The 144,179-nt window shown below is 41.7% G+C and overlaps 4 protein-coding genes across 5 annotated transcripts; all 4 read right to left on the reverse strand.

Annotated features, from left to right (window-relative positions):
* Positions 1-4,740: 4,740 nt before the first annotated feature.
* Positions 4,741-12,836, reverse strand: nae1 (nedd8 activating enzyme E1 subunit 1). Of its 2 annotated transcripts, none has more exons than XM_062989437.1 (20): positions 12,653-12,836; positions 11,201-11,304; positions 11,053-11,113; positions 10,922-10,952; positions 10,713-10,784; positions 10,350-10,429; positions 9,832-9,941; positions 9,623-9,732; positions 9,471-9,533; positions 9,044-9,107; positions 8,862-8,953; positions 7,842-7,901; positions 7,573-7,706; positions 7,232-7,307; positions 6,873-6,912; positions 6,595-6,681; positions 6,076-6,168; positions 5,535-5,649; positions 5,194-5,243; positions 4,741-4,998 (listed from the first exon to the last, which is right to left on the reverse strand). In XM_062989437.1, the coding sequence occupies exons 1-20, from the start codon at positions 12,703-12,705 to the stop codon at positions 4,889-4,891; spliced, it is 1,605 nt and encodes a 534-aa protein (XP_062845507.1). In that variant the 5' UTR covers positions 12,706-12,836; the 3' UTR covers positions 4,741-4,888. The 2 variants fall into 2 exon arrangements, with proteins under 2 accessions (XP_062845507.1, XP_062845506.1); XM_062989436.1 differs by having other exon boundaries at positions 6,061-6,168.
* A 5,843-nt stretch (positions 12,837-18,679) lies between these two features.
* adcy7 (adenylate cyclase 7) lies at positions 18,680-61,598 on the reverse strand. Its single transcript, XM_062989438.1, has 28 exons — positions 61,383-61,598; positions 60,413-60,458; positions 38,278-38,775; positions 37,890-38,087; positions 37,557-37,721; positions 36,750-36,899; positions 35,369-35,526; positions 34,084-34,195; positions 33,737-33,864; positions 33,096-33,254; positions 31,739-31,871; positions 31,457-31,645; positions 31,332-31,369; positions 30,206-30,265; positions 29,619-29,699; positions 27,960-28,029; positions 27,712-27,809; positions 27,526-27,610; positions 26,071-26,208; positions 25,863-25,955; positions 25,509-25,687; positions 25,270-25,387; positions 24,203-24,361; positions 23,444-23,590; positions 23,241-23,348; positions 22,747-22,861; positions 20,062-20,186; positions 18,680-19,190 (listed from the first exon to the last, which is right to left on the reverse strand). Exons 3-28 carry the CDS (start codon positions 38,440-38,442, stop codon positions 19,047-19,049), a joined length of 3,315 nt encoding a protein of 1,104 aa, XP_062845508.1. The 5' UTR covers positions 38,443-38,775; positions 60,413-60,458; positions 61,383-61,598; the 3' UTR covers positions 18,680-19,046.
* A 3,116-nt stretch (positions 61,599-64,714) lies between these two features.
* tent4b (terminal nucleotidyltransferase 4B) lies at positions 64,715-80,195 on the reverse strand. The gene is made up of 12 exons (XM_062989774.1): positions 79,404-80,195; positions 72,732-72,855; positions 72,513-72,559; positions 70,872-70,992; positions 70,600-70,707; positions 69,868-69,996; positions 69,530-69,743; positions 69,311-69,437; positions 68,426-68,532; positions 68,132-68,328; positions 67,898-68,044; positions 64,715-66,493 (listed from the first exon to the last, which is right to left on the reverse strand). The coding sequence occupies exons 1-12, from the start codon at positions 79,889-79,891 to the stop codon at positions 66,347-66,349; spliced, it is 1,956 nt and encodes a 651-aa protein (XP_062845844.1). The 5' UTR covers positions 79,892-80,195; the 3' UTR covers positions 64,715-66,346.
* A 2,958-nt stretch (positions 80,196-83,153) lies between these two features.
* heatr3 (HEAT repeat containing 3) lies at positions 83,154-92,912 on the reverse strand. The gene is made up of 15 exons (XM_062989895.1): positions 92,768-92,912; positions 91,479-91,651; positions 91,106-91,193; positions 90,458-90,561; positions 90,182-90,291; positions 89,808-89,948; positions 89,192-89,502; positions 88,969-89,059; positions 88,194-88,348; positions 87,205-87,287; positions 86,880-87,016; positions 86,628-86,716; positions 86,372-86,515; positions 85,710-85,886; positions 83,154-85,631 (listed from the first exon to the last, which is right to left on the reverse strand). Exons 1-15 carry the CDS (start codon positions 92,909-92,911, stop codon positions 85,518-85,520), a joined length of 2,061 nt encoding a protein of 686 aa, XP_062845965.1. The 5' UTR covers position 92,912; the 3' UTR covers positions 83,154-85,517.
* Between the last annotated feature and the right edge of the window lie 51,267 nt (positions 92,913-144,179).

Here is a 144,179-nt window from a genome sequence, read left to right on the forward strand (position 1 = left end):
TAAACGAGGGCTTTAACATTATGCTCACAGCGGCAAAAAACTGGTAAGCAGCCAGTACAGCGATGCTGACGTGAACTGTTGCTCCATAATCAGTTTGACTTTGAGACTAATTCACCTCTCACGACAATCACAAAAGGTTTTAAGATTTCAATCAGATCTGACTTGCAAAATAGCATTGTTAACTATACTGATTATATTTATTTATTTATTAGGATTTTAACATGTTTTACACTTTGGTTACAGTCATGACAGGACAGATAGTTACAGCTTACACAAGATTTATCAGTTCGATTCTTTTAATGTCAAACACACCTCACCTAACTTGCATGTTTTTGTACTGTAGGAGGAAACTGGAGCTCCCGAAGGAAGACATACAGACACGGGGAGAACATGCAAACTCCACATAGAAAAGACAAGGACAGCTCCACCTTGGGATTAAATCCAGGACCTTCTTGCTGTGAGACGACAGTGCTACCCACTGAGCCACCGTGCCGCCCCGACTATACTGAATACTGTAAAATAGTGTTTAATGCTCTGGAATTCCAAGATTTACAAGATGTAACGTAAAGCCTCCATAAGGGGGCATTGGTGTACAAGTTCATTTTGTGTTTATGTGCCTACCAAACCCAGTAAATCATCAGTAAATCTATAATATAATCATATACCTGTAAAACAAGCTAGCTTCCACAAGTGTACTTAGGCCACCCGCATCTTTACTGCTCATAAACGTGGTCTGCTCCCACGTTACCCTGCTAGCGTTTCTGTATACGTGTCTGAACATTCCACGAAGAGAGGAAACAAAGACGCCGGGCACCGAGCTGGTAAATATTTAACCTCCTAACTGGTTTCCCTAACTGGAAACAAGAGCAAACTTCTACACAAGTAAAGTGATGCAACTTTAGATGGGTAGAGTATCCACAGACAGGTAGAGTATCCACAGTAAAGAAAAAAAACAGTCATTGAACCAATTAAGTGCAAATACCAACTTTACATTAACACACAATGTCTTTTAACTTGCTAATTATACATATGTATACGTATTTACAAAGATAAATAAAAATGTGGCGCAGACACACATTTTCTGAGACACGGGCGCCAGCCTAATGGCTTCACACGTGTCCCGAGGGGTGGAAGTGTACCCCATAAATCCAAATTACCTTTCTGCTGCACTGTGATTTCATTTTTGCCCACTGTACTTTACTCCTCAAGTTCACAACCATCTAAAATTGTGCGGCGTCATCAATAAGCTTTATCGGCGGCAATCAGACAGGGGGATGACTTTTTTACACCACTGTATGTGGACGGATGAGAAGAATAGCCGCAGTGTGTGAGCTGAGGGTCGCTGAGAGTATAGAAGAAATTCACTGAGTTTATCTGTTCACGGCTCATGAATGAGTTCTACACATGATAGTGTCGAGTTAATGAACAGACCCACTGTGTACAAATGATACCGATTCAGACTGAGTGTGTGTGTGTTTGTGTGTGTGTGTGTAAAAGGATTTGCTAGTGCTGGTGAGAATATTAATTAAAAGTAGCAGCTGTACGGTGCATCCATGCTGCATAATAACGACTGAGATTTAAACAAAGCTGAAGGATTTGAAACGAATCATTTATCTTTATATTTATTCATAACGTTGAAAGAAACGTCTGTATGATTTTAACGACTACATTTTTTTAGTAGGAACTGTTTAAAATCAAGATACTAAGGCAAACACTTAGCAAACACACCAACCGACTGAAATACAAAAGCAACTGCCTGGTAACACACTAGCAACCACCTGGAATACCATAACAACCACCTACCAACATCTTACCAAACACCTGAAACACCACAGCAACCACATACTACAACACAGTGACCACCCAGGATGCAACAGCAACCAGCTAGCAACACTTCAGCAAAGCAGCTTTACAAAATTCCAGATCTAAACGCCCTGCACAGAACCACAGTGGTAAGAAAGCAACCTTGAGAGGCACCAGATGTAAAAATGACTCCCTATGCAGGGCATATAATATCTGGATAAATTAAATCATAATTACAGTAAACAGATACTAAATATATTGGACTATATTAAGGACAAAATATCACATGTGTGACAAAGGGTTGGGGGTCGGTGACTTAAATACTTATTCATGGCACCGAATACCTACATTTAGAACATGACTACAGCATCTCCAAATATGGTATCTAATGGTTCTTTATGTTTATGTAAAGAGAATTGCAGACACTGAGCTGTGTGTGTTTTAGAAGTAAACACTGATGACCCGGAGCACTTGAGGAACTGTGATTTACGTCTACGGTGGGATAAGACCAGTGAATCTCCCACTGGTGCTAGATCTATGCGAGATAATCCTGGAGAAAATTCTGAATGTTTTATCTATTAAAATATAAATATCTCTTTCAGATGTTATGTAGATGGTAAATATGACTAGTTTGACTGCACCCATTAGACCGAGTCACATTGCATTACGATGGGAAAGTTCTAGAAGCTCTGCACAAATCTCAGAAAGCAGATAGCAGATCTTACAAGTCACGTGACCTTGAGCCATTTCTAAGCCCATAGCAGTACAAGAACCCACACAGCAACAAGATAAACATGATCATTTTCTTACTATAGACTGGAGGATCAAACCTCAAAGTCACAGTGCATCCCTATGTGAGTATTACAATGTAAATAAATGGTGGCTGTATGGTGGGTTGATATAACCAGTGGTGCAAACCAGTGCATAGTGCATTCTCATAATCCTATAGAGCTATAGAAAGCTATAGAAGCTTATAAATCTTGCAGCCACTAAGTAGTTTACTCTGATTCCCCAAAACAACCCCCTTCAAATATCTGCTTTAAGTCACACGTGCCTACTGAAATCTTTTCTAATTTACCCATTAACGCCATCCTGCACATGTATTCAGAATTACAAAATACACACATTCAACAGTGTCTGATGCAGTTTATAACTGAGAATGTACTGTAAATCATTCATCTGTATATGGCTTTCTGCAGTGTTTGGCTGATGAAGGAATCAGTAAATCATTTATACTTTGTGTTTACACGATGCTGCTGTAAAAGATCAATATAAGAGCATCTGCAGTACTGAATTATTCAATCAGCTCTCAAATCAAGAAATTACAGTAGATACAAAAGGAAGGAAACTGCGCCACCTAGTGTTTGTGTTTAAAACGTCAAACTAAATAAAACCTGCTGTCAAGTTTAAACAAACATAAAACCAGCACAGTACAAACTAAACAAGTACAAAACCAGCAAATGTAGCACTGTCCACACTAAACAAGCACAAAACCAGCACTGTCCAGACTAAACGAGCAAAAAAAACCAGTACTGCCCATTTGAAACAACTTTAAAACCAGTACGGTTCAGTGTAAACAAGGAAAAACCATCTACCCAGTTTAAACAGGTACAAAACCTATTAAAACAAGTATAAAATCAGTACTTTGCAATGTAAATAAACACAAATCAGCACTGTCAACTTTAACTCTGGTTTAATCTAGAATTTGTACAAATAAACCGGTTTAGAACATCAATTAGCTAATGCTTCACTGTAATGTTGTTTTTGTAGTCTTTAATGTAATATTATTTCGATTTTCACACCTTGTTTGTGTTTAAAACTCTGTTTTCAGTTTCAATTCCTCTTTATTAAACAATGTATTAATTCTAACAATACTATATAAGTACTTAAATGTACTTACAGGAGCAAAACAAGCAGGGCAGGTGGCATCCAAACACCAAAGATCATCCAGAGTGTCATGTTGATATCACAGAGCTGTGTGTGTCCAAGTGTCCATCCTGGGGATGTATTTGTGTCCATTCTGGTGATGTATTTTTAATCACTGGTACTTTATTATACTGGTAATGTAACTGGTAATATCCAGGAAGGGCTGGGAATGTGTTGGAGACTGACCAAAACACTTCAGGTTTTTGTTTGGTTGCTTTTCTGCATATAACGTAAAAAACTTAAGACTTAAGGACTGAAGTTTGGGGAGTTTTTCTTGCTATAAGTTATACACTTTTCCCTAACTACACCCAACAGCCGACTCTCCATTGTCATGTGACACCTAACACGTGCTTCCTCCTGAGTCTTCTCAAGCAGTCATGGTGGTACCAAAATAAAACACTTTTCTTTATTCTTGTCAATATTAAGTCCAGGGTACCAGAGGATGTGTGAGGAAGAGGATTGTTTGTGCCATGTCTGGTCCATAGATAAATTTTTTCTCCACATAAATATGAGCAAATGACCTTATTTGTACATGTCATGTGACCTAGTGATCCATAAATGTGTTAAAAGCCTTAACAACTTACTACAGTAAAAAAGTGAGATTTAAAACGTATTCACACTTCTTTACACAATTTAGATTTGATAGTTGTCCCTGTGTACATATTTGTAGATTAGCCGTATAAGGGATTAATTGCACATATTTTGAGGTTTATTATGTTAAATACTGTCCCAAGAGCAAAGATAAAAAATGAATAAAATCAGATTATCTAATTATAATGAAAAACCTAAATATCTACAGAAGAATGCTCGACCTCCTAAAGACACGATAACATACTTTTAAATGGTGAAAACAGAACACTACAGCCACACTACCTGGGTCAGGCCACTCCTCTTAGCTTACTCAAGGTCAATGTACTGCATTACGTGTAATACATACAGTATATTAGGATGCAAATATCTCTACATTGGTTAACTGCTACATTTAAAAAAGAAATACACATGAACACAGAGGACTTAAAGATGTAACGTTTATTTCTGGCGCATTATTAACAGCAGGGTTTTGCGGATGGTCAATAACAGACCACACTATCTACACAGAACATGCAGTAAAAAACATCTCAGAGGCTCACGGGTTTACAGATACAGAGATTAGAGACGTTCAGAGTTGGAAGGTGGCGGAGGTCTGAGCCATGGCGTTATAGATGAACGTGTTGTTGAACGGGACGAACTGGTGTGTGATGAGCTTGATGGCTTCCTGCGCTGCGGCGCCTGTACAGGAGGAAAGAGGTTCGGAGGACAACAGTGAGCCAGGAAGACTAGAGACAACAACTGACTGGAGAGTAAAGAGTTACATAACTATACACAACTTTGCTCACAGACACTCAGACATACTGTACATGCAGTTTTGTAATTCATCATGTACAGTTTTCCAGTGAACACAGGTATAAAGGTAGTAAATCTCACCTCCCAAAAATGCTGCAACTGTGTGGGGTTCTGCAGCTCCGTATCTACAACTACAACACAACCACATGTTATATATACAATTAAAAAACATCATACAAATCATATATATGATCACCAGGACTCAGGATCCACTTGACAGCACTTACTAATAATATATTTTTTTATATGGTCATAGCAACTAGAGTTACTTGTAGTGTAGATAAATATGGACATTAGTCAGATGCTACAAGTGTCTGATTTGTGATCAGACTAGAAACACACAGAGTTTCTTAATATGACTCTTCCCATAATAAAGATATTTTACCATGAAATCACACTCATGTACTTTTAATGACACTCACAATTCGTGGATGTAGTCGTCTTTAACGTTGACGTTGAGACTGTACTCCTGCAGCAGGCTGTTCACACACACCTTCAGCTTACTGATATCCTCCTCTACCTGGTAATTATACACACCTGAAACACGACACAAGTTCATAAACGGATTACAACTCAATTGAAAAAAAATCTGGAACAAACTGTTGTTGATCGATAAATGCAAGTTAAGACTTTATTCATATTCATGTCAACAAAGTTCAGAAGTGTCGTGTTCTCTGGATTCATGCACAGAAACATGTATAGTTGTCTAACAACATTTGACAAACTTCTCCACGGTTGCTGGGGACTAATTCGGGGGGTTCAGTCCCTGAACCAGTATTAAGTGTTATTAAAAAGATATATGACGAAACACAGAGGTTTCAAAAACATAAACATAAATATATTTCTCATTTTGTGCATCTAGTTTCCTAGAAAAGCTTTCTATAGTGTCCTCTGTGCTGCTATAAAAAGATTAATGTAGAACTCATGTAGAAACACATCAGTACACACCATGTTCAGCAGTACCTGGGTATCGAGAGTGCTGCTGGTAAAAACGATCCACAGAACGCAGCATGAGATAAAGAACCATCTCGCTGTCTGGGTTATCCATACAGGAGGCTGAAACACACACACGGTCTAAGATGTTGAAGATCAGCCCTATGGAGAGCACTTTAAAAGGTAAGGTGTTTCCATTTTGTCTGGTTCCACTAGGAAACACTGGGCGCAAGGCAGGAATTCCAGGTACAGGGCGCCAATCTATCGCACGAACCCCCAAGCCCCCTTCCCAAGGCATAGCAGTGGTATCGACCGGCTGGGCGTCTACACGCAGTGCTTTAACCTCAACCCCCTCATATCCCCAAAACATAGGAAATGTCTGTATGTAGACACCTGACCGGCCGATAGCACTGTCGGGGATTTGAACCCTGGATCCCTGCGGTAGTGGGCTAGCATAGTTTACCGCTGCTCCACCTGCGCTAGGAAAGTTTTATACATTTATAATACAATCATTAAACAACAATGTTTGTGTGTGTGTGTGCGTCTTACTGATTTCGTCTTTACGTAGACTCTCCACGCCATGTTCTTCCGCCAGAGATCTGCAGTGGATCACCCGCAGAAAAGCTGCATTCTTACCTGCACACAGTTGCACATCAGCAAAACACACTCAGCACACTCACATGTATCTGTGCGTGTGTATCTATCACAAACACATTGGCATCTACAGTTGAAGTTAAAAAAATAACACACACTTGTAAAGGACATGTGTTTTTATTTGAATCAGTTATATATACATGCATATACATATATATAAATTTTTTACTCACAGAATAGTTTGATGTCCTGCTCAGAGATGCTCTCAGGTGGCTTTTAGCATAAAAACAATCAAAATCAGATTATCGTCTTATTTTTTTGTTAATACTGATTCTAATATGTAATATTTACTTTATATTTTTACGTATGATGGCTAAAATGATGTAGACAATCTCCCAGTTACTAAGTTCAAATGTTCCATTGACACTCATTGCTAACAGGTAAACAAATTATGCTTGTAAAATCTATGGAATCTATGAAATAGTTTTACCTTTATTAGTATTTTGTCCCTTTTAATTTAAGTTTAATTAAATAAAAATAAATCTTATGTCCATAATCATAACAACAATACAATTATTTATAGCGTAGTCACCTTTCCGAGAGACTGAAGATGAGACTCAACGTATCTGGCCACAACAGCAGCGTCCTGCATCGCCTTCTCCCTGTACCTGCGTTTAACAACACACACACACACACACACGGTCACAAAAATTTGTGATTTAGTACCACATATTTTCCCCAATTTGTAACTGTTCAATAAAATGTGCAGACGTTTATTCACTATAGAGAAGCTTAGAACGTCAGCAAGACATGATATTTTACCAGAATCGTCCAAATCTCTGCATTGGGCTGCATCCAGACACTTCAGCCTTGTAATTAGTTAGTGTGTGTGTGTGCGTGTGTGTGTGCGTGACAGAGAGAGAGAGAACGTACACATTCTGCAGGTTGATGAATTTATCAGAATCAGCGATCATATCCGGGATGGTACCACGTAGAGGAAGTTTTCCGTTTCCTTCATTCTGCACAAAATCCCTCAAGCCTCGAGCCATCAGCCAAAACGGAGGAGTCTAATCATGCACACACACACACACACACACACACACACACACACACACACTTAACTCATCAACTGTCCAGAATTACAAGCTGTTTGAGAGCAGTCTGATCATTTCCTATTATTAGTATTAGTAGAGGTATCTGACCTGTGAGGTGAGGTTCTCACACTGTTCTGAGCTGAAGATCTCCTCCACACTGCTGTTGATCTGTAGCACGCACACACACACACACACACACACACACACAGTATTATAATACTATAAGCGAATAAAAAAAACGGGAACAGAGCCGGACTGACTTGTTTACATTACTTCTACTAATCATGTTATAGACATGCCTGTAAATAGCCCTTAACTTTAACATCACTTTTATTGCTCACAAATAAAAACAAGGCAGACTCCTTGTGCTCAATAGCTAACATTTTACAAATCTGTGGTTACAGAGTAAAACAACATTTGCTGATGATCAACACCTATGATCATCTTGTAGCCACTGGAGCCAGAATTCACCTTCAGATTTACAAAGATAACATTATAACATCATAAATAATTTACTTTTATTTATGTCGCCTTGCAGAACAGACACGGTCAGGCTGAGACTGCGAGATTTTAGCTGGAAACAGTCTACAGTTGTGGTTCAGTTTGTTGTTTAACCATGGCTTAGCACTTCAGCTATTTCTTCTTAGTAATTTGGCAATTTATTTTGTGTTTGCAGGCTTTACAGATGCAAATTGACTTTCCCGAAGTTAACTTAAATGTATAAAATCACCGGTTGAGGTTTATAAATCCTAATCTAACTAATTCAGACCCTTGACTGATTGTGCACCAATATCATGACATATTTGGAAGGTACTACAGTTTGTACCTTCATCATTTTGGATCAACAGAATGCAAACTTACGGCTCTGTCCCATTCAGAGGAGCAAATCAAGAAGCAGAAAATTAAAACTCAGCCTGAAACTGCATTCACACAAAAATCTGCAGTAATTTTAAAAACATTTGCTGTTTTTTGGTTGTACGTGTCTATTGAGACTAACGCTTATTTAAGAACAGCTGTGCACCCCTGGTGTAAGGCCATGGGCAAACCTAAAACAGTGGAACCACTTGGACCCTGAACAGTAGCCTGGTATTTCAATCACAGAGCCACCACGAAAGCAGAATCACAAACCTTGATGGGATTTAAAGCGGTGTTCACATTCTTAACAGCCTCATCAAAGTTCTCCTCGTCTTCTGGAGTCCCGCTTTCATTTTTACGAACCCCTGAGAGAACAAAACAATCAGAATCAGATGAACATTCGCTTACAGTTTTTTTTCTTTTAATGGCATCTCTCTCTTCTGTAATATTCGTACCTTCTCTGATTAGCTGTCTGAACGCCTCCTTTTCCTTGTAGTTTTTCGGTAACTGAAAGTCGTGCTGGAGGAAAAAAACAATAAAATATTCAAAATATGTCGCTGCTGTTCTGGTTTGCATAAAGGGGAAAAAAATGTCCTTCCTCGGTCCAGAATTGTAATTAAACCTCTCTGATAAAACACTGAAATGTCTATTGGTTGAGCAGAGAAATCTTGTACTGCCCTGTAATGACCCAAACTGTCCTGACATTTCAGTTCTTTTGACTAGATGAGCACAAATTCCCACCAACACTTCAAAATCTCATAGAAAGTGAGATTAGGAATTGAGGTCTCATGGTCAGGTGTCTACATACTTTTGACAATATACAGTAGCATAGAATAAAACAGTATATAACAGTAGTTGTATTAATATTGTAGTGTTTATTACCTCGCTGTACCACTTCTCCAGATATTTGGCGATGATGATAATCCACGGTGTGTGACTGTGATCCTAGGGAAGAATTTAAAAATATTACTCATTTACAGCATAATTAATAACAGTTTTTTATTATAAACACCCTGTTCTAATCTTTTTCGGACCTTTTTCTCCATGTTGTCGAGGTCGTAGGAGGAGATGTGATGTTTCAGCTCAGTGAACGGTTCCTCCAGTCTCAGATCCTCTAAAGCGTTATCTGGATGAGACTCCACCACTAAACGTGAAGAAAGGATAAAACCAGCTCATCGTTTTTGTGCTCGTACTTTGTTCCTGTGTAAACTGCACGGTTACAGTGATTTATTATTGAACGTACCGGTATGTTCCTTCACGGCGAGCCTCATGTACCCGACAAGTCCGTACGTCCTACAGACGAGGAACGGTACACCGGCCTTCCATAATACATCTCCTAACCTCACACACACACTGCACATACACACACACACACGCGAGAGGAAGTGTTACAGACTCGTCTATTCAATCAAATATCTAATACTTATGATCCCACAGCACAGTACAACACATACTTCATGGTCCACCTGTGGCACATCCTTATGATTAGCTATAACTGGTGAATTTCTAGTGCCCATTTTAATAGGGTTAGTTTGGCTGCACCCATTATGAAGTTTATGGGCCATACAGGTCATACACGTAGGTAAATGTACTGTCAACATGTCATTCCAGGGCAGTACAAGCCAGTACATGTCAGTACAAGTCATACCAAGCCAATACAATCATGGTACAGGATGCTAGAGGTTAGTACCAGTCTAAAACAGATCAGTAAAAGCTAGTACAGGTCAAAAAGAGGTCAGTACAGGTGTACTAGCGCGTTACCTTTCAGGAAGCTCAACTCCGATAACCAAACTAAATCTGTGGAAGAATTCCTGATCATTATCCAGCAGTTTATCAGCATCCTGCAGCAAAAACAAACACATCAAAGAATAAAACATTAATAAGATGAAGAAAACTGTGGCTCATGCTGCATCACTGTCATGGTGTCACTCCCATGAACCACATTTATACCATTTAGAGTCCAAAATTAATTATAATATTAAAGTTATTTATTTCTAGTAATATTAATGTTCCTCTGTTCACCTACTGATGCTCACATCACATCAGGTTTTTAATTACAATATAAAATTCAGATCATTAAAAATCTTCTTCTGTTTGGGTTTAATAGGGTTGATAAACTCTCACCTCCTCCACAAAATTCCCGGAGACGTCAGTGTTGAGTTCCTGCAGCAACTCTGTAGCCGCTTGAGCTCGACTCTATAAAAGCAACACATCACACAACATGTTGTTAAGAACCTACTAATCTAATAAATATCTAATAAATAATATTTTTTATTCTAATGAATAATATTCACCAATCACCATCAAATGTACAAATATACAGTGGATCTTACCTTTCCAATACTCTCACAGCTGAGAAAGAAGCTGAAACATAAACAACATAAATGTGTAGAATTATAACAGAGCTGTATTTATTAAAATAAATCAGTATAATAGAATTTGTTAAGGAATTTAAATTCTGTACTTGTTTCCAACATCCTCCCCGGTAACTTTGTGTCCATCAACTATAGTAAACGCTCCAATTCCTGACAATCAGAAACACACACGATATTCTGTTTGTGAAATAATATTTAAAACAATTTTTTGAGGTAAAACTGGTAATATATTCGTACCTGGTAAGACGAGGTTTTTGAGGATCTCTGTACCAGATGCTGTAGCATTAATCACACACACATGAGCATTTTCCAGAGCATCCTGACCGTGATCCCCCCATAACCTAAAAAATACAGACAGACATTAAACCCCAGTGTAAAATATACACATACAAGTAGTTAATTTACAAAAAAAACTACCCCCTGATACCCAGAATTAATACTTCCATAAACTACATGTAACTCAATACAAAATTACAGACTCCTAACCTGATGACCGAAGCAGGAGGAAATCGATCAGGGAAGCTACCAATAGACCATAACAAATAATAAGGGCTTTCAAGCATTTATGGCTATGATTGGTTGGTCTGTGCATGTGATAACAACATCACAAGCTTTACACAATGCTTTACACAAAGCCTCTTCTAAAAAAGTGCCACACTGCATCCTGTCTGCACTTATGACGGCAGGTGGCAAAAGGTTTTACAGTCAGATAAGACCAAGATTAAACTTTTTGGACTGATCTTCAAGCACTTCATTTGGCAGAAAAACAAACAAGCAAAGCAAACCACCAAAAATACCACACACCTCCTGTAAAGTATGATGGCGGTGGCATTGCGTGGTTGAGCAGGATCAATGGGAACTGGACAACTGGTCATAATTAAAGGTAAGGTCAAAGGTGCAAATTCACCCAAACTGTCAATTTGTGCTGCAGATTGTGCTGTAATCCATCCTCCCAAAACAACAGGCCTGCTATGAATGAACATCTTATGTGCAGATGTCCACAGTCAAGCAAGCTTTACATTACTATGGATTAGAGACTGCCTTGAACTTAATTTGTCTCTGATCACATGACCCAAAACCAACTGGAGCATCTTACATGGACTGCAGCTTCTAATCTCAAGGTAATGTGAAGCTAGCTTGATTCACTCATGTATTAGTAGCTTCTTATTAATGATCAGATCAGATCTGATAACATTTATGTATCCAGGTACAATTTGTCTCTTGGAAAGACATCAGTGTTGTATGTTTGTGTACATGGTGCAGTCACACTACCCCTGTTTATCTGACTAATGAGAAATGAGGAGACCATGCCATAGGGTTTAATAGAATTCTAGAACTTTCAACATTATTAAATGAATAATATAATTCCTGTCTATATATTTGTGACCCAAAATATTTGCAGAAAACAGATTAAACTTGTGAATGAACTAAATTCACCCAGGTGACAGCTTAATGCAAAGAATACATCATTTCTTATCGAACCGAACACTTTATTTATATTATTAAATGCACAATAATAAACATATAATTTAGGATAATAAATAAATAAACAATAATAGAGGAAATACCACAAAGTTTATCAAAAAGCGACTTGTTTTCGGCCTAATCTAAATATACAGGCACGTTTCAGCAAAACAGTACTAATATAATTATCTGCTATGTATAAATAATGACATTTATATTTATTACCTAAGCTGTCGGTCATATCTCTGTTCTTTATTAGTTTTATTCTCCATTCTCATGTAAACCTGCACAGAATGAAACAGGCACTGTCCGTATCCTCAATATCACCGACCTCCCTACACATGTGCACTACATAGGCTGCAACACATTTCAGACCTCTATATTTCACCTTACTACACGTAAATAGAAATCAGAAATCAGTTTCCGATTCGGTTAACATCAAATAAACCCAGAATATAACATTAAAATCTGAGTACTGCGTATGTTAATAAATAATTAAGAAATATGAATACACACTATTTAGTGTGGTTTTGACTGATTTAGAACACAGCCCTTTTTCCGTTCAGGCAAATCCATTACAGGATAAAAACAAAACCCCTGTTTTTAGCTTATGTCTGTGTCTAGCGATGTTTATTAAAGTATTCCTCGTGTTTAACAATATTTCTGGTGAATAATTGTACATTTATAATAAAAAATCAGTATTTTAATGCAAAACAAAAACGTCCCCCCCCCTATAATTGAGAATAATGGACTATACCATACTGGTGCGACTCTTCCTCTGTGTTGGTTTACCGGCTGACACTGCGCGCTTTTACTGCCACCCAGCGGTGAATCCGTGTAACGACTAAATGGATCAATGAATGTTTGGGTTAATTTATTTAATTAATCTTTAATTAAAGTACATTCAGAATAAAACGTGTATTGAGCAAAGGGGGTTGCTACACAGCACTGATGTAAAATTCATAATAAAGTGGACAGTAATTGTATTTAGTGCTTTGATTAAAAAAAACCATAATTGTCAATATATGTACAGTAATGTGGGCTGTTGGGACAGGAAAGAGGACACTTAGTGGGGGTGTGGGGATACGTGGTGGTTCTAAAAAGCTGTATAATAATGCATGCAAATTTATGGACTCAGCTCTGGGTACTGTTTGTGTGAGGATTGGTATGTTCTCCCCACGTTAGCAGTTAGATTATGAGTACTGCGATTTAATATACTGGCAGAAAAATTAAGAGGCAAAGAGGGGTTATAGTGTATTTGACAAAAACAACAAAGTCCAAAGAGGAGCTGTAGTGGGTTTTAGAGACTGTAATGGGCAGTAGGAGACAGGACAGGGCAGTAATGGGCAGTAGGAGACAGGACAGGGCAGTAATAGGCAGTAGGAGACAGGACAGGGCAGTAATGGGCAGTAGGAGACAGGACAGGGTAGTAATGGGCAGTAGGTGACAGGACAGGGCAGTAATAGGCAGTAGGAGACAGGACAGGGCAGTAATAGGCAGTAGGAGACAGGACAGGGCAGTAATAGGCAGTAGGAGACAGGAGAGGGCAGTAATGGGCAGTAGGAGACAGGACAGGGCAGTAATGGGCAGTAGGAGACAGGACAGGGCAGTAATAGGCAGTAGGAGACAGGACAGGGCAGTAATGGGCAGTAGGAGACAGGACAGGGCAGTAATGGGCAGTAGGAGACAGGACAGGGCAGTAATGGGCAGTAGGAGACAGGACAGGGCAGTAATAGGCCGTAGGAGACAGGAGAGGGCAGTAATGGGCAGTAGGAGACAGGACAGGGCAGTAATAGGCAGTAGGAGACAGGACAGGGCAGTAATAGGCAGTAGGAGACAGGAGAGGGCAGTAATGGGCAGTAGGAGACAGGACAGGGCAGTAATGGGCAGTAGGAGACAGGACAGGGCAGTAATGGGCAGTAGGAGACAGGACAGGGCAGTAATGGGCAGTAGGAGACAGGACAGGGCAGTAATGGGCAGTAGGAGACAGGAGAGGGCAGTAATGGGCAGTAGGAGACAGGACAGGGCAGTAATGGGCAGCAGGAGACAGGACAGGGCAGTAATAGGCAGTAGGAGACAGGACAGGGCAGTAATGGGCAGTAGGAGACAGGAGAGGGCAGTAATGGGCAGTAGGAGACAGGAGAGGGCAGTAATGGGCAGTAGGAGAAAGGGCAGTAATGGGCAGTAGGAGACAGGACAGGGCAGTAATGGGCAGTAGGAGACAGGGCAGTAATGGGCAGTAGGAGACAGGGCAGTAATGGGCAGTAGGAGACAGGACAGGGCAGTAATAGGCAGTAGGAGACAGGACAGGGCAGTAATGGGCAGTAGGAGACAGGACAGGGCAGTAATGGGCAGTAGGAGACAGGGCAGTAATGGGCAGTAGGAGACAGGGCAGTAATGGGCAGTAGGAGACAGGACAGGGCAGTAATAGGCAGTAGGAGACAGGACAGGGCAGTAATGGGCAGTAGGAGACAGGAGAGGGCAGTAATGAACGCGATAAAGGTCTGTCGTTGATTTAGGGGCAGCAATGGCTAACAAAGTGTAGTAGAATATTATAATTACTGAGACCCAGGTTTAATCCCAAGCTTTGGTTAATGGTGTGTGTGTGAGTGTGTGTGTGCAGTTTGGCATGTTACCCAACCTTGCAAAACAACAACAGCAGGAACAATAAGTACACAATAAACTTCAACACAATCAATCCAATTGCAGTGCTATTGGCCAGTCGGGCATCTACACCCAGTCATTGTGATAGACTGACATCCAGTCTTGGATGTGTCAGTGCATCACACCCAGTGATTCTAGAGAATCAGACAAAGCAGTGGGAAAAACATTAAAATAAAATAAAACCCTTCAAGAAAAACCAAGAACTGCTGAATCATTTTCATTTACTAGTCCTAATGGATTCCTGCATACTTTTGGTAATGTAAAATTTTTCTTTACCACAGTAAGCCATCTAACAGGACTCAGGTCTGGCATGTCCATTTTTCTTTTGCTCCAAAGCAGCTGTGTCAACAAGGCCAGGCCGCTCTCTCACGTGCACCCGCTCGCATGGAAAAAGCATTCGCTCTACCATCACACACACTGCAGCTCTGATCAAACCTGATTTGTGGATAACGGTTAAGATACCGTACTAGTAATCAGAAGATCCACCAGTGCCAGGTCACCTCTGTTGGACCTCTCAGAGAAGCCCTTAATCCCCAATAGTATGAAATGTATATGGTCACATTGGATGATAGTGTCTGCTTAATGCTGTAAATGTAAGTCTTCGTTTTCACCAAACGTTGTGGACAGTGGTAGCTCAGTGGTTAAGGTACCGGACTAGTAATCAAAAGGTCCAAGTTGCCACTGTTGAGCTCCTGAGCAAGGCATCTAACCCTTACTTGCAAGGTATTTCATTAGAACTGTAAGTCACTTTGAATAAAAGTGTCTGCTAAATGCAGCAAATGTAAATCTGAATGTTTAAAATATTCAGAGCTTTGGCTGATTGCCAAATCTAATTATTCCCAATCTAACACGTTTATCAAAAATTTCTTCAAGTATCACTTGACATCCAATTTCTTTTTTCCAAGGATTCTCATCTTTCTGCCTTAATTCTGCCTCCCTGTAGGTGGTCAGATCTGAAGTAAACACTGTGAACAGCGTGACTGTTCTGAGTTCAGTCGAGAGCGTAGGGTTTGGGCTCGACCTTCCTCCTGATAGCTTTGACTCACGGTGAGAGCACACACTTGTTATAACACTATTGTGTTATAACAAATGATCAGGATTGCATAATATTAAAGAAACACACACTTACGCAGCAACACCTAAACCTAAAGATCATTTAAAAAAGAGGACAAGAAAAGCATCTGGACGTTTGCTAACAGGCCTGAAGGAGAGAAGTGATTATTACACCTGAAGCATGTAAATATTTTTATTCCAAAATGAAACTGTACAGCAGCTTGAAACGAAGATCTGAAACATAAAAACTGAAAACAGGAAACTTGCATATAAAATAACACAGAGTAAAAATTCTGTCTGGTTTCAGTTCAGTAACTGGAAAGTCCAGATCAAGTCCAGGTCTGCTTTATGTTTCGTCCTTCAATCTGGTCGTTCTTACACAATTATAAAGAAAAACAAACACAAGACAGCAGGCAGAAGCAGCCAATAACAAGTGCAACAAGCGCAGAGCCCCGCCCTAAACAGAAGGCATTACGGCAGTTAGTTAAGATACAGACTTTATTCCAAACATAAGTTTTAAAGTTTTTTTGCCGATCAGAGTGATTGTACTGGAGCATTATTTGCACTAGAAAATGCACTTAAAGAAGTCTTTTTTAAATTATGCAACATTGATAAACGCCAGTTACACAGTTAACCTCCCAACACAGACGGCAGATCATGGTTCGAATCACCGTCACAACAGTCCTAGGAACCAGTAGGTAGAAAGAGTGTGCACACAGTGGATATAAAAAGTCTACACACCCCTGTTACACTTGCTGGTTTCTGTCATGTCAAATAAATCAGATCACATTCAAACTTATGGTAAATATTACTCAGTACCCACCATTAATGACAGTGACTTAAACCATATAAAGTTCAGCTCTTCTAGCAGGATTTTCCTGACATTTATTGAGTTGCTTCCTACAGCAAAGCCACAGTCCACAAAGAGCTTATAAAGCATCAACTGAATCTCATTGTTGAAACGTATCAGTCAGAAAAAGGTACAAAATATTTATACCATGAAACACAATGGAAACAATCATCAACATGTGGATATAATATGGCACAACAGTGACGTTACCAAGAACTGATAAAAAGACAAGAAGTAAACCGGTCCGGGAGGCTGCCGAGAATCCGACGGCATCAGTAAAACACCTGCAGGAATTTCTAGCAAGTACTGATTTTATACTACATGTGACATTTACATTTTCCGCATTTAGCAGATGCTTTTATTCAAAGCGACTTACAGTCTGAGCAATTGAGGGTTAAAGGCCCCAACAGTGGCGACCTGGCAGAGGTGGGGTTTGAACAAACAACCTTCAAATAACCTAGTCCAGTATCTTAACTGCTAGGCTACAACTGTGACAACAATTAAAAGCGTGAGGAAAAATGTGTCAAGATCTGATGAGACAAAAATGAAATTTTTGGCCATAATTGCAAAAACAACACCAAAGGAACATCGTACACACAGTGAAGCATGGTGGTGGCAGCATTACGCTTTGAAGTTGTTTTTCTTCGGCTGGAACTGGGGCTTAAATCAAGGTGGAGGGAATTATGAACGGTTCCAAATATCAGTCAGTTTGGCACAAAACCTTTAGGCCTCTGCTAAAAAGCTAAAGAGGAATTTCACCTCCACATCAACAAAATAATGACTTCACCGGAAGATGATCAAAGCCAGAACCTAGACCTGAATCCAGCTGAAAATCTGTAGGATGACCTGAAGAGGGCTGTGCACATGAGATGCCCACAAGATGTCCACACTGACTGACTGATCGACTCAAAAAGACTGCGTGCTGTCATCAAAGGTGCTTCAACAAAGTATTCGTTTAAGGGTGTGAATATTTATGCAACCACTTTATTTTTTAATGTTATTTTTTATATTTTAACCCCCTGGTGTGACAAATGTTTTTTTTTTCTTTTCTTCTTCAAGTTTTTTTAAACAAAATGTTCATATTACAGGTAGAAAAAGCTCTGAAATGATTAACCCTGATCTGTTTTTTTACAGGGTGGCACGGTGGCTCGGTGGGTAGCACAGTCGCCTCACAACAAGACGGTCCTGGGTTCGATCCCCAGGCGGGGCGGTCCGGGTCCTTTCTGTGTGGAGTTTGCATGTTCTCCCAGTGTCTGCGTGGGTTTCCTCCGGGGGCTCCGGTTTCCTCCCACAGTCCAAAAACATGCAGTCAGGTTAATTGGAGACACTGAATTGCCATATAGGTGAATGGGTCTGTGATGGACTGGCGCCCCGTCCAGGGTGTTAACTGTGTGCCTTGCGCCCATTGAAAAGCTGGGATAGGCTCCAGGTCCCCCCTGCGACCCTGATTGGATAAGCGGTTAAGCCAGTGAGTGAATGAGTGTTTTTTACATCGCACAAACGAGGTGTGTAGATTGTTTTATATCCACTGTATATTAGAACAGTCCTTCAACAGCCACAGCTTCACAAAACGATGTCAGTCCATTTTTCCCTCAAAAAAGAGAAAACTTCATTAATAGTAAGTCCATCAGAAAAAAAACAGAGGAACTTCATGGTACTTCATTAATAGTAAGTCCATCAGAAAAAAAACAGAGGAACTTCATGGTTTACTTTGTGCAGGAAAAGTCGCCTGTTGTAAATCACAGATAAAAAATCCAGACTTTATCCTCACGAGGTTCAGAACAGTGCAGGTTTGTGCAGATTTCAAGCTCCGTAAACATCGTAAAAAATTGGTTCTGTTGATCCAGCATTAAGTGGCAAGATTCAGTGGTTCAGTGGTTCAGTCTCAACCACACAATGTACAGTATGTGTTTGTTCAGAGTTTTGGCTGTAACAGCTTTTCCAACATGAAAAAATCCAAGTAACATCACAGAGAGGAGGAACTACAGAACTACATCTCAGTGTGTGGGTGTGTGGGTGTTAATCTGGAGCTGTGTGGTACAGTTGGCATTCTCAGCTCAGACCCATCCCCTGCTTATTGGAGTCTGTACACACGAAAAAGGTTCTGAGCTCTCCCTTTCCCTTCACGTTGATCAGACCCCGGCACTCGCACAAGTAACCCAGCTTCTGCAGAACGTCCGATGTCTCCTCCGTCACCTGTAAGAGGCAGCGTGGTTAATTCTAATCAGTGTAAAATCTTCCTCATGATAGTGATTAAGCACGATGAAAAGAGCGCTTCTGTGTGGAGATCTGCTTTTACTGCGCTGGAATGTGACAGCAATTCAGTCTGCTGGGTTAAAAATATACATACAGCACCGAGAATATTTAATTTAATGTCCTTATCATGACCCATTAAACTGCTAGAATAGACTTCAGGCTTGTTAGACAGTGATTCAAAACCATGGGCTTTTCTTTGGCTCTAGGAGCACTATCACATAAAATAAACTTAAAATGAATTTAGTGATTTGCAGAGACTCGTTTACATAATAAACAATATGCTATACATCATTTATAAGTAGCCCATCAACACATTAATACAACATTTATGCCCTTCAAATGTATTTTTTAACCATGGGCTTTTTAAAACAATATAGTTCTAATGACCCTCCGGGTAATTATTATTTTTATTATTATTGATGTTGTTTTATTATTATTTTTTTTTAAATTATTATTATAATTGTTGTTGTTTTATTGTTATTATTATTATTATGATTATTGTTTTATTATTATTATTATTATAATTATTATGTTTATTATTATTTTATAATTATTATTTCAATTATTATTATCATTTTTATTATTAATAATATTATTTGTATTACTTTTATTTCTATTATTTTTATTTTATAATTATTATTATTAATAATATTATTATTATTATCATTTTTATTATTATAAATATTATTTTTATTATTACTCTTATTATTAGATATTTATACTCAGCTCTCAGATTCCATGCACTGTGACTTGATAAAACAAATATACCTAATATTTTTACTTTAATATCTTTCGGCTACAGTATTAGTACCTGGATTTTGCCCAGCTCTCCGGTGCTCTCCATTCGGCTGGCAACGTTCACCGTGTTCCCCCAGATATCGTACTGTGGCTTGCGAGCACCGATCACCCCGGCTATTACTGGTCCGTGGTTTATTCCTGCAAATACAAATAGAAAAGAGAAGGACGTCTTTTAAATACCTGATAAAATATTTATGTACGCAAGATGGACGTTACTACATCACTGTGTGTTAGAGCTGTGAAATTAAAAGGTTGTGTAAAAAAACACTCAACAAATATTAATTAATATTTTTTTACATTAGAACTGTTAGAATTCACTGATGATGCAGATTTAGTTGGAGATTGAGTTTAATCTATTTATAAATCACGTAAAACATGTTTTCCCAAACCTTATAATGAGAAATGTTCATTTATACTTTAATTCATTCTTGTTTATTGTGCTGATGACAGGCCAGGTTTCCAGCTATCCAAATGTTAAAAACTGTATCTAATCTAGCGTTTTTTATTGTGCTTTAAGATAATCAGATCGGATGCTAATTGGCGTCTGTTTTTCTACAGAGATGCATCTGTACTAATGAAACTGGTTAATTGTACCCGCGATGGCAGCAGCAAACGTAATGTGTCACGCTCTCCAAGAATGAACTAGGCCGAGACTGCAGGGTAAAATGGATTTGTTTTGTGAATAGCCAAATTCATGCTTAAATATCGTGCTTTAATGAAAAATGGACAGTAAGTCCTGACAATCTGTACAGGATCCAATTGCTGGCTATGTTCAGAAAGGCAGTTTAAATGAATTCTTCTGTCATACCCTATATACAGAAAATGTAACCTAGTTTAAGCTATAATTTAGTGTAAGGGATCAAATGGCTGATCTTTTACACTAAATTATAGCTGTTCTACTCAGTGTACACATACCTACATCATTATGGTCTAGGTAAGCGAGCAAATGCATTTAGGTCATTTGTAGATGTTCAAACTGTAAAGAACTGGTGTAAGAAAAACAAAAAACACACCAGGTTATTGAAATGAAGCACTTTTGTGTTCTAAATGCATGCGAAGGAGTAAATTACAAGCCCATAAGATGCTTTGCCACTAAATTCTATATTTAAGGAGTGACCTGTTGTCTGGACCTTATTGTGCAGGCTTATTTTTTAGTTTTTTATACTAAGTGTCAGCCGTGTTCCCCCCTCACCCTCACTGGACTCAGTGTTGGTATTTTAACGTTTGTCTCTTCCACACACTGTGAAATGAATCTACAGCAAAGAGACATTTACACTCACAGTGGCGAAATGAAAGAAGCTCCTCAGGACTCACTTCTTCGCTATCAGAAGAGCATTAGGTGCACAGTTTGACTCGCTGCATTTCAGCCCAGATGAAGCGGATGTGCTTAACATTTGCATTCGTACAAAAGCTGATTCGTACAATAAACACCATTAAAGCAGATAAAGTGTTCTCTTCTGCTTCTTTCTTTTATTTATTCGTCGACGTGGTAAGGATCTCGACTGTGCGTGCTGCGCTGCTTTTTCGGCACGGCTGAACACCAAACCACAAGACGTGCACAATTACGGCAAAACTGCACCAAACCATCAGGCAAGAGCCGAATGAGTCACAGAACAACAGCTCCAGGCTCGGCTTCAATGAGGCAGTATTGGGTTTCATTTCATTTTAAATAGTGAATTCATTTAAATGTAAAAACACAGAAGAAAAAAAATTCTTTATAAGAATGATGCTCAGCTAACAGAACTAATGTTTTTGTTATATAAACCTGATACGAGGCTTCAGTCATTGGAAAATCTAGACCAACTGATGAACCCTTCAGGAATCAAAGCATCACTGATGACACATTTGGGCACTAAGACAAAATCATTGTTTAAATTGACAATAAACCAAAGAACTGAAGCGTCCAGATGTTGGATATTGTTTTTTTCCAGCTGCTATTTACTTCCATGGAAAATCCAAAGTATACAAAGTATTTGTACTGTGGGAGGAAACCGGAGCTCCCGCAGGAAACCCACACAGACACGGGGAGAACATGCAAACTCCACACAGAAAGGACCCGGACCATTCCACCTGAGAACGGAACCAAGGACCTTCTTGCTGTGAGGCGACTCTGTACAATTATAAAATGCGTAAAACTATTCACAAGACCGTGTGGCACAGCAATCTGTTACACTCGCCCACTATTGCTGAGCCTGGCATCTATACAGACATGATTGGCTTTGTCTGGTGGACAGTCTTGCAACAGACTGTCACTCGGTGGAACCGGACTTGCCCTGGCCAAGGCGAAGCATAAATGAACTTATGAAGCTGTCAAAGTCATATCTGTCTCATATCCAAATGTGTGTAAATATGAGCGTATTTGCATAAGTGGAATCATGAGCAACCAGGCTAAACTAATAGTTTAAATGATTTTTAAACTATGATAAATGATAAAAATGATAAAATCATAAAATCAGTTTTACTGTTCTTGCCTTGTTGAGGATGATAAGAACACGCTGAACACTGAGACATTACACGCTGACAGAGGAGGAAACAGAAACGACCACACAGTTCAATTATCAGGAATTGATGCTGCCAGTGTACGAGTGCGTGTGTCTCTGGTTCCTGTCAGGCATTTCTGGCAGAGTAATTAAAACTGTATACGAACGTGTATGTGGGTGGGTGGGTGCATGTGTGTGTGCGTGTGCACGGCACTCACCCACACGCAGCCTAAAACTGTTAAACGAGTGCCTGTTGATGCCGTCCAGCTTCCCCATCAGAGCGATGGCAAACTCCACCATGATGCCAATCTGTGCCTGCTGCCTCTCCCGGTCCTGCCAACACACAGCCCTCATACTTACAACATGAACGAACACACACACACACACACACTGACTAATATGTGTGTGCGAGTAGTACAAACCAGATCGAGGTAATTAGAAGTTAATGGTCATCACGGGTTAATCATATTTCTGATAATTAGCTGTTTTACGAGCAATCAGGTGGAGTGTAAATATATTAGACTTCAAATATAACTCCATGTTTTGAGAGCATAAAGCAAATTCAGTGTTTGTTATATATAAAGTTATCCATCCTATATGTGTATACATAATATATTACAAATATAATACATGCATAGAATTTTATTAGCATATTTACTACTGGCCCAACACATTTATTTAAAGCTATACTGCACACTTTGTTGTAGCTCACCTGATTATTTTCTTGTCCTTGTGTTCCACTGAGCCCCACAGCAGCCATATATGTGCTCCCAATAGTCTTAATCTTCTCCACACCACTAAACTTAGGCTTAGATAGCAGCTGAAGACAGTGAGGGGAAAGAAGGGAATTAGGGTTAAAAAGCCATTCCATTTAAGAGCGCCGAGTTAGATCGGGAGTTTGATCTGACGGCTCACCTCATCAAAATCGGCGATGATCTCGTTCAGAAGCCGCAGACACTCCAGTCCCTCTTTATTAATGTCACACTCCGTGTAGAACTCCTTAAAGTCGGGAACGGACGCGAACATCACGCACACGCAGTCGTAAGACTTGTAGTACAGATCCTAAAGAGCAAACACGTACACGGTCAGGGTTTTACTGCACAAGCTGCACGTGCAACACACGAAATCAATCCAGTACAAACACAGGTGGGACATGAAGAGATGGAAAAGGAACACGAGTGTGGGGTGTAGAAATATGGAGTACATACTAAACTGCGCAAGTACCCTACATCATACCACGGCCACAGAAAATCAGGATTTCTGATTGGCTGGAAGATGTGAACTAATTCCTACTAACAGCAGCACTAAAGTAGATCAGATCTGGATTTCTCAGTTGTGCCACCATGCTACCCTGTTTATACAGACCCATGGACAAAAACAAAGCAATAGCTTCTCCTCAACTCATTTCTAAATTCTAATGTAATGGAAACATGTGTGCTAGTGTAACATATTCGTGCCACAAACTTGGACCAGAAGATTCCACAGAAATCGATCAGAAGTGAGGAGCACACTTACTACTGTACATTACAGCATGCCATGATCTGATATGATAGACAACAGCATGCTATGAAAGGCCGAGCCGAATGGAAGGGACGACTGAACTGATTTTAATCCCACGCTGGTCCCTACCTTGTACTTCTGGTTTAGTAAAGTGTTAGTGGAGAGCAGCCCCACCTCGTTCTTTTTGTTCTCGCCCACAAACAACGATGCCACGTGAGCCGGGAGGACGTTCTCAAGCAGCAGCCGAGTCAGATTCTCACAAAGCTCAATCTCGTCCTTATCCGTCCGGTTCTTGTTCTTTAGGAGGAAGTCCTGGCGGCAGCAAAACTCATCCTGCGAGCAAAAGCACGGGTGATGCCATTCAGTAAAAACACTTATTTTGTATTAAAGGGTATTATCTAGTAGACACAAATGATAACTACATTCATTCTGGGACTAGTACTAGTACCAAAAACAAGAACTGGACAAACTGCAGCAATTAAAGTTTGGCTTTACGTGATTGAGACACAGCAGCACTTGTCAACAATGTGACCGCCCACTATTAGAGTACATAACAAGTTTAGTTTAGGTGAAATTAAACAGTCGTATGGCCAATTTTTAATCTACTTCTGCAACATTTTAGCCACATATCTATGCACTGCTATAATATTTAAAATAGGGATGTTCATAATATAAAAAAAATCTAACTAGTTGTCAAAAAGGATTGCAAATACTTTGAGGTGGTTGTAATTATTCCTTTTTTCCTACGGCATAACATGCTGGAGGTAGACTTGTGCTATGGGGCCCCTCAGTGAGACTGGGAGGAACTGAGGGACAGATCTAGCCAAATTAAGGAAGAAAGTGCACATAAACTAAAACTGGGGCGAAGACTCACCTTTAAACACAACAACGGCCCAAGGCATACACCCAAAACAACACTGGAGTGTCCTTACGTGGCCAAGCCAGTCCGTAGTGGTGTGGAGCACATTGTTTCACGTATAATTAATGAGGTTTGACATGAAAAAAAAAAATAAAGTGCCCAAATCCAGGTGTGATGGGTAGAAATGGCAAACATACCTGTTTAGAATTCAATACCAGACACAGTAAAGCACACACACAAACAATCTGGGTAAATCTGGATACGTTCTGAATCTACTGTACATAAAGAATACGTTCTTGTGGAGGCCTAATGCAATGAAGTGCACATATCAAGCAATTCTGTGTGTGTGTGTGTGTGTGTGTGTGTGTGTGTGTGTGAGTACCTGACGTGATATTAGCAGCATGGTGAAGAGGAACAGAGTTATGTAGATGCAGCTCATAATCTGTGGGTGTTTCATCAGACCTCCTTTTATCAGCGCACTTGCAGCAAACTCCTCAGTACTGTGAGTATTACACACACACACAAACACACACACACACACTACTGTAACAACACACACCACAAGCTGCCGGTTTTTCATGTAACCCAGAACCATATGTGTGCACGTGTGTGTGTGTGTACCTGTTGAGATTCCCAAAGAGCAGACAGCTGTAGCTGGTAAACAGATCATTTTGGGTGCAGCAGATGATAATGTAATAAACGGCTGTAGCGATGAAGAGGAAGGCCACCTTCAGCTCGAAACTTACTCGGATAAACACCCCACACACCAGTAATGCCAGAATACAGCTGTACACTGAATACTGGAAGAAAAAGAGATCAATTAACAGTGAATTGGTTTGAATCTGCTTTTTAATGCTTTTTTATTATTATTATTATGGTAACTGCACATTTGCCTGTGATGTGTTTGTATTTAATGCACAAAAACCATGAGCATCTACTCTAGTCAACATTACATGCATGTACAGTGAGACTCACAGGTAGAAAGTAGAAAAAGTCCTCAGGTGGTTGAGCTGCGTTGCTTTCATTTCCCCAAATACAAGCCGGGGACAAAATGTTGGGTTTAAAGCACTGTAAAGCAGAAACAGAACATGTTGGCATTACGTTGGCAGAAATGTTCAACCTTTAATTATTATTATTATTATTATTAATAGATGCTGTTGATTCCAACTCGTGTACTATTTACCAGGTTAAACAAGGCAATGATAACAATAACTGTGGTAGTGATGGTTGTTAGTGGCAGGCGCACAAAAGGCTTCTTAACCACCGCCTCAGAAACAGCAGATAACCACTGACAGGACTGTAACTTCTCCTGGAAGAGTTTCTAACAAAGAAAGAAGTGAAAGAAATGAGTGTTTGTGTGTATTATATATAAATATATTAAAAATAGTATATATTCAACAGTAAAACACCAAGATTCTTAAAATAGGCTTTGAAATTATGTCTGAATATAATGATTTTATTTGTCTGTAATAATTAAATTTGATGTTGATGAACCTATATTTCTAACCTATCCTCACACACTTCTGTTTGTTTTTGTTTTGTTTCCACTCTCTATTACTGTACAGCGACCTTGAGCTTGGTTAAAGGCGCTATATAAGTTGAACTTATTATTATTATTATTATTATTATTATTATTATGTTTGTTTCATATCTTTAAAAATGCAGAAATTAAATCACTGTATTTTGTTAATAAATAATATTTGGAGTGCTGTAGAAATGCCTGTACTTTATTTTCACACACCTGTAAAGGACATGTCTTGGGACTCGAATAATGAACATGAACAAATCTGCTGGTGTCAAAATATGCACATAACTATTAATATCAGATAACTATATTATTAAGTATTAACTTGGTTGGTTGTATAGTGTTCCATAACATCATTAATTTTTGTAGCATGGTCTGCTTATTCCTTTTTTTAAAGATTATAATTATCTATATCTAGTAACTTCTCTGTGCCTATATAAAAAATCTGTTTGATTAGACTTCCATTAAAATACATGGAACAGTGTTCTTTCGTCAAGGTTGGGGAAAAAAAACAAATTGCACCTTGTGCTATAAAGACATTTATCATATTGATTAGATGTAATAAACAAAAAAATGATATGTGCTATTAATCAAAAGCTGCTGGAACACTGGTGTCCCTGTCCACGGTCAAGCAAGCTTGACATCAGCATGGGCATACAGGCTGACTTGCCATCTGTGAGGTCAGGCAGTGATCTTGGAGGAGAAGGCCTGGCTCAGTCAGAGAAACGGTCTGACTGACGCTGTGGCAAATGTCAGTCTGTTTTTAGTGGCCACAGTCATTCCAGAAACATTTCCCAGCCAGTCAGAGGCAAGTATGGCCGTGTCACATGGCATTCTCCGCATAGTCTGGCACAACATGTGCCAGGATCTACAGAAGCTTCAGATGAGGTACAGAAATGCACTCGCACAATATAACCTAACCTTATAACCTCAGCAGCCCAAATGAAACAGCTTTATTTCGTTTTAGATTCAGTGCAGATTAAATCTAATTACTGCAGACAAATAGTGAAGTTCAGGACGCGCACACACACACACGCACATGCACACACACACACCAGCAGAGTAACCATAATAGGTGCGTGTAAAAAAAGGCATGTGCCAGTCAGTAATAACCTGAATGTGAACAGCAAAACAGATGGCAAGGGTCAACAGCAAAACACATGCCAACAGCGCAAATACCAATCCCAACTGCCTACGCCTAAAAAAGAGGAAAAAGAGGTGGAAAAGGGTTACACCACCACAGACATTAAACAATCCTTCAGTTTTGTGCGTGTGTTTGTGTGTTTACTTCTCACTTACTGTTCGGTGACAGACATCTGAATGATGAAGATGCAAAGGAAGATGAAGAAGGCACAGACGATGTAGTACTTGAAACTGGACATTTCTATCGTCCTGTACTGAGAGACACACGCACATCTTAACACTTCATGTCATTTTTTTAACGAGTGAGACAGAATGAGTGCTGCTGATACACAGACAACGTCCAGATTTAACTGTTTCTGTTTTGTTTATGATGTAAATACACTGGTGTTATATAAGATCCTCACCTGTTTCTCCAGATCTCGTTTAGTAAACCACAAAGTGAGACCTGAGATCTCCTCTGACTTCACCCACTGCCTGCACACACAAAAACAGGCCACAGAATGTCAGACGTTTAATAAGGGATGCATGTGAATCAGGTGAGAGTTAAATAATTGTTAAAATCACTTTGCATAATACTAAAATTAATGTACTGGATAGTTACTGGTATTTACTTGAAACATCTTTGACATTTAGTAAAGCTCTTATCACATTCTGTGAGCTGAAAACAACACAGACTGTATGTTCAGCAGATACACTCCTGACTTTACATAAAGGAGAACTGAAAATAAAATAAAAATGATGCCAACAAAAGGGCTTAGAGTGGTGTTTGATGTTCAGGGGATGATGGAGATCAGTGCGTGACTCTCCATGCGCAAGACTGAACCCTACATGAACTTGTCTCGTGCAGGTGGAAAGATGCAGTCGGCTACTGCACACGTGAAGGAGGAGGCGTGTGTTAGTCACGACTCTCCTCAGTCAGGAGTGGAAGCGAAATGCATTCGGGTAATTGGATATGACTAGATTGGGAGGAAAATTTAGGAAAATACAAAAAAAGAGTGGACGTAAATAGCTTGGTGGTGCTTAGAAGGTTGAACTTTTGTGGTTGTTCAGTTTTAAAACACGTAACTGAAAGATAAAATCAGTTTGTTTGCAAAAATCAGCAATTTTCTTTGAAAAAACAAACAAAAGCTGATTGATTTTAATGAACCATTGAGATTCATGATCTTTGTTACATCAGACATGTCGGGACTTTGAAACTGCTGACTATCTAACTAACCTGGTGGAGCTTTAATGTTTTTGTAGGGAGACATGTGCCACAATTGCCTCATACAGTTGTGCAACATTTTACCAAATGACAACAGGCTGAATTAATATTAATGTTTGTTTTTTGAATGCATTTTTACATTGATACACTTTTTATATAATTTAAATGTCTGTCTAATGTCAAAGTTATTTACTAAAATTTAAAGTTGTACTATAAAAATATGTTTTTCATAAAGCAATGTATTTGAGAGTTTTGATATCTACACAATGTAAATGTAATGTAAAACATAATAATATAATGAAAGCATTTACAGCTGAGTGTGTCCTAACATTTAAATAAAGCAAACAGAACTAACAGAGTAAAGCTTTTTTTCTACGATACATCTAAACCAAATCTTATTATTTTAATGTACCAGTAACATTCAGGAGCTCATGCGTGGAGCTGAGGGGTGACTCTGCTCATCTGCAGAGTACGAGCACTAAATGCAGCAAATAAATCGGAGCTGATGTTGGTGAAGCAAAATCTCTGGCTGCAATTAAACTCTGGCAAACCTCAGGAACGTCGTGGCGAAGTGAAAAGGCAGGGTACTTAGACAGATCCGAATTTCCAGTCATTCCGCTGGAGTTGCTCCCACCAGTTTTGTGGCCTGGGGACGAGCCAGACGCTGCGGCCTACACTACATTCTTTAGTGAGAGAAAATAAAAAGCCGCAGTCTGAGCTGCTTGACTACAGCTGGAGGAATGAACCTGTGCCCTGTTGTTGTTTTTTTCTACCGATCGAGTACAGTAAGATTATAGTCAGGTTTCAATGAATTAACAAAAATAGTGGCTAACATCTGCGTTGGTGTGAAAAGACTCACTTGCTGGAACTCAGTTCATCAATGGTGGTGATCATCTCATTGTGCAGTTCCTCATCAAACCTGCTCTTCTGGGATTTGTTCCTGCCGAGGGAGGGAATCAAGTTAGACCCTCACACACAGAAAGAGAAGCTCGTGTTGTGTGTTTGTAGTGTGTTCAGGGTGGTAAACAGTGGTCGCAGCCATTGTCATGCTGGTTGGGAAAGACCAAGCTGCCAGTGTGAGTACCAGGTAGTTGTAAGAGTGTGTGTGTGTGTGTGTGTGTGTGCACCCGTGTGTGCTTAGGTGAGGCATGCAGGATTCCGTGTGTTAGTTTAAACGTTTAAACCACTGAGGACGCCAGCAGCGTGCTCTGATATGGCTTAGGAAGGAAAAGGGAGAGAAAGTCGTTTCCTCACACACACATTCTCACACATTTCTCATTTAGTGCTGAGCAGAAATCCCAACATGTGCTAAAAGGCCCACTTTAGTAAAGGCGTGGCTGTTAGCAGTCATGCTAGCCGTGGGTCCGGTCGCACAAACCGAGTGAAAGCTCGAGAAGTTAGTGGTGAAACTGTGGGCCAGGGAGAATCCAGCATGGCTCCACTCACTTATTCACGCTGAACGGAGGCGTGGGGAAGGATAACGATTCCTCGAGAGACTCATCGAAGCTGTACAGGGAAAAAGTCCATCTTAAAGCATGTACGATTTTAAAAGGACATAAAGAGATGACACAATAAGGGAAGATTAAAGTAGACCAGTCAAGTGTGTATTCCTACCATGCAAACCGCACTCTTGCATTTACTGCATCTTTTTCTTGCTCATTTCACCACAGATGCACATTTGAAATGTCACATTTTACAATTAAAACCAGAGAAACCAATAATCCTGCAATGGTCTATCATTTTTTATATACCAGAGCTGTATTTAAAAAGTGTGCATCCAACTACTCATATAAATTTGGTCCTACTATATTAGAACTACTTTGACTGGAAATTGGATGTATAATCAGAAAAAATACAGCTTTTTATGGTGCTAAACACACACGCTGGATGTTGGGGGGTGGTTTGGTATGGCCCTAATTGGTCAGAGTAGGGGTCTGCACAAGTGAGTTGTGATATCTGGGTACCTGGATATGACTAGCGTTTGTTTTTATAATGCCATGCTGTCACATTTATGATATTCACAGCAGGAATCTAGTTTTATTGGTCTTGCATTATATAATATGTTTTCAGTCATATTATTGAGTAACGTGAGGATTATTTCTGTACGATCTTGGGTGAGGATTTGTTTTAATGTATTGGGAATATGTAGGCTTTGTCTTTCTCTGTTTTATGGTGATGCGTGTCTGACATTCTTCAATCTGTTCTACATCTAGTGTAAATAACTTGGTCTATATGTTTTCAATAATGTACTTTTGGTTTATTTGGTTTAGTTGGGGTGAATTCGGGGTGTTTCGGACTTTTGTGCTCTCGTTCTTACATTTTAAATGTGGTTCAGACCACCTATGTCTCAAAGCAAAACTTCTAAAACCTCTGCAGACTCTGAGCTGGAATTTTGGAGGGGAGGGAGTTTTGTTGTATATATTTTGATAAGGTTTGTATTTTCGTAGAGGTTACATATATTTTTTAAATATTTTACAGCAGGAGAAACATTTTTCTCAACATCGCTCTAAAGTTCTAAAGCACACACACAAACAAACCAACCAACCCCCAAAAAATGCCACGTGCTACCAACCTTTCTGTTATTTTTGGTGCTGTTCTCATAGGAATGTCCTGTCAAGAGAAAAAGTAAGATTTTAATGAATTATAAGCAATATTTGATGATAAGGAACGTCTGTTTGAACTTCTGTGTTTGTTCACCTTGCAGAGGTTCTTGGCGTTCACCATGGCATCGGTCATGAACCCCTCTCTGCTCTGGAGATGTGCGAAGGGTTTTGCAGCCCCCCACGATTCCAGGTAGCGCGTCATCCGTACTGACGCTCTTATCTTCAGACCATCACTCACACGCTGCTTGGGAACGTTGCGGCTGCTCTGGGACGGATCTTTGGACTGTAAGACAGACATATATGGAACAAATTAAAGCAAAACAGTGCACGCACACACACACACACAAAACAGACTGTATGTTAAAACTTTACTGACCCTGGGATCTATAACCAGGTAAGTCTTGATGTTGAGCTCTTTCAGGTAGGTGTCTCTCAGGTGACCGTTACCTTCCTCCACCTCGTAAGCTTTATTTAGATGCTTCAGAGTGGCGTCAGTTATATGTACCCGGCTAAACACACACACACACATGCTTAAACAGGAGTCATACTACACTTATACTTCACTTCTGTTTTTTCTATACAAGGTATTTGAAAATATATTTTATCCAGTAAAAGATGCTGTCTGCTATTTTATTACAGAACCTGGTTAACCAGGCAGTAGAGAAGCAGAACATTTGTGTCATGTGACACAGCTTATGCAATGCGACCGTCTCTTAATGTTTGGCAGATGCTAATTTGATTATGTAAACTTGGTTGATGGTTCAAGAAAGCATTAAGCAATTATTTATAACACCCACACTCAAAGCAAGTGAAAATAAGTGAACATATTCACTACAAAAAGATTTATTGTGCCTAAGCCTCAGCACATCCTTCTCCATTTTCATATATTACCACCGCTTCCTCCTGGTCAGGATCACAGTGGTTCCGGTTACCACAGAATCACTGGGCAAAAAGCAGCAAAGCAGACTGTACAGGATGCCAATCCATCACAGGGTCTTTGCCACCCCTTTCCCACCTTCAGACGTAGTCAATCATCCATGTATTTAGACGCCCGACCAACCCTTGATTCCAGTAGTAGTGGGCTAGCGTAATTTAGTGCTGTGCCACCTTCATCACCAGTCTTCAGGGAGGTATAATGAGCTATAAAATGTGATTTTACTTGGTGTGCCTTGTAATTATGTATTTTTTAGGGGAGATTGATCATTTACACATTTCATACTGCACTTGGTAAAAGATTATAATAAGCAGTTAAGCCAAGTCGACTAAAGCTTTTAACTCCTGACCTCTGACTAGGAAAAATGACTGGGTTTAGAATTGTTGGACCTTTCCTCCCAGGATTGAAAGTATGATATCATATCCGCATGATTGCTCACAGTGTCCACATTAATTAAGCAACATTAATCCTCTTCTAAATCGAAATGAGTATTCAGTTTTATCCACTTTCATGCCAACCAAGCAGAAGTTTCACCAGATTCCACTAAGCTGTAGTGAGAAGATCAGGACCAGGTATTTAAAGCAGGTGGAATCAGGTGTAGATGGTGCCTGATATGTATAAAACCAGCATCTCTTTGGATAAGGGTTTGCTTTAAATCAAACAACATATAGATACAGTAGCTGCTTACATCTATAAGTCATCTTGACAGTATTAAAAATGGAGCAGCTTGTTTGTTTGAGTTTTAAAATGCAGGTTTGCTGATCAGGTGAATGTGCGCACATTTACTACACATACATACCCCGGTGAACCTCCAGACTCCATGTGATTAGCCAAAGTGACATCATGCGACCAAACATCGAACTGCCATTTACGCAGGCCGATCACGCCGCAGAGTACGTTTCCAGAGTGCACGCCCACTCGCATGTTAATGTCCACGCCGGTCGCCTCGCGGACAAGCCTGCGAAGGGTGATGGGATAGTGTGAGTAATTTAGTCAGTGTGTACTTGTGTGTATGTGAGTGTGAGTACAGCAGTAAGAAAAGTAGTTTCGAGTAGTATTCAAACAAACTGATATGACCAAAAGTATTTGGAAACCCCTTCTAACAGGTGTGTAAAAGCACTTACAGAAAATATATCACATGCTTTCAACTTTGAGACAAAAGTGCAGGGAAGGTCCTTTCCTGTTCAAGCATGACTGGGCCCCTGTGCACAAAGCAAAGCAGAGCCCTGTTCTCAACCCCAGTGAACACATTTGGGAGTAATAAGAATTACGATTGTAAGCCAGGCCTTCTTATCCAACATCGGTGGGTCAAAGCTGTTTTGACAGCATATTAGGTGGGTTGTCCTAATGTTTTGGCTCATTAGTGTATATATCCATTGACGTGTTCACGTATGTTTTGAGGTCATTTAAAGGAAAACGTGGGTATGGGTGTGCACTTACTTAATAGCTTCACACATGTCCAAACCCATTTTGACACAGTTCTTGGCATGTTTGGGTAGAGACACAGGTAGTCCAGATACACAGTAATAACAGTCCCCCAGAATCTTTATCCTCATACATTCATTCTCCTACGCACACACAAAAAACAGACTGTTAGAATTCTGCACCACTACATGAACCCTACATATTAATCTCCTGGAATCTGTACTGTTGCTTTAAAACAATGTCCACTGTAAAAAGAGCTATACGAGGAAATGTAACTTGGCTTAAACCGTACAGTTTAGTCCAGCCTAGAAATAAAAATGCCTTTGCAAAGCTACTGCTGAAATGAAAACTGAAACACTTACTTTGGCAATCTGGTCAAACTTTCCGAAGAGCTCATTCAGCATGATCACCAACTCTTTAGGAGAACAGTCGCTGGCTAAACAAGTGAAACCAACAATGTCTGCGTACAGAATACTGCCAAGATACAGACAGAAAAGAGAAAATGTATTTATTTTAACATTTGGGTTAACAACTGATCAATGGTCTGCAACTAAATCTGTGCCTTTAGTTTTTATACCTAAAATAAACCCTTATAGCTGGGTGTTGCACTCAAAACCCAAATATAAGGTGAAAAAATTATAATATATATACAGCATCCTTCCTGTAGTATTTTCTCAGTGGACAACAAGCAGTAACATGTATTTCAGTATACTGAGGATTAGAGTTTGTAAGAGTACATTTGCCAAACATTTAGGTGGGAGAATATTTTGGAAGTGTGTCTTCGTCAGGTTCCCAGATTACTGGATGAATGTACTTGAGCTAATTCCAGCTACTCTAACAAGGCCCGGGAGTATCCAAAGCTTGTTAAAAGATTACAGAAAATAAAAGAAGAAATGACTTATGTAATCCCTCATGCTGAGAGTGGAAACTGTGAGAAAAAGAAAGGAAAAAAGAAAGGAACCTTTTTTTTATAGGGAAAAGGCACCAAAACGTGTTATTTTAGATCTTGTAGTGAGTATAAATAGTCACCATAACAAACAGCTGACCTCCGCACAAGCTATGAAAAGAACATGACCAACATACTGACCGAAGTCATAAAGCACCGGGGGTTTTACGAGCAGTTTGTAATTTAAAATGACTTTACTAGGACCAAGAGTATTACAGAACAATCAAGCTTTATGCTTCATGTAAAGGAAGTGCTTGTAAAAGAAAACACTTTTTGATGTTGGCTTATCAAAGAGTTCCTGCAGCAAGCCTGTCTGCACGTGCATGCACACACACGCTTACACACACACACACACGTGCACACTATCTGATTAACTATTTGGCTTTGCAGACCAACAAATGTGTGTCATCACTTTTTAAATGAACATCTTCAAATCAAACCACTTATTAATTATTTATTATTTACTTATTAGGATTTTAACATCATGTTTAACACACTTTGGACTGTGGGAGGAAACCGGAGCTCCCGAAGTAAACATGCAAACTCCACACAGAAAGGACCCGGACCGTCCCACCTGGGAATCGAACCCAGGACCTTCTAGATGTAGATATTTATTCATTATAATCTTAATGTAAAAGTAACACAGCTGCACAGAGGTCTAGGTGCGTATACATAAGCATACGTGTGTTGTGTGATGTTACCTGACGTTCTCATGCCTCTTCACGTACAGACTATGGAAGTTATTGTCTTTCACCAGTCGCTGATGTGCCTCCTTGTCTTTGCATTTACAGCGCTCCATTATCGCCAGCTTCATCTCCATTGAAATATACACGGGCAGCACCGACTGCAGCAGATTTTCCTAACACACACACACACACAATACACATGGTGAGCAAAAGCAATGGCGAAAAAATAGCAATTCTTAAAAGCAATAAGTGTGACTGGAACTTATATAGACATAAGTCTACAACAACAATCTTTATTTAGGTCATTTTTATTCTATGGACTCCAAAATCACAAAGCAAGTACAAACTTTGAAATCTATACAAGAAGGCTATACAAAAATACTACAGCTCATTAGAGAAATGACCCCAAATTATTGATCAGGTCAGAGTAAAAAAGGTTTGGTGGTACCAGCAAAGACAGTGGTGGTGTAAAGCACACTGTCACTGGCTTTTAGTGCTTGTTTATGGTCTATAAAAGATTCCTGTTTGCCTAATACAGTCTAAAAAGTTATGTTCTGTTGTTTTGGGGTACTGGGCATGAGTGTATCTAACAGCAACAGATTTATAATATACGTCCTAACCTACACAAAAATGATCTGATAAACTGAGACAGTGTGCTTCATTGTTTATGATAACTAAATATGTACTTTAATTAAAGGTTTGAGTCATTTAAATGATTGTTGGTATATTAAGCTCACAATTAAGTATGTTTTTTTTCAAAAGCTTTTATCCATCTCTACAAAGGGGACCAATATTGGGGACGTGAAGTCTTAATTTTGGCATATTTGGGCAATAAACTGCATCTTAATATACGGATTTAATGGAAATGCAAGTTCTTTCTACACATCATACCTTAAATGAAACAGTAGTTATAGATTATACATCCTGTCTTATGTATTTACTTTAATTGAACCGTCATGTGTGAGTAATAAAATGAAATAAAATTTAACATCCATCTAATGTACTGTACATTTAATCAATGCTTTTATACACATACACGTGCATTAGTGTACGAGTTTGTGAATGTGTGAGAAAGTGTTTACCATAAGGATCTAATTGCTGGAGATTTTACTCTCTTTAATGTGAAATGTACTATATAGAAAACACACACATACGTTATTCACTTTCGCCTGATTTTGTTTAGACAAACGACTGTCAAAGTGACCTTGTATTTTGCTTCTCCTGGTTATTAATGTTAATTCCATTCCTAAGAGCACATGAGCATAAAAACCAAGGGCAGTAATAACATTCTATCACTTCTCCAGTGGTGTGTGATGAAATCTCTTTGCGGTTTGTATGTATCAGCTTCTTTACGTTCTTTACGTTTGTTTTTGACAGAGCTGCTGTTCTTGTGTACCTGCTGCCTCTTCTCGATCTCCAGTTTCATGCGGATCTCAAGGCAGCGCAGCGTGTCTTGGAAAGTCTGCCTGAGCGCTCTCTCCATCAGAACCTTATGAAATGCTCCCACCACACTCCCACACACAAACACCACTGCGTTCGACAAGAGCTGCGGAGAATGGGAAGGATGCACAAGTGGAGACAAAGAGAGACGTTTTTACATGTGCCAATACAAACGGATGCAGGTTACTGGGGTTTTTTCTCTCACTATTTTCTAACTGAGTAAAAGTATCAGACCAATATTGGGCTAAATGTTTAAAAAGTGTCTTATAAAATGCTCCTTTTTTATCATTTATCAAGTAGAGAACCCCAATCCCACTCGGGTGGCATAGCAGTAAAACAAGCAAGCACATCAGTGCTGACATCTCGATTTGCAAGTTTAATTCTCAGCCCTGCTAACGGCCAGGCACCTACACGGACAATGAATTACTTGTCCGGGCGAGGAAGAACCAGAGGGATACCCTCATAACAGCTGGATGATCAATGGCACCTGCACAATGAGACGGTGTGTGACTCTCTGTGCACGATACTGATCTCCATATGAACCTGCCTTGTGCAGGTGAAAAAGAAGTAAGCGGCTACTGGACATGTCTGAGGGGGAGTGTGTTAATCACGGCTCTCCTTGGTCAGGAATGAAGGCCTGCCGCAGTAGAGGAAGTAAAATACGATCAGGGACTTGGATACTAGATTAAATCTGAAAAAACTTAGAATTTAGACCAGATGTAATACAAACAAATCAGACAAACTAATCCGGCCACACACTTACCTGATTTGTGAGGTAAGAGCTCTGGTAGGGGGTGATCAGGGTTAAATGCACTGACAGGACAATAATATGTGAGAGCGAAGAGATGATACCGAGGATGACCGCATACCACATCTGGAAGGGCAGCAGGGTGAACACTGTGATGATGATGAAGAGGAAGAATGGCACCTAAACGAGATAGAAAAGTTTGAATTTGGATGCTTTTATGTGAGCCACTTCAGAATGTGAATACTAACAATCTCCGAATGCATTATTTCATTTCAACTCTCAGATTAAAGTGTGTGTGTGTGTGTGTGTGTGTGTGTGTGTGTGTGAGTGTGTGTGTGAGTGTGTTACCTGGTCCCAGGGGAGAATGTACTCTGTGCTATAGATAAAGGTAAATCCCATCGTGAGGTGTGTGGCCCACACCACCAGGCCCAGCAGCGTGGTCCATCTCTGAGGGAGCGCCTCTGCACACACCAGCACAAACACGGCCAGGAACACACACAGCGCCGTGCTCACCACAGCCACGAAAGCAACATGGTTGTTCACATGCTTAAACACACAAACACAGTTTTGAAATGTAACATTAGTGTGTAGCTGTGTAGTGTAGCTGTGCCAGTGTACTGGTGTGTGTGTGTGTGATTGAGGTGAAAGCAAGATTGTGTATTGGGCACCAGTGAGTGTATTTCTGTTTAACTGGTTTTGTAGCAGTGTGAGACTTTATGTCACCAGTCTAACTCACCAGTTGCAGGCTAAAAAACAGCACCAGCAGAGTGGCGCATGTGAGCATGCTCAGTCCAAGCAGCAGAACCAGCGGCTGGTACTGGCTGATGCATGAGAACTTCCTGTAGAGCACTTCCTGTTTCAACTTCTGCTCGTTCAGCAGGTACCTCCCTTTCGCCGGCATCCTGATCAGTCAAAGCGCAGCCAAACTCCACCGCACTCAAGCAAGGGGGTGGCTACACGGTTACGGCTCTGACGTCTGCATACGCGCGCGTGAGAGGGCCTGCGAGGTTCCACTGCGTTACATTAAACTCCAGTTTGGTCTTTATTTCTGCTCAGCATTCTGTCTGATCCACACACGACTCTGTTCTGTTCACCGGTCATTCGCTTCTGTTTTATTTCCCTCCGGCTTTGGAGAACAGGGGGATTCGGAGGTTGTGCGTCCTCGGCGAAGGATGGTGGAATGGCAGGGTGGTTGTCACGGAAACCTCCAGAACTGGACAAAAGAGAGAAATTTCTGGAAGATAAAAAAGGGAGAATGAATCAGTGGACAGACAGAAGAGTGATGATGTTTTTCTTCCTTTCTCTTTCTTTTAGTGCCTGCTTTTGTGTGAGGGTTATAAAACTCCTTAATTGTGGCTGTCCCATCTGTGACCTGCTTGTTTCCACACTCATGCAAACACATACAACTGAAGGCTGTTTAAAGAAAGTTGTAAAAGTGGCATCAGGTGGTGTAAATATGGTTAAGAATACCAACATTTCTTTTACAACTTTTATACACAAAGTCCTACACTAGGACTGTGAAATACATAAAAGCTCAGCCTGAACTATTATTTTTTTTAGCTTTCTACTAGCTGCCGATGCATCTCGACGTGTTTCTGCACATCCTGCTGAGACGTCAGACAGTGTCTGCGTGCACGGTCTGAAACCCAGACATCATAGACGGCTGATTACAGTGTGAATAAGCAGCTTTAAGTGTTTTATTGTGTGCTTTGTGTTTCAAAACCCGAGTTGTCTAAGAGTTTTAATCAGCTTCTCTTTGAAAACCGCACTGCGACAGGTAGGGAGTTCTGACGTCAACCATCCGGCAAATAGAACGAGAGATGGGAAGAGACGAGACAAAAGAGAAAATACTGATAATGCCAAAGAAAAAGTTAAAAAGAGGGATAATCATAATAATATACACAATACGCAGTAAGCTTCTGACATTTTATAGGTGGCACATAAAACGAAGTCTTTTCAGCACCGAGGTCAGCAAGCTGCTTTTAAAGCTCATTTGAAAGTTACTATGGCAAAGAACAAGCCAGCAAACCTGTGTGTGTGTGTGTGTGTGTGGCTGTGTGTGTGTGTGTGTGTGTGTGTGTGTGTGTGGGCATGAGAGAGAAAACACTGTATTCTTTCAATGTGGAGCTGAATAGAGGTAACTGAACAGCTTGGTATGAATGGCCTTTCCAGCTGAATGCCAAGCAATCAAGAAATCAGTGGAAAAGGAAAAAAAGGGTGAAAAAATCATCCTGTTCATCCTGAAATCTCAACACAATCTGCTCAAACTCTGACAGAAACTGTACTTAGCTTGACAGTATAAAGGCAAACCACACCCATCATGTGTACAGCCTTAGTGAAGTCGTGTACAGCTTAGCATTTCATTTTTGCACTCTTGATTTCAAGCAGTTTTAGTTTGGAATTGGCAGATTTGTGCTACAGTCAAAGTGCTAATCAGCAAATGTATTATTTGTACTCATTGTGATTTTAAATCATCCACTTAAGTTGGTAAGTGCACTAGTGTGTTAAAAACCAACATTTTATTTGTTTCCTTGGCAGTATTATGTTTTAATACTAATACAGAAGTGCTTTTATTACACTGCATTGTTGTTGTGGGTTCACTTGCCGTCTATACTTTTATGACACTGGCTCTGTATGAATTGTGAACCAAAATATTAGCTTTTGGTAATATTTCAACGTCTAATTAAGAGCTTTTGCATAATTTGCACAAATGAATCTAATAGTCTTTAAGCATTTAGTACTTAATTTTGTGTTATTTAACCTATTAAACATAAATAGTTTCAGCTAGGTTAATAAAAAACGACTTAAAATGAAACAGAAATGCTAATGAACATTCAGCATTTAGACCACTTGGGTATAAATGAACTGGAATCTGCAGTTTACAAAATAAGAGTTTTTTAAAGCGCTTGTTCTAAAATAAGTTAAAAGAATTAAAGCTCTTAAGGCAGACTAATCAGTTAAGCAATTAAAGGTAATTGTGCTATAAACAGTGTTACATGTTTGTTAATATAAAATGTATACATTCAGCCATTCATTATTAATAACATACCATGTGTGGGTGCATCTTCATTGTAAGTTATTGTAATTAAATGCATTATTTTCAGAAGATGAACCCAGTTATCACAAGTAAGATCTATCACATGTAAGGCTAGTTCTAAATTTTTGGATGTTTATTCTCTGGTCAATAACAGGTCAAAAACTTCTGCTTACTGGACTAGAGCTGGCTCACTGATTTTAGTAATCACAATTACTACTAATGATTCATCAAGAGAAAGAGAGAACAAGAGAAAAGGTTCTAAAAGCTTGGTTTAGGCTTAAGTCAGGTTTGGCAAGTTATTCTTCTAGTAAATTCAGTTCTATTCCGTGGCACAATAACAAACTTCAGTACCAGTGAACTCGTTTCTCATTCCAATGAATTTGTTTTATTTTTAATGGCAAGTCTACTGATTTAATTTAAATAAGGAGAAGTAAAGAATCAAGGGAAACTAACTGACACGAGAACAGTAGAGAAGAGATTTGTTTAGAAAGACAGACTAGTCGAGTTTGGTTCCACAAATCATTCCTTATGCTTATCAAAAAAAGAGGAAGTTTGGCTGTTAGATATAAGTGGCACGTGCCTGATCGGAAACAACCAGTCATGCTGTCACGCCCCTTCCTCCCCAGCATAACTAATAACATTCACAGCATTTAGCGGATGTGTTTTAATATCCAAAGTGACTTAAAGTTGTGACAGGGTTAAGGGTTTGCTCAAGGGCCCAACAGTACAGTGGCAGCCTGACAGTGCTTCCGACCAGGCAGCTTCTTATGGCTGAAGATCAGGAGCAATAAAATGAGCAAAAACAAAAGTTCAGTTGGGGTGTAAAGTAGAGCAAGTCGTATTTCTCAGCACTGAGCCCAAACCACGTTCCTCCCACACTGTCTTGCCGACTCTCTCTCTCTCTCTCTCTCCATCCAAAACAGAGCGGTCGTGGGTCACGTCTGTGAGAGGAGAGGCTCAGTGTGACCACGCAGGGTGATCAGAAAGTCAATCTCGCTACCAGTCAACCTAGCGAAACTACTTAATCTCAGGCAACGTGAGATGCATACAAAAACCCACCACTAATGCAGAACACACACACACACACACACACACACACACACACACACACACACACCTTTGCTACACTGTGAGCTATTTTCAGCTTCATGACCTTTACACTGCTATAGGCTAAGCTTACTTACCACTAAAAGTTCACAGTTTGTTATGAATCAGCCAGAGGTTTGTGAATCTTAAACGTAACTGCAGGCAAAATCACCTGAAATCTCACTGTGGGGGTCAAACATTCAGGCCCGTGCTGTTCTCTTGGTGCTATACGTAACGAGTGGATAGCCGCATGTGTGCCAGTGGTGAAATAGAACTTCTTTTTTTACATTTACGGCATTTAGCAGACGTCTTTATCCAAAGTGACTTACAGAACTGTGACAGTATACTGTTTAAGCAATTGAAATTGGTTAAGGGCCTCGCTCAAGGGCCCAAGAGCAGCAACCTAGTGGTGGTGGGGCTTGAACCAGTGACCTTTTGATTACTAGTCCACTATCTTAACCGCTAGGCTACAACGTTCTTTTGAGATCTCTGTAGACCAGTGCATGTTTTGTGCACCACTTTTTCAGTCACTTAAATCTTAATCATGGTCCAAAGTTGATGCCAACTGAACCAGCTCATCATGCCATGAATCTGGAAGCAGCTCAAATCATAATATTTAAATAATTGAATCCGTTTTGTTCCTTGAACGCCTATATGTACGCAACACCAGAACAAACGACCTTCTTCGTGCATGCTGTATTTAGCAAAGAATGGTTTCGGATTCTGAAGACTAAACCTATGCTTAATTTAACCTTTATCACTGTTAAGGTCAACGGAAGACGGAGCTCCGTAATTCTGCAATAGCCTACACCATACGAACCTGTTAATATCAAAGGCCTCTGTGCTGGTTTGTTTAACAAACAGGTCTTTTCCAGGCATCATAAAGGAAATAATACATTTACGAGGCAGTAATGAATTGTAAATCGACGGGCAGATTATGCAGATTACATTGTGTGCGAGTGAGTGAGCAGCATGTGTTAGAAACGTAGAGAGAGTCAGCGCGTCAGGGTCGGATGTCCACTTGAGCAGAGCGTAGGACTCGCAGCGCGATAAAGTCGTGTTTGTTTGCTCACCAACACACAGGACCATCTGCTCAGTGTGTGTATATCTGACAATCTAGCTCTCCCTCATTTTCTATCTTTCTTTACTCTTACAAAGAAAAAAATGCTCACAGACTCCCAAGACTGCCGGTGCCATCGGGTGCAAATGCCAGCTAGAGAGACGTTGTAATGAGACATTCAAATATTACAAGAAATTGAGAATTCGCCAAAGTAAAGCACAATAGCATCAGTCAGAACTGGAACCAGTTATGATCTACATAATCTCAACCATACAGTAATAAACACAAACAATATAAAATCAGTGTCTCACGTCTACTCTTTCCATAAGAATTACAGTACTGTGACAGTATACTGTCTAAGCAATTGAGGGTTAAAGGCCTTGCTTAAGGGCAACCTGGCAGTTATGGGTTTTGAACCAGCGACCTTTCGATTACTAGTCCAGTACCTTACCTGCTAGGCTACAACTGCCTAGAAACACAGACTTTTTCGAGGTCATTATCACGCTGTGACGACGGCGTATGATCCATCGCTCCGTCGTCATTTACTCAGTCCGAGGGTGTCATGGTGGCTCGGTTCCATTCCCGGGTGTGGAGTTTGCATGTTCTCCCCGTGTCTGTGTGTGTTTCCACCGGGAGCTCCGGTTTCCTCCCACAGTCCAAGGATATGCAAGTGTGATACTAAATTGTCCGTGACTGTGTTTGATATTAAACTTGTGAACTGGTGAATCTCGCGTAAGCAGTCACTATCTGTCCTGTCATGAATGCATCCGAAGTGTAAAACATGACGTTAAAACCATAATAAATAAAGGCTGCGTCTAAATAAAGACGAGAAAAAGGGGAAAAGGAATGTTTTACATCACCCTACAGAGAAAGTGCAGCTCATCACAGGAAATATCTTCCACCCTAATAAAAAACCATGAGTGTTAGCTTCAGGAAATAAAGACAATAGCAGCTTCACTACACCACGGTGGGGTCACTCAACAGGGGAACTCCCAGCAGCGTTACGAGTGGGTGGAGATCGAGTGTGTGTTCGTGTGTGAGAGAGGCAAAAAGAGCAAATAGAAACACAGAAAGACCCTGAGCTCTCAATACTGAGACTCGATAATGTTTAGGATTAGGACTATTACTAAACCACTTAAGAACAATAATGCTTTTGATTTTAAACCGGTTCACTGTTAATTTGGCTTTGTGGCATAAATATTGCCGTCAAGTTGGCAGTTCTTCCCACTTAAAATTTAGTAAATAGTTAAAAAGTAGGGCTGTCAAACGATTAAAATTTTTAATCGCGATTAATCTCAGAATTTCATATAGTTAATCGCGATTAATCGCATAAAAAAAAATCTGTGTAAATGTTATAGAAAACAAGGATTTTTAAGTGAAATGTTACAATTACAATGGTGAACACATTTTATGCTAAATGTACTGATGTTAAAAACTGCTGGGACAAGAGAAAACTGTTTTATTCACTCACATACTAGGCAGTAATACTATCCAGTGGTTTAATGGACGTTTCTACACGAACTGAGTGTGTTTAGACTAGGGTGGCCAGATTCATAGTAACAAAAAAAATTCATTACACCCCAAAAAGCCGGACATCATATTAGGAACAGGGGGACATGCTACTGCAACACACAGAATGAATCCAGAACCCATATAACAGTTTTTGACCAATTTAAGCAAGAATTATATAACAAATGACTGTTTTACTCACTAAATGTTGTGTCTTTTCATATTTAGGTCCGTTCATCGCTGCCTCAAAAGTTTACTTTTTGGCATTTTCACCGCGTTCCTGATCATGAGAGCTGAGTGATTGACTCAGGTAGCGCGGTGTTTACAAAACAGAGAGGGCGGGCGAAATTCAACCACCCAATCACAGACTAGCATTTAGAGGGCGGACCTTCTCCGATTGGCCAGTGGTAGCTCTATAAGGAGTCAAATGAGGCTGTTAAACCAATGAAATACAAAGCATTTGTTTCGACATGTACCTGAGCCAATGGTAAATAATATTGATCAAAAATGAAACCAGTTCACTCCAAAAGGAGGATTTTTAAGTGTCCGTCCTAGCGTTACGTGAATGGAGGACTGGCAGCTTCTTTATTATGCAAGTGCATTACTACGACACTACCACGCTCGGTAACATTATGTTAACAAACCGCAAATAAAAAACGGTGGCAAGTCCGACATTAAAACGTTTGTTCTACCAGTCAAGTCTCAACATGAACTAGAATCTGCGTTAACGGCACTAATTTTTATAATCGCGTTAAATTGAGATCCCGTTAATGCGTTATTATCGCGTTAACTTCGACAGCCCTATTAAAAAGCTGTATGCTGTTTACTGACATGACATAACTTGCTCATTTTAAAACACAATTCCAGAAGAGTTGGGACACCATGTGAAACACTAACACACAAAAAGCAGCCATTGGTAAATTATCCTTGAATCGCATTACACTTTTCTTTAAAAGTACAAAAACGTGTTGATGTTTTTTGCTAAGCAACCAAATGGGGTTCAGTCGCTTATTTTAGGCGAGCTTAAGCACAGAAACGACTGAGCTTTGTTCATGTTTCATTTGCAAACACGAGGTCTAATCTTTGTCTGAAAAGCTCAAATCCACCTTTTTTTCTACCTTCTTTCCCATCTTTGTTTCTACTGACCCTTTTCTCTTTTTTTCTCATCTATCAGCACCCTCCACGGTCCTCTCCCCCAGTACTCTGATCTCAAAGCACTCGTTGTGAGAGTGGCTGCGTGCCTCAGTGTTCAATTACGCTGTTTCAGCTGTGTGTGTGTGTGTGTGTGTGTGTGTGTGTGTGTGTGTGTGTGTGTGAAAGGCACTGAGCAACGGTGTGTGCCCTAGTTCTGTTATACCCTGGTTTCTAACTCTGTGGCTATGAGCAGTGGAATGTACCACAAAAGGCTCCAAGGCTTCACGTTGCTTTTTCCCCCTCTTTATTTTCATCCTTTAACAGCGCTTTATCCTGGACAGGGTCACAGTGGGTCCTGACTGGGAGAGAATGTCCAGGAGCAATGCACAATGCAAAGCCAATAGTGACAGTATGTAGACGCTTGACCTGCCGATAGCACTGCTGGGGATTTAAACCCTGAATCAGAGCGGTAGTGGGTTACTGTAATTTCCCCCTGTAATATTGTAATATCTGGGCCACTTTCGTATGTGGTAATAAAACCAGGTTTGTTTCTGATCTGCAGTAACACAACCTCAGTCTAAGCAGCCGATTAAAATGTCTGACCTTTAACCTAATAGAGTAATATTTGTACTAGAGCTGGCCAGAATAATGGTATATATTTATTTATTAGGATTTTAACGTCATGTTTTACACACTATGGTTACATTCATGACAGGACAGGTAGTTACTGCTTACACAAGATTCTTCGGTTTAAACACAGTCATGGACAATTTTCTATCTCCTGTTCACCTCACCTGCACGTCGTTGTACTGTGGGAGGAAACCGGAGCCCCAGGAGGAAACCCACACAGACACAGGGAGAACATGCAAACTCCACACAATGAGTCCACACAACGCTGAGTTAGATCTTTTTTCCTCTCTAGTGCTCATACACGGCAAATTGAATTTATTGATTCATTCTCCTTTCAATTCATTGTACAGCAATACTTCCTTAGACTTTAATATACTGAGCATTTCACTGTATGCACAAAACTACCCAAAACTCTGCAACCTTGAGGTCTCTCTCACACACACACACACACACACACTCTCTCTCACACACACACACACAACAAGCTGTGAGAACGAAAGAATGGATGTAGTATTAAAGAGCTCATTTGTCTTTTCACACTTGGCTCCTCTCAGTGTAAGTTTGCCTGTTGAATGTCTATGTGTGTGTGTGTGTGTGTGTGTGTTGTTGGTGGTTGATTATTAGCTTAGCTGTAATTAGACTGCTGTCACAGATGATTACTTATCCTCCTCTAACACACGCATGCACATAACAGAATCTCATCCCTGACATACACTTACACACAACATCTGCTGGACCGGAGATGGACCCGAGCCCCGTATGATAAGGCCGTGTTGGCATCTATTCAGTGATTTGATAGCAGTGATTTCACTGTGAATAATAAATTGTAAATGCATATGTGCTTAAATCATTTGTACAATTTACACTTTTATTATCTGTTAAAATGAATGTAATATGTTTTATACGTATATTAATATATCTCTATATAGGAGACGTGCCCTGTAGTTGTTAGGTGTGCTTGTAAGTTATTACATCATGCAGAGCATTTGTGAGTGATGATACAAACTTGGGTATGAGCCGACATGTACAGGCAGCGCTCTCTGGCCTAAGCCTGGGTGTGTAATGTCCTCCACTCCCTACAGCAAATGTGGACAGCATTAGATTCTAGAATCTTTAGAATCACTGCTCTGCTATTGAACGGCTGAATGTGCTTCACATTTTTAAAAAGCGAAGCTGATGTGAATTGTGAACAGCAAAGTTTCACCAGGACAGACTTTATTTAACTTTATTTAATGAACAGTTCTTACACAAGCTAGCTTTTGAAAAGTGGTAGTCTAGTGGGTAGAGCTTTGGGGTATCAGTTGGCCACTGTTGGGCGTTTGAGCTAAGTAACAGTAATAGGGCGTCATACTCATGGCCCTTAACCCTCTAAGCTCCAGGAGCGCTGTACAATAGCTGACAAGCTGGGGTGAGTTTGTCCTGTCCCCCAAACTACATTTTGTCACAAAAACACACACGAGAAATGACGGGAGTATAATGTTACCATGTCCAAAAACGCATGTCAGCAAGAAGCGAGCGATCAAAGTTGTTTGTTCGCTGATATGCAACGTAAAAACGAGGAGGAGAAGGTAAGGTGGAAGGTGGATTTGTCTACGTGACCAGCAGGGATCGTCTGTTCTGTTCCGTTCTGTTCTGCAGAGAGACATGGTTTGGCGTGGACAACGAGGTCACAAATACTGTAAATCTTGTGTGTGCTGATATATTCCGATAGAAGCTATATTCTGCCCCTGCCACACACATTTACATCTCCTCCCCAGGGTTTCCCATCACACCGTATCTTACATTCTTATTGGCTGTGGTTTGACCTCGCACTCACTGCTGGTCACAGCATTATCGCCTTTCACGCTACATGATTTTGAGTGGTCCAGATATTTAGCATGCTAGATATTTTTTCTTGAGTCTGCGCGTTGTCGAGTCGTTGAACAGTTCACACGTGGCGATCGAGAGTCGAGTCCCGAGTGAATGCCGATTTGCCTCCAAGCTGCCGCATCTAGTGGTTACCTCAAAGCACAACGTCCAAAGCAAAGACAAGAAAATATGACAAGGAATAAAGCACGTCACTTGTAATAATTCCACTGTAAGTGTTTATTTATAAGATGCTGTAGTATTGTATGGATTACTGTGGAGTTATGCTGGTAAAGCGAGTGTCTGTACTGATGATAAAAGATCTAGCTGGTGGTGCTTCTTGGCTTCATCATATAGCTCTAGGTATCTTGAAATGAGTTTGGCAGTTCTGACGAAAATAGTGGGACAAGACTTACGGGTAAAACTAGTAAAGTACGATTTGATTTGATTTGATGGAAGGTTACTAGCATGCACCATGCTGCTCTTTCCGTGCAGGAACTAACAGGCAGGTTTCAGTACCTAAAGGCAGTCAGACGAAAGCAGAAAACGGAACAGGCGATTCTATATAAGCACACACGAGTCTCAAGGCCAGGCCAAGACTTCTGCACAACCAAACCGCACACACACGTTCACTTCCTTAGCAACAGTGACTCACACTCGCAACCAGAAAATGGACTGAAAAATTTGAGATAAATCGTTTCAGATTTTATCCCTAAAACAGTTTATATCATTAAAGATCTGTGTGTCTTAACAAGACAGAGCTTAATGCTAACACATTTCAAATCGGAGACGATACCAGTTTACCTTTACTGGTGTTGTTGTGCATTTGCATCATTCACACAGTAATTTACCAGGCTGAACCCATTAACACCTTCGCTCTAAAAGACCAATTACAGACAATGTGGCATAAAACGAATCCCATCTAAATAAACTGGTGTAATTTACTTCTTAGTATTGTTTGTTTAATGCTACTTTACCAAATTTTAGCACTACTAATCATTTAACAATGATGAAAATCATGCCTGGAACAAATGGTCAACATCTGCTTTATATACATTATGGACAAAAGTATTGGGACACCCCTTCTAATTTCTGAATTCATGCTATTAAGTCACAACAATTGCTATTTTTAGAAATACTGTGAACTCTACAACAAGAAATCCATTTTAATGAGAGTTATTTTCTCAGTAATTAAATATTGATCCTCTGTATTTATGACCAGAGGAACATGAGGTGCACATCTTTAAGTTGGCTTAGAAAGGAAATTTGAACTTCTATCACTACTTATCTTCAATCAATTTTGGCCAGTATGTGCAGTTGAACACGTTTCCTAACGTGTGCATTAGCCACATCTTCCAAAGTCCTGCAGAAATTTCTACCTTACTTGCAGTTCTAAGAACAACAAACACTGCTCAGAACACTAACTGAAGTAAAAACCCACAGACTTTTAAACCAGCGCTCTGGAGTCAATTGGAAACTGAAATTCTCAGACACAGAGACAACACTTATCAGGTTACAGTACTGTATGCATGAAGCTTTGAGGTGTGGGTGTCTGTGCATGCACATGTAGGGCTGAATACAGCTGGTTAACTTCTCTGTGTCCATATAAATATGGCTACACTGATTGCATCCTTCAGATTGACACTCACATAACACAAACTTCTTTATACTACAGTAAACAAAGTGTATTGAGCCCTTTCGTAATTGTAGCAACATTTTGATAACGATTCTTTCCTTGATCGTTTGCATGACATTGGCCGGTGCACAGAGTGAGGTCTGTAAGGAAATGGTTTGATAAGGTGGCATGTAAAATGTGAATCACCCACTAGCTCATAATTAACGCCTGCGGTTTTGTGCACTGAGATCCACAAACTTCAGCGGCACACTGTACAGACTGTAGCTGCGTTCTCTGTTGGAACCAAGCAGCAGCAGTTGGAAATTAATTTAAACTGTATTTCTGAGCAACAGCATTAATCGAACAATGACTGTTCGTTGCTGTTATCACCGACATCCCTAATGACTACAAATACAGAGGGACATACCAGAGTTCAAAAGAGGACAAATTGTTGGTGCACGTCTTGCTGGCGCATCTGGTCACTCGTGCCAATGCCAAACGTCGGTTTCAATGGTGCAAGGAGCGCAAATCTTGGGCTGTGAACAATGTGAAACATGTATTGTTCTCTGATGAGTCCACCTTTACTGTTTTCCCCACATCCGGGAGAGTTACGGTGTGGAGAAGCCCCAAAGAAGCGTACCACCCAGACTGTTGCATGCCCAGAGTGAAGCATGGGGGTGGATCAGTGATGGTTTGGGCTGCCATATCATGGCATTCCCTTGGCCCAATACTTGTGCTAGATGGGCGCGTCACTGCCAAGGACTACCGAACCATTCTGGAGGACCATGTGCATCCAATGGCGGTGCCGTGTATCAGGATGACAATGCACCAATACACACAGCAAGACTGGGGAAAGATTGGTTTGATGAACATGAAAGTGAAGTTGAACATCTCCCATGGCCTGCACAGTCACCAGATCTAAATATTATTGAGCCACTTTTTTTGTGTGTTTTGGAGAAGCGAGTCAGGAAACGTTTTCCTCCACCAGCATCACGTAGTGACCTGGCCACTATCCTGCAAGAAGAATGGCTTAAAATCCCTCTGACCACTGTGCAGGACTTGTATATGTCATTTCCAAGACGAATTGACGCTGTATTGGCCGCAAAAGGAGGCCCTACACCATACTAATAAATTATTGTGGTCTAAAACCAGGTGTTTCAGTTTCATTGTCCAACCCCTGTATACCAGACTAATACATTCTGAAAATGCAAGTAACTAACTTATCTCAAAGCTAAAAAAATCTATACAATTTGAACAGACATATTTTATATACAATATTTTAATAATGTAAACCTTGTAAAAAAAGGTTGAAGCGATTACTATGATTAGAATACGTAATATGTGGCTGGAAGCCTGTGTACGTAATTCATAAAATACATGGCCGGCCAGACTGAGTCATGCAAGTACAGTTCATAACCATAATTATTGTAAGTGTTTGTGTGTCTGTCAGAGAGAGAATGAAAATAATAGCGCTGGATCCACCTAGTTCAGGATCTAACCTCAATGATAAAATAATCTTGCTTCCTGATGAGCTCCAGCACCAGTGTGAAAGGAAGATCAGTTAATGGTTGCTCTATCACGCTACTGCCGGCAAAATACATGAAGCAGATGCACCAATTAAGAGATGGCACACTTTCTGAGAGCAGATTGAGCCTCTTCAGAGCAGCGTTTTTACAGCAAATTTAAAATAATTTCCACAATGTAATGTTTTCTTTAAATTACTGTATGCAGTAGGACTCAACAGTGGGGTTACGAAAGGAAAATCCCAGATTTTTGAAGCATGGATCATATTTTAAACCTGATAAATGTCAGAAAGTCAGTCAGTCTGATTTTCAATTTATTTAAAAGAACGACAGCACAAGTCACAAGTAAAATTAGACCCTAAAAACCTAGTAAAGGACTAAAATTAATTTAAATGTGTCGTTTTACACTTAAGGTTTAAAGATCTTCTGAAATGTCTACAGAGAAAATGAATGACAAATTCACATAACCCTAACTCTAACCAGAACCTAAGTTTAAATACTTTTTAAACTTAAATACAGATGTTAATTAGTCGAGTGTGATGCAAGTGTTGTCTAAAGCTCTCTGGAATTTACAGGTCATGTAAAGTGAAGCTTCTTCACTCCGGTCTCATTGTTCCAGCTTTAACAGGAGTCATTTCCTGTCTTCATGCTATACAATACACACAGACATTCAAGGGAGGATAAAGGTGGTCTTCAATAAAAAGTCTCTTTCTCTAGCCCACCCATCCACACACATGCTATAGGATCGTTAAACGTGACGGCGCTAGTCCTGCAACACAGATTGAGTACTGAGTAGATTCTAACTTGTACCGGTTCTTCAGGGTCCAACAGGCTGCATGGCAGAGCCGGGATTCAAACCAACAACCCCCCAGTTTCAATGCAGCCAGCCAGGTCCTTAACAAACCTTCAACACCAGCGCAGGTCAGGCTCTGGAAAAAGACCTGAGTGGCAAAGTAGCCGGACTTCAAGTGTGATGACAGGTAAGTTAGTCACACATCTAAAATAGAGCAATCTGTCCATCAGTGGGGTGAAGAGTGCAAAGCTGAAGGTGAAAAAAGGGATCCCACTGCTAAACAGATCTGTTCCTGTATTTACAGTTTTTTACTTCGGCAGACACTTTTCTGTATTATTTTGCGTCTCACTAAGCATTTATTTATACACTATATGGGCCCCATATACGAAACAATTACTAGCAACATTTCAGTTTTCTATTACCAGTGGTTGGATGGTTTTGGGTGGCATGTAAAGCATAAAAAGTCTGTCTGTTTGCTCTTTACCACTGCCAGTTAGGGTTAATGACTAAGATAATGTTCCACAAATATAAATACTCATAGAACTTAAGAGGCCAGTACCTAGGATGCTTTTGTGGGTAATACACAAACAAGCTAACACCACTAAACTTAACACCACTGAGGGTTACGCTAACCACTCTCTGTATAGATCTTACAATGGGTCTGTGACTGACACCAAAAGTGAATCCAAACAATGCAAAATAACTTTAAAACAAGCAAAACCTCTTGGATGGCAATGTGTCATAAAATCGACATCAGGCACCTTAAAACATTACAAATAGAATAGAACAGAATATATCATATACATATATATATATATATATATATATATCCACATGTACAGTACAATGAAATTCTTTTTCTGCATATCATCCCATCTTGTTTGGAAGCTGTGGTCAGAGCGCAGGGTTAAGGGCCTTGCTCAGGGGCCCAACAGTGGCTGCAGGCAGAACTCTCAACCTATAAATTGAGAGTCCAAAGCTCTACCCACTAGGCTACCACTGTCCCTATAACTTGTTCCTATGCCATGTCCTTATATATAAATACATATGCACATTGTACAAAACATGATACACAAACAGTCACATAAACACACTGTGAACGTTAAAAAAAAAAAACTATTATACTAGTAACTTATGCTAGTTGTTATAATTTGCTGCATTTTGCAACTTGTCTTCCAGAATTTCTAACATATGATGATCAAAAAAGTACTACAAGTATTACTGGGCTGTTTTACTGTGTATCTATACTCTTCATTAAAAGCCTGTTAGAGGGAAAACTAAAACAATATAACAGTAACACTAAGACAATGTTAGTTAAGCTCTTAAATGACGGACATTCTCTTGTTTCGTTTGCATTTGGCACGTTATTATTGCTTAAATAAATCAAACATAAATAACATCCTCATCCTAATGACACATTACGATGGCCTAAACTCAGCTTTACACACAATATGCTTTCTGTTCTCTCTGAATCTTTTCTTTTCCTGAATTTAACACCAGCAGACTGTCGTTTCTCAAGTGTGGGAGAGAATCTGTTAACAGTGGCTCCTCACACTGTGCAACCCAACGCAAACATTGCAACAAGTGTGTGAGACCAGAAAAGGAACTTAAATCTGTTTGAGCGGTTTTTTTTCCAGCATCTCGGTACTATTTTTAACACGCCGGCGTCAACTCGGATGTGTGGATCAGCCGTGTCACACAACATGACACTTAAAACAGTTAAAACAGAACTGCAATGAAGCCACGACTGTGCTTGTGTGTCTGTAATTGTGTGTGTGTGTGTGTGTGTGTGTGTCCTACATAGAGAGAGAGAGAGAGAGAGAGAGCAGAAGATCTACACACATTAAGAGTCAGAACCACCATTTAGACTGAACCTACACCCACACAAGCACACCTGAATCCTGATCCTCATCCTTAACCTCTTCCTACACAAGCGTGGATCTGCAAGTGGTCGGACTGCTGCAGTAAAAATACAGAGCAGCAATACAGAAGCTACGTTTCAGTTCAAAACATCCGCAGATTTCAAGGTAACACTAATGAAAAGATCATAAGCGTAATTCAAGGACGCTAATATGGTGCATCAAAATATCGTTTCAATGTTGGATGATATCTGTCACGCTTGCCATGTACTACAGCACGTTCTCTTTCTACCGACAAGCTCAGGGATATTTGGTCCTGTCTGCCCAACAGGAAAACCAGTGAACACTGGTTATGACAGTAAATTGGCACCCTGTCCAGGATTCATTTCTGCCTCATACCTAGTGCTCTTAGGGCACCAGACTCACAGTAACCTTGATTAGAATGAAGCAGCTTCTAAAGAAGAATAAATGATATATGCTGCACATACCTGCAGTCTGCTGCCATAATGTAAATTACTGTAAAGCGTCGTCTTAAAGGTTTTGTTTTACAGACCACGGAAGCTTTTGTATAATGCATATTTGAATCATTTTTGTCTACACTTAATTATACTTACATTACATTTATGTTTTTAGCATTATGCAGAGCAATTTACAAAGAAGCTTCCACAGTAAACATTTCCCTACTCTAGTTTAAGTAGACAACAGTCCAAGGATACAGTTTTTTTTCCTTCATAAGATGCTATAGAAGGTTAGAAAGTGCATGTTATTGCTCTTAAAATCGTATGCCGTGTAAGGACTAATGCACTAGTCAAGTGTTTGTTCGGTTGAGTGTTTTTTTTCATCTAGCAGCACATTTATGGATTAACAATTCTTGCCACTTTACCCACCGCTGGCATCAATAAACTTTCCCTACTTTAGAATAAGAAGAATAAGAAGATAAGAATGCCATTATTTGTCATATATACATATACACAAGTACAGTACAATAAAATTCTTTCCTCACATATCCCAGCTTGTTTGGAAGCCAGGGTCAGAGCGCAGGTTTGGCCATTGTATGGCGCCCCTGGACCAGACAGGCCCAAAGTGGCTGAATAGCAGAGCCTGGATTTGAACTGACAATCTTCCGATTTACAGCCCAAAGCTCTACCTACTAAGCTACCTCTGTCCCTCAGCCTCGCCGTTTCAATGCAAAACTAAAAACAATCACCTTCTGATTGATCAAACCCCTTACTGACTTGATTTAAATGTTACTGTAATTTATGCTGAACTGTGTGTGTGTGTGTGTGTGTGTGTGTGTGTGGTGTTCGGCTGAAGCAAAAGGGTGCCTCAGCTAATCTGCTGTATAATGACAGACTTGTCCTTCTTCAAAAGGCCTCAGCAAACCTAACACACACACACACACACACACACACGATGGCCCTACAATGCAGCCTTACAGCGTTATTGCACCTAGCATTACTGACTAAGCCAAATCCAAACCTTCACACAATTAATCCTATATCAGCAAACCAGCCCATTATAAGTAAAATAGTTTTTATAATGTAAATAACATTTTAAAAAAGTATTTCTAGACAGACAGATAGATAGATAGATAGATAGATAGATAGATAGATAGATAGATAGATAGATAGATAGATAGATAGATAGATAGATAGACAGGTAGGTAGGTAGGTAGGTTGATAGATAGATAGATAGATAGATAGATAGATAGATAGATAGATAGATAGATAGATAGATAGATAGATAGATAGATAGACAGGTAGGTAGGTTGATAGATAGATAGATAGATAGATAGATAGATAGATAGATAGATAGATAGATAGATAGATAGACAGGTAGGTAGGTTGATAGATAGATAGATAGATAGATAGATAGATAGATAGATAGATAGATAGATAGATAGATAGATAGATAGATAGATAGATAGATAGATAGATAGATAGATTGATCCCAAAGGGAAAGTCAAGTATTACAGCAGCTCAAGGTTTGTTAGAAAAAAATATTAAGTAAGTATTACTGTACAATACTTGTAGGTAATAAATATAATAAAGATATGTAAAATGGGATATAATATACAATTATAAAAGTGTCCTGTGCAGTAAATATTCACAGGTTTCATAAACGGAGTTCTACCAAAACCATTTCTACCCACACCCAGCACGCCACTGCGAAATCAATCGAATCATTTACAAAACTACGCTAGCTTTCTTTGACTTCACATTCTGCACGACTGCGTTAAGCCTCACTGCCTGTAGTGAAATTCTGTCAGATGCCCACAAAACTGAAAAGAAAACAATGTGCAGGCCTGACGTGATCCAACCCGCATATTTTACAGTGGACTTGTGTGGACTTGCAGCGGAGACGCTGTAAAGAAACAGATGTTGCTGCTGTCTGAAAAACGGTGGCCACGAGCTTTATTAAATAAGTAAAGATTAGCCATCATTTTCAATTCGTAACAAATACTAACTGTTCGTCTGTCCTACCTGTTTGTCGGCCTCTTATGAGCACATTCATCTGCTCAAATACCACCCTGCCTATGTATTTACGTATACTTATAAATACTTACACATGTACATATACTTATATACTGGGCAGTGGTAGCTCAGCGGTTATGATATTTGACTAGTAATCAGAGAGTTGCTGGTTGAAGCCCTACCACTGCCAAGTTGCCACTGTTGGGTCCCTGGGCAAGGCTCTCAACCCTCAATTGCTCGAATTGCATTGGATGATAACTAAGTTGCTTTGGATAAAAGTGTTTGCTAAATGCAATATAAGGTTTTGCCACATGTGACCAAATTATACATTATATTAACTTTTAACTTTAAAAAAGGAAACAACGTGCAGTATGTAGTACATGTAGTTTATAAAGTATACGGTATGTACTAAGACCCCCTTCAGCAGATGTCACAGCTTGCACACACTCTTTGCAGACAGCAAGAAGTCTTCTATCTGCTGTCTTGCATGACCGCAATGTTTAAAGACAGCAAGGTCAACGGAACCAACATTATCATCAATGTGTCTGCATCAATATTTCCCAGAATGGCAACTCCTGTCACGATGATTCTCGGGAGCCGAGTTCCTCTGCTGCTAGATCAAGACATCGTGGCATCGTTGGTTCAGTTTTCTCTGGCTTCTTTTCTGAAGAATGAGAGGGCCGTTCCAAAAGCTTCAGCTTGTGTTAGAGTCGTTTATTATGAAGTTTAAATGATTCCTCCTGAACACGTAATAATGTCTTCAACTATCATTTGACTGACTGTGTTATATTTGCTTTCCTGATATTTAGTAGCATCTACGCTTCCATCTACACGTGCAGTGTTTTCTGTGCTACTGACGGCCACACAACTCCATCCCCATGCTTAACAGACAACAAGATGCACCATTAGATGCTGCTCCTTGGTGACTGAAGATGAAGAACTCCACTATAACTTTACAACACGTCCATGCCTTTGCTTTATCTAGATGTTGTTTTGTATACTTTAGACGTTGACGTTTGTGATAAGATCGCAGGTGAGGTTTCCCTCTGATTTCTCTTCTTTTTATGTTTTTGTTTGAATTGAAACAATATATGTGTATTTTAATGTGGTATATACTGTATGTGGACTGTATATATTTCTGCTTGGTTTCAGATGTTTAAAACGGAACCATACTAGTCTGAGAGAAATGTCTCTTTTGGCATTGGTTCCTCATTTCCAACAAAGACCAGAAATACTTATGTGTTATTATAATAAATATCTCATCTCACCTACTGAGAGAGAAACCCTTTAGCAACAAACACATTGCAAACTAGATGAAAAGCTTAAAGTCCATCAGATAATCACACAAAAAGAAATGTGAACTCATGTGCACCAACAAACTATTCAATACGTTGGATTTATTCTCTCCTGATCTAAATTGTCGTCCATATCTGAGTAAATGTGAGACAGTCATTTCCCTTAAGCACCTACAACATGAATCCCTGATTTCTGTCTCTTACAGCCTCATTCCTGATGCATGAATCCTCTCCTTCTCCATACAAAACCATACTTACATCATTAAGCACGGCGTTCCATTTATCAGACTACAGATCCAGTGTTTGCAGTGAAACGTTACCTTAATTGCACGCTGAAAAACACACTGCTTCATGTGGTTTAAACACAACAGAAAATAAAACCCTTCATGGACAGGCCCCCCGTTTAAATAAGCCGAACCTCAGTGAGAACACGTGAATGGGTTTGTATCATTGTATACATTTCAAAAGACGTATTTACTGAAGGACTGTCTGCACTGTTGTCACAATGTCACTACATTCAAACTGCATGAGTCTCAAATATTGTGAGAACAAATGAATCAAACACCCATATTACCCCTGTACTGTAGAAAGAGTAATCACACCTTCAGCTTTACTGACTGAGGCACAATTAGAAGCCGTGAAACACTGTCTACAGATTCAGATTAGACACACTGCTGGGTGCAAATGCTCATAAGATGCTCATTTCAGCATCTTTGTTGGCAATGTCAGGACTACGCCACTCCAAAACTCTGTGTTGATATTTAACCTTTCAAATGAAGATGAACTTGCTTTTAGATTTTAATTATCATTTAATTTTTCACCTTCATCGAGACTGCAATTTAACTGCAAACCAGACCTTACCATCCAACTTCAATGACCAGCTTGCATTCTAATGGCAGAATAAGAGTATAATCCCTGCAGTCCTGGTGCATAAAGCAGTCCATGAACATTTTGCCATCCAGGGAGCCAATTTTAAGCACTTCTCAGCAGACTAAAGACAAACCAGTGTTTTTTCTCCCTTGGAATGACATGCAACCAAAGGTTTGTATACAGCAGCTGACTTAAGTCACAGCTCCTGTTTTCTATGTTCAGGCTGTACAAAGATATTCTGCCTCTCCAGGAGAAAGAAATAATAACCAGGATGCCAGAGCTCCTGACTGATCTACAGTTTAAAACTATCAAACTCAACAAAGTTCTGTAAGTGAAAAACAGCTTCAGTAGACACTCGACTGCCACTCACATTTAATTCTATTTATTTAACTGTTTGCTAGGGTGTGCAAGAGAAATTCAGTCTGCTCTCAATCCAGTCCTGTTGATCCACATCCAGACATGGTTTTAATCCTGTTCCGGGTCTAACTACACCTGCAGCAGGTAATAACGTGCTGTGGAGAATCACCTGGCTAAATGCATATTTAGGGCTGGAACAGATAAATGTAAAGGATTCAGACTGGCCCTATATCACCAAGAACTGCCCGAAGCATCTCTGCCCTCGGCCGCGCAATTACCAAAATACCTATTTCCTGTGTTTCGGGCAAAAGGGGAAATGCCAGTTTAGAGAGAAGACAGAGCACACGTATACACAAATACATGGTCATGGCTTGGGTACTGCATTAAAGACTAACTACTAATGCTCAGATCTGTTTATGTGATATAGATGATGTATATGTTACATTAGTCAGTGCAAACCTGTAACGTAACCTTATTTACAGTGCCCCAATATTATTATAATTATTATATGAACGCTAAATCTATTAATTTGTAAAGAAAGATATGAACCAACTAAAGTAGTTTGAGGTATGTCATATTTTTACACATCCTTACACCATTTTCAAAAGTATGCCGACACCCCCTGTAATCATTACATTTACGTATTTTAGTATTTTTAGTTGTATAGCATCAATTATTAACTGAAATACAATTTTATGCTTTCAAATACACAAATATGCAAAGCTAATTTCCATCATACAGGAAAAAGAGTATACTGAGTAATACAATACAAGTCTCAACCATATCAAAATAAAGAACATGGAACAGCGGCCTCATACCAAGGTCAGGAGAAAAATCCAAACGGTCACCTTGTCATGATGTCACATTGTTATCCAAAAAGCATTAAAAACAGGTCAGCAATCGATGCAAAGCCGCTGGAACACAAGTGGCACTGTCTACAGTCAAGTGTGCTTTAAATCGCCATGGCAACTGTCTCAAACAAGGGAGAAAAGATGCAGTGGTACTCAGAGCAACTTGTGAGCAAAAGAAAACCTCTATATCTGTGCCCCTGGACCGCCTTTAGACTGATAAAATAAAAACACCTCCAAGTATACCGCCAAACTGTTTCTTACTGCAGGACAGACACAAGCACTTATTTTCTTAAAGCTTTGCCACTTCACCACACAGCTATTAAAAAGGCAAATGTGACATCTATCATTTAGTTATGTAAAACACTCACACACACACACACACACACACACACATTAAGTAGGGGAATCAGAAGAGACAGTTTGCACTGGTGTCCATACCTATAAGAAGAAATATTGATCACACTGTACGGATCTCTGTTACCTTGCTCTTAATGTTTGAATGACACAGGTTCACAGTGTTCCGCACAGTTGACCTCTCATCACACAGCATGCAGCAGTATTTGTACTACTGTTTATATACAAGCAAACTAAACACTACTAATAAATACTAGCACTATATAAAATACATCTTGTACAATGCAAAAATGAATGTAACTTGGGCTCAATGAATAGAGGGAATGTTGTGACATGTCAGATACAGGAGAACTGGTAACCTGATAGAGATATTCAGCATGTAAAATAACCTGTTCTTGTATCTAAAATGTAAATAAACCCTGAATAATCAGACAGATCATACCGCCAAACTGTTTCTTACTGCAGGACAGACACAAGCACTTATTTTCTTAAAGCTTTGCCACTTCACCACACAGCTATTAAAAAGGCAAATGTGACATCTCTCATACAGTTATGTAAAACACACACACACACACACACCTTAAGTAGGGGAATCAGAAGAGACAGTTTGCACTGGTGTCCATACCTATAAGAAAAAATATTGATCACACTGTACGGAACTCTGTCACCTTGCTATTGATCTTTGAGTGTCACAGATTCACAACAGTAATTGTACTACTGTTTATATACAAGCAAACTAAACACTACTAATAAATACTAGTACTATATAAAATGCATCTTGTACATTTTCTTCATGCAAAAGTGAATGTAATTTGGGCTCAATGAATAGAGGGAACATTGTGACATGTCAGATATAGGAGAAAATAACCTGTAAAATAACCTGTTCTTGTAATTAAAATGTAAATATACCGCCAAACTGTTTCTTACTGCAGGACAGACACAAGCTCTTATTTTCTTAATGCTTTGTCACTTCACCACACAGCTATTAAAAAGCCAAATGTGACATCTATCATTTAGTTATGTAAAACACTCACACACACACACATTGAGAGGGGAATCAGAATAGACAGTTAACAGGGGTGTTCATATTGATTAGAATCTTCTATTGATTACACTGTACGGAACTCTGTTACCTTGCTCTTAATGCTCGAGTGACACAGATTCACAGTGTTCCGTACAGTTGACCTCTAAAGTGAATGTAACTTGGGCTCAATGAATGGAAGGAACATTGTGACATGTCTGATATAGGACTGGTAACCTGATAGATATTTAACATGTAAAATAACCTGTTCTTGTCATTAAAATGTAAATAAACCGTGATAAATCAGACAGACTGTGATAGAACTGGTTTAACTGAAGACTGTATGTAGAAATGATTTAGGTTAGTGAACTATTTCGCCATTTCATCACTTTTTGTGAGGAAGTCAGTTGTGAAACTGACAATAGAGACACATTTCTTTAACAAAATAAACTCCTAAATTGTTTTACCTAATTCTCAGAGTTTGAACAGCTCAGGTATTCAGTAATGTTAACAGGTCATTTGACTCACCTGAAGGACCGAAGTGAAGCACAACAAAACGCTCCGAAAATCTTCACTTTAATCTCTTCCACTCCCGAATATGTTCCCGTTTGACAAAGAAAGTGACAGTTTGTACGAGTACACCCTGTTTACGTCCGGTTTACCACTACAAACACGCCAAAATCCATCAAAATAAACAAATCAACAAATCAACACAAACACGATGACGGTTGGCAGAACCTGAGAGTGCGCGAGCGGCAGCGCGTGCGGCAGCGCGAGCTCCGCTTTCCGGTGCGCGCTCTCGCTAGGGCAGCATCCGCGCGCGACCCCGCATTCCAGTTCAAAATAACAACACAGCCGAAGTGACAAGCGGTGAAGTTCTACTACTAACTGTACCTGTATTAACACCTTACTCACACACACACACACACACACGGTCCTGGGTTCGATCCCCAGGTGAGGCGGTCCGGGTCCTTTCTTTGTGGAGTTTGCGTGTTCTCCCCGTGTCCGCGTGGGTTTCCCCGCGGGCGCTCCGGTTTCCTCCCACAGTCCAAAGACGTGCAAGTGAGGTGAATTGGAGACACTAAATTGTCCAAGACTGTGTTCCATATTAAACTTGTGAACTGAGTATATAACCTGTGTAGTGAGTAACTACCGTCCTGTCATGGATGTAACCAAAAGTGTAAAACATGACGTTAAAATCCTAATAAACAAACAAACACACACAACAGGCTGAGCACCTGTTTACCGCAGAACAAGTAACCGGAGTATCCGGTGGAAACCCATGCACACATAAGGACCCCAAGAAACCATGTAGCAGAGCGGCACCCACACATTTACACTTACATTTTCAGCATTTAACAGACGCTCTTATCCAAAGCGACTTACAATACTGTGACTATACTGTCTCTAAGCAATTGAGGGTTAAGGGCCTTGCTCAAGGGCCCAACAGCGACAACCTGGCAGTAGTGGGGCTTGAACCAGCAAACTTTTGATTACTAGTCCAGTATCTTAACCACTAGGCTACAACTGCCCCAATTAGGGTCACCGGTGGGTGCTGGAGCCTACCCCAGCTCTTCAATGGGCGCAAGGCACACAGTAACACCCTGGACGGGGCGCCAGTCCATCACAGGGCACACACACATTCACCTATAGGGCAATTCAGTGTCTCCAATTAACCTGACTGCATGTTTTTGGATTGTGGGAGGAAACCGGAGCTCCAGCAGGAAACCCACACAGACACGGGGAGAACATGCAAACTCAGCACAGAAAAAACCCAGACCGCCTCACCTGGGGATCAAACCCAGGACCTTCTTGATGTGAGGCGACTGTGTTACTCGACGAGTCACTGTGCCGCCGCTGAGCCAACCTGCTTAATTAAACGAACTGTATAATACATCGAATACATTTAAACTCTTCATGGCCGGCCTGAACTGAGTGGCATGGGTTTTTTCTGTCTTGGGTTTGCATGTTCTCCCTGCATTCATGTGGGTTTCTGGCCAATCTGAGCTACTAAAATACCGCCTTAAATGTGAGTGTGTGCGACAATTTGTTACATTTCTTCTAAACCCTTAAAAGATCTGATTCACCCGCCCACAGGAATGCAAATGCTTGGATTTTTTGGTTTGGTTTGCAGCATGTATCTGGGGAGACTCAACTGGTGGGCAACAACAACAAAAAAAATAATAATATAAAAGGAAATAATACAAAAAACTGCTTTCAAACCTACCAGGTGAAAATCCACCTACTGTAACGCGCATTATTTACATCGGTCCTCTGAGCCGATGATAATATAATGCACAGAGACTCAGAGCATGAGTATTTTACCATCTTTATAAACTACCTTTCACCTCTCAAAACCCGAGCATTCTTCTACATTCTGCAGATGTTTGCATCTGTTCATTCGTTTCCTGCTAAGCAAATGAAAGTGTCTGTTTCCAGTCCCATAAAGTTTTATATGGAAAAAGGAAAGAGTGTAAATGTGGACACAATACAGAGATTCATTTTAGGCCATCAGCATCTCTTGGGAATGAAATTAAAAAAAAATAATTATCAAAATGAGACCTGCTTATGAAGAATGAAGTGGGGTGTTAGATGCGTTACTGTGATAGTTTTGTATTTAGAAAGGTAACGATTCCATTAACAATTGTACAAAAAAATGGCACTGTAGGAGTGTAACGGTATAAAGTGCTACTGTCTTGATAACCATTAAAAACACTGTTTTACAATACAGCTGTATAAGACAATTATTTAAAATGACATGAGCAGGTGGTAAAAATAAAATGAGTAAAAATTGGCTGATATTTTTGGCACAAATTGAGCTCCATTAACAGTTTAGGTGTACTTCGATGTCCTCGCCGATCACAGAATCGGAATATAATAAACCTTTGGCATGTAGCAGTGGACGAATCTGCAGCAAATATTTATGCAATCACGTCAACTAGGACCACTATCTTAATGGACTCCATCCAACATCTTGAAGAATTCATGCCACAAAGAAATAAGGGGGATAGCCGAACCCCTGGCATGGATTAATTGGTAAAATATGTGGTGCACACTACAGAGAGATCTTGGACATAATCTGCACTAATTTGACATAAAGCCTGAACATGGAAGGAAGTGCAGCAGGACTATAAGCCCAAGCACAGTGACATACACACATTGGTGTCAGGTGAAGCATTTGTGACGAGACCCCACCGCACCCTAATTAACCTGGCCAAACTTTAATAAACAGAAATGAGCCAAAATTGCTTCATTATGCTGTGGGAAGAACCCGAGACGTATCCAATGGCCTACTGAAGGAAACAGTTGTTTAAATGTACAAAACAAGGAAGCTGGAACTTTCAATGTTAGGAGAAAACAAGCGTTGATTTAAAACACTATAAATTAGTACCCAACACACACACACACACACACACACACACACACACACACACACACACACACACACACACACACACACACACACACACACACACACACACACACAATCATTGCCATCCAGATTCTATGAGGTAGGTAATCATTACATGATTACAGTGGTAGCCTTGTGGGTAGAGCTTTGGGCTATTAGCCGGAAGATTGGCGGTTCAAATCCAGGCTCTGCTATGCATCCACTGTTGGGTCCTTGAGCAAGGCCCTTAACCCTGTCTGCTCCAGGGTTGCCGTATGATGGCCGACCCTGCGCTCTGACCCCAGCTTCCAAACAAGCTAAGATATGCGAAGAAAGAATTTCATTGTACTGTACACCTGTATATGTATATATGACAAATAAAGCTTATATCTACATCATTCTAAAAAATACATGCCATTCAAATAGAGGTTGGTAGTATGAATAAGCACACAAAATAAACATATCACAGTTGTTCTTTGTATATTGTGCTGTTTTATTGCCTGGATAATGGTAAATACAGTTGAAAACCACGAGGTCATGAGCCCTGGCATTAGTGTGTACACATTTCAAATGTCTCTTGCTCTCTCTGTATCGGCTTTAAAAGGTCTAAACGTGTTTCCTTTACTACCAAACTTCTACTTTGCCCATGGGTGACAATGCCATGTCAAAACAGAACAGATTGTGGGCAGATTAGCACATTAAAATCATACTTAGAGCGCATGTCAATTTCTGCAAAAATAAATGGGACGATTCCGCCGCCTGCTGGTCAACTGATGAACTGCAGCGACAGAAGGACGAGCACAAATTCAATCACAGACTGGAAGAAAAACATAATTAAAAAAATATATAATTATATATAATATATGTATATGTTTTAATTAGGTACTCAATTCACAGATGGAAATATTTGCTCTTTAAAATGGTCCCAATATTCAAAAAAGAAAAAAAGGGGAAAAAATCTGAGACTTTACAGACAGAGCAACTCCTATCATTCCAATCTGCCCACAGATCCACGTCTACACTGCATAAAGCTTTCACACACGTCTTTCACAAACATAAATAAGCTTGTTCCATTTCAGGCTTGGTATTTCATGAAAATAGAGTCAGATAAATACGATCAAATGTTCTTTTTTAGGGGGGATTTATTTATATCTAATTACTGTGATCAAATGAAGTCAAGACTATTATGTTAATAACCAGCAAATTAAATCTGAGCACTGAATCTGTGTGGTGTGTTCGTGTGTGTAAAACCTGGACAATTACTAACAACACACACACACACACACACCCTTACAAACACACATTTTTGTATAAATCACCATATACACCAGACACACACACACACACACACACACACACACACACACACACAATGCTGATGAGTGGCAAATCATACTGAGTTAAATTCCAAGTTGATGTTGTGAATTCTGTGTCACCGTTTACAATCAAAATTCTGATTCTGTAAAAAATTCTTAACAAAGTTTCTGTTTTAGAGGCTGTTTTATGTTTTTTTGATTTTTTTTTCATCTTATTTGCAGGTTTGTGATCTTTTTTTTTTTGCTTTGTTTTCTTTTTGTTTTTAAGTACAAATCCATTTAAATCAGCACAAATGACAGAGGACTTCTACCTTCACCCAAAAACAGAAACCTTCATGCATTATTCCTGGCCTGAATATTCCACAGATTGTATTTTTATCATTTAAAAAATCATTAATATTAATATAACCTTTTTTTGTTTACATTTCAGTCTTTTATATATATTTTTTTATTATTAGTCCAGTATTGCTCCACCGAGTCTCACTCTCTTCATAAGTCTTTGGTCCTCCACACTTCCGCCACTCGTACGGCCGCTGTGGTGCGCGTCCCGTCCACGACTCCAGCGCAGGAAGCAGAGGAAGTAAAAAGCCAGTGTGGAAGAGAAAAACAATCGTCACATGATTTAGAGCCCTGGACGTCTTATTTGCATCAGTCGCTTCCTTTTACCGAAGGTTAAAAAATTCCAGACGTCTGTGTGAAGGTAAAGAGGGCAGATAAACACCGGCAGCGCCCCCTACTGAAAGCAAAGACGGAGCACATAAGAGTCTGGAAGAGAGGACCGCGCCCTATCTGTACAACTCCTCCTGTGCTGCCTCGCGCTGGTTTTTCCTCCTCTTGCCGGCGGCGTGGAGGTGGGCCTTGCTTTGGTGGCTCTTGCCGTTGGAGACGTTTTGCTGGACTTGAGAGTTTTTGCTCGGTCGAAACTGTCGGCCCTGCAGAAGGAAGTGGTTCCACAGTTAGTTCCTGCAGAAACAATCCTGCAACCTCCGCACATTTTAATTCACATGTTACTATTTAAGACCCTGTTTAGATCTCGGTAGACAAAATGTCAAATTTGTTCACATTTATGTACACGCTTATACGTACACGCTTATACGTACACGCTTATACGTACACGCTTACATCCACTTTGGCGACCCTAAAATCCAGGAGGAAACAGTAATAATATTATATCACTGGACACCCTTCCTGATACATCCTTCCTTATTTTATCCAGGTGACCAGTGCACCTCCCAGTGCCAATGCTGGAATGACATGTGTTGCAGAACCCTGGATCTGAGTGGTAGTGGGCTAGCTTATTTTACCCCCTATTGCCCCATATAATGTTGTTTAAAAAAAAAAACCCGTGTCCAATTGCCCAATTGCATCACGCTTCCTCTCCACCAATGCCGATCCCCGCTCTGATTGAGGAGAACGAAGCTAACCCCACGCCCCCTCCAACACGTGGGCAGCATGCCGTATGCATCTTATCACCTACACTTTGACGAGTGCAGTGCAGCTCAGCGTTGTGTACGGAGAGACACACCCTGACAGCACTCTTTTCTCATCTCTGTTCAGGCGCCATCAATCAGCCAGCAGAGGTCGTAATTGCACCAGTCATGAGAGAGAGACCCCATCCGGCTTAAACCCGCCCATATCTGAACAACAGGCCAATCGTTGTTCATGTGGCCGCTCAGCCTTAGCCGGCAGGCAGAGCCGAGGTTCGATACGATGTATTCGAGATCCCAGCTCTGGTTCCAGCATGTGTTTTTACCGCTGCGCCACCTGAATGGCCCCATAACGTTTTAAATGCTTAAGATTACAATCTCTAAACTTATGAACTTTATTATGTATTACAGAGAAACCGAGATTTACCGGACCTCCATTTAACCGATTTCGAATTTAACAGACAAGAATCTGTAATCTGGAAAACTGAATGTCCGGTCTGATTGTTTAAAATTCCCGCAAGAAGAGAACCAAGACCAGTAGTTCAGTAATTGTCCACTAGCCGAGTGATACTAGTGTCTCTGTGGCTTGTGTGTGTGAGGAATACGTTGTGAAGAAACAAACAGTGAGTGATATACATGGATATATAAAAAACTGAAGCAGTATGCAGTGACATTAAGTGTTGTGGATCTTAGTGCTGTATTTTCATATATTTTTGCACCCCCTGGAAAAAACCTCACTGTTTCGGACAATCGCATTTTACGGGACCAGTGCTCCCCCCTTTCTTCGGTCCGTTAAATCAAGGTTCTTCTGTATTATATATTAGCCTAATTACAGGTACTATATTAGCTTTAAAAATCCTACATTCTTTGTAGAGTCGAGTGGTGTTGTTCATCTGCCCTCGTGCTTACCTTGTTGCCTTTGTGACTGGAGGTGGGCGTGTTCATAGAGTGACACTGCGTCCTGTGACCGGTCCTCTCGGAGTTGTCTCTGTGAACGCCGGGGCCGCGGGGTCCGGGCTGCTGTCTTATCGTCTTACACGGCGTCCCATCGGAATCCTGAACGTCAGCAATCACACGACAGACCATAAGAGACTCTATCGGCCGACCGGTAGCGCATGCGTTGCCGCACCGCCGTGTACTTACCGCATCGCTGGACGCCGTGGAGGAAGGACACGGCGACAGGGATAAAGACGGCGATGACGGCGAGGAGGGAAGCGGAGAGGACGAGTTGGAGGACGCTTTACTCCGCGACGCTGGAGGAAGGACCACGATGTCGTCGGACATGTTGTTGTTACACTCGTCGAGCTCCTGGGGCTCCACCAGGAGAGTCACGTCATTTCCTGTACGGGCGCGGAGAACATTGAAAGAGCTTGAGATCAAGACTAACACAAAAACTGCTCATTTGACTTTATTAGTTATAAGAGAATCAGTTCGTACCGTTACAGAGTGCAGTGTCGCTTTTGTTCTTCCCGCCCCAGTGCTCGCTGATCCAGTCTCGATATTCCACTACCTCCTGAGTGACACGAATTATTCGGCCCAGAATACTGATGGGAAAGAAAGACAAATACAGTGTTTATTTTATTGATTTACAGTGCCTTATAAAAGTATTCACCCCTTATTCACCGTGTGTGTGTGTGTGTGTGTGTATGTGTGTGCCAGTCGGTCTTTAAAACTGGCCAAAGGCATTTAAGAATTGATTGAAACAAAATAGGATTAAAAAAATAGTACAGGTATCCTATGCTTTTTAAAAGTTTGCTTTACAGTAGTTTGCTTTCACCAAAGAACTTCGTTAGTACCTGTTTTTATTAACTGAAAGAAATCCGAGGTTGATTTTGACCCACCAAGCTCCTTCCACATGTGGGGGGGCATTCCTGATTCTGGTCCACATTGTTTGCTGTATTTATAGTTATATATGTGTTTTCTCCCCTTTTCTCCCAATTTTAGTGTAGTGAATTCATCGTCCACCGCCTCCGATGCATGCACAGCCCACCAATTCCTTCTTATTTGCCCAAACTTTGAGTAAATCTGCATTTGAGGCCTGTACTCGTGCAAGGAGAGCCACACACTGATCTCCATGCTCCTCCACTTCTGTACAGGCGCCTCGGGGCTACTAACACGACTTTAATGGCCAATTTTTGTCTGCTGCAGGTATTGCCAATTGTGCCCGCTAGGGGGCGCCCAGCTGAGGTTCACACAATGGGTTGATTTGGTAGGTTAGCTTAAGGGTCTAGGAACCGGCTGAGAAATTGAAAAAGAAAATACTACAGTATAGACACTTTTTGAAGGCGCTGTTAAACTGCGAATGCAAATGTGTGCGCTCACCTCTCAGATTTGTTGTTGGGGTAGAAGCGGGCGATGGGAGAGACAGCGTGGCTCAGGATGATAAAGGCGTAATCGAAGGCCTGCTTCACCTGCATGGCGCCGTACGAACTCCTACCGACGTCGTTACCTACAGCCATCACGACAAACACGAAGCTACGTCAGCGGTGCCGACCAACATGAGACGGACATTCCAGCTGTTTAAATACCGTGTGCTTGTACCAGGCTGCAGAGGATCCTCAATGTACAGCATAGACGGCCTGTAGCCATCCAGCATGCCTTTCAGCACCTCGTCTTTGGCCACGTACGAGCCGCCGTCTTTAATTCGGATGCCGGTCTTCAAGTAGTTAAAGTTTCGCCCGTACAGCTCGAAGAACTCGATGAGCAGGACACCGATGTTGGAGTTGGGACTGCACGCATCTTCTCTGTAGTGCAACTAAACACACAACCCGCCCTTTTATAACCACGATCATGTCTTTTAATCTACTCTAAAATGAAAGTTCTGTCTGGAACTTAGTGTTGGTTTGTGTGTGTGTGTGTGTGTGTGTGTGTTTTTATACCTGTAGGAAGCTGACAGCCATCAGAAACAGGCTGTATGATCCGATCCCTCCAGTAAAGACCTCGTTCAGCTCTCTCTGCAGCAGAAACTGTTTCAATACCAGCACCAGGTACGGCAGGACTGGGTATTTCTGAAACACAGACATGATAACGAGTCAAACATGTTAAAGATTGACTAAGATATAATTATCTAACAGTCACATACATTATTAAACAGAAGAAAAACTCTTCAGTATTGTTTTGTTAGCATCTTTTTCATTAATATTTATATATACTTATATATTTAGATGTTTTATGCCGCGCTTACACAGTGATTATATTTACGGCAGGAAGAATTAGAATTTTTTTAGCCTTTTCTATAGAGCTACTGGATCTGCAGCAAAAAGGCCAATAGAATAGAACCAATAAAAAAAGCTTTAATAGTAGAATAAAACAACCATCCATCAGCTTTACCGAAAATTCATTCCAGGGCCACAATGGCAACACGGCAAAAGAAGAACCCCCCAGACCAGACCAGACCAGCCAGCCAGGAGAAATAATCCTTTTCTGCCCCCCTACTCCCAGTCGACCGTACCTGGCGTTCAGGAGGCATACTTAATCTCAACTGGCTCCTCTTAATGCACTGTCCAGTTATAAGCTCTTAAGTTCTCTTCTGCATATCAGGCAGCCACTAGAGAGCAGAATCGTGCTCATGATGGTGAATCTAGGGTTAGACAGTGTGTGGTGACACTCACCCTTTTGAAGTCTTTGATGAGATTGGCAGCCTTCACTCCGCTGTGTACGTTAAAACTGATGTCCACTTTGACCTCGGTGAGAGTGTCGGTCAGTTTGATAATGGGGACCTGCGTGGACACACACACAGACAGATTTAGATGGATGTGTGATGGATGAGTGATGTAACGTATCTCCACACCAAACTTTGCGTCCAGATGAACCGATTCAACTTTGTGGATCTGCATTATTGAGCATGCATCAACACACACACACACACACACACACAAATTACCGTTGCTTTGTCCAGCACTTTGATCGAGTTCTCGTCTGCTACGTTCCTCTTGCGCAGCGCCTCCTCCAGTGTCCACAACGGTAGAGTCTCCCAGTTTCCAAATACTACCAGGTCGATATCACTGAAATAAACACACAGCAGTGTGCACCAGGGGTGTCAAACTCATTTTCACCGAGGGCCACATCGGCATTATGGTTGCCCTCAACCGTAATGCAGTTTGTAACATATCCTGCTACGATACAGTCTGCCTATTAATTCTTGCCTATTAATTTCCTGGAGGCTAAATTAGGCATACTTAGCTCTGTGTTTGGTGTGAAAATGCCAGATCTATATTGTACTCCTTTAACACCGACACAGCCTCATAACACAAAAGACGTACCAAAACTAGTATTCACTTTCCCATCTAGGAATATTTGTAGATATTTCTCAACTCCACTTGTTGGAAAACCGCCTTAATCACACACTGATGTGGAAACACTGCCACCCAGTGGCGGGATGCAGGATGCTGTCACTTCAAGGGTCACAAAATTGGCATGCATTGTGGAAGATGTAGTTCATGTATGACTTTACAATGTATTTTAAGACCATCATAAGCATTTAAAGCCCTCGCGGGCCCCTTAAAATGCTGTAAGGGCCTTGAGTTTGACACGCTGTTTATTCACATGCAGTTTTGTATGAAATATAATTTAGTGTAAAGCAGGAACGTCCTGCAGCATCGTCATTTAAAGACGTGAGAGGATAAAAACTCATCAAACGAATAAAGCGGCTTAATGAAACTTCAGCTTCAAGGCAAATAAAATCTTATTAATGAGCTACGAAGCCACAGCAAGCAATTCCAGGGTTAGTAAACATGAGATTACAATCTATGATCTCTGAACTTTGATGCAAACCCAGTTTTATCACTTTAACACAGTTCACTAGTTACCAGGTTTGATTTAAAGACTTCTCTACAGGAGACTTTTGCACGTGCTTTGCTCTGTCTACGTCATCTAAACAAGGTCTCGATGGCGGCGCTTTGAAAAGCTCAGCAGCAAACTCAGTCGGGGTTTAATCAGGCTCGACTTTGAGCTCAGTGACAAGCCGTAAAAAGCGAGCGTCAAAGTGGTGAAAGTGCTCAAGGTAGCGCGGTGGCGAGGTAACCGGCACCGCCTCGCTTCATAGGAAACAATGGGTCAGCATTTCTGCCACATTAATGGGACAGCAAAGACGAGCGTCCTCCAAGATCCCTTCTAAAGGCTAAATATCTGACATAATTACACATACGGGGCAAAAACTGTCTTATTTTTATTAAAAAGCAAAACCACTGAGACCTGTTTCTTGCCACAAGTGGCTGAATTATCTCACTAATCAATATTTGGTAATGATGGTGAAGCTGCAGTCCACTGTGACTGTGATGCAAAGCAGGATTTCACAAAGCAAGCAACAAAAAACGACCTAATCGGAGTTTACCTGCACCTAGAATTTACCTGAGCCTACCACACTGCACTACTTTTATTGGTCAGAATGCCAAGAGTCAAACATCTAGCCAGGAAACTTTTTAAGATAAGATACGACCTTGCATTTTAATGTTTGCGTATGGTCTAGCCAAAAGAACAAATGATCAAAAGAGAAGATTGGGAGAGGAGGGGGGGGGAAGCTTACCTTGTGGGCAAATACAGGCCGGTACTAAAACTGCCAAACACTTGGACCTGTTAAAAACAACATCGAGAGAGTTTTGAGAACACATCTCCTAGAAATTGTATTTAATAAGGGAATAAATAGACGTGAGTTTCACTTTAAGATGAGACTAATTCTATAAAACCGATTCTTTAATGTATATTTCTGTATACGTGTGCATGTGAGAGAGAAATGGAGACGTACGTCTGCACTGGGCCAAAGATCCTTGATGACTCTCTGGATCCTGTCGACGACCTCCAGCCTCATTCGCTCTTCCTCTGGTCGAGGAGACATGTACTCATAGAAGTCTTTGATTTCCTCGTGCAGTCTAAAGGAAGAGAGTTGACAGAGGTGTAAACAAAACAGTACGATAGAACAGAACGCTTTTTTTGTCGCATATCCCAACTCGTTTTGAAAACTAGGGTCCAAGCGCAGGGTCAGCCATCGTACTGTGCCCCTTAAACCGAGAGGGATAAGGACCTTGCTCAAGGGGCCAACAGTGCCTGCTAGGTTATCTGTCCCATGTATAGTAAAGTCTGTAATATAAACGCATTACTAAATATGTGTAAATATGTGGCTTTAAGGGGAGAGGGGGTGAAACTGGATATTGAACACACCCTGTCAGGTAATGCAAACTAAGCCAGTAGAGAAGATGAGCGATTAACCCTTAGAACTCGTTACCAGACAGATGCTTTCTTAGTCCTGCAACTAAATGTGTTTCCAAGATGAGGGCTTCGTTTTGACTGGCAAATCGACTTCCCAAGCAAAGGAAAGACCAAGTACTAGGGTATTACCTTCTGTTTTAGAGGGGTGTGGGCTGTTCCTGTACCATTACGTTGTGTGTGTGTGCGCGGTCACACATCGGTGTTGTGCTTCTTTACACACGTTTGATTTTTCAACACTAATCACCTGGTTATATTCTGCATGTCATTTACTGTATTTACAGACAGATTTACAGTTTATTTTCCAATCGTTTCCTCTGCCAGCACGTCAGGTGGTCACACGTGCTCCTTCTTCACACCGCTAAAAAGCACCAGCAGCTAGACGTGTGTAGAACCGTGCCGTTCCTAACTCTCTCACAAGGACAGGAATAGCCTTAACTTCCCAGAATGCAAAGGCTATTCCAAACCCGCAGGCTGAATTCCACCACAGAAATGACACGGTCAGCGACTAACTGGACAGTAAACGGATCCTTTTTATTTCCTACTGGAGAACACTGAAACTGAGCGCACTGATCCTACTGACATCGGGATCGTGTAGTGAATGCGGTACTCTAAGGTCATCGGTTATGAGAAGCTATCTGATAATGAGGTGACGGACACGATGCCTTAGCGATATCTCCACAGGGCCGAGGAGACATCCACATCCGTGCGGGCTGTACAAACACGAGATCGTCGATATGTAACTGTTGTTCTTGCTGTTTTTAGGTCATCCGGTAAGCCTTTTGAGGTGCCGCTGGCTTCTCTCTTGTGGAGCCATGAATTTTTCCCAAACCAACTGTACTAACAGGGATGTTTGAAGTGTTTGTTATGGCTCAGTAGCTTCGCCTGTTCATTAATAAGAATTGATTAAATCACTGATTTAATAAGGACGTGTCGGGCGGCACGGTGGCTCGTGGGTAGCACCGTCACGTCACAGCAAGAAGGTCCTGGGTTCGATTCCCAGGTGGAGCCGTCCGAGTCCTTTCTGTGTGGTGTTGGCATGTTCTCCCGGTGTCTGTGTGGGTTTCCTCCGGGAGCTCCGGGTTCCTCCCACAGTACAAAGACGTGCAAGTGAGGTGAATTGGAGATACAAAACTGTCCATGACATTAAAAACTTGAACCGATGAATCTTGTGTAAGCAGTAACTACCTGTCCTGTCATGAATGTCACCAAAGTGTGTAAAGCATGACGTTAAAATCCTAATAAATAAATAAAAAGGGTGCGAAGTAGTTGCTGTAAGCAAAACAATAATACCGTGGGCGTGTTCAAAATGATTTTGTAATTTAAAATGAGTATGAAGGTATTAAATGCTTTCCATACGACTGAGTATTTACTGCAGCCATGTGGAAACACAAGTTTTAAGTATTATAACCAAACTATGTTTAAGGCCTGTACAGCAGAGATGATTTACAGCCTCACACTGAATGTCACATTTCGGTTTCATTTCGGCAGAACACTGTCTGATGAGATTGACTTTCATTTCCTCAGAACTGCCTCTCAGCCACCCCGGTCACACGAGAGCAGAGGGAGTTCACGTCTGCAGCGACCAATCGGTGCCGTCGCAGTTACACAAACATGTGAGACAGACAGACAGACAGACAGCCAGAACACAAAATAACTAGTCTGGATTTCTTCTACTGTAAAACTGTAACACTGGAAAGAGACGGAACACAGAAAAAAACAAATATAGGACAGATTTAAAGATACACACGCGTACACGAGGCACAAGCATTACACAGATCATGGAGATAATCGGTTGAATATGTACCGCACGATTCCAGAGATATAATCTAAACACAGAACTCACCGTGAAGCAAAACCCGCAGAGACAGATACTGACCCTGTTCAGAACAGACGCCAAACGTTCCGGGGAAAACAGATCACTAGCACAGATCTCTAGTCCAGGCTTCTTTCTAAGTGTCTCTGCCGAGCATTTAATCAACCTGAATAAAGGTTCTAGTTATTAATGTTCCCAGCAGAGCACAGCTTACGTATGAATTTATTAAATAAATAAAACAGGTTCAGGCGTAAAAGGAAATCAGTGATCAGCGAACCCATTTCGTTTATTGTTTTGCTTCATTTGACGACCAATTAAGGTAAAAAAGGTAAAACAAAAGAGAGAAGCGGGAAAATTAAACTACTGCTACGACTTGCACTATATGGACAAAAGTATTGGGACAATTAACGTGTTACTGACAGGTGTAATAAATAGGGATGTAACGACACACTGAGTGTACGATACGATTTTCCCCCCCGATTTTTTTAAACTGAAATTGAAGACAAATGATGACAAAGTTTCCTTTAATTATTTCTCTTAAAAAAATAAAATAAAATACTGTATTCGTGCTTATCTTTTATTTATCTAAATAATGAATCCCCTTTTATTTCTGAGGTAGGTACAAACTATGCAAAACAATTTTGAATTAAGCCCAATTTGGCTGAAAACCCCCGAATCTGGCAACCAGGCATATAGTGCCAGTGACGTCGACAAGGCGAGGTGAAAGGCGACAGCGCCCTCTGCTGTTTAAAGTGAATATCGGTTCATTTTACATTTACATGTCGGATTGATTTGAATCGGGGAATTTTTGAATGGGTTATTAACTGTATTGTGGTGAATCGTTACATCCCTAGTAATAAATTGCTTCCAACCTTGCAGCAACAGTTTAGGGAAGGCCTTTTCCTATTCCAGCATGACTGTACCAGTGTGCTGAACCACTGAACAGCTTCTGAATGAACTGACCAGCATCACTGCCCAGCCATACGAATGCTATTTTCACTGAACAGGCACAAATTCCCACAGGCATACTTGTCAAATGAGAGGCTGTTGTTCTAGCTAAAAAGATCACATAGACATCACTCTATTTTAATACCACTTGTTTATGAAATAGGACGTCCGACAGGTCAGGGAGGTGTCCAGATACTTTTAGCCATAAAGCGTACATGCTTCTTACTTCTGACTAAGTCTGTCAAAAATAAGCTTTTGTAAAGGAGAGAAATTACCCATGCACCACCCTGTTTCAACTAGGCATGAGAGGAGAGGCTGAGAGCTGATAGTCAGGAACGGATTATTCACACAGGTGAATCAGGAGAGAAAAACATTCACATGCTGAGCGTCGTCAAAGCTTCGTTTATTCATGACGGTGACTAATGCAAGAACAGCCCTACGGGATAATAGCACTGCAGCGGTGACTGTACATTCTTTAATGCAGACTTCAGGGACTTGTGTACACGAGCATTTTGGCAGCTTGTGTCCTTGGCAGGGAAAACACACAGGTGTGGACTTCATAACAGAAATGAGACGTAGACAGGACGAACGTGCTTCGTTGTCCACTTTGTTAGCTTGTGCCAAAGATTTAGGACAGAGCCAGAAACACTCCATTTGTAGAGACAACACTTATCAAAAATACAGCAAATACAGACAGTGTTGACTTGCACGTACTTGTTCAGTTAGTGTTTTGATATGGGCGAATTGAATATAAAAACTAGTCTAGTCAAAATATGTATGTTGTGAGACTAATGAGGGTCTTTGTGCTGCAACTTAGCACCGTAAGAGTTCACATTTGAAGCTGCTGGTCTGTGAAGCGTCAGAGGAACCCGAGACCTCCTGAGCGCCAAACTAATTGGGGATCCCGGAGACGATGTGGACGCCAAGGCGTGCGCTTTTCATCTTTCCCCTCTCCGAGCACGTGCGTCCTTCTCCAATGGACACGAGCCACAAAAAAAAGCACGGCGTGTCTGCTCAACGGGCTTCCTCTAGTGTTTTATTTTCCTCGGAAAGCTGGACGTCATATCTGGAACCCCCTCGTTCTGTGGTGTCTGATTGGACAGCTGCTGAGTGACATCACCGAGAGAGGAATTACGAGTCTGGGTACCAGGTTTCTGGACGGCTGCTTTTAACTTCGTGCGCTGTTAAAAGTTAATAAAGGGGAAAATTCTCCACTGCCGGCCTCCGGGGACATAAGATACACAACACACACGCGCACAAACAAGCGTATATGCAACCTGACGTAACAAGAAACTCATCCATAAAACAACCTGCCTCGTGTTTTTCACATTTAAGCTGTTTTACCTGTTTAAATTCACATCTCAGTCTCATGAACAGTACAGAACGAGCCGTCGTCAACAAGTGCACTACAGTAAAGGTTAAAGCGTTAGGAGTAAGCACTAAGGAATGCTCGACTACAGCCGCTGCTCTACGGTAATTCTTCGAAAGCCTGACTGACCCCTTCCTGAGTACAAGCAGTTATGCATTCCAGGGCTTCTGGAGAGGAACGAGCAATAGGTTCGCACTTTAGGGACCCACCCAGTGCCGCACCCGTACGAATCCCATTTTCCAGGATACGAACTGTACTGCCTGTGAACCACAACTGCACATCTCTCCACCTTAGAACGGAGGTAGTACTGCTGAGAGCATGTCCATATTCTAATACTGTAAAACATATGTGATATAAGAAATAGGCACTTCAGAAGAGATACTGTTAGTGTTGATCTGTGTGTGTTTCTCACGACATGTGTGAGTCATGATGAGTTATTAAAGGGTGTAAACTTTACCTTAAAGAAACAACTAAAACAATGCACTATAAAATATGGTATGCACTGCTAAGACAGTTGTCATGAGAGCTTGTTATGATTTTTGCTTCTTTTTTTTTGCAGCACACAGGAACGCCAATCCACAGCAGGGCGTCTGTCACATACGTGTATATACATATAGATAGATAGATATGGCGTCCTGTTCTGGGTGTGCCACTGCAGTGCGCCCTGTCCGGGGTGCTAAAACATGAAATTATATGAAACGCACACACTGAATGTATAATTGTGTATAAAAGTGGTTGAAAGTACTTCGCACTTTACATACGACTAAAAAGTTAGACTCATATGTTGGGAAAATGTTGTGATCTTGTGTAGACGCAAGTTCGGCAAATAAACTAGCAGCTAGTGAACGCTTATGAGGGAAAACATCGGCGCAGTGTTTACATGGCCGCCATATTGTTGTTCACCTTGCTCACCTAGCTTATTTACTTTAAAGGGTCAGGCACTGGGTAATGTCATTTGTTTATGAACCATGTGCTGCACTACAGTACAACCCGATATCAACCTTCAGTTCTGGACACTAAATAAAGGGACACTGAAAGAACTGAACCATGTGCCTTAAAAGCTCAACCTTCAGTTAGTCCTGAGTAATCTTACATGTCGGGTCAGAAGTCTGTGGTCAGAAGCCTTATATTTAAATATTAGTCTGAGTGTATAAACATTAGGAGCTTTAAACGTACGTACTTCACTGTTGGCTGAATTATTGTTTATCGTTGAATTTTTGGTTATTTTTGTTGGATTGTTTGTCTCCCACAGTCCTAAGACGTGCAGTGAGGTGAATTAGAGATACAAAATTGTCCATGACTTTGAACTGACGAATCTTGTGTAACCAGTAACTACCTGTCCTGTCATGAATGCAACCAAAGTGTGTAAAACATGACGTTAGAATGCTAAAAAAGAATGTTTGTTTGTTTATTAGGATTTTAACGACATGTTTTACACTTCATGACAGGAACACAAGGTCCTTACACAAGGTTCATTAGATCACAAGGTTATATGGACAATTTAGTGTCTCCAATTCACCTCACTTGCACGTCTCTGGACCGCGGGAGGAAACCGGAGCACCCGGAGGAAACCCACGCGGAAACGGGGAGAACATGCAAACTACACACAGAAAACACCCGGACCGCCCACCAGGACCTTCTCGCTGTGAGGCGACAGTGCTACCCACCGAGCCACCGTGCCGCCCTCCTAAAAAGTAATAAATAAATAAACTGATACCAAGTAACATCAAGAGGGTCAGAAGTGCTTGATTGACATTAAGTGGAATTTGACTCATTTGGACGTGTTGGATGTTGACAGCACAAGTGAGGATGCAAAGGTTGTTGGTTCAAGCCCCACCACTCTCAGGTTGTCACTGTTGGACCCTTGAGAAAGACATCTTAACCATCGATTGCTTAGACCGTATACTGTCACTACTGTCATTTGCTTTAGATAAACAGCGTCTGCTTAATGCTGAAAATGTAAATGTTTAAGTATCGATACCGAGATATCGTGAGAAAACTGAATCGCACACCCCTGATTCCTCACATTCTGGTCACAACGTCAACCCAACCCAAGCCAGTCAGAACTACTCTTGACTTACCCGACGACTCCCTCACTGTAGTTCCTCCGTTTCCACGGTGTACCGGCGTACCGGTGCTCCGACGAGCCGGATCCGTTCAGTAGGAGGCTGCTGTTGAGGCCGAAGGTGCTCGCCTTGTTCTCGCGTTTCCTCTTGTTGCACTGAGCCTCCTGCGCTCCTCTCCACGCCGAAGCTCCTCCGGCGCCGCCCCGGCAACCAAACGCACCCCGCTGCTGCTGCTTCTGGTTGTTGTTATTGTTGCTTTCCAGAGGAATGAAGTCCCGCTGTTGGGCGAGCAGGTCTCCAGACATGACCCGACCGTTCGGCTCTCCTGTGCTCTCGGGAGCCCCGCTGTCGGGGCTCGGTGCGCTCTGAGCCAGGCTGTAACTGCTAGCGTTCCCGGGGAAGTAGAGGTTACCGAGGCCCTGTGTCGTCTCCCAAATTTGCATCCACAGACTGTTGGCGGGTCCGCGCTGTTCTGGCTGGAACCAGGCGATTCTAGGATCCATCAAACGCCCCCCGAGAGCAAAGGCGTGTTCGGCCAGCCGAGTGCACGTTACCGTTAGCCGCTCGCGCTTAGCCTGAGAGACACGGAGACCGAGCAGGAGAGCTAGCTAAGCTAAACCAAGCTAGCCTGTTAGCTGGGGAACTTTGCCCGGTAGCCGTTTTTCCGTCGCTACAAAAATATCCCGGCGTTACCGTGCGGTTCCATTAACGATTTAGGAAAATAAAACGTTCTGCTATATGAAATGTAAACGAAAGAAAAACGTTAAAAAACGCTTCGCGTGAACGGTGAAAACTTCTAGAAGCTGAGCGTGTGAGAGTACAAGTGAATCTGACCTCTCGGTGTCGTTCGTCAACGAGTCGGCTCATTGAATCGACTCTTTTAGATAAGCGTTAAAAGTGAATCGCATCGAAGAGCCATTTAAAGTTGCATTCACTAACAATTTAGATAAGATTAAATAAGATTTTATTGATCCCCTTAGGGAAATTAACTTGTTACAGCAGTATGAAGACAGGAAAAAAACAGAAAGAAATACAACTAAGTGAAAATATTGCAAGTGAAAATATTGCACACATAGTGTGTAGTTATTTACTCTAAAAAATATATAAAAAATAATATATACATTCAGATATGCAAAATTCATTCAGACATGCAAAAAAATAATATATACATTCAGATTTGCAAAAATATATATATACATTGATTTGCCAAAAAATAATATATACATTCAGATACGCAAAACTCATTCAGATATGCAAAAAAATAATATATACATTCAGATATGCAAAACTCATTCAGATATGCAAAAAAATAATATATACATTCAGATATGCAAAACTCATTCAGATATGCAAAAAAATAATATATACTTTCAGATATGCAAAATTCATTCAGATATGCAAAACTCAGACATGCAAAAAAATAATATATACATTCAGATTTGCAAAAATATATATATACATTGATTTGCCAAAAAATAATATATACATTCAGATATGCAAAACTCATTCAGATATGCAAAAAAATAATATATACATTCAGATTTGCAAAAATATATATATACATTGATTTGCCAAAAAATAATATATACATTCAGATACGCAAAACTCATTCAGATATGCAAAAAAATAATATATACATTCAGATTTGCAAAAATATATATATACATTGATTTGCCAAAAAATAATATATACATTCAGATACGCAAAACTCATTCAGATATGCAAAAAAATAATATATACATTCAGATACGCAAAACTCATTCAGATATGCAAAAAAATAATATATACATTCAGATACGCAAAACTCATTCAGATATGCAAAAAAATAATATATACATTCAGATATGCAAAACTCATTCAGATATGCAAAAAAATAATATATACATTCAGATTTGCAAAAATATATATATACATTGATTTGCCAAAAAATAATATATACATTCAGATACGCAAAACTCATTCAGATATGCAAAAAAATAATATATACATTCAGATACGCAAAACTCATTCAGATATGCAAAAAAATAATATATACATTCAGATACGCAAAACTCATTCAGATATGCAAAAAAATAATATATACATTCAGATATGCAAAACTCATTCAGATATGCAAAAAAATAATATATACATTCAGATATGCAAAACTCAATCAGATATGCAAAAAAAATATATACATTCAGATATGCAAAATTCGCTCATGTTCAGTACATGTCAAGGGTCGCAGTGGAAATACATCCTTAGAACAGCCTGTCAGTCGCACACAAGCATGTGGAGAACATACAAAACTCCTTAGTGTGCCCAGGACCCATGTCCTGTCCATGACCTCTTGCATAATGTGTAACATTTTCCATCTGCATTTGCAGAAAACAATCAGAAAAGCAATTTTACAATGGAAGATAGAAATGGTAAAAATGCAAGAACAGTAATTCCATTTTGGCATTTATAGTATATACTACAGTCTAAGCAATTGAGGGTTCAGATCCTTGCTCAAGGGCCCAACAGTGACAACCTGGCAGTGATGAGGCTTAAACCACCGATCTTCCATTTACTAGTCCAGTACCTTAACCACTGGACTACAACTGCCCTACAGTTTACAGTATATTGGACAGAAATAATCAACAAATACTCCCCCACCCCACAACTGAAGCATTTTTGTATATTTTATTTGGAAAGTGCACATGCAGACGAGCGCTCTTGGCATTACAGACTTGTTTTACCAGCTATTCATTCTTACCCTGCAGAATTTGGAGTTGGTTCTTCATATTAATTTTGATATCACATGACTGGATGGATGGTCAAAGCCCTGTGATGGATTGTGCCCTATCCAGGACATTCCAGCATTCCTGTGCTCAGTGTTTACTGGTAAAACTGGTCCTGTTGGAACTCTGACCAGGATAAAGTTTCAATGGTGCAGTTTAAATTGACTGTACATAGTTTGTTAAGTCTGTAAGATACCACAGTTTATGCAAACAGGCAGGCGGAGGCCAAACACATTCATGCAAATTGAATCAACCAGTGATTTCCATTATTTACTTTGATTCTCAGTCTGATATGTTATGATGAGTTTTGTTTCCACCGACTGTTGTCATTTGGTTCTCCACAAATTACATAATTTATATCAGTAAAAATGACCAAATTGAATCTTTTGTTCATAGAGATTTAATGTTGTGTAATATATATGTAATATATATTGTATATACATACACACAACACACATAGATACAATGAACATATACCTATATATGAACATATCTTTGTTAATGCACTTTATATTATGAATGTAAATAATAATAATAAGTGAATATTTGCTCTGTAAGTGTAATAAGTGAACTGAACCAAATTGACATGACTCACTGAAATGAGTCGGAATTCCCATTACAACACACACCCACACCTCCCATTATTACCCCCCTTCCACCCCCCCACAGTCTCTACTGCGCAGACTCCGTGCGAACTAAACCAAATCTACTCGAGTAAATACTCTATACTTAAGACTTCTGTTCAATTTAAACGCTCATAAAATAAATCACTGCAACATTTTATGTTCTATATAATGTGTTCATATGATCATAACTTCTCGTTGTGCATTGCAGCATTGTTGTATATTAGTATTGTGTTAGAATTGTATTTGTATGTTTACCTGTTATGTCATTGTATAGGTGTGGTGTTTTTGGGCAGGGCTCCATGTCATTGGTGTAGTTTGTAGGTGAGTCATTATCTAAATATAAAGCCTTGCAAATAAAACTTGCACTCTTCTCAATATCAGTTCAAGCAGTTATTCAGTTTTATTAGAAAATAAAAGTTTCAGCAGGCGTAAACACAAACAATAAAACCCAAACATTAAATCAAAATAACAAGACTGCTTTCAACACAAAAGACAGTAAAGATACCTGCAGGACTTCCTTTCCAAATCCTTCCTAAATTTCCAAAATAATTAGATAAAATTGTAGCTTTAACAACCACGTCTTTATAACAAAGTACTATTTTAGGTAAATTGTGGCATCTAACCCCACCGTAACTTAATTGTAAAACATTTATTTATACTTATGAATGCATACCTTTTGTGGGTAAATGTCAAATGAAAATATGCACTGGAGTTATTTAAAATAAAAAGTAAAATAAATACAATACTGCCTCACTGCATATCCAAATGCTACTAGATGAGAACATGATTCATAATTATTTATAATTAAAATAATGTTTCAGAAATTAGGACCAAATCAGAAAAACAACCGATCTAAATCTTCCTAAATACAGTGCCCTAAAATACAGTATATCCAAACCATAAACTGTATATATTTCAGTGTCCCAAATAAAATACTTTCTTCACATGATTGAGATAAACTGCGTGTACTGTATAATATAATGTACTTACAATATTGATATTCCATAGTATGACTAGCTTTGTATGGCTGGCAATCACTTTACACATTACCTTGATAACATTTTGATTGATTGTCAACATCTGTGTAAAAAAATGTGCATCAACTGTCTGCATCATCTCTTTCTGAGGTCTACAGGTATGGTAAATATTGTTTACACAAATCAAAATGATAAGCAGACATAAAACAGGATTCAACCTGAAAAAACAGCCGGTCTTATGAAACAGAAGTGGAAGTACGTAAGGGGTACGTAAGGTTTCAATCTAACAAAATACATTACTCAGGTAGCTCTAAATGAAGGAGGAGGATGTGGTAATGGGGACATTATTTTTAGCAGCAGCAACTTCCATTCTGGTCAGAATCTGTGAGAAAATTAAGTGCATAAAAACACAAAACTAAAACTAGTTAGGAAGCTTCAGTCAGCAAGACAACGAGAAGCAACACTAACAGAGACTTACTCAAAATGAACCAAATAATAACAGTAAGTAAATAAATTGCAATTTTTATCTATAGTTTTCTTTTTGAATGGTTCTTTACTAAGAAATTAGTATAAGTAAAATAAAAGATTTTATTCCTAGTCAGATAAATTCTCCAGGTTGTGACTTTTATTTATGTGAAACGAGAGTGAAGAATGAGTATTTTTTAAGCACTGTATTATGGAAAGGTAGATCAAGGGCTTTTAAAACTCAGAAACTTAAATATTCCTATTAAATATAGCATTTCTATAACACAAAACATCCAAATGTAAAGGGAGAAATCCCCCTCACCTGATCAAGAGGAAAATGTTCCCATCTGGTCACATGCCGGGTTACAAAAATCTCTGGGTTTGTTCCCAAAACCCAATCAGGAATAGCCAAAACAGTCACGTATTAGATGAGGGACTGAAGTTATAATCAGAACTGAAAAGATATAATAGCTGAGTCTGTACTACTGCACAACGGTAATCTGGGAAAACTAGATCTGAGAAGGAGAACACACTAAACCAGCCACTGCAGCTTCCTGAGCTGAATCTAAAGAAACTGAAACAGAGACCTGGGTTTCAAAATTACAAGTTTTGAACCAGGCGTTCATCTTAAACTTACCTTCCAGTCTAGTTAACATCATATATTATAGTACAAACCACCACTGGTCACTTTTTTAGGAACACCACACCTATACTGAGTAGGCCTGCCTTTGTTTTTATGGAGAGAAGTCAGCTACACGTTCACGCTGCACATCTCCTGTTCTACAGATCCCAAAGGTGTTTGTTTGGAAGGACACTGAACTTACTGCCATGTTTGTGGAACCAGTATGAGATAACTTGTGCTTTGACTTGGTTCATTATCATGCTGGAAGTCCCTGTTTGGTACATGAGATGGTACATTGTGGCATACAGGGGTAAACATGGTTGTGGGGCATTAAAATGATGTTTCATGCATTGCACTTATGGCTGATTACATAGTCACATGAACAAGCAGGTGTCCGGCTGTTCCTAATAAAGTGGTCAGTAGGTGTAATAATGCACTTATATCAATATTTTTGAACTCCTGACCCATTATATTGCTTTATTAATTGCAGGACCACTACAAATTTGATCATATTGTACTGGTATTTGAAAGAACTGCCCCCAATGGTCAGTACTGGTGATCACTGTAGTGCTGCTGCAAATACAAAGACTAGCTTTGTAGTTTCACTGATTCCTGACTGGAGCTTTAACTCCAAACCTAAATCTCTACATCCGTGTGTCTTGTTTTTGTTCTGTGTTCTATTTTTTCCGCAGGGACTCCAGGTAGCCGATGAACCTGCGCAGGTTTGTTCTGACGTTGTCCAGGACGCACAGCTGATCTGGACTGTACCTCCCCCGACCTTCTTTCCGGATCTGTCACACACACAAACACAGTAAATGAGTGGGGTTTCCAGGAGTGCCAGTAAGTCTGTAAATTTTACCAGTCAAGACCTTGGCAGAAAAGGCAGGCTGGAGGGTCTTTAAAACTCCAAGCAGGTTGATGTTTTGTGCCGCTCTTTCAGCCTCCTCGCCGTCGGCGAAAACGTCAAACAGAGCGTCCAGCGCCTCTCCGCACGCCACCAGGTTTGAGTCTTTAGATGCTACGTTCAGCAGAGCGGTGCCTATCAGCTACAGAGAAATGACAGCATTAGAAAACCTTCCTGTTTTAGGAAATCTCTGTACAAAGCAGAAAATAATGTACATTTATTTTATTTCATTTTTATCAACCGCTTTATCATGATCAGGGTTGTGGCGGGTCTGGTTTCACAGGGAAACACTGAGCGCAGGGCAGGAACACCCTAAACGGGTCACCAATCCATTGCAGGGCTTCGTCACCACCAAACCCCAATAGACAGAGCCAATCATGAGCTCAGAGCAACTAGAAATACAACCCCAGATCTCAGCAGCAGTGGGCTAGCATAATAGATCACTACAACACCCGAGTGTCCAGATGTAAATGTATATATATATATGGAATAATGTCTGTTCTTATATCATTTCAGGGTGTTTCATTTTCCAGATAGTTATTCTCCCAGAGATCACATCTGGCCCTTGGATACTGTGGTCAGAATAAGAGTGGGAAGCAAGGCTGAACGTTGTGTTGACATCTTCACCTGTAGTGTATCAGCGCTGCCCTTCTCTTTGGCCAGCGTACTTCCTGTGATGCCCAGGATGGCCAGAGCGTTCACTCTCACACTCAACACGTCACACTGCATTGCTGCCTCACAAACCCTCATCAGCTGCTCAGGGCTCATACACTGTGGTCAGGACACACACACACACAAATCTGTGATGTATTTAAATGATATTACACATTAATAAAAGTGTGTAAACATCATGCGGCTGTACAGGGGCAGGGTGTGTTCCGACCTGAGGGATGTTTTTGGAAGCCATTATTTGGAGCAGAGAGCGCATGGCACTGGTCACAGCCTCTAGGAACTCTTCTTCCTTCAACACTTCTGCAAAAAAATGTCAGCTGAGATCATTTGCATGTCTTTATGTCTTTCACTGACCGGAACGACTGACTGTCTGAGGGTCTGTCTGAAAACGCATGATTGGCTGATGCAATGGAAAGCCCTGCCCTGTTCTGGTTTAAAGTCAACAGCTGTTGTCATCTCTTACCTGCTGAGCTGAAGATGAGAGAGGAGAGGTGCTGAGCCACGACCTGTAACCCTGCTGCTCCACCCAAACACTCCACATCCATCACAGCCAGCATGTTGTGCAGACAGGTCAGCGCCCGACTCTGTACACGCTGCATTCTGCCAAAAAGACTTGTTTGTTATTCGCCAGGAAATACGACCCAACAAAGGGTTTAAATGTGCTGCATTGTTGCTCAGGAATGGACAATGCAACGCTTGCTTTCCTAAATTATTAAAGCAGATGGTTTAAAATAACGTTTACAGTGTAATTACACTAAATAAGTAAGTAATAAGTAATACAGGTTTACTTTTTAATGAGGCATTTCCATGCTGAGTCTTTGCTGCAAATCTCTAGTGAAGATTGGCTAGGAAACTCTGCCTTCTTGAGAACCTGAAGAGAGAGTAAGACAACATTTAACATATAAAAATAGGTTACTTCATGTATGCACAAGGGTGTAAGCAGAAGTTTGGGCAGCTCTGGTCAAACGTCTTACACCTGCAGTATTGGGAAACCCGTTCTAATTATCGAATTCATGTGTTTCAGCCACAACAATTGCTAACAGGTGTAATAAATCAATTATATAAAGGCAATTACAAGCTTCCGAGTTTGCTGCAACAGTTTAGGGAAGGCCCTTTCCTGTTCCAGCATGAGCGTGCTCCGTGCACAAAGCAGACTCTATAAAGACATGAAGCAACTCCAGTGTCCTGCACAAAGCCCTAACCTTAACCCCAATGAACAGCTCTGGAACATCAGTGCCAGTCATCTTTTGACTGAATGGGCACAAATTCTCATAAACAGACCTAATTCAAAATCCTGTGAGAAGTCTAAATAGAGGAGTGGCTGTTTTCCTAGCTGAAAAGATCACATAAAGGTCTTGTACAGCAAGCTTTTTTGGCCATAGTGTATCACAGCCTGCGAATACTACTTGTAGGCAGCTAGAAAGAGATGCTCAGAGATGCTTTTAGACATAAAGCCAGTCCGGCAAACAGCCGGCTGATACCAGTATGAATGCACACGTGTGTGTGTGTGTGTGTGTGTGAGAACCTTAAACTGATTTCCATAAAAGTCAACAATGCAAAAGAGCAAGTTTGCAAATGTTGTCTTGTGAAATGTATTCATGCCAAAACCCAGCAATGCAAATCTGGTGCTGGTGTGACCAGATATTTCATATAAACACATTCTGCCATTTGTAGACTGACATTAGAGCAGAATTCTATCATTTTATTTCATTAGTGCTAAACGATTTCTGTAGTAGACTGTACAGGATGATTGTGTGTGTGTGTGTGTGTGTGTTACCAGCTGAGGTATATTGTAGTTCAGCAGCACTGTGTGAAGCTCTGCAGAAAGACAGAGAGGCGAGAACAAGCTGGAATTGCTTTCTGCTCCAGCATCAGCACCTGTCTCACTCTCGTCACTGCTCGACATCTCCTCCCACTCATCATCTGAGGGTTCTGTACACACACACACACACACACAGAGTATCGAACAGCTATTCTCCAGTGTTTAATACATCTGTAGTGAAAGCTCTGCAAGACTAGCAACCAGGTTTCCAGCAACAGTGAGAAACTCACTAATTGTCTGTTTTACCACCAGTTTATCCTGGTCAGGGTCACAGTGGGTCTTATTTAAGGAGCGAAAGGCAGGAAACACTATTTATTGGACAGATTGCCAGTCCATTACAGAGCAGACCTGGCCTGACTGCACGTCTTTGGACTGGTGGGAGGAAACCGGAGCACCTGGAGGAAACCCACATGGACACAGGGAGAACATGCAAACTCCACACATAAAGGACCCAGGTTCTTCTTGCTGTGAGGCGACAGCACTACCCACTACATTACTGTGCCTTGCTCAGGAGCCCAACAGTGGCAATTTGGAGGTGATAGGGCTTGAACCAGCAACCTGATTACTAGTCCAGTACACAAACCACTGAGCTACACCTGTTACATGCACATCTCTTACAAGTGTATGTTAATGTTTGACTTCAGTGGCACGTAATCTAAAAGACTTTAAGACAAACTGGCCTATAAAGCCAGTCCCATTATTAAAGAAGTGTCATTAGTCTGTCACGCACCATCTGAGCAGCACATGTTGACGACGATCTCCAGTGACGTTCGCTGCGCTGTAAGCAGTTCCACAGCCTCCTGCAACTCCTGTTTATCCCTCTGGACACACACACACACACACACACACACACTGATTAATAAAGAAAAAACAGACTGCGTTAATCTACATAACAACACACAGTTAAAGACCCCTTAATCTTCTAACTGAAAACCACACTGTTCCAAACTTACAGGCAGAAATTCAGCAACGTCGTTTTTCACCCTCTTCCCGTTCCTCTTTCCCTTCTTCATCTTTCCTTCCCCATCTCCCTCCTCCATCTCCTCCTCTGCCTCCACAGCACCCTCCACCCGCTGCTCCTCCATACCGGCCGGATTCGGTTGCCCTCCGGCACCGGCTAGACGATTCGACTGGGTTTGCCACAGATCTGGGATCAGTGCTCCTGCGTCTAGGTCGAGACTGTGGGCCAGAGTTTTTACCACGGCCGAGATCGCTTCGGCCTGATGTGTGGAGGAGAGGCAGCTTTTTAGGTTCCACACTGATCCTGAGAAAGCAGAGGAGGCATTAGCCTGATCAGACAAAGACACTTCTCACCCCAGTAAAAGATTCTGCCTGAGTGATAAACCTGAGTTAGAAAGCGGGGTCAGGAGGTACTTCATATCCAAAAATTAAAGCAAATATATGCACAGTGCTTTTCAACTACATATCTATAAACAAATAAATCATATATATAAAATAAAAGTGGAACTCTTGATTAATAATGGACACTGTGTATGGTTATGGGTACCACACATCCAGCAGGTACATCAAAGGTACGTTTTGAGGCAGTTGTGCTTGTTTATGTTCTACCTGCAGCCAGCGTGCGCAGCAGAACGTGCCCCATGCCGGCGTGTGTGGAAAGCAAGAGGTTTTCCAGAGCTTCCAAAACCGCCCCGTTTACACTTCCTGTCAGGTCTGAGTTATCCTCGGTGACTGTGTGCAGGCAGTGGGCTGTAAACACATGCAAATATATAATCAAACACTTACGTAGTCACAGCAGACACACAGGACTTAAACAGAAGCTAGTACAGCTTTATATCACTGAAAGACTGAGACGTAGATTTGAAGTGGATACACAGATTTCACCGTGAGCCGGCGCAAAAGCGGTTTTGCTGCCTCTCATGTGAATGCGCCCTAATGCTAAATGCAATGTGTGTGTGCGCGCGCGTGTGTGCATGTCTTACCTGCTGATACTGCGAGCTGGATGTTGTATTGATGTCTTTCAAGACACGGCAGCAGAGCATCCAAAAGTCTGTCTCTGTTAAACACCGTCACTGCAGTACTGCTGTTCTCACTACACACACACACACACACCATCCGAGTATATTAATATCAACGTCATACAGAACACTTTAATGTGCTGTGACTCTCAAGAGATAAAAAAACAGCACATTAAAAGGAACCAGACTGCAAAGCACTGACTGGTATGTTATTAAACCTCCACATTTAAAGGTGTGTACCAGAGGTTCCAGAGTAAGTTCACAGCTTCATTTGCTACGTCTTCTACTGTGGGCTTCTGTTCCTTCTTCTCCTGGTTAGAATTCAGCTGGAACCCAACACAACACTGCAGGAACACAGAGCATGCTCATGCTCAACACAACAGTTCTGAACAGCAGGCAGATTTACACATAAAACAGAACAAATAAAAGCAAGGTATCTCTATAATATCAAAACTCAGATTCTGTTGGACATCAGAAGTCGCTGCGTCAGTAAAAATTTATAAATGACGGTCCTGTTCAAAGCATAAAAAATAGTGTCCAATATTACACTGTATTACACCAATATTATATTACCATCCAATATAACATTTCACATAAGATTGCACACATAATGTCTTTAAACTGCACCTATTACACTTACTCCTTAAGATTTTTTGTGATAGGTTTTTATCTTATTTTTCTATTACGTAACAGCTTTATTTTCCTTGGACTACATCGATGTGTTTTTGTGAGATGCCTGTGATGTTTGTGAATTGCTGCTGTGACGCTGCTGCTGCAACTTCCCTTCAGGGATCAACAAAGTAATCAGTCAGTCAATAGATAGGTGCTGTAGTGTAGAGTCATACAAGAATCCTACCAGCATGTTAATTTATATTAATGTACCCTCACCTCCTTTAGTAGAGCAGTGAGAGGAGTGAGGACGTCCTGTCGCACCATGGCCTCACACACCTCCGCTCCTCCGCACGCACTCAGGTTCCTGTAACAAAAGCCAGGTCTTTATCGTCATCTTAACAGCAAGTTGTCATGAAAATGTAAAGGGCTGGTTAACCCAGATTAAATGCTGTTATTTAAAAACAACAGTTCAGTTCATGTTGAGCAGCTGATATTTGATTTGACCTCAGAGCAGAGCTAAAGATCTTCACACACACCAGAGTTCAGGCTGCCGAGTTTAGGCACTTATTTAGACCAACCAGAATCACTAAGCAAAAGACAATGAATGCACTCTGTATAGATAACCAACCTCTCCCAGTGTGTGTTTTACCTGAGAGCACCAGTAGCAGACTCTCTGACGGCCAGGCTCTTGTCCAGCAGAAGTGGTCCTAACCTCCTCACTATGTCTCTCTGCAGAAAACTTGGTATAGTCTGGCTTTGCTGCACCACCCGCGAAATGCTGGCACATGCGTACTCTCGCACGTCTGCACAGGGACTCTGCAACTGAGAGAGAGAAACAGATAAAAGGTCAGACGGATATTTAAAACAAACAAAATAAATCCATTCTTGTAGTGGATTGCTTTTATGATCACTTTGGATTGAAGTGGAATTTGGCAGAGCAGAGCTGTGCAGTCTGGTGTTCTGTGCTGCTGTAGCGTCTCCATCGTAAACATGTACAGTATTACTAATGAAAAGAAATCAAAATATCTCTGAGACAGCAAGGGGTGCTTACAGGTAGTTGTGGCCAGTACCCAGCAACAAGTCTGGGGAAAAACAAAGCCACAAACCACCGACAGGTTGTTGGGCAGCCAAGACTCATTGATGTCAGAGATCATGAAGGCTGTGAGGTCTGGTACTGACTGCCATTCCATTGTATTGCATTGAATTCCATTGTATCGTATTACTCTGACATTAGAATCAGATTTGCTGGGCTAGTCCCTACTGTTCACAAATTACAATTTCTTATTACACATGTAAATGAAAAAAATTGGCATTATTATTTGTACTGACATATGGTGGCCAGCCGGGTTGTGATGTCACATTCACTATTCCAATATGTTTATGATTAACAGAACAGAGCCATAACCACTGAACTACTGCCATAGTTTAAATTGTTCTTTATTTTATAATAAATATAAGAGTTGTTAAGAAAGGCTTAATGATCTCATAGTAACAGGGGCCCAAATAAAGATTTGTAGAGGCCCTATATTGCTAGCAGCAAAAGAGCTATAGGAACTGTGTGAACTGACTTCATAGCCACATTAACTAACTAACATGTTTAAATGATTTACTTAGTATAAAAGTCATTTCACATAATTATATTTAATGTTTTATTTTGCATGTTGATTTAAATTAAACACTTTTGTGAGGGGGGAAATGTCACACGCAGTTTCTACTTTTGCTTAGAAGCCAAGATTGTTTTCCCAACCGTTTTGAGGCAAATCCCGCCTCCTGCGCAGCGATTGGCTAATGAAACAACCTTGCTGTTATTTCATTCGTTGATTCTGTTGCCACGCGTAGCTACTAGCCAATCAAAAAGCAGGCAGGCGGGTGTTTCTCCGGAAAACGGGTAGGACAAAAACACTACACAAGCAAAAGCGGTGTAGATCAGCGCTTTACCTTGTCGAGCAGTTCAGCATGTGGAGATTCGTTCACATCCCCCACCTCCTCCTCCTCTTCTACCACATGCTTAACAGCAGCTGCTGAAAGTCCATCCGGTGTGAACTTCGGCCGTTTAAACCGGTTGTTCTTAGTTTTTCCCATGTCTGTGGTTTTAATGGTTTACTGTATCAGGTTTAGATCACGATGGAGCGACTGATCGCCATGTGGAAGCTCCTACCACTGATCAGTCGGAAAGTGAACCAGAACTGTCGTGCATGGTCACAGACACACACTTCAGTGGAGTTTGGGTCCATCTAGTGCTTCTAGATGTTCATGCAGTTCATTTCAGTCGAGCTGAGCATCCACTTGGTCCAGTCACCTCCAGAAATACAAGGGTCATTTGGACACTGGTGGACATGTCCACATGTCCGTGTCTAGACATATATAAGATAAAAACATACAAATACAGAAAGGAAAACAAGTATTTAACATCATTTGTATTAAATCAATCAACCTACAGTTCATATATCCACATCACACTTACACACAATGTTATTTCACTTTTATTCATTCATTCACTGCCTGATTTATCATCGCTTTAACCTATTCAGGGTCGTGGTGGGTCTGATTCACGGGGCAAAAGGGAGGAAACACCCTGGAAACACACACTCAAACCTAGGGGGGCTTTAGTATCTCCAGTAACCCTGTCTTTGGACTGTGGGAGGAAACCGGAGTACCCGGAGAAAACCCACACAGACACAGGGAGAACATGCACAGAGAAAGGACCCAGACTGCTCCACCTGGAAATCAAACCCAGGACCTTCTTGCTGTGAGGCAACAGTGCTACCCACCGAGCCACCATGTCGCCCTGTGACTTTTGACTTTCTACATATAAACAGGAACATTAGACATTAAGAAATGATGCCTTTATAATAATAAACACAAATCATGATAAAGATAAAGTAGCTCCTGAAAGTTTTCAGGAACAAAATTAATAAACACAGACGAAATGTTAAAGCTACTGAGCCACAAAAACACATTAAACACCCCAGTCATTACAGCTGCTTCAATAATCCACAAATGTAATATTTATGAGACCACAGATTTTCCCCGGATAGGTGCACCATGCAGGAATTCACATGTTACCTAATAATAACAATAAAAAAGTAAAAGGAAAAAAGGTGTGTGTAGGTTGAGGAGCTTGCAGGACCAAAAACAGGTTGCAGGGTCACAGAAAAACAGCATGAACAGCAAGCAACAAACTGCACCATAATCAGCTCAGTTCCTACAGCACACACAAAACTCATTTGTTAAAAATAAGCACAAATAAAAGCCTTTAAACTCACAGTTAAGTACAGAGTTGGGAGCATCATGATATGGAGCTGCATGGGTGCTCCTGACTTAAATTCTATTATGAACTGTAAGTCCTCTTGGAGGAAACCACATGGACAGGAGGAGAACATGCAAACTCTACACAAAAAGGACCCAGGCCATCTGGCCTAGGGAATCAAACCCAGGACCTTCTTGCTGTGAGACAACAGCGCTACTCACTGCACCTCAGTGCCGCCCCCTGCACAAGCTTAGTTGACATTAAATACATTTACAGTGTCTGTAATGTTTCCACCTTTCTCTTACTGTTTTAACATCTTTGGAACTGGTTTGGGTTGTAATACAGAAGTAATTGGATTGTAATACAGATAAATAAAATCAGATCCTGGTTTCTGGCCCTGTAAGGCTTACAGCACAGTCAGCAGTAAAACTGCAGATTACAGAGTAATTGTTTTTCTGTGTCACTTCAGAGTAACTGTAACAAAAGCCAAAAGTGCCTCAACATTTTAATAAAAAGCAGAGAAGATTCATGTGTTTCTCTATTAATAGTGACACATAATTAATGACCTCTACAGTGAATGAAATGCTTGAGATATTAAGTGCTGAATAATGATAGCTTGCACAACAAATTTATGCTGCTGACTCGTGTAACTCTTTCTGTCCTCTTTTATCTGAGCTCAGAATGGAGTAAGAAAGAAGCCGTTTCCCGAGGGGGCTATGTTTAACCGGAGCCGACATCTGATCTCTGACACCCATCGCCTCCCGTACACCCGGCCCAGAGATCTTTCTGGGCTCTGCACGTGGCTGGCGGCCCCTGTGAGCGTCCCCGGAGAGGACTGGAGGAGCGCAAACTTCGCCACAGATTTGTGTTTCAAAATCGGCTGCACACCACACACTGTGGCACGGACATCAGGGGAGATTTCAGAGGAGTGGAAAGTAAAACCAGAGACACGGGGGTTTATCAGAGAGGATTTCAACATTAGATCCTAAAGCGCTTCATGGCCAAAAGTATCTGGATACCAGACCATGAGCTATTAATGTCAACTTTTTTTCAAACGACCCACATTTTGTCCATGATTTTTCACGCAACCAAGACAACACAAGCAATGCACCTTACTGTACAATCCGGTCCCACTGTGGTTTACAAAATGTAACATAAAGCCTCCACAAGGGGGCGTTTGCATACAAGTTTATTTAATTACTATTATTTTTCTCTGCGACTCACTTATCTGATCTTTTCAGACAAAGCTTCTCACAAGATTTTGAAGCATGAGTGTGGGAATTTGTGCCTGCTCAATCAAAAGAGTATTTGTATAGCTGGGCACTGATTGATGTTCCAGTTCATTCTAAAGCTGTTAACTGGGGCTGTGGTCGAGTCTCTGTGCAGGACACAGGAAGGTCACAGTCATGCTGGAACAGGAAATGGCCTTCCTTAAACTGTTGCTGCATAGTTATATAATTGTTATAGAAAGTTATATACTTTATTTATTACACGTTAGCAATCGTTATGGCTGAAACACATTAATTCAGAGATTATAAGAGCAGTGGGTGGTATGGTGGCACAGATGGTAGAGTGGGTGCTGCACAGCGACGTCAGATTTGAAGACCCCATGATTTACTCAGAGTTTGACTTACCATAGCAATACATGCAGAAGGTGGCCTGGCTGCTGTAAATACCCTCCGTGTGTAAGAAGAGAGTGAATGAATGTTGTGATTGACGCCCTGTCCAGGGTGTATTCCCGCCTTATATACAGTGTTTCAGTACAGTAAATTCTATTCATTTACATGATTCTCCAGGCCATCCAAGGAGGACGGAGGTCCCTGCTGAGTCTGGTTCCTCTCAAGGTTTCTGGTCTGTCGGTCCTGGATTCTGTAAAGATGCTTTAAGACAACAGGTCTGTCTGAAAACCTAGTGACCTCTCTACACAGACGTATTTTACGTCATCCTACACTCTACTGAGGCAGCTAAACCGGTAGGTAGTAGGCAGCAAAGCAGCAAGGCAGCTCACTAGTATTGTAAAAAGCGCTATACATTAAATACACAATAAATGTGACTGTTTTAGGATGGCACCAGACCCACCTGATCCTAATCAGAATAAAAGATGTGTAGAAACACGATCAGTTCACGTAAGCAGCTTTTATCACTAGATGGCAATGTTGCCCCACACTGGAGCAAACAACCCAACTCTGCTGAACTGTTTCACACCTCGTCAGTCTGAATAAACTGAGTCGAATGGTCACTTAAACATTTCTAAAATGTTTAATACAACACAGGGGCCGAAAGCTTTGTGAATCGAGACTCCTGTCCTGCACACGTACCTGAACTACCTGCTGCTGCTACCATATGAAGTTAAAGAGGGTTAAAATGTGAAGCCTGTAGACTTTGCTCCCTCGCTGCAAGCCATTAGAGTGTAAAGCCTGACCGTGAGCCTGGGTGCTCCGCATGCCCCCGGCTGACCTGCACTACATGCCATGTTTTCAGTGAGGGGAATTAAAGGAGACACGCTCGTTGTGTTGGTTGGCAGGAGGCCTGAACATTCTTGAGGAGCTCGGCCTCGATGTTCTGCTGCTGTACGTCGTGCAAAGTGGTTGGTTAACAAATAATTCTTGGAACAAGAAGCAATTTGATACCAACAAGAGCCTTCTGAAGTTCACTGGGATAAAATTATTATTATCATTATTAAGTCATTTTCATGTTTTACTGAGGCTTAATCCTGGTCAAGGTTGTGGTGGCTCTGGTCTCCTAAGAATCACTACCTGCAATGCAGTAACACACCCTAGAGTGGACGCCAGTACTACCGCGGGGCCTCGGACGTAGCCGATCATGTCTGTATGAAGACGCCGACGGCTGATAGCACCGCTGGGGATTCGAACCCTGAATCCCAGAAGCAGTGAGTTGAAGCGTATTATTATTATTGCACTTCCACCTCAAAGCAAGAAGGTCCTCGGTTCTATTCCCATGTAAAGAGGTCCGAGTCCTTTCTGTGTGGAGCTGGTACGTTCCTCTCACAGTCCAAAGACCTGCAGTCAGGTTAACTGGAGATGCTAAAGTCCCCTTAGGTGTGAGTGTTTGTGTCCTGTGATGAACTGGTGACCTGTACGGGGTGTTTCCTCTGTTATGCCCAGTGAATCTAACCCACCACGACCCTGATCAGGATGAAGCGCTGATAAAACAGACAATTAATGTATGAATAAATGAATGAATTAGTTTGGTCAAGTTGATTCTTAACCCTAATCCTAGCAACCACATGGATATTGTGTGCCTGTTGGGCCCTTAAGCAAGGCTCTTAACCCTCAGTTGCCTGAATTCAAATTGGTCACAAGTGTAAGTTGATTTGGATAAAAGCGTTTGCTAAATGCCTGGAAAAGTAAAATGGAAACACAAACAAAACGGACTGAATACTTCTCACTAACCCTGTTTAAAATGTGGGGGGTTGAATACATTTTCAAGGTGACGTACGGCTTTGCTTTTAACAACTTACAAGTGATTGTCTCTTTAAGTTAAAGCTCAGGATTCTGTAATATATTTAAGACTACGTTTCATCAGCCGGAGCATCAGGTCTAAACCGAATGATTCAGTTATTATCAGAATCGGATTGGTCGCAGTTATCAGATGATTATTATTTTTGTACGTTTGTGGCCTCTTAAAGGATTTAAACGGCCTCACTCGTGAGCTGTGAAACGTCCTGTAAACGTGATCTGGACAGTGGCTCCAGTGCTGGAAGTTCTGCTTGTACTCATCCAACTGGGGCATGTGGGTCTGTATCCAGTTCCCCCCGAAACCCCACTCCATCATCTGAATCCCTGTTGCTCAATCCGAGCCTCTTTTTCGCCAAGTTCAGAGAGCGTTCCCGCCCGGAGCTCGCTCCAAATGCGTACGCCCCTTCAGATCTCGTTCCTTCTGTGTTTTGGCAGTGTCGGGTACCTGTGGGAATGTTGTGATTTTACTCCCCACCTGACGGCTGGCTTTATTTATTCACCGTTTTGATTTTATTGGCTTATGTGATTAACAGTCGCTCTGATGCTATCTTTGTTATGCTGAAGGGCATTGTTGTACTGAGAGAGAGAGCGAGAGAGAGAGCGGGGCGGGCGGGGTCAGGCTCCAGAGCTCGGCAGGAGTTCTCCTAAGGGTTTTAGCCTCATGGTTGAAGTCAAATCTACTGGCTGCTCCCTACAGCGGACCTGCGCTGTTCTTTATTGGCCGCAGTGAGATGATAATGTTCTCGTTAATTTGGCCTCGTTTGGCCCGCAGAGGTAAACGGAGCGAGCGAGAGACACACACAAAGACCCCCCCCCCCCTTCTCGGGGCAGTGTGGGGCAATGCGAGCCCGCTGACTCAACTAATAGCGGCCTGTCAGTGATAATACATGCTGTTGTGGTGCCGTTATGTAAAAGCGAGGCGGCACACAGCAGGACGGAGCAGCCACTAATATTTGTCTCTGTTGTCACGGTAACTAAAGAATGACACTTAATGAAAGGGACACGACCCGTTCGGAAAGGCCGGGTGAGCGCCAAGAGCTGGAGGCTTATCGTTTATCTAATGAAGGCTTTTATGTACACAATGGTTCACATACACGCATACAGCGCTCATTCAAATACAACGTATGAACAAAACATTGTGGATTTTATAACATGGCTGCATGGATTCACCTCCATCCATCCACACCAATACTGGGGAATGGGGTAAGTCATCAGTGCCAACAGTTACTGTTCTTATTCCAAATCATCAAGCTGCTGGAGAAAGGGCGAAACCCACACTGATGTGAGTGAGTGCATGCTGTAGTGTTACTAAACTCGGTTTCATCTAACAAACCACAATAATAGTGAGGCATTTCTCATAATGTAGATGTATCCACTGCTCCAGAGTCCAAACATAGTGTGCTTTACACCACCTTTAAGTAAATCTGTGGGAAACTGTGTCCATTCAGTTAAAAGTGTCTATTCAGGTGAAGTCAAGCACTGATGTTGGACACGAAGGCCTGGCTCCCAAGTGACATTCCTATTCAGCCCAAAACTGTTGTATAAACAAAATAATTCACTTTATACACCTGTTAGAATTAAATAAACTGGGTGAAAGACCTGAATTCAATACAGTGGTGTCCACATACTTTCGCCCATATAAAACGCACGTTTGGAACACGAGTTTAAATGATTTATTCCGTTTTCTTGTCACAATCGACAGGTTAATTTGTGACCTGATCTACTTTAGCCAATCAGAAACGAGCATTATCGATCAGCCATGCTTCTTTAATTCCTGTAAGTACTTTAATTCTCTGTCATTGTAAACATTCCCTTCCCACACAAACATGATTCAGAGGGTTTCAGCCCTCGGCCACATGACAGTCACAGCGATGACCAGATTAGCATTCGCTTCGATTTTCATACAAGTAGGATAAACAACAGCTCCTTATACTGTAGCATTAGCTTATCGGCGAGTAATCTGTATCTTAAAGAAGTAGAAACAGACTGTGTTACTGTCTACTGTGAAATATGGTGGTGGAGGCACCAGGCACTCAATGTTGTTTTTATTTTTCACATTAACCTTAATGCACAGAGATTCACAAAATTCTTCAAATCTTTTATTAAAGTAATGGACTGTAGATGGTGAAAAATTTAAATTCCTTTTAACTGTGCTGCTCAGTTTAACCATCCCTGCTTGTAAACAAAGGCTCTTGTTAAGGCTTCTTCTATAATTTAGGCCTAAATTCATTCATTCATTTTCTTATCCGCTTATCCGCTTATCCAATTAGGGTCTGTGAAACTCCACACAGAAAGGACCCGCACCGCCCCGCCTGGGGATCGAACCCAGGACCTTCTTGCTGTGAGGCGACAGTGCTACCCACCGAGCCACCGTGCCGCCCTAGGCCTAAATTTACAAAAATAAATTCAGTCTACAAGGCCAAACTAAAATTGTTTTTAATATTATTAATGAATCATTAATTACAGCCTGTTTTTGCCGTGTGTATGACGGCGCGTATGATGAACGCTAAATTCCGCTGTAGTTCTTCAGCATTTCAAAGAAAAACATGCTTTCTTCGTCTCGCCGTTGTTATTCAGCGGAATATTTCATCAGCTCCTCTACCAACGCAGGCTTTGCTTCCTTAATTTGCATAGGCTAAAGCCGCGAGGTCACTGACCTTTCGGCACGGCAAACGCAAACATCCAAAATCACGCCGGTTATTTTCGTTAGCGCCATGCGGCCCGTAATTAACGGCTGGAACGGACAGCCTGTCGGGCGGAAACGACTCGCGGCTCTGTGTTTGTTGTTTTTCAAACCTCCGGGTCAAATCTTGATTTTTTCCATCTGTCAACACAAAGCAGCGGACTCGCGGGACGGTGAAGTTCACGATCTGGACAGAGCGAACGCATGGCTGCAACACGCATTGTTCTCTGCAGGGAGCTCCCAGTGATCCGCCGAGGCCCTGCGCTAAAATGTGGAGCAAACAAAAACAGATGACCCGGCTCGGCCTCGTGACTATTTTGGCTGTGTGGTCAGGAGATAAAACAGCATGCCAATCAGACCGTTTCCATGAAGTCATCTCTCTTCCTCAATCCAGCCTCATTTATAAATCTACTGCATGGTATCACTGCTGACCTGTATAAAGGTACCCTAAAGGTTCTTAGAACTTTCTTCTGGTATAATGATGGACTGGTTCTCCTTAGGTACTCTCACAGGTTCATAGAACTTTGCTCTGGTATAATGATGGGCTGGTTTTCCTCAGGTACCCTAAACGGTTCTTAGAACTTTCCTCAGGTGTAATGTTTTGCTGGCTCTCCTCACAGATACATTTACAGGTTATAAAAATTTGACCTTTATATGATTAAATAACTCACAGGTACTGTTCCAAATTCTGGGAACGTTCCTTCCTAATTTAAAGTGCTACCCTCACAGATACTCTGTTTACAGGTTCTAGAATTTTTGTAGTAAACAGATAAGCTGGTTCCCACTTACAGATACTGCTACAGATTGTAGAAATAAAATATTCCTAGTCAAGTCTAAAGTTGTAACAGAAACCCAAAAATTTGTTTATATACTTAAAAAACACACAAATTTAAAATAGACGTGCACAAAATTTATCCTAAATGCTCCACCAAAACTAGAGCGTGTTGATCACATGTGGATTTATCTATTTATTACCACTGTATGACTTTTAGATCATTCAATTCTGTGTTTGTATGATTTGTGTAAATCGTGTATTTATTTAAAGTATCCTCCAGACCACCCAAGAAGGATGGGCCCTGTTGAGTCTGGTTCCTCTCAAGGTTTCTTCCTGTAATTTTCAGGGAGTTTTTCCTTGCCACAGTCGCCCTCGGCTTGCTCAACAGGGGTTTTTGTATCTGTTGGTCCTGGATTTTGTAAAGTTGCTTTGAGACAATGTATATTGTAAAAAGCGCTATATAAATAAAGTTGACTTGACTTGACTTGGATCATGATCCTGTCCCAGCGCTGGGTTTCACACTGGGCCTGGTCTGCAGGAAGCCTCCCCATCACTCCCTAATGGATTTGATCACATGTGCTTGATCCTCCCTCTGTAACAGAGTTACAGCCGCTCTAGTGCTGCGAGAGTCACGACGTCAACGCCTCCGTTCAGAATTTAAAAGCACTAGAACGTAAAACGACGGGACGATAAATAACCATCAGATCCACTGCAACAAAAGCACACACATTATTTTACCCCTAACAGTAATCCATAACGTTAACCTTCCTCCAGAGTAAAGCCGTATCGAGTGCTTTTCTAAACACGGTGAGTCAAACGTTTCCTCTGATGAGTTACATCATTACACCAAACACACAGCTTCATGATGCATTGTTAATCCAGTTTACCCAGAGTTCTGTTTCTTTATTTATTTATAATTTTCCAAAAATATGTAACAGCTTTAGTCAGACTTTATAAATATTAACTGTAGTGCAGACTGAGTGACTAAACTTCTTCAGCAGATAGATACAGACAGTCAAAAAGATAGATAAACAGACTGACAGACAGATAGATATATAGATAGACAGACAGACAGACAGACAGATAAATAGACATAGATAGACACAGACAGACAGACAAACAGACAGACAGACAGAAAGAAGTGAATTATTCTTGAGTGCAGATGCGTTTAGTACAATAAACTGATGTTACTGATTTGTGGTTTCTCAGCTGAGTCTGAGGGTGGCATGATGGTGCAGTGGGTATGGGTTTCCACCCACAAGTCCGAAGACGTGAAGTCAGATGCTAATGATAAAATGAAAAAATATATATACAGGAGCTGTGACGTGACTGAAGGTTACCGGGGCTAATGTTACACGTAAGGACATTGCATTTTAACAACAACCAATCAGGATTTTAGTTCTTTTTGAATCAAATCCAACACTGAAACACACTAACTTTACATTTCTGAGCATTTCTGTAAGTGCAGCTAAACGAACGTTTGAGTTTCGATTCGGCGTCTCTTTGTTTTGCCCTCTGATCCAAAAACCTGAGGTGTCATGCTGAGACTCATGCGCTGATCAGCACAAATCCTGCATTTAAAAAAAGCACGCAGGAGAAACTCAGAATCAGTGATTATCCTCTGTTAGTGGACTCGGCCGGTCCTTTAATATAACGCTGACTGTAATGATGCAAAAGTACACGGTTAATAAGAGAATACAAAGAAATAAATGTTAAACATCACTGTGTTATTAAAGGCCGTATATTTACAGCCAAGATGTAATGGAGGCAAAAGGGGATCCACTCTCCACTTTATGCAGCATCCGATCATAAGACCTACTGCTGCTTTCTCTCTCTCTCTCTCTCTCTTTTTCTCTCGCTCCTTCTGCAGTAGCCTAAAAGAGGAAGCACTGACCACTTCCCAGTCAGGCAGGCTGAAGTTGTGCTGATTCACATGCGCTCGCCGCACAAAACAACTCAACCGCCCACGAACTCTGCGTGACTTTAAAAGCACAAAAACATTAACACGTCGAATAATGAAAATAGCCTGGAAAGAAGTTCCTTCTGCCCAAAACAGACCATATATATCATTCAGCGTAGTTAACAAACAAACAGTCCTCATTAGATTCCTCTCTACTCCTGCTAGATGGGACCTGAAGGAACCTGAAGATAAAGATAACGTGGAGTCGATGCTTGATACACGAGAACAACTGAAATCAAACTGCGTTCTGTGGCGTAAACAAAAACGATTTGATTAATACATATAAAGTAAAAGAAGAATTTAAAGATCAGAACGGCTGTATTTCGTTATGGTGCATGCCTTCTATTGTTGCAACAAAAATATCAAACAAATCTATTTAAAATGAACATTTTTAGTGTTTAATACTAAAACTTTACCTGACGACCAATTTAAGATATATATATTTTTTGCAACACCACCCAGGACAACCGCCTCTGTGTTTTGAAATCGCACCCTGTTGCGACTCTCTCAGCGTTAGGTGATTTTGAAACCTGGTTGGGTTGTAAACTGTCACTTGGTTATTGATGTTTGTGGTTTTGAAGTTCTGCAAAACTGAAGGTGCCGTTTACGGTACAGCAGAAGGTGAGGAACTCAGACGACACGACACGACACGACACGAGAATTACGTTTCCCAAGAATCCTCACACCTTCCCGAATATGAATTCAATACCTGCAGGGAGGAACAAGAACGTGGGTGTGTTCATAACCAAAATATCTTAAAGGTTCCCCGGGGAATTAAATTCTGCAGAATGCATCAGTCTCTCACAACATAACAATGCATTCAGGACGCGGTAACGTTTACAGGAATTATTAATGCGTCTTTATAGTGTATTTGATGTTTAGTCACTCATACAAGGTCCTAATATTTACCAGCCACTTTATTAGGAACACCACACTAACACTGTGTGTATAACCTAACATGTAAAACCCTGTTAGCCCTCAGAACAAAATATTTTTATTACTTTAAATGTATGTCTGTCTGTCTGTCTGTCTATCTAAAACAGCCACTGTTCCACATAGTGTTGGGATTTGTGGCTTTAAAATTTAGCTGTGTCTGTCTGTCTGTCTGTCTGTCTGTCTGTCTGTCTGTCTGTCTGTCTGTCTCTCTATGTCTGTCTGTCTAGAACAGCCACTATGCCATATTGTGTTGGGAATGTGGCTTTAAAATGTGTCTGTCTGTCTCTCTTTCTTTCTCTGTCTGTCTGTAACAGCCACTATTACACATAGTGTAGAGAACGTGGCTTAAAAATGTTGCTGTCTGTCTGTCTGCCTGTCTGTGTCTGTCTGTAACAGCCACTGTTCCACATAGTGTTGAGAACATGGCTTTACAATCGGTCTGTCTGTCTGTCTTTAACAGCCACTATTTCACATAGTGTTGGGAGTGTGGCTTTAAAATTTTGCTGTCTGTCTGTCTGTCTGTCTGTCTGTCTGTCTGTCTGTCTGTCTGTCTGTCTGTCTGTCTGTAACAGCCACTGTTCCACACAGTGTTGGGATTTGTGGCTTTAACATTTTGCTGTCTGTCTGCCTGTCTAGAACAGCCACTATTCCATAGTGTTGAAAACGTGGCTTAAAAATGTTGCTGTCTGTCTGTCTGTCTGTCTGTCTGTCTGTCTGTCTGTCTGTCTGTCTGTCTGTCTGTAACAGCCACTCTTCCAGATTTGGCTGAACAGGCACAACTTCCCACAGACATACTTCAAAGTCTTGTGAGGAGCCCTCTCAAAAGTGTGACTGTTGTTCTAGCTGAAAGATCACATAGAGGTAACAACATATAAGAGCTACTCAAGTCTTGAAACCAGGGTTCAGGAGGTGCAATGCCCACCCACTTTAACCAAGGGGGTCCAAAAGTCCAAAACCGATCCTGAGGTACAGACCCAGGTTTTAAATTCATCCACCCGGTTTGATTATGGCACTTTCACCGCGTGTCCAGACAAGCGGCGCTTGGTTACGTCACTGAATTCTTCTAAACAAAACTGCCAGTTCATTCCTCCGTGTTAGCACTTAATGCTCTTAGCCTGAGTGCCTGCTGTGCCAGGGGTGAGGCTGGAATGCCAGGCAAAAGTCGTCACACTAGGCTACTACACGCGAGCACCAGCTTGTTACGACCCTGAGGTGAACCTTTATGTTCATCATATCGGTCCAGATAAAGAACATGAATAAATGCTGATCAGATTTCATATCATGATAAAAGTGTAAGTGTGTTGTGATGGCTTGGCACGGCGCGATGTTGGCACGGGTGGCAGAAAGGGGGCTGGCATGATCCAGGTGGTGTACGTGAGTGGGTACGGACTGTCACTCACTTTTTGGCAGGAGGAAGGGGAAGAGTTTATTCAGGTGTATCGTGAGCAGCTTCTGGGTTGACGGGAGGTGTTACAAATCCATGAGTGTACAGGAATCCATGTGTGTGTGTGTGTGTGTGTGTGTGTGCGAGTGTGTGTGTGTTTCAGTACAGAGAAATCCAAAACTATAAAAACACAAACATATAAATCAATCCTGACCAGAGTGTTTGATGCTCTGTAAAGGGTTTGAGTGATTCGGATCAGATTAATTAGAACAGAACTGCACAGCTACACACACACACACACACACACACACACACACACACACACACACACACACAATGGTTTGCCTATCTCTTTTGGGAGCATTAGTTATGACCCCCTCAGGTTATCTAACCGCACTCTCCCTCCTGCATGTGCATGTGTGTATGTGCCTGTGCGAGGGCTTGTGTTTGCGTGTGTGTGTGTGTTTGCGTGTGTGTGTGTGTGTGTTTGTGTGTGTGTGTGTGTGTGTGGCGACAGGCCAGTCATCCTGCATATGTTTTTCATTCACTATGAGATGTTTAGGAGTGCTGGCTAACGCAGATACACCGAGGAGAGCTCGATAAGTCATTTCCGCCGAGAATCCGGACTCGCCAAACACTTGTGAACCGCGGTGACCTTTCCCTCTCTCGCCCGCACTCTCGCGCTTTCGCACTCACACACACACACACACACACACACACACGCTTTTATTAGCTTTAAAAGAGTGATAATGACTGATGATGGTGCCGTTTAGTTCTATCTGAACTGTGTTAAAAGTAAAGCCATATGAAGGGGCGTGCGTGTGTGTGTGTGTGAGTGTGTGTGTGTGTGTGTGTGAGTGTGAGCAGGTTTGGCCAATTAAACAGTACATGTGCTTAGAATATAAACTTAGAAACTCCATCCGCCTAGGTTCTCTCCTACTGCCTAAAAACATTCAGGAGGTGGATTAAGTGCTTAAAATCTCCCCTAAGAGTAGCAGCAGCTGTTATTATTACTGTTATATCATTTTTAATTATTATTATATTTATTATTATTATTTTATTATTATCATTATTTTTATGTTTATTATTATTATTATATTATTATAATTATTATTAGATTTATTATCATTATTATTATTTTATTATTATTAGCATTATTTTTAAATTTATTATTATTTTATTATTATTATTTTTTATTTTATTATTATTAGCATTACGTTTTTTATTACTGTTATTATTTTTATATTAATTATTATTAAATCATTTATTATTATTACATTTACTATTACTGTTATTATTATTATTATATCATTAAATATTATTATAACTATTATATTATTTATTATTATTATTACCAGTACCTCCTCTAAGACACGTGAAGCCAGACCCTCTCTACCACTATAAACAGCCTCTGTGTTTGTATGACTAAATAAACAAATAAACAAAGCCCTGTCGTGAACCACTCGCTCTCCCATCCAGGATGTGTTTGGGTTCTAAGCCCAGTGTTTCCAGATTGAGTTTAGGATCCCTGGTCTAACTGAGATTAGAAAGTATACTGAAGTTTTAACAGGACGGTTTATTCACCTGTTAGTATGTAATAACAGAAAGTGCTGGACAGTGAGTGTAGCACATGTAAAGCTGGCCACCGGCTTTACACACACAGTGCAAATCAACAGGAATAAAAGAGGACAGGACAAGTACAGCTACTTATTTACATGGATCATGCTCAGGGGTCCAACAGTGCAGTACCTTACAATTGCCCTGTACTATAGTGTATTATTGTTTATAACTGGATGAAGGGTAAAAGACACCACAGTTCAATTACTCGCGTTTAGGACGAGCTCTGTATGACTGGATTTCTGGGAAAGCAGCTGGGATTTAAGTTTCCAAACTTCAGAGTTGTAAACAGAAAAAACGTGTGAGAAAGAGAGTGAATTTTAGAAGAGCTGCCTGCACTGTTACTGGAGCCGCTTCCAAATATGCTCTTAACTCAAAACGAGGAGAATCCAGCTCCCAGCAAAGAGAGAAGAGAAGAGAGAGAGAGAGAGAGAGAGAGAGAGAGAGAGAGTGTGTGTATGTGTGTGTGTGTGTGAGAGAGAGAGTGTGTGAGAGAGAGAGAGAGAGAAGAGAGAGAGAGAGTGTGTGTGTGTGTGAGAGAGAGAGGGATTTATGAGTAAGATTGATGTGCACTGTGGGAGATGGAGAGGGTGTATAAACTGTGAAAGGAATATAGTGGGCTGGGAAAAATAATAGATGCGCACACACACGCACACGCACACGCACACACACGCACACGCACACACACACACACACGCAAGGTCAACATACACATACTGTGTGCAGTGTTGTTGATGCCAGACTCATGACTGGATCATACCATGCTGACACTCACACACTGCAGAGGCCTGCGTGTGTGTGTGTGTGTGTGTTACTTTCGTTATAGTGATAACACATCCTGTAAACTGGGCCCAAGCTTGAGAAGTTTGGCATGTTCTCCCACCATCCGTGTAAGTCCTTAATAACACACGGGTGTGTACTGAGCAGAGGCCGCTCAGAAACGGACGTACGGATGGGAGAGTGTGTGACAACCTGCTAGAAACCAACACCCCTGACCCTCTGCGGCCCTGACCGGTGAGAATCGTTTAGAGAAAATGAGCTTTTCGATGGGCGTTTTCTTCTGTAGTCGATTGTATTTAAATAAGAAACGGGGCGCGCTGCTGTCAGCGTGGAAACAATCCTGTTTGTGTTACTTCTGCAAATGATTTTCATATTTTGCACGGCTGTTTGCTTCGGTTTTGTTTCTTTTTTTAATCCTTTGGGGGTTTAAGTTGGTGCCTGTGAAATTTCCAATACACAGATCTAGAAACTTGAAGAGGTTCCACTTTTGATGCAATTAGGCCCGAAAAAACATTCGTCACGATGGAACCCGGAGCCAAGTCGACCAAACGCACGACTCTGAGATCAAACTGGCACATAACGGGATCTTGATTGGAGCAGAATGGTAGTCATTAAACGCTAATATGGACTCTGAGGGAGAACAGAAAATTCAATTTGCTCCGATACACTGGAGGAGAGAAACGAAGGACGGCAGAAGCGGGAACAGAAAGAGCCGAACATCAGGACCAATCGTCCAACGCGCTGTCCGAACGACCTGCCGAGACGTGGTGTCCTATTGTTCGGGAAACATTGGACGCAAGACAGGTCCCGGGACGGGGATGCTGTCCAGCACATATCACAGGGCATCACACACTTGACCACTTCAATTCTGAAGCTGTGCATCACCTACACACCCCACTGAACCCTTCAGCTTTATAAAGCACCATTACAAGCAGGTTATAAACCCTGGATTCACAAGCAAACATGTTCGATACTAATAATATCACACCCATCATGCCGAGTGGAGTTCATTAACGAAACAACCTGCATGATTCGAACAGAAAAGATCAGAGTCGGAACACACTCGCTACACATGAGGCATGACTCTTCAGAACCTGAACGTCTCCACCTGAATTTAACTCCAGCGTGAGAATGTGTGTTTTGGCACGAAGCCAAACTTCAGCTTTAACAGCACGTTCCGACGATCCGGCCTCACATTCCTGCAGCTCACGTTCAGCTCCTTCAGGAACCATACAGAGATTCCGTTCAGTTACTGATATCATTTGCATTAAATGTACACATTTTTTATGGGATATGGTTACATTTATTTATTCATTTTCATGTTTTACCATCACTCCATGCTGACCAGGGTTGCAGCGAGTCCGTACTCCCCGGAATCACGGGGAGCAATGCAGCAGCACTTCACGAACAGCATGCCAGTCCATTACGGATATGGTTACATGTGGGTCTGAGATTTAAACACTGGATCCCTGTGCTATCCACCAATCAGGTGTTTGCATGAACATGACTGGCTACTATTGTGTCAGCAAAAGCATCTGGTGTAAAAACTGTGCCAAGTCTGGTATGAGGACCAGATCTGTCGTGGTATTGCCTAAATACAGGGGCATCCAATAATTTCATACAAATAAATTGGTGTCACCGGACCTTAGTGTGTAGCACTGTCACCTCACAGCAAGAAAGTCCTGGGTTTGATTCCCAGGTAGAGCGCCCGGGTCCTTTCTGTGTGGAGTTCGCATGTTCTCCCGGTGTCTGTGTGGGTTTCCTCCGGGAGCTCCGGTTTCATCCCACAGTACAAAGACGTGCAGTCAGGTTATACTGGAGATACTAAAGTCCTCCTAGGTGTGTGCGTGTTTGCTCTGTGATGGACTGGTGACCTGTTCAGGGTGTTTCCTGCCTTAAGCCCAGTAAATAGTACCACCGTGGTGGTAAAACAGACAATGAAGAGATGAACGAGTAAATAAATGAACAGTTGGTGTATTAGTGCAACATGAAGTGTTGAGTGAGAAAAGCACAACAATTTGTTCACTGCTGACAAAATGTTTCTTCTTCAGTCTGGCTCAAATCTTCCTCCAATAAAACATTATTAAACAGGTTTTTTTTATTCAGTGCAGCGGTGAGAATAAGCAGGAGCAGAGACGAGGAGAAAAGAGAAGATGAAGTGGAGATGAGAAGTGGTGAGGAGATACAGGGGAAGTGTTACAGAGCTGAAGGAACTCGGTTCAGCCGCTCATCTCTAACATTCACCTGCATTTCTTATAAAGCTGATATAATAACACTAAAGCGACCAGCAACCAGCGGGTTCTGAGGCCAGGAACCACGTCTGAACCGATCGTGACCCATTTTTGCTACGTAGATCAAATTCGGCTAAATATCGAGCTGCCAGACGACTTTTACTTTCAATCCTTCAGTGATTTCCAGCTTTCTACTTTTCTACTTTCACTTGGCTTTTGGAGAATCACTCTCACATCTGCTGAAGTGTTTTCCCATCACCGCCTGCTGCCAAAGCCTTGGCGGCCTCATTAGTTTTACGTCTTTATTGTATAGAGAATATTACAAACCTCCCTCATGTAAATATGATCCGTCGTGCTGCGATGTAGCTCTAAATCATCGGCCGTTTATTAATCAGGTCCATCAAAACACGGTTCGACGGGTTTAGAGTAAAAGAACTTCAGGGACTGTTAACACCACCAAACACAGTTGGAATGAACTGGAACGTTGACTGTGAGCTCGGCCTTCTCGTCCAACATTAGTGCCTGATCTCACACTCCTACACACTCCACACACTCCAAAATCTAGTTTAAAGCAGCCCTAGATGAGACGCTGTGGTTATAATGGGATGTTTAATGAGCTCATGACACCATAATGATAGTTTAAAGGCTCTGAATGAACCTGTGAGCTCTTAAGAGTACAAATTCTGGTTCCACAGAAGTCAGGACAGTAATTTTGTACATTCTGACTTGATCTGTGAGTGTGTGGAGGTGTTAAATTACTTGAAATTAGAGGATAAATGGGGCAAATTCAGATCATGTTAAGATCCTATTTTCATCATATTTATACCTATATTCATGTGCTGCATGTTTATATGCACATGTGTATAGTGTCGAGCTGGGATTGGAACCCTCAACCATTAGATTGATATCACAGAACCCTAACCACTGAATTACCCCGCCCCGGCTGTACATGATCACTGCTAATGGACTAAAATGGGTGTAGGTGGATCTACCTTGGCCCTCTGTGTGTGTGTGTGTGTGTGTGCGTGCGTGCGCGTACGTAAACAGAACTGGTCCGACCTGCTCTGACGGGATTGTGATGCTCGTTCTGACAGGAAGTGGGCGTATCGGCTCGAGTGCGTCACCAGACGTCACCAGAGAAAAACTTCACTCTGTAATTTCAGTGATCTGACCGGCGCGAGTCCCATCAGTCCGGTACAAATTTCACCATCAATTACTGACTGACTCACAGGCAGGGCTGGAGATAATGGAGTGAGAGGTGATGATGCTTCTAAAGGCTCACAGCTACTGAAAAAGAAAAGGACTTCCTGACACCTACTACAGTTAGTCCTCGACGTACCAACAGTGGCGTAACTAAGAGCTCATGGGCCCCAGTGCAAAATAAATGTTGGGCCCCCTCAACAAATTTCATATTTACTGTATATATATATATATATATATATAGGTCTAGTAACGTTAAGCAGGTTTCCCAAAATCCCTTGCTGTGCACTCACTGTGTATTTTGATTACATGTATTCTGATATTTCATTGTCTTTTAGTTATTTTAATATTTTACTTTACCACTAGCGATAGCCACTTGCTACTGTAGAGGGTCGGCTCACCTAGCCGCTGCGAGTGCTGCTCGTCCGGCGGGGATGCTATGGGTCTCCTGCTGTGTGTGGTGGTGGAGGTGTGGGAATAAAGACACACGACAAGGTGGAGTCACTTTAACTGTTTAGTCAGGACTTCACTGAGTGATACAACACTTTAGACTGCCTAGCTCCAGCACCCGAACTTCAATGCTGGGGTCATACGGAGAGTCTCATATACAAAACTAACTAACTGCACAACGTCCGAACGCATGTATAAACCGGGTGCTGCATTCTGATTGGCTGAGCTGAATGTCACTCACATTTCGCCGCTACAATATTGTAATTTAATAATAACGACCTGGCGAGTGCAGCCAATGGTTGAGTTCATGTCGTGGAGGGCCCCCCCCAGCCATGGGCCCCAGTGCACCTGCCTCCCCGGTGGTTACGCCCCTGCGTACCAACTAGTTCTGTTCCTGGACAGGCCGATCATCCATCTCAGAGCTTTGGCCATTCAGGTGAAGCCAATCATGTCTGTGTAGACGCCCAGCTGGCCAGGAGCAGTGATGAGATTTGAACCCACATCCCAGCAGTGTTGGACTAATGTAAGAGACTGGATTCTACTGAATGAACCTGAGCTTAGAAAAGCTGACTCAGGTCCTTAAAACCTAAACCTTCAAAAGGTACTTTTTAAAAAAAACTCTATTTATTAAGAATTTCAAAAACAAACTCCATGACTTCTACATCGTCACCTTCCGATGTATTTTTCCAGCGTTGTTCCAACTTTTTAATGCTTTTGGTTTGAGCGCGTAGCCACTGATGCGCCGCTGCTTTCACATCATCATCACATGGAAAGGTGGAAATCGGGTGGAAATCAGATGGAGATAAATCCGGACTATAAGCGTCTCTCAGTGTCTTCGACATGACCGATTACTCCTCCCACCCTCACCCTCACTGCTTATAACCAAAATATACAAGTGAGGAAACTTTTTGAAGACCCTCGTAATTTTAGGGTCCAAGGGTACAACGGCGGCTGGGATTGGAACCCTCAAACATTAGATTGATAGCTAAGAACCCCAAACACTGAGGTGTACATGATAACTGATAACGGATACACATAATAACCGCTAAAACTGCTAATATTGATGGTACATACGCTATATAGCTAAAAGCACAAAGCTGAATTAATGAGTTCAGGTGTTTTAGCCACGCCCACTGCTAACAGGTGTATGAAATTAGTCATATAAAGTCACAGATTGGTGATTATTAAAATGAAAATATAAAATTGAGGCACCTGGGTGGTGCAGCAGATTTGAGTCTCATCACTGCTACTGACCAGCTGGGCGTCTACACAGACATGATTGGCTACACCTGAGAAGAGGGGGACGGCCGAATGGATGGTCGGACAGTACGATCAGGTTTTACTCAGAATACAGACCAGGTCTAGAACTGAGCCTGAATTGAGTCCAGGATTTGTTTTTAATCAGAACTGGATCCACTGGGTCTGGCTCCAGAACTGGGTCCTGACGTGAGTCATTCCTCCCTCCAGCGCTGCTAGCGTGCACCAGCGTTTACTGCTGTGTGGAAAAAGACGTAAATCTGAAGTCTCTGCAAACACCAGCTATTGTTTATATAAATAAAAACATCTCTGAGGGAGCGTGGAGTCTGAGTTTACAGCGGGGGGGCTAGGTATCCCTCATCCCTCACCCGGGCCAAAAGCATCAGCGCATTAGTCACGACCACACCCCTTCCGCCGTCTCCATAGACACCCACAACACAGCGGCCTCAGTGAACACGCTGCCCTCGGAAAGCTAAACCAGCACAAGAGTTTCATTTCACACAATGATTCTGATCTGTTCTGTTTCACTCGGCCCTCGTCCTTCTGATCTGTGTTCTGTTTTACTGGATTTAATTCCATCATGCTCTGCTCCTCCATCTCCGCTCCTCCATCTCTGCTCCACCATCTCTGCTCCACCATCTCTGCTCTCTGCTCCCCGATCTCTGCTCCTCAATCTCTGCTCCTCCATCTCTGCTCCCTGCTCCCTGATATCTGCTCCCTGATATCTGCTCCTCCATCTCTGCTCCATCATCTCTGCTCCTCCATCTCTGCTCCCTGATCTCTGCTCCATCATCTCTGCTCCTCCATCTCTGCTCCCTGATCTCTGCTCCATCATCTCTGCTCCTCCATCTCTGCTCCTCCATCTCTGCTCCCTGATCTCTGCTCCACCATCTCTGCTCCTCCATCTCTGCTCCTTGATCTCTGCTCCCTGATCTCTGCTCCACCATCTCTGCTCCATCATCTCTGCTCCTCCATCTCTGCTCCCTGATCTCTGCTCCCTGATCTCTGCTCCCTGATCTCTGCTCCATCATCTCTGCTCCCTGATCTCTGCTCCACCATCTCTGCTCCTCCATCTCTGCTCCCTGCTCCCTGATATCTGCTCCCTGATATCTGCTCCTCCATCTCTGCTCCTCCATCTCTGCTCCATCATCTCTGCTCCTCCATCTCTGCTCCTCCATCTCTGCTCCCTGATCTCTGCTACATCATCTCTGCTCCTCCATCTCTGCTCCTCCATCTCTGCTCCCTGCTCCCTGATATCTGCTCCCTGATATCTGCTCCTCCATCTCTGCTCCATCATCTCTGCTCCTCCATCTCTGCTCCTCCATCTCTGCTCCCTGATCTCTGCTACATCATCTCTGCTCCTCCATCTCTGCTCCTCCATCTCTGCTCCCTGATCTCTGCTCCACCATCTCTGCTCCTTGATCTCTGCTCCACCATCTCTGCTCCCTGATCTCTGCTCCACCATCTCTGCTCCCTGATCTCTGCTCCATCATCTCTGCTCCTCCATCTCTGCTCCCTGATCTCTGCTCCATCATCTCTGCTCCCTGATCTCTGCTCCACCATCTCTGCTCCATCATCTCTGCTCCTCCATCTCTGCTCCCTGATCTCTGCTCCCTGATCTCTGCTCCATCATCTCTGCTCCCTGATCTCTGCTCCACCATCTCTGCTCCCTGATCTCTGCTCCATAATCTCTGCTCCCTGATCTCTGCTCCACCATCTCTGCTCCCTGATCTCTGCTCCATAATCTCTGCTCCCTGATCTCTGCTCCACCATCTCTGCTCCCTGATCTCTGCTCCATAATCTCTGCTCCCTGATCTCTGCTCCACCATCTCTGCTCCATCATCTCTGCTCCTCCATCTCTGCTCCTTGATCTCTGCTCCCTGATCTCTGCTCCACCATCTCTGCTCCCTGATCTCTGCTCCACCATCTCTGCTCCCTGATCTCTGCTCCATCATCTCTGCTCCCTGATCTCTGCTCCACCATCTCTGCTCCTCGATCTATGATCCATAATCTCTGTTCATAAATGTTTCTTTAACTGAATGGTCACAAATCCCCACAGAGACCCCTTAAAATCCAAAAAATGACACATGATGTTTAGGATGCCACATGAACAAGCTCATGGTCAGGTGTTCACATACTTTTGACCAAACGGTGTGCTTTTATCCATGCAGTGTTTCTAGTGCGTTCTAAAAAATGAAGTAAAACAAAAGTACTCACGCCTGAAGCAGTTCGGGGGGTCGGGGGAAGTCCCTGTTACAACATGTCGGATTCTTTGTAGCCGAATTAAATGAGGAATCAAACACAGCATCAGGTCTGGTGTGTTTTAAGTGCTTTAATGTGGTATTAGCCAAAAGTATTTGGACACCTCTTCATGGAGGATGATCACTACTGAGCAACTTCATGAGACGGCCAGAACAGAACAGGAGCTACGTAACCACATGAAGTCCCAGAAGTTCCGTTACCCTGGACGTGTGATCAGACACCCACATGACAACACTGGGGGCAGCGTTATGATGGGACTTGTGGAAGGATGAGGAAGACCAAGAATAAGCTGGATCACATGATCAGGGGCTAGTCAGTCACGAGACAGGGCATTAGAGAAAGCTGACCCATGTGTGCAGCCAACCATCACAAAGTATGAATCACACTCACATTCACCTGTCTGCTCTACTCTGTGTGCTGCGTGTGATCATATTGCAACATGCTACACACATTAAGGAATATTAACGAGCATCCGTCCACCCATAATTCTTACTTCGAAGGGAAGTCCGCTAAAATTTCATGCTGGTTCCGACTCACGACCAGCGGGTCGCTGCTATTAAACTGGAATCCGCCGACGCCGTGATCTTTAGCCAAAGCACACAGGGCATCACGCTAGCAGCACTTTTCCGGCCTGTAACTCTGGATAACGAGGTTATTCCGTCCTCTTTACACGCCGAGCAGCATAAATCCCGTGTGCTGGCTGGAGCCGGACAGGCGTAAATCAGCAGCAGGTGAGAGGTGTGGAAGTGCGGCCGTTACAGATTTGGATGTGAGTGTATTTTTGGCGCTATGTTAGTGTGTGAGATGAAAGTAAAACTGAGAATGAAATATTAGTGTTGGCCCTGTTAGCCACATCACAGCGGGGCTGATCTGCGCCCGGGGCGCTTAACCACTTACTTCCTATCGCTCCATCTCTTCGGTCTTCACGCTTCACGTTTCACACACACCTTCCTCCGTCGCTTTGGTGTTATCAGAAGTTTCGAAGATACCAAACCACACCAAAATTTGTTTATTCACAACCTCGACTCAGGAGAGCCGCTTCTTTTTACCAGTTTAACACCTACACTCTACGCTTCACATATTCAGCATTTAGCAGATGCTTTTATCCAAAGTGACTTACAGTACTGTGACAGTATACAGTCTAAGCAATTGAGGGTCAAGGGCCTTGCTCAAGGGCCCAATAGTGGCAATCTGGCAGTAGTGAGACCTGAACCAGCAACCTTTCAATTACTACCACTCTATTAGACACTCCTACCTAGTCGGTCCACCTTGTAGATGTAAAGTCAGAGACGATCGCTCATCTGTTGCTGCTGTTTGAGTCGCTCATCTTCTAGACCTTCATCAGTGGTCACAGGACGCTGCCCACGGGGTGCTGTTGGCTGGATGTTTTTGGTTGGTGGACTGTTCTCAGTCCAGCAGTGACAGTGAGGTGTTTAAAAACTCCAGCAGCGCTGCTGTGTCTGATCCACTCATACCAGCACAACACACACTAACACACCAGCACCATGCCAGTGTCACTGCAGTGCTGAGAATGATCCACCACCCAAATAATACCTGCTCTGTGGTGGTCCTGTGGGGGTCCTGACCATTGAAGAACAGGGTGAAAGGGGGCTAACAAAGTATGTAGAGAAATAGATGGACTACAGTCAGTAATTGTAGAACTACAAAGTGCTTCTATATGGTAAGTGGAGCTGATAAAATGTACAGTGAGTGTAGAAACAAGGAGTGTATAGGTTTTACCCACCGTACCTCATGCGTTGTAATTTTCACAAACAATATTTTCATATTAACGACACACGACTTTAACTGTGAATAATAAAATGCCAATTTATGACCAAATTCAACATTGATTATCAGTTTTTGCAACTGAAAGTTCTAAACAATGTTTAAAATCCCTTTCACATGCACACAAGCATGGTCAGCAGGGTTTTTTATTAAAAATGGACCAATGATTGCCAAAGTTATTCGACTCACAGTTTATAAACGACCAATAAAATCATTCAGTTCTGTATAAACGAATGATGTAGCATAAAATCCTGTAATCATCAATCAGACAAAGTTCATTAAACATGATCTATTATAATAAAGAAAAGTCCGAGTGCTGTAATAAACAAAACAAAGCAGCACCAGTATCACATTTCAGTGATTATTAAACCACTTTACGCACTATATCAGACCCTGTAATGGTCCACGTTCGTCAGGGACGTTGTTTGCTACCACCACGTTATGAAACCCAGTTTTCCAAATACACATTATATACTGTATATATATATATATATATATATATATTTTTTTTTCAATAACCAAAAACAATTTAGCGAATATATTGCCTGACTGGTTTCATTAAGATGAATTTATTGGAAGAGATTATAAATGACATTTAGGACATTCGACTCTGTGCGTTTCTCAAGACCCTTGGCTAATTTTCAGCTTCTGGTCTTTTTAAAACTGTTGAGTGAATTTTCCCGCTGAGCTCCGTCTTCTGCCCAGAACTTTTGTTTTTCTTTCATCTCAATATTGTTCCAATTAATCAAAACGCTCGTGAGTGTGTTCTATAGCAGAGGAGTTTTGTTTAGGATAAAGAAACAGAGATAATTACGCTTTTGTTTTAACTTTAACGTTAGTGTTGGACCATGCTGTCAAACCGTGGGTGAACGAACCTGTCTGGGGACTATTTGTGGTTCTATGAACTTTAACTTGTGAGAAGACTGTGGTTGTAGCCTGTACCTACTTGCAGAGGAATAAGCAATCAACTTTAAAGATCATGGCTGGCCAAGACTGAACCCAGGTCCCCAGCACAATCATGGGGTCCCGCGTGACACTAGGAGTCGCTGTTGTGGCGCAGTGTACATTTACAGAACTGTGACAGTACATTGTCTAAGCAATTGAGGGTTAAGGGCCCAACAGTGACAACCTGGCAGTAGTGGGGCTTGAACCAGCAACCTTTCGATTACTAGTCCATTACCTTAACCACTAGGCTACAACTGCCCTGAGGTGACCCCAAATCTGGCCTTTCCTGATAATCATGGTTCCATCCATTTTTGACTTGTGGATTAGTGAAGCAGTCGTATTGACCCGTGTGTGAGGTGTCTGCTGTGGCTTTTTTGTAGTATTTTTGTAGTATTAGAACCACAAAGAAAGAGATAAAAAGAAGAGACAGAAGAGAAAGATCACAAGCTTCAACATCGCCAATTCCTAATCACCAAAATCTACAAATGCTTCTAGTTCTAAAGTCCGTTCTGCTTCACGGTCTTCTCAAAGGAGCAATAAAAACAACAGCATCACACTGTTCCAGCTCCTCGGTTTCAGCTAATCCCGCCAGCTCAATATTAACATGTTCAAAACCTGACAGGCTAGTACAAGCTGAACACAAGTTTACGTTGCTCCCGGGACCTGGACATTCTGTTTTTGTCCTGTGTACAGTCTGTGGATGTATATACTTTCTGACATAACGATAATCCCTGCTGTGATGTTGGGAGTACTCAGAATGCTTTCGGGGAGTTTGGGACGGAACATTGTGGACGTACCACGACAGACTGGACAGAGAGTTCTATTTAAAAGCGCTCTGATCATGTGACGTGAATAATGCGGACGATTTCAAATATGTGTCCATCACAAACCCAGAAGTGTGTAACCAGATGAGGATTCCTGCTGTGGAGTCAGGAACACTGGGGTCTGTGTGAAAACCTAGTGATCTCTCTACTACACTCCCGGGAAGAGGGCGTGTCTAAATTCTTAGATCTCTTAACATGCTCCTACTGAGGCGCCTTAATTCTGAGTGATGATCTGACTGAATTACGAGCGAGTGTCCGACTCAATCAATCCTTCAAATGTGGAGCAACTAACAGAGTTCTTTTCAAATGTAAATAATTTCTCATTGATTTTTAATCTGTATAAAGTTGTAATTATACGAGTGTCGTTTATTTGTAAATTGGGGCTCTTTAGGGACAGTTTAACCGTTTTCGGTACACGGAGGGAGACGCTGGCTGGCGTGCTAGCGGGCTGTGCCGCCTGAGGCTAACTGTGTTAGCTTAGTTCGCTGAAACAGCGGTGATGTGAAGTCGTGCGTCTAAATAATCTGCCTCATGAGATTGATGTCTTATTAGAATCCTCTCTCCTAAGGCAGCAAGGCAGGTCACTAGGTTCTCCGACTGACCCTTGGTTAGCCTCTCACTGTGGTTTAGTGGAGTCCTAAAGCTTTAGACATGGATTTGTATTAGTTTCCTGTGTTTAGTATAACAGTTCTGCAGCTAACTCTTGTTTTGACTGGCAAAAGTCACTGGCTCTGGGGTGTTTCCTACCTTTTACCTGATAATTCAGACCCACCGCGACCCTGACCAGACACACACACACACACACACACACACACACACACAAATACAAATACTCCTGAACACACACTGTCCAGATGAAGGGATTATTTCTCTGGGTGTTTTTGTAGTAAGAGTGGTCATTATAAATAAAAACATCCTATCATTTATTAAAACGTCCCAAATGAAAAACAACGGGAGACGTTCAGCCAACTGAAAGAAGCCTGAAGCGCCGTTAGCAAAACTCACACGGTGACATGACGGAGCATGAAAGCACATCACACACACACACACACGCACACACGCACACGCACACACACACACACACACACACACACTGAATAACACAATTTACACACCCACCCGAATACCAGCACCGACAGTCTATTCCGAAGAAAAGACGTCGACGCTGAGCGCAGGCAGTGGCGTAATCAAGAGCGTGTGCAAAGTTTACTTTACACTGGTAAATGACGGTTAGGGTACTGGACTAGTAATCAGAAGGTTGCTGGTTCAATCCCACCACTGCCAGGTTGCAACTATTGGGCCCTTGAGCAAAGCCCTTAACCCTCCATTGCTTAGGCAGTGCACTGTCATGGTACTGTAAGTCGCTTTGAACAAATGTAAATGTAATGTGGTAAATAACACACACACACACACACACACACACACACACACACACACACACACACACACACACTATACGGTCAAAAGCATGAACTCCTTGGACACCTAATTCTAAAACCATAAATCCTTGTTTTGCAGCTCTAACAGGCTCCTCTCTTGTGTGTCTGTCTGCATTTGTGTCTATTCAGTCGAAGCTCTGATCGGGGTTCTGATCACACAGCTGATGTTCAATGCGAATATACTATCTGTACAAAAGTATTGGGACACCCTTTCTAATCTTTTAACAGTTTAGGGAAGGCTCTTTTTAGGAGTGTGCCTCAAAGCAAGCTCTATAGAGACACAAAGAAACTCCAGTGTCCTGACCTCAGCCTCATTTAACAGGTCTGGAATGAATCAGAACACCAACTGTGGCTTTCTTAGTGTCCAGCCATAGAAATATAAATGCTGTCATCTTTTGACTAAACAGGCACAAATTCCCATACACAGACCTACTACAAAGTCTTGTACAAAGCTTTTAATAGAGTTCGCTTTTAAAACTAGATGCCCAACCAGGTCATGGTCAGGTGTCCAAATACTTTTGGCCATATAGGGTAAGTTTAAAACTCTCACATTTAGGCTCTTATGTGAAGCAGTATTTGTGAAGGAAAGTTTGTACGTATGGTGCTGCGCTCAAGTGCCACCTTTAAGATCTGGGTTTGAATCTCAGCAGTGCTATCAGCCGGTCAGGCATCTACACTGGTGGCCTGTGCAGGGTGTTCTATCCTGTGCCCTTGCCCACTGTGACCCTGACCCTGATAAAGCGACTGATGAGAATGAAATTATGAAGCGTTTTTGTGTATACAAGGGTTAAGCATTGTATATCCATGTACATCCATGTAATTCAGCATTTAGCAGACACTTTTATTCAAAGCGACTGAGGGTTGCAACTGAGGATTAAGAGCCTTGCTCAGGGGCCCAACAGTGCTAACCTTTTGATTACTAGTCCAGTACCTTACCCGATAGGCTACAACTGCATATATTTAGTGCTTAAGACAGCACCACTGACCACAGTCTGAGCTCCACCAAACTCTCATCGTATTCACTGTTCTGAATATTCAGAATCTGTCAGAGCAAGAATTACCACCTAAAGTCCTCCTGAACACAGCAGCTCTGAGGTGAAGAACATCCACATGTAGCCCTCAGCTTATTTTATTAGCAGCTCTCGTTGCTTTAATGTTTATTTGTGGTTTTTGGCTGGGTGACAAAAATTCGGCAGGTTTTCAACAGACGCCTCTTCTGAGAAAACCACAAACCGATCCCATGGCGTTCCTCTGCTCCGTCACCTACAGAATACCGAGCTCCAGTAACCGTGACCGACAGCTCTGAGTAACCAGACGCCCACAGCTTTTTTCTTCTGTACTCCGTCTCAGAGCGTTTAACCTCGGCACGCCGCCTCATCCTATCACGTTCCCCCCCTCTCTCTCTCTGACCTGTGCTCGTCATATCCTGCGTACGTCTGAGTCACTGTTCAGTAGAACCCTGAGCCTCGTCTGTTCTGTTTAAACCTGAGATCTGGCCTCCGTTCTTCATCCTCCTAGGAACACGGATACTAAAAATCACCCGAAGCAGATTAATCACGACGGGTTTAAATCTGCTCTGACCACAAATGTTACAGTCAGTGAATGATTGAACATTAATAACAATAAATGTTTAGCTTCTAGAAAGACAAACTACACTATGTGGATAAACGCTTTGGGACTCCTTCTAACTTCTGAATTCATGTGTTTATGCCACAGCAATTATATATATACATATATATATATATATATATATATATATATATATACAGTGTATCACAAAAGTGAGTACACCCCTCACATTTCTGCAGATATTTAAGTATATCTTTTCATGGGACAACACTGACAAAATGACACTTTGACACAATGAAAAGTAGTCTGTGTGCAGCTTATATAACAGTGTAAATTTATTCTTCCCTCAAAATAACTCAATATACAGCCATTAATGTCTAAACCACCGGCAACAAAAGTGAGTACACCCCTAAGAGACTACACCCCTAAATGTCCAAATTGAGCACTGCTTGTCATTTTCCCTCCAAAATGTCATGTGACTCGCTAGTGTTACTAGGTCTCAGGTGTGCATAGGGAGCAGGTGTGTTCAATTTAGTAGTACAGCTCTCACACTCTCTCATACTGGTCACTGAAAGTTCCAACATGGCACCTCATGGCAAAGAACTCTCTGAGGATCTTAAAAGACGAATTATTGCGCTACATGAAGATGGCCAAGGCTACAAGAAGATTGCCAACATCCTGAAACTGAGCTGCAGCACAGTGGCCAAGATCATCCAGCATTTTAAAAGAGCAGGGTCCACTCAGAACAGACCTCGCGTTGGTCGTCCAAAGAAGCTGAGTGCACGTGCTCAGCGTCACATCCAACTGCTGTCTTTGAAAGATAGGCGCAGGAGTGCTGTCAGCATTGCTGCAGAGATTGAAAAGGTGGGGGGTCAGCCTGTCAGTGCTCAGACCATACGCCGCACACTACATCAAATTGGTCTGCATGGCTGTCACCCCAGAAGGAAGCCTCTTCTGAAGTCTCTACACAAGAAAGCCTGCAAACAGTTTGCTGAAGACATGTCAACAAAGGACATGGATTACTGGAACCATGTCCTATGGTCTGATGAGACCAAGATTAATTTATTTGGTTCAGATGGTCTCAAGCATGTGTGGCGGCAATCAGGTGAGGAGTACAAAGATAAGTGTGTCATGCCTACAGTCAAGCATGGTGGTGGGAATGCCATGGTCTGGGGCTGCATGAGTGCAGCAGGTGTTGGGGAGTTACATTTCATTGAGGGACACATGAACTCCAATATGTACTGTGAAATACTGAAGCAGAGCATGATCCCCTCCCTCCGGAAACTGGGTCGCAGGGCAGTGTTCCAGCATGATAATGACCCCAAACACACCTCTAAGACGACCACTGCTTTATTGAAGAGGCTGAGGGTAAAGGTGATGGACTGGCCAAGCATGTCTCTAGACCTAAACCCAATAGAACATCTTTGGGGCATCCTCAAGCGGAAGGTGGAGGAGCGCAAAGTCTCGAATATCCGCCAGCTCCGTGATGTCATCATGGAGGAGTGGAAAAGCATTCCAGTGGCAACCTGTGAAGCTCTGGTAAACTCCATGCCCAGGAGAGTTAAGGCAGTTCTGGGAAATAATGGTGGCCACACAAAATATTGACACTTCAGGAACTTTCACTAAGGGGTGTACTCACTTTTGTTGCCGGTGGTTTAGACATTAATGGCTGTATATTGAGTTATTTTGAGGGAAGAATAAATTTAAACTGTTATATAAGCTGCACACAGACTACTTTTCAATGTGTCAAAGTGTCATTTTGTCAGTGTTGTCCCATGAAAAGATATACTTAAATATCTGCAGAAATGTGAGGGGTGTACTCACTTTTGTGATACACTGTACATTAAAACCACCTCCTTGTTTCTACACTCACTGTACATTTTATCAGCTCCACTTACCTTATAGGAGCACTTTGTAGTTCTGTAGTCCATCTGTTTCTCTGCATGCTTTGTTAGCCCCCTTTCATGCTGTTCTTCAATGGTCAGGACCCCCACAGGACCACCACAGAGCAGGTATTATTTAGGTGGTGGATCATTCTCAGCACTGCAGTGACACTGACATGGTGGTGGTGTGTTAGTGTGTGTTGTGCTGGTATGAGTGGATCAGACACAGCAGCACTGCTGGAGTTTTTAAACACCTCACTGTCACTGCTGGACTGAGAATAGTCCACCAACCAAAAACGTCCAGCCAACAGCGCCCCGTGGGCAGCGTACTGTGACCACTGATGAAGGTCTATAAGATGACCGACTCAAACAGCACCAATAGATGAGCGATCGTCTCTGACTTTACATCTACAAGGTGGACCAACTAGGTAGGAGTGTCTAATAGAGTGGACAGTGAGTGGACACGGTATTTAAAAACTCCAGCAGCGCTGCTGTGTCTGATCCACTCATACCAGCACAACACACACTAACACACCACCACCATGTCAGTGTCACTGCAGTGCTGAGAATGATCCACCACCTAAATAATACCTGCTCTGTGGGGGTCCTGTGGGGGTCCTGACCATTGAAGAACAGCATGAAAGGGGGCTAACAAAGCATGTAGAGAAACAGATAGACTTTAGTCAGTAACTGTAGAACTACAAAGTGCTTCTATATGGTAAGTGAGTGTAGAAAAAGGGAGGTGGTTTTAATGTTATGACTGATCGGTGTATATTAGGAGCAGTAGCAGCATGCCCTCTTCTCGGGAGTGTAGGATGATGTAAAATGCATCTGTGTAGAGAGATCACTGGGTTTTCAGACAGACCCAATATTCATAAAGTGCCTCGTTCATAAATAATGAAGACAAATAAAGAATAAAAGCAAGACCAGCGGCAGCAGGAACACGTTCCACCCAAGGTGGCTCACACACACACACACACACACACACACACACACACACACACACACAGTGTGAATAAGATCTATGTTGCTATTTAGGAAAGGTGTCTTCATGTTAACGGTTGTGAGTAGGAGGAAGACTCTACACTAAAAGGCCTCATTTTACATCAAAACAGGAAGTGGAGGGACAAACAAAGGTGGGAAAAAAACTCAGACTTGATATTTTTGAGCGCACAGCACATTTCTTTCCTCCTCGTCTCTCTCTCTCTCTCTCTCTCTCTCTCAGTCTCTCTCTCTCTCTCGCGATCTGTGATGAAGCAGGTGGCTTCGTTCCTCCTCACGCTCGCCCGATGGTGAGGCGAGATAATTCAGACTACAGTGTCACGTTTCCTCCGCAGCACCGGCGCGTTTGTGAAGGTCGACGCTGCGAGCGTTCGAACATTCCCCACGCGTATTCTTCAGAACCGTGAAGCTGTCGATGAGCCGCTGATCTTCATCTCGACTGCAGTCGCCTTCCGCAGCCCCCTCAGAGACAGATCTTCCACTGAGGGAAAGTTCGGCTGTGAAAAATATGGGTGTTTTTAAAAAAACCTCTGATCATGTTTTTAGGTTGTTAAAGAAATTACAACCTGAACGGTAATGTTCGGAAGGCGCCAAAAGTATGTGGACATCTGGCCTTGAGCTTGTTGGACATCCATCCAAAACCATGAGCATTAATACTGAGCTGGTGCTTCTTTGCACCTTTAACAAGCTCGACTCTTCTTGCAGGGCAGATTTTGGTCTTGTTGAAAGTCTAAATAAAAAGCATTTGTAGATCAGGCACTGACACTGGGCTCGGTGCAGGTCAGTGCAGGTCAGCGCCGTTTGCCCGCATTAAACTTTTGTGCAGAGCAAAATACTGTGAAACAGAAACAGGCCACAAATTCAATTCAGTTTGATATAATTGATTTTCTGCACCGTTAGTAACGGCTGTGTGAAACTGACACTGAAGTTTTGTGATGTCACTTGATTGGCTGACATAAGTTGTTGTGACAGGTTTATAGAATAAAAAAAACGACTGCATAACGGGATTAAATCTGACCTGACGTGCGTTATAATGTTTTTATTTCATGATGTGAAAAAACTGAAAGAAAGTAAAATCGCAAATGTGATTAGTAGACAAAGTCGATCAGGCTGAAAATGTCATTGTGCAACATCTCAGTAATTATTCACGGTTAGTTTGGGTGCTGTACATAAACATCGGTCCAGAATACATGGGTTCGATTCTCACTTATACTTGTTGTGGCTCATATTTACCCATCAGCCCTCTTACTATCCAGAGCTCGTGTCTGTGACCTGAGTACCAGGGTCACATGTCTTATTCTCGCAGGTTTATTTCAACTAAATACAAACTCAGAATGATATTTGATGTTAAATCAGTCAGTTGTGGTTTTCAGAATACTGGTTTATGTGGATCAGATGGAGCTTCTGCTGGAATTGCTGGAATAAAAACCTGCAGCCACACAAACCCTCTGTTAACAGAACTGAACACCAGCGAGCAAACAAAAGCTCCGTCTGATTCCTGGTGTTAAATCAGACAGTCGAGGCTTTTCAGAGTACGACTAACATGGATCAGGTGGAGCCACATCTGACAGAATCTACGTTTGCGGCATTTAGCGGATGCTTTTATCCGAAATATTCATGACAGGACAGGTTACCCATGATTCATCAGCTTAAGTTTAACGTCCAAAACCTTCACAGTTAATTTAGTATTGCACGTCGTTGTACTGTGGGAGGAAACCGGAGCTCCCGGAGGAAACCCACACAGACACGAGAAGAACAAACTCCACACAGAAAGGACCCGGACCGCTCCACCTGGGAATCGAACCCAGAACATTCTTGCTGTGACCGAGCCAGAGCACCGCCCAAACATACAATTATAATCCTGACTGAATACAACTTCAAAAATGAAGGTTAAAGGGTCTTGCTCAGGTGCCCAACAATGGCAACTTCGGAGGGGTTCGGCTTGACCTGGCAACCATCTGATTACTAGTCTAGCACCTTAAATGCTGCTCTTATTAACACCGCTGTCTTAAGAACCTCCCAAACACATAAAAGCTCCGTCTGATTGCTGGAGTCAGGTAATCAAAGTTCTTCTAAACACTGTGGACACTGTGGTCTTGGATCAGATGGAGTTTCTACAGTACTTAGTCAAAGCCTACTCCCCTGTAGTATGTTGGGGGTAAAAAATCTAACGTGTCCATTCTCACCGACCCAGCGTAGACTATAGGTAGTTTAAAATAGATCTATATGACATTAGGAGAAATCTCCCATATGCCAATAGCTTATTGATTTTTCCGTCCCATCACAAATAAGTAAGACTAGTAAAATAACTAGTGTAAGACCACTGTATTCACTACAGTTCTTTTAACACTGTTTTTGTACCTATTAGCTTTTCTGCCAAACGCTTCAGCCGTTTCTAAACTATGAACAGCCACGTCTGTCGAGAACAAACACCACACACACACACCATTTAATATAAAAATATAGTTTTTATCCTTCACAGTTCTGTGCGTGTGTTGACACGAACGCAATTCATCTGTTAGACTGCAAAAGCGTTCTGTACATGAACTAAAATAAATCAGGACCTCGGTGCATGTGAGCATGTGCATATCTAACCCAGGATTGTTTTTTATTTCTGTGGTCAAGAAACAGTTCATGAGAAAAAGGGAAACTCCTGCTTCTGTCTGTCTCTACTTCTTTCTCTTCCCTTGTTTGTTAAAGCACGATTTTAATTCATTCATCCAGGCATCGTACATCCAAACTAAAAAAACCTCAGTGCTGAACATGGATTCTGATCTATAAATTCGGGAATGTGTGTGTTTCAGCACCTTGTGCAGATCTGGAATGAACTGGAATGTCAGATGAGGCTTTTTCAATGGACATCAGCGCCCAGCCACACAAATACGGTCATATTTTGACTGTACGGGCACAAATTTAAATTTTCAGCATTTAGCAGACGCTTTTATCCACAGTGACTTACATTATACAGTCTAAGCAATGGAGGCTTAAGGGCCTTGCTCAAGTGGTGGGGTTTAAACCAGAAACCTTCTGCTTACTAGTCCAGTACCTTAACCGCTAGGCTACAACTGCCCCAAATTCCCATACACAGACATACTTCAAAGTCTTGTAAGCCTTCTCAGAGAAGCGGCTGATGTTCTAGACATTTTAATGCCGTGCAGGACACCAGAGAAGCTCATGGTCAGGCGTCCGCATACTTTTGGTCGTATAGTGTTTTACAGGGCTGCTGTGATTATGAAGAGTCTAGAAACCAGTGAAATCTATAAACTGGATCAGAGTTCAATGCTTGGAGCACCAAACGAGCTAGGTTGGCACCGATCAGGGCGCTTATTTCTACAGCACCGGCCGCGGCCGCCCCGCTTAGTTTAGGGATTACCCGGTCTTCATTGTATTGGGGTTAATCGGTCTCAAGAACTCCGGTCGTTCCCGTTTAGAACTGATTCGGGTTGTTTTATTATCTACTGTACGAAAAACAGAAAGCAAAACTGAAATCAGATGATCACACACACACACACACACACACACACACACACTTTCACTCTCTGATCACACTTCTTTCGAAACATGAATCTGGTTCTGACATAACTTTCGCCTTCGCAAGAACAACATCAAGGGAATCCGAAACAGATGTAAACTCCAGGCCAGATCTGATATTGAGAGCTGATGCTCTGCCTTTTACAGCAGAAAAAACCCTCACACGCGGAGCCGCTCAGCATCCAAGCCAGCCACGTCTTCTGGCTGTCAGAACAGCTGGAGGTGACCTGAATCTCTCTCGATTTACAACTCCCCCAACTCCAAAAGTCTTCGGACAGTAAGAAAAATTTGAATAACGATGGTAAACGACATCACCTGTGCTACATCAACACTGCAAGGACGACAAGCACCTTCCGCTGGTATGAACCGTATTAACTCCTGTTCTCTCAGCCCCACAAAACACAACCTCTATGTGTGTCAGTAAATCTGTGTTGCCAAAACATGATATTTAATGCAATGCCGTCAATGGATTTTGCATCACTTGCCCTCTAAGTACAGAGATTTTCTGGATTGTTTAAATCTTTTAATAATATCTTGAACTGTAGAAGGCGAAATGCCAAAACTCTTGTGTTTATACTTAGTCCTTAACCTGTTGTAGTATTTGCTTATGCAAAGGGGCGATTTCTCCAGGGGCAACATTGTGGCTCGGTGGGTAGCACTGTCGCCTCACAGCAAGAAGGTCCTGGGTTCTATTCCCAGGTGGAGCGGTGCGAGTCCATTCTGTGTGCAGAGATACAAAACTGCCCTATGTGTGTGTGTGTGTGCGTGCATTAGACTGAACGAGCCCAAATTCCCATGGCTCCTTCCAAAATCTTGTGGAAAACCTTGTTATAAGAGTGGAGGCTGCAAACAGGATTAATTCCATATTTCCATATACGGAATAACACGGAGTAAACCAGCTTATAGTCAGGTGTCCACATACTTTTGGGTGCTGACACTGACGGCTACCTGAGACCTAAATTGTTCGGACACTGATGACCACTTTCTAGTAATCTCCAGAAACGCGGCCTCCGTCCAGTCATGCTGACGATGGTGTGAAAAACAGAAGTGGCTCTGGGCGGTTAGGAGGTGCTGCGGGCGCGTGATTCGGACGGATGGATGGACGGGACGGCAGGGTGGGAGTGGAGGAGTTCTCTCTCTCTCTCTGATTTAGCCATCAGCCCTTTTCGCTTCCCTTTTTTCCTGGTAGGGAGAGGCCGCGGTGGTCACCACGCCGCAGCCACGGCCCCTACATCTGCTCTGAGTCACACAGGATGGACGACTGACCTCGTCCTCACTCCTTCTACTCACCTCGTGCTTCTATCCTCCCACCAAATCTACAATCCATCCGATGATTTGTGTATTTATTAGATTTGAACGGGTTTCTGGTTCTCTGTTCCCTTTCCGTTCGTCCTGTCCTTTGCCTGGTCCTCGTCCTGTTCCTGACTTCTGTCCCTGTTTTTAATAGTGGTTTGTTTTGTTGGGTCATTTTTAGACACTGTGTGATGGAACGATTATTTAAAAAAATATATTACAATCTGTAGGAGGATCTGAAACTATAAAGCGTGACAAATACACAAAAAAGGGGAAATCAAAAAGTGGCAAAAAATTTGAAGGCACAGTGTTTAAATTTCACATTTATTTACTCAGTTCTAGATTTATTTCACATGGATATATAATTACACCTATCTCTATTCTATTAGGAGCGGCACTGTGGCGCAGTGGGTAGCCTGGGTTCGATTCCCAGCCCTTTCTGTGTGGAGTTTGCATGTTCTCCCCATGTCTGTGTGGGTTTCCTCCAGGTGCTCCGGTTTCTTTCCACAGTCTTTTCTAGACCCTGACCAGGATAAATCACACACTGAATGAATAAACGAATTTAATCATTGATAATTTTACTATGTAAAAAAACCGAATCCTGTCTGTCTATATATTTATTGGTCACTGTATTAGTCACATGACCACCTTACTGGTACAGGTAGTCGGTGCACTGGTTCAGACTGCAGCCGTACAGTTTGTGGTCGTCTTCTCTAGTTGTCGTTATTTATCACTTACTGACCACGGGACGCAGCTGGTCAGATGTTTATTTATTTATTTATATACTACATTTAAAGGCAAAAATACACTTTGAAATGTTTGATTCATGGTTCGAGCATTAATCAGGGAAAACCGCTGAAGCTAAAGCTGGATGGACGATAGAAGGAGCAGATTAGGCAGGTACAACATGGGTAAATAAATGTTAATAATAATAAATCAGCAGCCAGTCAAATAACTGATATAAAATAATGAGGCTAGACACAAGTGAAGTACCAGCAGCTTCCGAAAAAGTTCCAGTATGCAAGAAAATGTCACAAATCAAAACCTCTGCATTTATTCCATCTGTCCTGCATTTAACACAAACACAATGTGACCCTAAAGTTACACTATATGGACAAAAGTATTGGGACGCCCCTTCTAATTTTCAAATTGCTAACAGGTGTTAACAATCGATTATATAAAGGAAATCATGTGTCCAGAGCGAGCTCTATAAATACATGAAGAAAAGCCCTGACCTCAGCCCCACTCAACAGCTCTGGAACGAACCGGAACATCAACATCAGCATGACTACATGGGCACAAATTCCCATACACAGATGTACATCACAGTCTTGTGAGAAGTCTTCTATATACAGATCATATACAGTATAGAGATTATATAGAGATCACTTTATTTTAATACCATTTGTGTTTTATCGGGACGACCAACCAGCTTATGTTCAGGTGTCCGAATACTTTAGGCTGTATAGTGTACACCATCACAGAAAACACGAATCTGTGCGGTGTGTGTGTGTGTGTGTGTGTGTGTGGAGTTTGAAAACAGCCACAGATCGCTGCCTCGACAAATCCACACGTCTTCCTCTTTTCATACAGAATTTTGTGTTTTTCGAAAGTCGGGCGTGAAATCCGTTTCCCTCAGGACACAGAGTACGAGTACGAGTACGAGCGCTTCTCCTGCAGTGATGTCAGACACGCGCCGTGTGTGTGTGTAAGTGTGTAAGTGTGTAAGTGTGTAAGTGTGCGAGGAGTTTCAGAAGCGTCTCGTCCTTCCGCTGTCCTGATGTTGGGCGCTGTCAGAATTGACTGACAGGGGCAAGAAAAGGGGAAACTTACCAGAAGAAAGGAAGAGGAGGCGAAGGCTGTCGGGAAACGCTGTGCATGTGTGTGTGTGTGTGTGCGCACATGTGTGTGTGTGCACATGTGTGTGTGTGTGTGTGAGACAGGGACCGAGAGAACACGGGCTGACCACAGGCCCTGGGTGCTGATGGTATCTGGGATGTTCTGATTACCTCGACGACACACACAGCTTCCGCTGCCACCGGGAGGGTGTGTGGTGAGAGACTGGAGTGTGTGTGATAGTGGAACACACACACACACACACACACACACACACCTGCTTGAATAGATCTGACTGCAGTTCTACGTATAAACACAACCATAATCATCATGGTCAAGGTCACAGTGATTCTGGCACCACCTGGGAATGCTGGACACACACACACACACACCTAGGAAATTAGGAGCAGCCAATCCACCTTCAGCATGTGAATTTAGGTCTATACACTACATAACTAAGCAGAGTGGCACGGTGGCTCGGTGGGTAGCACTGTCACCTCACAGCAAGAAGGGCATGGGTTTGATTCCGCAGATGGGCGACCAGGGTCCTTTCTGTGTGGAGTTAGCATGTTCTGTCTGTCTATCTATCTAACTGTCTGTCTATCTATTATATATGTCTGTCTGTCTATCTATCGAACTGTCTGTCTATCGAACTGCCTGTCTGTCTGTCTGTTATATCTGTCTGTCTAATATATGTCTGTCTGTATATCTAACTGTCTATCTATCAAACTGTCTGTCTATCTGTTATATCTGTCTATCTGTCTGTCTATTATATCTGTCTGTCTATCTATCAAACTGTCTGTCTATCTATTATATCTGTCTGTCTGTCTGTCTGTCCATCTATCTATTATATCTGTTTGTCTGTCTGTCTATCTATTATATATGTCTGTCTATCTATTATATCTGTCTATCTTTCAAACTGTCTGTCTGTCTATTATATCTGTCTGTCTATCTATTATATCTGTCAGTCTGTCTATTTATTATATCTGTCTATCTATCAAACTGTCTGTATGTCTGTCTATTATAGCTGTCTGTCTATCTATTATATCTGTCTGTCTGTCTATCTATTTAGGGCAGTTGTAGCCTAGTGGTTAAGGTACTGGACAAGTAATCGAAAGGTCACTGGTTTAAGCCCCACCACTTCCAGGTTGTCACTGTTGGGCCCATGAGAAAGGCCCTTAACCCTCAAATGCTTAGACTGTATACTGTCACTGTACTGTAGTTTACTTTGGATAAAACCGTCTCCAAAATGCTGAAAATGTAAATGTATTATATCTGTCTGTCTGTCTATCTATCCAGAACAAAGCTAGCTGCTGTATTTCAGGAACCCTTGAGGTACGACTCTGTCCTTTAACACGCTGCACTGTCCTCTTCATGTTACTGAAAAGTAAAACTTCCTCTAATTGAGTAATGATCCGGGAGTGTACGGATGGTTGCAGGTTCTAGAAGCAGACGCCCGCTGTGATATAATGAAGTGCTTCTCTGTTTTCAGGGTTTTTTTGTGCGTCTCTGAAGCCTGTATTGGTGTGAACAGCGCTGGTGTAATTCAGTGATGAAGTAACATAGCGGTTCTCTAATGAACCTTCACTGGGTTCCCACACTGAGCTCTACATCCTCACTTATGGGATGTTCACGTGAACGGTTGCAAAACACCACATTAAAGTACTGAACGTACAGTAAAATAAAAGCTCCTACAGTCGAGGGCTGCCTGTGAGTCACTCACTACTGTGGGACGTTTATCAAATTATTTAATTATTTAATAATTCCGAGTCACAGTGGGTCCAAAAACTACCCGGGTGGAATACACATACACACTGTCATGGGATGTCACACACACACACACACACACACACACACCTTAGGGTGCAGCTTAAAGTTTAACCTACACAGACAGCAACTGGTGGTGAAAACTGAACCTGACACCCTGGTCAGGGTTGTGATGGGTACTAAGCAGGGTGGTACATTGGGTAGCACTGTCTCCTCACAGCTGGGATTGATTCCCCAGGTTGAGCGGTCCAGATCCTTTCTGTGTGCAGTTGGCATGTTCTCCCCATGTCTGTGTGAGTTTCCTCCTACAAGTACAAACACAGTCACAGACAATTTTGCATCTCCAGTTCACCTCACTTGCACATCTTTGGACTGTGGGAGGAAACCCAGGCAGACACAGGGAGAACATGCAAATTCCACACAGAAAGGACCCGGACCGCTTCACCTGGGAATCAAACCCAGAACCTTCTTGCTGTGAGAAGACAATGTTGCTACAATGTTAAAAGCATATTATTTATCTTCTATCATTTTTATAACATGTTAGCAACTTGTGTGGACAGAACAACTAAATTTAATCAGTCATTAGGAGGGGTGTCCACATACTTATGGCCATAAATACCGTTCCTACTGTTTTTTTTAATTCTGGTGTCCTTACAGGTTCATTTTGTTTTGGTCTGACGGAGACAAACCTGAAATGTGAAACAGAATTCATGTGAAGGAGCTCAGTAGGGGTTTGCTGACCCCGTTGCTTCCATAACAGATCTGACTCCTCTCTAAATGCTTTCATACAAGAAGAATGAAGTCTGACCAGTTAACAGATAAACGATAATTTCTTAACCAGAACTGGTACAAGCAGTAGTGCTTAGCCATTATTATCAGTTCCTTACTTTGTTTGTGTTTGTTCATGTTTTATTGATGTCGTGATTGAAGTGAAGCCCTCGCGCTCACGTGACGGAGAAACTGAAAAAGAAGAGCAAGACCGCGAGGACCGAGTCCAACAGTTCCAGTCTCATCTCATCAGGAGAACGATCTGTTTATCACACGGACATGTTGTTTAGAGCAACGTTAGACGAAGCTGAATAACTTTCTGCTGACACGTTCGACACATCAGGAAACGTCCGGTTAACAAAAATACTGAGAAAAAAAACATCTAATTAATTCTTCATTTTTTACCTCTTCATTGGCAGATTGCATTTCATTTGACCCCTTTATATATGAGCACTTGATTTTAATAAAGATTTTATGTAATTATAATGTTCAGAGCCTAAATTGTCCAGCATTTTAGAAGATTTTCTCACAGGGAGGAACATAAACTGTCCTGAGGTGTGAGCTCAGGTTACACTAAAATAAAAATAATACAGGATAATAATCATTTTAATTCGAGATCAGTCACAGTCTAAGTCTCTCTTTATGTAGCTATAATGAATATTTGGTATGTGTTATTAATTCTGTTCTTTAATTACAGCCCTTTAATCACTCACACGAGTAGAAGGATCTTATAAAACGATCACAAGGCTATCTGTACTCAACAGGGACTACACCATTCACAAACAAGTACAGGGAGGAAGGATCAAACCCAGGTCCTCAGGACCTATTCTGCTATGCAACACCCACGTTACCAGCTGTGACACTTTGCCGCCCACATAACTCTCCTGTGACAAGCCGTAGCTCTCTGTCTATCTATTATATCTGTCTGTCTGTCTATCTAACTGTCTGTCTATATATTAAGGGCAGTTGTAGCCGAGTGGTTTAGGTACTGGAATAGTAACCAGAAGGTCGCTGGTTCAAAGCTCACCACTGCCAGGTTGCTGCTGTTGGGCCCTCGAGCAAGGCCCTTAACCCTTAGTTGCTCAGACTGTATACTGTAACTGTAATGTAGGTCACTTTGGATAAAGGCGTCTGCTAAATGCTTAAAATGTAAATGTAAATGTAGTCATCAGGAGGTTGTCAATTCAAGCCCCACCAATGTTGGACCTCTGAGCAAGTCCCTTAACCCTTAGTTGTTATAACTGTGAGTTGCTTTGGACATGAGCGTCTGCTAAGTGGCACAATTATAAATGTCGGGCTTAACTCAGCGTCCAGCACCCTAACCGCTTATAGTCTGACACCTTGACCACAAGAGCGGCATTTTCTGCATATTTTAAAAGAAAGAGTGCCTTACTGTGTGAAAATTGGATTTAATAAACGCTGAACTAGAACTAGACACGAAACGGTTCGAGCTCTGTAAGTGCACGTCACACCGCAGCACGCTGAGCCTCTTTATTAAAGTCCTGCTCTGATGAGAAAGTTTCTGGTGCAATTCAGAGATGTAGTAATGCATCCGTTCTCTCTGTAGATCTACAGCTGCTTCTCACACAGCGATGCAGATCCTCCCTCATGGTACATTTTGATGTAATACCTAATAATACCTCGAGGTCGAGGACATTTATTGTACTGATCCATCCACAATTCATAGTAAAGCTATAAACTTGAATATTACACATACGGCAAAAACACCGGACGATGCTTTATCAAATACTGATCAGGGGTTCACATACTTTTGTTCTTATATTAAAGCGTATTCTGCTTTGACGTCCACTTCATGCCTCGGTCCCCCACTCCTCCTTCATGTACGGAGAGATTAGAAATGACTGCAGTTGGGCAATGCCAAGTCCTAATTTTAGATAAATGTTTCATTTCTAACACACACACACACACACACACACATAAAAGTTCTCACTATACAGAAGAACTCGCAGCTGATGGCGTCTAGATCATCAGCGCATCAATCTTCACTGTGATAACAGACACACAAATATTCACTATACAGCCAAAAGTGCGCGCTTCCAACTTTGCAGCAACAGTTTAGGGAAGGTCCTTTCCTGTTCCAGCATGACTGCACCCCTATAAAGACATGATCTATAAAGACAGGAAGAAACTCCAGTGTCCTGCACAACCAGAGTCCTGACCTCAACCTCACTCAAGAGCTCTGGAATGAACAGGATCAGTGTGTACAAATTCTGTCATCTTTAAACTAAATGGGCACAAATTCCCATACACAGACCTACTTTAAAGTCTTGTGCAAAGCCTTCTCAGAAGAGCCTTCTCAGAATGGCTGCTCTATTTTAATACTATTAGTCTGTGATGTCAATTTTGCATTTACATAGACCCCCCATGTTCAAACTAATTTCTGGGGCCCCCATGACCTGGGTAATGATATTATTCTTAGTATTGGGTATTGGGATCTGCATCAACAACAATCGGAATCATTCGTAGTCACCATCTGTTGACCTTTACACTTTTGTGGTGTGCAAATCAAACGTGTCCATTCTCAAACACCCAACCTAGACTATATATAGGTAGTTTGACATACATCTATATGTCATTAGGAGGAATCTCTCATTTGCCAACAGTGTATTGATTTTCCTGACTGATCACGTGTGATTCTGTTTTATTTCTCTTAATTAAATTTAACAGGACCCCCCTCCAGGCTCACTGAAGCCCCCTAGGTTGAGAAACACTGGCATAGAGAACACTGACGGAAAATACATGAGCATACGAAATTCTGTACTATAAAGTACAAGTATTTATAGACGCGCCTTCTGTTTTTTGTCCTATATTGACTCGTAAAAGGTTCAATCAGTTAAATCATGAATACAGAGAGGAGCACACTGTACAGCAGACGTGAGGAATGTGTGGAACATCTATGAGCAGGTTATAAGAGATTTATTTATAGCACAACACACACACACACACACACATTTACTGAGACTACTATGACTTTTAAAGGTCATCCGCGGGCCATATTTACCTTAGGTTCACTGAGGTAAAGGTTGTATGTGTGCGTGTTTGTGCTCATTTATATAGGGGCTCACGCTTCACGTTCACGCCTATAGATTTAACATCAGATGTACAACAAGCTCATCCACATACTTTTGCCCATATAATGTACACAGACATCCAACTAGTACCTAAAAAAAAGGGTCTGTGTCCATCATCTGAACCTTATCAGAAGCTCTGTCCTGCAACAACGTGGTTTAAAACGAGGTGTTTTCGTTCCAGATGTGACTCTGGAACCTTTAAAATGAGTTTCTCGCTTGAGCGTGTATGAGCGTGCTGAACGTACGGGTGTGCGCGCGAGGCTGAGAGAGCGTGAGCCGAGGTGAGGGTTATGTAACCCTGTTTCGTGAGGAAGCTGCTGGTTTGCTACTTGGAGAATCAGAAAGAGGAAGCGCCGGCTGTTTATCAGTCTCCACACTTCCTGTGGCCAGGGAGGGGAGGGGGGGCTTGACTCAGATCAGTGGGGCTGCGGTCGCTGCGCACCTATCTTCCCCGGGAAGGGTGCGAGAAAGTGACCGAGCGTCTGTTAGCGGGCGCTGGAGTCTTATCTCAGTCCACATCACACAGCGAGATGTTAAATAACAGGAGCGTAAGAGCGGAAACACAACACACCTGGTTTGATGTGCACACACACACACACACACACACACACTGTGCACATCCGGCTCTGCTTTGTCCCTTTCTAACACGTGTGCGCACACACCAACAATTAACCTCAGACCACCGAGCCCACTTATTCATAACTTCTCATTGGCTCGTGCTCAGACTCTGGCGCACTGATGGGAAACATTTTATGGTATTTTTTTGCTGTTTTATTTAAGCATTTTCTTCCTTTATCTCCCAGTTAAAGCCAGTTCTGTTGCTGGAGACCCTGATGACATCCGAGAGAGGGTATATCTGCCTGACACACGCTTCTTCTGACCCCTTCTTATTCACCTGTACTTCGGTGGATTCGAGCATGAGGCCAGTCTTGCGCATGGAGAGTCACACACTGATCTCCACGTTCCTCCACTTCTGTACAGGCGCCTCGGGCTACTAACCAGGGTCCTTACACAGCGTCCAAGACTCTGCCCCCTTTTTTAGTCTGGTCTTTTCCCACTCAGCAGACTGGAGGCCAATTGTGCCTGCTAGGGTGCCCAGCCGACCGGTAGCAGCGCTGAGATTCGAACTCGGAGAGCTCAGAATCCCAGCGCTGGTCTGTAAAAGAGACAAAGTTTATGCTGCAAACTTTTAAAGACGTCTTCCTCTCACTGCTTTTTTAATAAGTGAACGTGATGAACATTTTCCTGAGTCTGCCATCATTTGAAAGCGATTAAAACACACACACACACACACACACACACACACACACTAAGTGGAACTCTACACACGCGTGTGGTTTTGTATGGGATTACATGTAGCGTGTGTGTAAACAGAAACTTTCATCAGATTGTTGAGTCGAGCAAACGTACAAACACAGAGTCTTCATCTATAATCAGAATGAGTTATCTATAATCAATCTATATTCAATCAGACTGGAAAAGAATCTTTGCAAGTAACCACAGCCGCATAATTTCATCAAGTGCTCAGAGCAGTGTTTTATAACACAAACAAGGCACAAATGATAACTCCCTCATGTAAACGACATGTGCTGGGAATACTGGACAGGTCAGTGTTGTCTTAAAAGTCAAAAATGATTTAACAGCAAAAAAAACCCTAAATGATCTTTTTACACCTTGAAATCTGATTATTTTTCCAAGCGTGACCTCAGATATTCACAAAGTTCGATAAACAACGTGTCGTTTCTTCATGCAGGACGAATTTGGGGTTAAACATTCAATTAAGTGTCTTTATTTTTAAAGGATTTTGGACCCTTAAGTCAACAGGACAATAAATAATGAGAAAGAAAGACAAGACAGGGCTTAAGAACAATGACGACAACGTATTTAACCACAAATGTAGGACACAGAACCAGACAGACGAGTTCAGTCACAAGTTTTCTGTTTAAAACTCGTCTGCAGATAGATTCAACCGACATTTATCTTTGTGTTTTCTACAGCAAGAATCTTAATGAAGAGCAAAACCTGATAACAGGTCAAAGTTCAGCTTCCTTTCATTTCCTTCAGGATCAATGCAGAGACTGACAGATAGACAGACAGAAAGAAAGATAGATAGACAGATAGATAAATAGACAGAAAGACAGACAGTTAAATGGACAGACAGACAGATAGATAAATAGACAGACAGACAGACAGACAGATAGACAGATAGATAAATAGACAGACAGATATATAAATAGACAGATAGAGACAGACAGACAGACAGACAAACGGACAGATAGATAAATAGACAGACAGATAGATAGGCAGACAGATAGATAAATGAACAGATAGATAGATAGATAGATAGATAGATAGATAGATAGATAGATAGATAGATAGATAGACAGACAGACAGACAGACAGACAGACAGACAGACAGACAGATAGATAGATAGATAGATAGATAGACAGACAGACAGACAGACAGATAGATTAGATAGATAGATAGATAGATAGATAGATAGATAGATAGATAGATAGATAGACAGACAGACAGACAGACAGACAGACAGACAGATAGGTTGATAGATAGATAGATAGATAGACAGACAGACAGACAGACAGACAGACAGACAGACAGACAGATAGATAGACAGATAGACAGATAGATAGATAGATAGACAGATAGACAGACAGACAGATAGATAGATAGATAGACAGACAGACAGACAGACAGACAGACAGACAGACAGACAGATTAGATAGATAGATAGATAGATAGATAGATAGATAGATAGATAGACAGACAGACAGACAGACAGACAGACAGACAGACAGACAGACAGACAGACAGACAGACAGACAGATAGATAGATAGATAGATAGATAGATAGACAGAGAGATAGATACATATAGAAATAGAATAAAGATATACTGTATATAGAAATAGAATAAAGATATATAATATGTAATATAATACACTATCATGAAACGTTAAGCTTAATTCACGCTAAGCGTTGTTCGTACGGCCTGAGTCGCTTTTACTGCGTCATATTAAACTCTGCGTCTCATTGGCGGCGCTTTGATAAAGTCAGCGACAAACTGAGTCAAAGTTCAAGCTAAGCAGCACCTCCACGCTCCACAGTAAACGACACAGCAGCACAAACGTGGTTCTGATGCTTCTCATGACACCGTCTGGGATGGTGCATAATAAAACACGTCACCCTGAGGGATCAGTGTAATTAAAATGTACTCGGGGGTACATTTGTCTGTGACCCGCCTGTGACCCGCCAAGGTTCGGGCCCTGGTCCCCAGGCTGCCACGTGGTTCTTTTATGCGAGGTCTGAGAAGCTGTCAGCCAGGTGAACCGGAGACAATCGGAAGCTTCTAGGTGTGAATTCCAGTCGTGGTTGCCTCTGTGCCGTGTGCTTTTGTTATGTTTGAAATGCCGCGCGGGGTTCTGATCCCTTGCTGTCAGCGGCTCTCGGGGTGGGTGTGGGTGTGGGTGGGGGGCTTGTATACCTAGGGCCCGGCGCAACAGCATTCCTGTGTCTCTATTAAAGGTCACATGGTCAAGTGAAAAAATTGAAGATTTGAGCAAAAATAGATACGTTAGATAAACTTTTAGTAACATAGAGTTAGGTAAAAAAGCATATATAGTGCAGGTTGGGACTTCTAATGCATTCCTATATATTTATTATATAGTATGTATAATATATCTAATATATCTACAGTATATATATAATATAACCTATAATATCTATATCTAACACAATATGTATTATATACTATACAGTATATTATATAATATACTTTATTACTATGTACTACAGGTAATAAAATACATTCTATATTTTACTATGCATTTGAATAAAATAAACTCAATCTAACAAACACGTGCACCAGTTTGAGATTAGCTCTTCCAGTTGGTTTCCAGATAGTCTCGCAACCTGATCTCTTAAAACCGGCCTAACCAGCACTGAAGACCATCAATCCAGCCTGACAAGCTTAAGCTGGTTAGCAGCTAAAACCAGCCTGTTGGCTCTATATGTTTAACATTTCTCCAGCACAGCGTTCCGGCCTCCGTCGTCCTCCATCACACCGCGGACGCATGACGGCGGCTCTCAGGAGCAGTTAGATGAAGCGGATAATTGGCCGCAGCGTACACAAAGCTAATCCCGCTCTGGGTAATTCGGCAGTCTAGACGCCGTAAGTCGGTCCGACCTGTCTGTCTGCTTACGGAGTGTGTGAAGTTGTGTGTGTGATGCGGCGCTCATCGCGCTGACGGTGAGCCGGTTTTGGCACGTTGGGTTGAGATGTTTACTCAAAACATTTGTCATGGATAGCTGGCTCGGTTACAGCAGCACCGCGCTGAGCCTCGGATCGAGGGGGGGGGGGGCACACCGTGTTTAAGCTTGTCTGCTGTCATCTACTAGTCTGAAAGGAATGTGTGTGTGTGTGTGTGTGTTAGTGAGGGATCTGAAAGTGTGCAGGTGAGAGCGAGCAGGTTGAAATGAATAAACACAGATGAAGATGACGAGACAGAAAGAATAAAGAAACAATAGAGTGTGAGTCAGGATCGACACATCTGTGTGTGTGTGTGTGTGTGTGTGTGTGCGGGGGGGGTTAAGTGAGGTTAATAAGCGTCTATTTGTGTGTGTTAAGTATGGTTTTGGTGATAATTAGCAGACAATCTAGTGCACCTGTGCCCACCTGAGATCGTACCTGTCTACTGACATCATGCAGCCGAGGGATTGTGGCTGTGATTATAATTATTATTGTTTTTTTTTTGTCCTGTTTCTAGGTTGCTGTGCTTTTGTCATACAGAATAAAACCCCCCAGAATTAAACCACTTTTCTTTTCATTTAACTGCTTTAACCTTATAAATAAGAACAGAAAATTATTATTTAATAAGCAGACACAGATCTGTATAAAAACAATGTGTGCTCAGGAGGTGCAGTGGAACAATACGGAAGCCTAGCTATTGGGAGGTGCACTTGTCAGTGCGCTCTCACAGCAAGAAGGTTCTGGGTTCGATTCCCAGGTGGAGAGGTTTGGGTCCTTCCTGTCTGGAGTTTGCATGTTCTCCCCATGTCTGTGTGGGTTTCCTCCCACAGTACAAAGACCTAAAGTCAGCCTAGCTATTGAGAAGTGCGCTTGTCTGTGCAGATCCCAAGCCCAGATAGAACTACAGTTTACTGAATAGTGTTACTGCATTGCGCTCATAGATTCCAGGGAAACTGGACCCACTGCGACTCTGACCTTAAAAAATTCGGGGTATAGTTATGTTAATCCCTTGATGTCTGTATAAAGCTTGGTGGGTAGCACTGTCACCCCACAGCGAGAAGGTCCTGGGTTCAATTCCCAGATGGAGCGTGTGGAGTTTGCATGTTCTCCCCGTGTCTGTGTGGGTTTCCTCCGGGAGCTCCGGTTTCCTCCCACAGTCCAAAGACGTGTAGTCAGGTTAACTGGAGATAGTCCATTGCCCTATTGTGTGTGTGTGTGTCCTGTGATGGACTAGCTACCTGTCTGGGGTGTGTCCCACCTTTCACCCAGTGAATGGACCCAGTGCCACCCTGAATAGGATAAAGCGCTGGTAAAACAGACAGTAAATGAATGAATGAATGAACTTTTATACAGGTATGTATATGATGTGTGTCTATGATATTTCTTGGCCCCTTTCTTTCAAAGCTGAAGTTTTGTTTAGTTCCTTAAATATTGTGTACATTGTAAATTATATGTACATTGTCTGTACAGTATATTGCACACACACGCTTAAGAGACGCCAACCACCGGAACCAAATCCATTTTATGTGTCAAAACACTTGGCCAATAAATTTGATTCTGACTCTGATTCCGAGTCGCGACTCACTTGTCTGTTTTGACACACAGGCTTCTATAGGCATGCATGCATACACATGCATACACACACACACACTCTTCTTTTTTCTGCTCGCAACCCATAATTCTGAGTGGTTACAGTCAGACCGCACATTATTACACTTCATTATGAATACTGTATGTCTGTATTTTTAAGAAAGAAAAACACAGTAGACGCTCAGTACAAACAAACGTGTGCTGTATGTGAGCTTTTTTACTGCTGATCTGGCAGAAGTTGAGGACCACGTATACACTTCCAAACACAGAACGTAATGAATCGAATTTCTGCATCAGCTGTATAGAAACTGTGGTCTGATCTTCAGCTCTAAATCAGAGACAATCTGCTTCGAATACGGACCGCAGTGCCAGGCTTCACAAATGGCTAAATGGGCACATTAATTCCTATGGATTTGGACCATGATCTCATCGGACATTCTATTTCTAAAACAAATGAGTGACCTTTATGTGATCTAGAACAACAGCCGATCCTCTGTGTATGGGAATTTGTGCCCATTCTATCAAAACTGCATTGTTATGGCTGGTCAGTTTCTTAAAACCGAACATTTCTTCATGTCTTTATAGAGCTCGCTTTGTGCACAAGGTACAGTCATGCTGGAACAGGAAAGGTCCTTCCCTAAACTGTATCTGTGAATAATTTCCTTTATATAATTTTGACTCGAGTAAAAGTGAAATTATGTAACAGTACAGAGTGATTTAAATGAGTTACTCTAGTGAATGGAAAGCACACACACACACACACACACACACACACACTCGCCTGCGGCTTATTTAAAGTTCAACCAAAAACACATTCCACTCTTCTTTCATTTTTGTAGATTTTGATCAGAAAACAGAAGTTCCACCTTCATGCACGGAGGAAACGTTCCAAGACCCCCTGCAGATGCCAAAAAAAGTCCTATATACAGTATAACTACATATACCTACACTACATGGACAAAAGTATTGGGACACTTAGCCACAACAGTTGCTAACAGGTGTAATAAATCATTTATATAAAGAGAAATTATTTCCTGTTCTAGCATGACTCCTGTGCACAAAACCTGACACAGAGCCCTGACCTCAGCCCCACTCAACAGCTCTGGAATGAACTGGAACACCAACATCAGCCCCCAGCCATACAAATCCTCTTTTGGCTGAATGGGCACAAATTCCCATACACAGACACACTTGTGAGAAGCCTTCTCAGAAGAGTGGATGTTGTTCTAGCTGAAATGATCACACACAGGTCATTTCTTTTTGAACCAGGATGTCCAACAAATACTTTTGGCCATATAATGTATGATAACGTTTTATGTTATTATTTTGTGGCAAATTTTATAGTGTTACTACATTTTAAGCACAAGCAACAATCACAGCACAGAACGACTTCTTTACTGCAGCCTGGTTCAGTTCCCACCACTATTGGGCCCTTGAGCAAGACCCTCAACCCTGAACTGCTCACCATTATAAGTCGATTTGGATAAAAGCGTCCG

This window comes from Trichomycterus rosablanca, chromosome 27, assembly GCF_030014385.1.
Source record: "Trichomycterus rosablanca isolate fTriRos1 chromosome 27, fTriRos1.hap1, whole genome shotgun sequence".
NCBI classification, from domain to species: domain Eukaryota; kingdom Metazoa; phylum Chordata; class Actinopteri; order Siluriformes; family Trichomycteridae; genus Trichomycterus; species Trichomycterus rosablanca.

Coding starts and splice junctions, on each gene's coding strand:
- nae1 (XM_062989436.1), bottom strand. CDS start 12,705: ATGAGAATGGAGAATAAAACTAATAAAGAACAGAGATATGACCGACAG. Junction 8,954..9,043: donor CAGACAGCTAATCAGAGAAG/GTACGAATATTA, acceptor TTGTTCTCTCAG/GGGTTCGTAAAAATGAAAGC. Junction 5,244..5,534: donor GACGACTACATCCACGAATT/GTGAGTGTCATT, acceptor GTTGTGTTGTAG/TTGTAGATACGGAGCTGCAG.
- adcy7 (XM_062989438.1), bottom strand. CDS start 38,442: ATGCCGGCGAAAGGGAGGTACCTGCTGAACGAGCAGAAGTTGAAACAG. Junction 22,862..23,240: donor AAGGACAAGAAAATAATCAG/GTGAGCTACAAC, acceptor GTGTGTTGGCAG/GACCGGGAGAGGCAGCAGGC. Junction 20,187..22,746: donor CAGTTTTAGGCTGCGTGTGG/GTGAGTGCCGTG, acceptor TTGTATTTGCAG/GAATAAACCACGGACCAGTA.
- tent4b (XM_062989774.1), bottom strand. CDS start 79,891: ATGGATCCTAGAATCGCCTGGTTCCAGCCAGAACAGCGCGGACCCGCC. Junction 70,993..72,512: donor GGCCTGTATTTGCCCACAAG/GTAAGCTTCCCC, acceptor TGTTTATTTCAG/TGATATCGACCTGGTAGTAT. Junction 69,438..69,529: donor TGAGGATCCTCTGCAGCCTG/GTACAAGCACAC, acceptor TGATGGCTGTAG/GTAACGACGTCGGTAGGAGT.
- heatr3 (XM_062989895.1), bottom strand. CDS start 92,911: ATGGGAAAAACTAAGAACAACCGGTTTAAACGGCCGAAGTTCACACCG. Junction 89,949..90,181: donor CCAGCTCGCAGTATCAGCAG/GTAAGACATGCA, acceptor ATGTGTTTACAG/CCCACTGCCTGCACACAGTC. Junction 86,717..86,879: donor TCTCATCTTCAGCTCAGCAG/GTAAGAGATGAC, acceptor ATTTTTTTGCAG/AAGTGTTGAAGGAAGAAGAG.